The sequence below is a fragment of the Salmo salar genome, chromosome 02 (assembly GCF_965601325.2).
Source record: "Salmo salar chromosome 02, fSalSal1, whole genome shotgun sequence".
Taxonomy (NCBI): Eukaryota; Metazoa; Chordata; class Actinopteri; order Salmoniformes; family Salmonidae; genus Salmo; species Salmo salar.
The window spans coordinates 68647519-68791697 of record NC_138292.1 but is presented as its reverse complement, the minus strand read 5'-3'; the positions used below and the strand labels follow the sequence as shown (position 1 = coordinate 68791697).

Sequence of the window (144179 nt, the reverse complement as noted above, 5' to 3'; positions counted from 1 at the left end):
TATGACAGACAGGTGTGGTGAGCTCATATATGACAGACAGGTGTGGTGAGCTCATATATGACAGACAGGTGTGGTGAGCTCATATATGACAGACAGGTGTGGTGAGCTCATATATGACAGACAGGTGTGGTGAGCTCATCAATGACAGACAGGTGTGGTGAGCTCATATATGACAGACAGGTGTGGTGAGCTCATATATGACAGACAGGTGTGGTGAGCTCATATATGACAGACAGGTGTGGTGAGCTCATATATGACAGACAGGTGTGGTGAGCTCATATATGACAGACAGGTGTGGTGAGCTCATATATGACAGACAGGTGTGGTGAGCTCATATATGACAGACAGGTGTGGTGAGCTCATATATGACAGACAGGTGAGGTGAGCTCATATATGACAGACAGGTGAGGTGAGCTCATATATGACAGACAGGTGAGGTGAGCTCATATATGACAGACAGGTGAGGTGAGCTCATATATGACAGACAGGTGTGGTGAGCTCATATATGACAGACAGGTGTGGTGAGCTCATATATGACAGACAGGTGTGGTGAGCTCATATATGACAGACAGGTGTGGTGAGCTCATATATGACAGACAGGTGAGGTGAGCTCATATATGACAGACAGGTGAGGAGCGCATCATTCCTCTTGCTGTAGGACTCATTGAGGCCAGCAGGTCAAACCAACGACTCAAATGAATGAGTCACTCAGAAATGACTCTCGGGTCAGTAAAATGATTTGTTTGAAAAGAATGACTCAAATGAATGAGTCACTCAGATATGACTCTCGGGTCAGTAAAAGGAGTTGTTTGAAAAGAATGACTCAAATGAATGAGTTACAAACACACACCACACACACACAAACACACATAGCAGTAAATCTGTAGAACAAGTGTCTAGGCTACTGACTGTGAGTGTATTGGTGTGACTGAGGACTGTGAGTGTATTGCTGTGACTGAGGACTGTGAGTGTATTGGTGTGATTGAGGACTCAGAGTATATTGGTGTGACTGTGCCATAAGCACCTTGGGTAGGCTGTACTGTCATCTCCAAGAACTTGAGTGGAGGGTGGAGAGTGTGTTGACTTGGTCAGTCCTCTGGCATAGGGACTGGACACATCAGTATTTACTCTTCTACCCTGTTCTGATGCCTGCATGGTCAGCAGCATTAGATGCAGTATAGTGGTTGTTCTGGTTTCTACAGTAACACAGGTGTTAAAGGAGATGTAAGTGAAAGAACATACTATTCTTCTCCCCTCAACCCTTCACTCCTCCTCCCCATCCTCTCTTCTTCTCCTCTACCCATGTACTCCTCCGTTTCTGTCACTCCTCCTCCCTCATCCTCTCGTCTTCTCCTCTACCCATGTACTCCTCCGTTTCTGTCACTCCTCCTCCCTCATCCTCTCGTCTTCTCCTCTACCCATGTACTCCTCCGTTTCTGTCACTCCTCCTCCCCATCCTCTCTTCTTCTCCTCTACCCATGTACTCCTCCATTTCTGTCACTCCTCCTCCCCCATCCTCTCTTCTTCTCCTCTAACCATGTACTCCTCCGTTTCTGTCACTCCTCCTCCCCATCCTCTCTTCTTCTCCTCTACCCATGTACTCCTCTGTTTCTGTCACTCCTCCTCCCTCATCCTCTCTTCTTCTCCTCTACCCATGTACTCCTCCGTTTCTGTCACTCCTCCTCCCCCATCCTCTTAACGATCTTCCTGAGTCCATCTGAACGTGTTTTTCTAGGATAAGTCAATGGCACATCCACAATTGGATAACTATTTATTTTTGTAGGGGAGAGGAATCAGAGGAAAGATTCTATAGAGGGAGAGAGAGACAGAGAGAAAGCGTCCGGCCCAGTCGTGTTGGATTGCAAAATCGAATCAAGCCGCTCAGAAGCAATTTCAATTAATCTGTGTTTGTATTGGTGCCACATGCTTTGTCTTGTAGCCAATCCCACTTGGCTTATCAGACACAATTTGTGGTGGATGCACCCTGTCCACACACACACTCCACCGTTACGGGCTGGCAGCCAAGATGGCACTTCATCGAACACTACTAAATGTTATTCGCTTTTATTGCGATTGACATTTCAGCTGTCCAGGTTGTTGAAGTAGAGTTTCCTATAAGGACTGTACTACATTATACCATTTCCATTTTATTGTCACCATTATCATTATTTACACTCTGAAGGACTGTACGACATCATATTACAGTGAGGGAAAAAATATTTGATCCCCTGCTGATTTTGTACGTTTGCCCACTGACAAAGAAATTATCAGTCTATCATTTTAATGGTAGGTTTATTTGAACAGTGAGAGACAGAATAACAACAAAACAATCCAGAAAAATGCATGTCAAAAATGTTATAAATTGATTTGCATTTTAATGAGGGAAATAAGTATTTGACCCCCTCTCAATCAGAAAGATTTCTGGCACCCAGGTGTATTTTATACAGGTAACGAGCTGAGATTAGGAGCACACTCTTAAAGGGAGTGCTCCAAACCGCAACTTGTTACCTGTAAAAAAGACACCTGTCCACAGAAGCAATCAATCAATCAGATTCCAAACTATCCACCATGGCCAAGACCAAAGAGCTCTCCAAGGATGTCAGGGACAAGATTGTAGACCTACACAAGGCTGGAATGGGCTACAAGACCATCGCCAAGCAGCTTGGTGAGAAGGTGACAACATTCGGTGCGATTATTTGCAAATGGAAGAAACACAAAAGAACTGTCAATATCCCTCGGCCTGGGGCTCCATGCAAGATCTCACCTCGTGGAGTTGCAATGATCATGAGAACGGTGAGGAATCAGCCCAGAACTACACGGGGAGGATCTTGTCAATGATCTCAAGGCAGCTGGGACCATAGTCACCAAGAAAACAATTGGTAACACACTACACCGTGAAGGACTGAAATCCTGCAGTGCCCACAAGGTCCCCCTGCTCAAGAATACATATACATGCCCGTCTGAAGTTTGCCAATGAACATCTGAATGATTCAGAGGACAACTGGTGAAAGTGTTGTGGTCAGATGAGACCAAAATGGAGCTCTTTGACATCAACTCAACTCGCCGTGTTTGGAGGAGGAGGAATGCTGCCTATGACCCTAAGAACACCATCTCCACTGTCAAACATGGAGGTGGAAACATTATGCTTTGGGGGTGTTTTTCTGCTAAGGGGACAGGACAACTTCACCGCATCAAAGGGACGATGGACGGGACCATGTACCGTCAAATCTTGGGTGAGAACCTCCTTCCCTCAGCCAGGGCATTGAAAATGGGTCGTGGATGGGTATTCCAGCATGACAATGACCCAAAACACACGGCCAAGGCAACAAAGGAGTGGCTCAAGAAGAAGCACATTAAGGTCCTGGAGTGGCCTAGCCAGTCTCCAGACCTTAATCCCATAGAAAATCTGTGGAGGGAGCTGAAGGTTCGAGTTGCCAAACGACAGCCTCGAAACCTTAATGACTTGGAGAAGATCTGCAAAGAACAGTGGGACAAAATCCCTCCTGAGATGTGTGCAAACCTGGTGGCCAACTACAAGAAACGTCTGACCTCTGTGATTGCCAACAAGGGTTTTGACACCAAGTACTAAGTCATGTTTTGCAGAGGGGTCAAATACTTATTTCCCTCATTAAAATGCAAATCATTTTATAACATTTTTGACATGCGTTTTTCTGGATTTTTGTTGTTGTTATTCTGTCTCTCACTGTTCAAATAAACCTACTATTAAAATTATAGACTGATCATTTTGTTGTAAGTGGGCAAACGTACAAAATCAGCAGGGGTGTCATGTCCTGGCCAGTATAAGGTTAATTGTTTTGTAGTTTGGTCAGGACGTGGCAGAGGGTATTTGTTTTATGTGGTTCGGGGTGGTGTGTTTGTGTAAAGGGTGTTTGATTTAGTATTTCCGGGTTTTTGGTTGATGGTCTATGTGTTTGTATTCTATGGTTAGTCTGGTGTGTGTGTTTCTATGTTTGGTTAATTGGGGTTGGGACTCTCAGTTGAAGGCAGGTGTTGTCTATCTGCCTTTGATTGAGAGTCCCATATATTAGGGTGTGTTTGTGTGTGTGATTTGTGGGTGATTGTTCTGTGTGTAAGCCGTATGCTTTAGCAGACTGTTTGTAGTTGTTCGTTTTGTTATTTTGTATGTTCATTTTTGTAGTTAATAAAAATCAAGATGAGCATTCACATACCTGCTGCGTATTGGTCCTCCTTCACCGACAACAACTGTGACAGAATCACCCACCACTCAAGGACCAAGCAGCAGAGGAAGGAGCAGACGGAGTTCAAGTTGGACTGGCGGGAGAAGTGGACTTGGGAGGAAGTTCTGGACGGGGCCGGACCCTGGCATCAGGCTGGGGATTATCGCCGCCCGCAGTGGGAAATTGAGGCAGCCAAGGCAGAGAGGCGGTGGTACGAGGCCAGAGTGGACGCGCTGAAGGAGATGCACGAGAGGCACCCCCAAGAAAATTTTGGGGGGGGGGCACACGGGTAGTTTGGCTAGGCGTAAGAAGAGCCGGAAGCCAGCTACCCGTGGTTATATGGAGGAGCGTATGGGGTGGAGAGCGCTATGTTTCGCTGAGGAGGGCACTATCTCACCCATACGCACGCACAGTCCGGTGCGCGTTATTCCAGCCCCTCGCAGGTGCCGTGCTAGAGCGGGCATCCAGCCTGGTAGGAGGATGCCTGCGCAGCGCATCTGGTCGCCGGTACACCTCCGAGGACCACGCTACCCAACTCCCGCTCTACGCACGGCTACCATCAGGCCCCTGCACAGCCCAGTCTGCCCTGTACGAGCACCCCGCTCGTACAGGGTTACTAGTTCCATCCAGCCAAGGCGGGTTGTGCAGGAGGTAAGATCTAGACCGACTGTGCGCCTCCATAGCCCTGGGTTTCCAGCTCCTGTCTCTCGTGCGGACCCGGAAGTGCGTCAACCCAGTCCGACTCGTCCTGTTCCCGCTCCCCGCACTAGCCTGGAGGTGCGTGTTCATAAGCTGGTATATCCGGTACCAGCACCACGCACCAGGATTATAGTGCGTCAGCCCGCCAGTCAACAGTCATCATAAGAGCTGCCCGCCAGTCAACAGTCATCATCAGAGCTGCCCGCCAGTCAACAGTCATCATCAGAGCTGCCCGCCAGTCAACAGTCATCATCAGAGCTGCCCGCCAGTCAACAGTCATCATCAGAGCTGCCCGCCAGTCAACAGTCATCATCAGAGCTGCCCGCCAGTCAACAGTCATCATCAGAGCTGCCCGCCAGTCAACAGTCGTCAGAGATGCCCGCCAGTCAACAGTCGCCAGAGCTGCCCGCCAGTCAACAGTCGCCAGAGCTGCCCGCCAGTCAACAGTCGCCAGAGCTGCCCGCCAGTCAACAGTCGCCAGAGCTGCCCGCCAGTCAACAGTCGCCAGAGCTGCCCGCCAGTCAACAGTCGCCAGAGCTGCCCGCCAGTCAACAGTCGCCAGAGCTGCCCGCCAGTCAACAGTCGCCAGAGCTGCCCGCCAGTCAACAGTCGCCAGAGTGGCCAGACTGCGCTGAACTGCCGGAGTGGCCAGACTGCGCTGAACTGCCGGAGTGGCCAGACTGCGCTGAACTGCCAGAGTGGCCAGACTGCGCTGAACTGCCGGAGTGGCCAGACTGCGCTGAACTGCCGGAGTGGCCAGACTGCGCTGAACTGCCGGAGTGGCCAGACTGCGCTGAACTGCCGGAGTGGCCAGACTGCCCTGAACTGCCGGAGTGGCCAGACTGCCCTGAACTGCCGGAGTGGCCAGACTGCGCTGAACTGCCGGAGTGGCCAGACTGCGCTGAACTGCCGGAGTGGCCAGACTGCGCTGAACTGCCGGAGTGGCCAGACTGCGCTGAACTGCCGGAGTGGCCAGACTGCCCTGAACTGCCGGAGTGGCCAGACTGCCCTGAACTGCCCGAGTGGCCAGACTGCCCTGAACTGCCCGAGTGGCCAGACTGTCCCGAGTGGCCAGACTGTCCCGAATTGCCAGACTGTCCCGAACTGCCAGACTGCCCAGACTGTCCCCCGGCGATGCCAGACTGGCCCGACTGCCCCTCGGCGATGCCAGAGTGGCCCGACAGCCTGGAACGGCCGGAACCAGAGCCACCTCCAGAAATAGGTGGGTTGGGGAGGGGGGGTGTCGCACAGTGCCGTCGTTGACGGCAGCCACCCTCCCTTCCCTCCCTTTAGAAAAGGGGACTTTTTGTTGGTGTTGCTTGGGGTTATTTTTTGTTAAGGTGCTTCTGGGGTAGCACCTTTAAGGGGGGGGTACTGTCACGTCCTGGCCAGTATAAGGTTAATTGTTTTGTAGTTTGGTCAGGACGTGGCAGAGGGTATTTGTTTTATGTGGTTCGGGGTGGTGTGTTTGTGTAAAGGGTGTTTGATTTAGTATTTCCGGGTTTTTGGTTGATGGTCTATGTGTTTGTTTTCTATGGTTAGTCTGGTGTGTGTGTTTCTATGTTTGGTTAATTGGGGTTGGGACTCTCAGTTGAAGGCAGGTGTTGTCTATCTGCCTTTGATTGAGAGTCCCATATATTAGGGTGTGTTTGTGTGTGTGATTTGTGGGTGATTGTTCTGTGTGTAAGCCGTATGCTTTACCAGACTGTTTGTAGTTGTTCGTTTTGTTATTTTGTATGTTCATTTTTGTAGTTAATAAAAATCAAGATGAGCATACACATACCTGCTGCGTATTGGTCCTCCTTCACCGACAACAACTGTGACAAGGGGATCAAATGCTTTTTTCCCCCCACTGTATCTGTTTATCTTGTCAATCACCATGTCCCACACTTTTGCACATTGACCATTGTCTAGAGAGAGAGCGCGAGAGAGAGCGAGAGCGAGCGAGAGAGAGAAAGAGATGCTTGGTCCAGTGCTGCTATGTTTAGGGAATGATGACATATTGAAGGGTTTATTTACATAAAGATCTACTGTATAAGGCTAGATATACGATCCATGTGTCTGGTCTTGACGGTGCTGCTTTGGGAGATACGGGAGAAAGGTGAATTATTTAAAATGGTGTATTAGTGTAAGGAGGATCTATAGGTTGTGTATTAAGGCAGAGATTATTGAAAGGGCTCCATTATGACTTCATATGCATAACACCTTTTTCAACCAATCACCTCTATCTAACAACATCAACAAACCTCATAATCAACCTCAGGCATTTTTCCTATGTGTGGTATGAGGTATTTGTGCTCGCTGTTCAAATCTGTTTCTATTTTCTCTTCCTGTTTGTCTTCCCACTTCCTCAATCAATCAGTCGAATGTATTTACAAAGCCCTTTTTACATCAGCTGATGTCACAAAGTGCTTATACAGAAACCCAGCCTCAAACCCCAAACAGCAAGCAATGCAGATGTAGAAGCACGGTGGCTAGGAAAAACTCCCTAGAAAGGCAGAACGCATTTTGAGGCCAAAATGTTGACTCCTCCCCCCGTTAAAAGTTGCTTCCTCTACAGATTATTAAAAGGTCCAATCATTGTGAACGTATCAAAACATTGACAGCCTAATGTATCTGATATAATATTACTTTGTACAATTGAACAGTAAAAGCAACCTCCGTTTTTTTCATCGCTTCTTTTCGGTTCACCAAACTGAAACTGTGCAATAATGAAGAAATATAAAGATTGAATGATGAACATGTGTAAAATGTATTGTAAATATCAAGCCAGGTGGCAATATAAACCATGGTAATTTCCCACTGGAATAGAACAGAAGAGATGTTAGAAAGAACTGAAAGAAATCTCTAGAACGTCAAACCCATGTTGTCCTTCACAAACCCTTCCTTGGTAGCGTTGCTGCAGTACATGACTCCGTTGTAAAATGTATTGTATGAAAATAAAAATACATTGAAATTGTTTATGAGAAAAGACTGTCTCAAGTTTCAATGAGTGTTTATTAGCAGTGCATTTGTCATGTGTGTTGCATGCGTACACAGATCACACATTCATTTAAAGCACAGGCACAAATGTCTGAACATATGTGAATGAAATTGTTTCCATGAGTAATTGGACAAGCGGCCTTTTAAAGCAGCAACAGCAGATCCTACTCAAGACCTAAAGAGACCCAAAGACACGGAAAACACAAGAATCATCCACTGACTGCTATACCATCTGTTACAACCCGTAAGCTAACTCAATGAGTCAGACATGGTTCTATTTATACACTATACTGTATATTCTAATTGGCAATGAAAAAGTTTGACTTCTAATTTTAATTTTAAATAAAAGATAAACTGAAGGGATGGTGATAGTGGGGTGGGGAAGGAATCTATATAGCCTTGCCACATGTTTAATAATGATTGGAAACTGGGTGGGTTGATCCCTGAATGCTGATTCGCTGACAGCCGTGGTAAATCAGACCGTATACTACGTGTATGCCAAAACATGTATTTTTGCTGCTCTAATTACGTTGGTAAGCAGTTTATAATAGCAATAAGGCACCTCGGGGAGTTGTGGTGTATGGCCAATATACTACACCCCCTCGGGCCTTATTGCTTAATTCAGACATTCTCAGAGCGTTACAAGGGGATGGTGATTCTCCTGATGTACAGTGGCTTGCGAAATTATTCACCCCCATGGCATTTTTCCTATTTTGTTGCCTTACAACCTGGAATTAAAATGGATTTTTGGGGGGTTTGTATCATTTGATTTACACAAAATGCCTACCACTTTGAAGATGCAAAATATGTTTTATTGTGAAACAAACAAGAAATAATACAAAATAACAGAAAACATGAACCACCTTTTGTTGCAATTACAGCAGCAAGTATCTTGGGGTATGTCTCTGTAAGCTTGGCACATCTAGCCACTAGGATTTTTGCCATTCTTCAAGGCAAAACTGCTCCAAAAACATCCCCAACATCCCACAGGGGATGATGTTCTCGGGGTGATGAGAGGTGTTGGGTTTGCGCCAGACATAGCATTTTCCTTGATGGCCAAAAAGCTCAATTTTAGTCTCATCTGACCAGAGTACCTTCTTCCATATGCTTGGGGAGTCTCCCACATGCTTTTGGCAAACACCAAACATGTTTGCTTACCTTTTTCTTTAAGCAATGGCTTTTTTCTGACACTTCCGTAAAGCCCAGCTCTGTGGATTGTACGGCTTAAAGTGGTCCTATGGACAGATACTCCAATCTCCGCTGTGGAGCTTTGCAGCTCCTTCAGGGTTATCTTTGGTCTCTTTGTTGCCTCTGTAATTAATGCCCTCCTTGCCTGGTCCGTGAGTTTTGGTGGGCGGCCCTCTCTTGGCAGGTTTGTTGTGGTGCCATATTCTTTCCAATATTAAATAATGGATGTTCAAAGTTTCAGATATTTTTTTTATAACCCAACCCTGATCTATACTTCTCCCCACTCTGTCCATAACCTGTTTGGAGAGCTCCTTGGTCTTCATAGTGCCCCTTGCTTAGTGGACTCTTGGGCCTTTCAGAACAGTTCTATATATACTGAGATCATGTGACAGATCATGTGACACTTAGATTGCACACAGGTGAATTTTATTTAACTAATTATGTGACTTCTGAAGGTAATTGGTTGCACCAGATCTTATTTAGGGGCTTCATAGCAAAGGGGGTGCATACATACGCACACACCACTTTTCCATTTTTAATTTGGACTATTTTGTGTATGTCCATTCCATGAAATCCAAATAAAATCCACTTCAATTACAGGTTGTAATGCAACAAAATAGGAACAATGCCAAGGGGGGTGAATACTTTCACATGGCACTGTATGTAGCACTGTATGTAGAGTCAAACAGAACAGGATGGGAGGAAGACCTATATAGCCTTGCCATGTGTTGAAGTGTGCTTATGATATGGCCATGGCGTTACAGTGGGGATGTTCTTGTTCTGATATGCACAGTAGACTCAAACCTCTTGGATGTAGAAATCTCTCTTTAAGGAGCTATAATCCACGCAGATGGCTATAGGCCACGAACTTCTCACTTTGATTTTCAATAACGTTCTTCCTGGAAATAAATCCCCCATTCATGCTCTCTCCGCTCCTCACCGACTCTAGGAAAGGTCAAACTTCATTTCATTTTTCTTATCATCATGACACTCGCAGAGTGGTGGCTGCCATTTTGGATTTAAGTTGTCAAAGCCTCAGCCGGGGGTGAGGGAAGTCAAGCCGGTCTCTATGGTAACTAACGTGTGATAGGCTAAGAGAATGTATCTCATACTGACCGTGACTAAATCATGTTCCTCACTGGCACCCTATTCCCTATTTAGTGCAGTACTCTCTCGCTCTCGCTCTCTCTCTCACTCTCTCTCTCTCTGTCTCTCTCACTCTCTCTCTCTCTGCTCCTCTCTCTCTCTCTCTCTCTCTCTCTCGTCTCTCTCTCTCTGTCTCTCTCTTTCTCTCTCACTCACTCTCTCTCTCTCTCTCTCTCTCTGTCTCTCTCTCTCACACACACACACACACACACACACACACACACACACACACACACACACACACACACACACACACATCCTACACATTGATGGCATTTGAGAGTCTCTCAGAAACATTAAATACTCACAAGAACGATTAAGATGCAGGGCCTTTAATTTATTGTAATCATGTCCAAGAGTGTAGCATGAATTACATAATGTAATCACTGCCTCTCACACAATCCAGATCAAGTCAATTAAGACTGACTGTTTCATTACCCTGTACTCTATTGTAATGGTCTATGTCAACTCTTACTCTACGAGGTCCAGAGCCTGCTGGTTTTCTATTCTACCTGATAATTAATTGTACCCGCCTGGTGTCCCAGGTCTAAATCAGTCCCTGATGGGGAAGAATTAAAAAATTGGTACTGGCTTTGAGGTCCAGAGTTGAATTTGAGGGCTCTTTGACTTTCCTCACCCCCTCCTGAGGCTTTTACAATTTAAATCCAAGATGGCAGGCACCACTCTGCGAGTGTCATGATGATAAGAAAAATGAAATGAAGGTTGACCTCTATGTCATTCCGTTTCATTACTATGTCAGTTGGTGTGTAGCTACATTGCCTGCAAAATCTATGTATTTCAACGTTATCCTTTGGAGTTAGGGCTATGATATGGTTTAAAGTTCCAGTACATTGGGGTCATAGTGTCTATAGCTTTGTAAACAATTTTGAAGTAAATGTTGACAAGATTATTTTGATCTGTACAAAAAGGTAATCTGTAAAAGGTGTACAGTTGAAGTCAGAAGTTTACATACACTTAGGTTGGAGTCATTAAAACTCGTTTTTCAACCACTCCACAAATTTCTTGTTAACAAATTATAGTTTTGACAAGTTGGTTAGAACATCTACTTTGTGCATGACACAAGTAATTTTTCCAACACTTGTTTACAGACAGATTATTTCACTTATAACTCACTGTATCACAATTCCAGTGGGTCAGAAGTTTACATACACTAAGTTGACTGTGCCTTTAAACAGCTTGGAAAATTCCAGAAAATGATGTCATGACTTTAGAAGCATCTGATAGGCTAATTGACATCATTTGGAGGTGTACATGTGGATGTATTTCAAGGCCTACCTTCAAACTCAGTGCCTCTTTGCTAGACATCATGGGAAAATAAATAAAAATCAGCCAAGACCTCGACAAAAAATTGTAGACCTCCACAAGTCTGGTTCATCCTTGGGAGCAATTTCCAAACGTTTGAAGGTACCACGTTCATCTGTACAAACAATAGTACCAAGTATAAACACCATGGGACCACGCAGCCATCATACCGCTCAGGAAGAAGACGCGTTCTGTCTTTTGGATATGAACGTACTTTGGTGCGAAAATTGCAAATCAATCCCAGAACAACAGCAAAGGACCTTGTGAAGATGCTGGAGGAAACAGGTACAAAAGTATCTATATCCACAGTAAAACGAGTCCTATATCGACATTACCTAAAAGGTCGCTCAGCAAGGAAGAAGCCACTGCCAGACTGTGGTTTGCAACTGCACATGGAGACAAAGATTGTACTTTTTGGAGAAATGTCCTCTGGTCTGATGAAACAAAATTGAACTGTTTGGCCATAATGACCATTGTTATTTTTGAGGAAAAAGGGGAGGTTTGCAAGCCGAAGAACACCATCCCAACCGTGAAGCACGGGGTGGCAGCATCATGTTGTGGGGGTGCTTTGCTGCAGGAGGGACTGGTGCAGTTCCCAAAATAGATGGCATCATGAGGAAAGAAAATTATGTGTATATATTGAAACAACATCTCAAGCCATCAGTCAGGAAGTTAAAGCTTGGTCGCAAATGGGTCTTCCAAATGGACAATGACCTCAAGCATACTTCCGAAGTTGTGGCAAAATGGCTTAAGGACAACAAAGTCAAGGTATTGGAGTGGCCATCACAAAGCCCTGACCTCAATCGTAAAGAAGATTTGTGGGCAGAACTGAAAAAGCGTGTGCGAGCAAGGAGGCCTACAAACCTGACTCAGTTTCACCGGCTCTGTCAGGAGGAATGGGCCAAAATTCACCCAACTTATTTTGGGAAGCTTGTGGAAGGCTACCCGAAACGTTTGACCCAAGTCAAACAATCTAAAGGCAATGATACCAAATACTAATTGAGTGTGTGTAAACTTCTGACCCACTGGGAATGTGATGAAAGAAATAAAAGCTGAAATCAATCATTCTCTCTACTATTATTCTGACATTTCACATTCTTAAAATAAAGTGGTGATCCTAACTGACCTAAGACAGGGAATTCTGACTAGGATTAAATGTCAGGAATTGTGAAAAACTGAGTTTATATGTATTTGGCTAAGGTGTATGTAAACTTCTGACTTCAGCTGTATCTATTTTGTTGATTCAATTCTAGTAGGCCTAAATTAAATAACATGTGGAGGGGTAATAGTATTATAACAGATATAGGGAGGGAGGAGGGGGGAGGACAATACAACATAACCATCCCCTACTGTCCTCTATCTCACAACTGATTAAATAAAAAACTCTCTCACAATTCTGCAATGAACAGTGTGTTTTGACCTCTGTAGCACAGGCTAACACCTCACTCTTCCCATAAGAATACACATTGTATTTACTGCCCCACACACTGAATTAATGACACACAGACACACATAAAGTGTGACAATTGGACCTTTAGTGTGAATGTGTGTGCGCATGCATGCCTTTGTGTGTGTGTGTGATTGTGTGTGTGAAACACAGTGTGTGTGTGTGTGTGTGTGTGTGTGTGTGTGTGCGTGTGTGTGTGTGTGTGTGTGTGTGTGTGTGTGTGTGTGTGTGTGTGTGTGTCTGCCTGCCTGCCTGCCTGCCTGCCTGCCTGCCTGCTAGATACAGCAGCATCTTCGACTACATTAATTAACGTGGAGTGCCTTTAAAGTAAATTCTGGTCATGGGTGATGAGGTGATGACTCATAATCATATGCGGAGGAAAGGCGACTGATTGGTGTCACTCTCACTGTGGTTCATTGGAGCAGGAGAGATGGGGTCACTATGTGGCAGGTCCCCTCTTGTCTAGTGAGTGTGATTGGTTCAGGAGAGATGGGGTCACTATGTGGCAGGTCCCCTCTTGTCTAGTGAGTGTGATTGGTTCAGGAGAGATGGGGTCAGTATTTGTCAGGTCCACTGAGATGTTGTTAGTCTAACTTAATAATAATGTGGCAACGGTAGATGGATCAGGAAATGTGTGATACAGACACGGCAGGGTCTCGGGGGAGAGGAGGAGCGAGGGAAAGTCTGCAAAAGGGATTTATTTGAGTTAGTGTCTGTGTGTGAGAAACTGAGATAAAGAGAGGAGAGACACAGTGACAGAGAGAGAGCGCGAGAGAGAGAGAGAGAGAGAGAGAGAGGCAGATATGATTTGATAGTTCATGGGTCAACAAGATCTTATAGTTTCCCTTCCAAATTCAACGTATTATGGTGGTTACAGGGTTAATTCCGTGTGGTTACAGGGTAAAACAGAAACAACTCAAAGGGTTCCGTTTATGTATTCATTCTGAGTGGTTAAGGATGGGGCTATGGTTTGGGGAAGGCTTAAAAGAAAACATTAAAAACAACCCACTGCTACCATCAAGTATCAACAGTATTTGTCACGGCTTGCCAACGCATCGTAAACTGTGATGGCGCAGTGGTCTAAGAAGCGTGCTCTGGATCCAGCATCATGAGGTTGTATCCAGTGCCGGGCAATTATCTGTCTTCTTTTGTAAGAAGCACAGAGGAAGGCATATATCAATGTTCTCAGAACCTTTTCAGACGTCTGAAACTGTCGTCTGTTTCTAGTGATCAGGCTGGATAGGTGGGTGGCTGTGGAGATGCGTGTTGTATATTTGCTCCAGTGGCTCAGTCACGGAGAAAGATAGAGGGAAACCTTGCCAGTAGTCTCCCTGACGTCACACACACACACACACACACACACAGACACACATGCACACATGGAAACACACAACTCACACACACTTGCTCTGGCAAGTTGTTGCACTGGCAGTGACAGCTGCTTCAGCTTGAGCCTAGGCATCAAAACCCAAATGTCAAACTGTTACAAACACACACACAATCACAAACACACACACACACACACCATAACAAAACGTTCATGGGCTAGAAGACTGAGAGGCGACAAACAAGCCAATATTAAGAAGACAGGGAGAAATGTTAATGGTGTGTGTGTGTGTGTGTGTGTGTGTGTGTGGGTGTGTGTGTGTGTGTGTGTGTGTGTGTGTGTGTGTGTGTGTGTGTGTGTGTGTGTGTGTGTGTGGGGGGGGGGCATAGAGAGAGAGAGAGAGATGAGGAATGGAGAGTGATAAAAAGGAGAGAATGAGGGTAAATGAAGGTAAATGGATAGATGACCGGGAGAGAGAGTGGAGGGGGGTAAATGAAGGTAAATGGATAGATGACCAGGGAGAGAGAGATGAGGAATGGAGGTGATAAAAAGGAGAGAATGAGGGTAAATGAAGGTAAATGGATAGATGACCAGGGAGAGAGAGAGGAGGAATGGAGAGTGATAAAAAAGAGAGAATGAGGGTAAATGAAGGTGAATGGATAGATGACCAGGGAGCACTGTTGCGGTGTTGAAGAATGAGACTGGTTTTTGCAGCAGTGCTTGTAATGCATTTTCTTAGCTCTTTCTCTTGCTCTGTCTCTCCCTCGTTTAATTTCTCTCTTTATCTCTCCCTCGTTTAATTTCTCTCTATCTGTCCCTCCCTTATTCTCTCCCTCATTCCCTAAGCTGTCTCTGTTTCTTTTTTTCTCATTCTCTATCTCTCTAATAATTTCCTCAGCTCTTTCTCTTTCTCTCTCTCTATATATATATCTCATTCTCTCTTCCTCTCTATTTGTCTCTCCCACTCGTTTCCTCAGCTTTTTTCTCTTTCTATATTTCTCTTTCCCTCCCACATTTAATCAGTTCTTTAATTCTCTTCCTCGCATTCTCTCTCTCTCTCTCTCTCTCTCTCTCTCTCTCTCTCTCTCTCTCTCTCTCTCTCCCCCCAGTGAATGAGGGCGTTGAGAGAAAAACCCCTTGAGCACATCCTGTCAAAGAAGAAGACGACACCCTTAACTTTTCTTTTTCTGTCAGATAAATTAAATATTTTAACAAGGACTGAAATCAAAGAACAGTCTTGACTACAATCCTCAATCTAGTCTAGTTTAAACCTGAACTTCACTTCATTCTTGACACCCTCTCCTTGTCTCGTGCTCCGACTTCACCGCTGCTCTTTTGTACGTTCGTTAACTCAGTTCGTTAACTCATCTAGTTAACTTGCCCTGCACCAATTTAAGGATTAACCCATGTCCCACTGACTTTCCATTTCCCTTTGACAGCGCTAGCAAAAAGCCATTTCCCCCTTGTGGTTTCTGTGTAGGAGGTGGATAGACCACATACTGATTTCAGACACTGTTAGATGTTAATACATGTTAATGTGTGACAGACTCTATAGAAGACAACACACCCTTCGTATAACATTCTATTCCGGAATATCATCTATTACATTGTTCTGTCGTCATGATTCTGACATTCCAACACTTAACTTGTCACAGCCCACAGAATTACGTGTAGAATCTAAGTAATTTGATCTCTGTTTCACAGCCTTTGCTTTCACGCATGCTAATATATCTTTACATAGATGACAATGCCACATAGATGACAATGATACATAGATGACAATGATAAATAGATGACAATGGCACATAGATGACAATGGCACATAGATGACAATAATACATAGATGACAATGATACATAGATGACAATGACACATAGATGACAATGACACATAGATGACAATGATACATAGATGACAATGATACATAGATGACAATGATACATAGATGACAATGACAAATAGATGACAATGATACATAGATGACAATGATACATAGATGACAATGATACATAGATGACAATGACAAATAGATGACAATGGCACATAGATGACAATGATACATAGATGACAATGACACATAGATGACAATGATACATAGATGACAATGACACATAGATGACAATGATACATAGATGGCAATGATACATAGATGACAATGATACATAGATGACAATGATGGACTGGCTGCATTGAGATGATGACTTGGACCAGATATATATATATTATTCTAATACACATGGTGTTGGTGGAAATGTTTAATGATGACAATTAAAGACGTAGATGGAGAGGTAGTGAGTAGATTACGTGGTCTGCGTACCAAATGGTATCCCTATTCCATCTATAGTGCACTACTGTTGGCCAGAACCCTATGTGCCCTGCACTCTTAGACCAAACGGTGCTATCTAGAACCTAAAAGGGTTATGCGGCTGTCCTCATGGGAGAACCCGTTGAAGTAGCCTTTTTGGTTTCAGGTAGAATCCTTTTGGTTCCAGATAGAACCCTTTTGAGTTCCATCTAGATTTTTTTTTTAAAGGGTTCTAAATGGAACCCAAATGAGTTCTTTCTGGATCCAAAATGGGTTCTCCAATAGAGAAAGCAGAAGAACCCTTTTGGAACCCTTTTTTCTAAGACTGTGGTCAAAAGTGGTGCACAGAATAGGAAATAGGGTACCATTTGGAAAGCAGTCTTGGACTAGATCTACATGATCTCTAATACAAATGGTGTGTTAGATAGCATGTCTGGCTACGCTCACCATAATACAACCCTGTTTAATCACATCACTATCGTCACGTCCTGACCATAGTAAGTTGTTATTTTCTATAGTAGAGTAGGTCAGGGCATGACAGGGGGTGTTTGTCCATTTTTGTATTTCTATGTTTAGTTTCTAGTTTTGTATTTCTAGGTTGGTTTTTGTTTGGCATGACCTCCAATTGGAGGCAGCCGGTTGTCATTGTCTCTAATTGGAGGTCATATTTAGTTGATGGTTGTCCCACTTGTTTTTTGTGGGTGATTATATTTTGTGAGTAGTGTTTGTTCCTCCTGCGTCACGGATTGTTGTTTTGTCCTTCAGTTTATTATTTGTATTGCATTTAGTTTCACTGTTTAATAAATATGTGGAACGAAACAGACGCTGCATTTTGGTCCGATCATTCAGACAGCCGTGACAACTATAATAATGCATGGGTTCACAGATGAAGCATGCTAATCCATTTGTAGGCCTACATACACGCTCGCACGCACGCACGCATGCACAGACACACACACACTGTACACCTAGCTACTGCGTAAGTGGTCCTTTGCGACGCGTAATGCATTTGCATGGCAACTGATGCAAACAAATATGAATGCTGGATGCTACGTAAATAGAGGAATGTGCAGTGAAGGATTTACTTCAAGACAATAAAGGGTGTGTGTGTGTGTGTGTGTGTGTGTGTGTGTGTGTGTGTGTGTGTGTGTGTGTGTGTGTGTGTGTGTGTGTGTGTGTGTGTGTGTGTGTGTGTGTGTGTGTGTGTGTGTGTGTGTGCGGAGAGGGGAGCGTGGTGGTCCTATCTGTTGTTGACAACCGTTGATGATGAAGAAGTATTTGTGTTCCATACTGACGCCCACTCATCATGAAGAGGGAAGTGTTCTGTGCTTTCTCTCTCTCTCTCTCTCTCTCTCTCTCTCTCTCTCTTTCTCTATGTCTCTGTCTCTCTCTCTCTCTCCTTTACCTCGCTCCCTTCTTATTCGTTCATCCGGTTACCTGCTGCGCACTTTGTCCTTCTCCGGTCTCTCTGTCTGTCAAAAAACAAACACAGAAATCCAAACATATTTAGAGAGGTCTCTTTTCAAGTCTGTCTTAGTGACTGATTGTAAACAAACATTTCTATCATGATCAAGGTCTTTCAGTATCAAATAGTGAAAATGTTTACTCCAACATTGGATCATTCACTATGACAACCAGAGGATAGTTCTGGAGCCCAAGTGGTTGGTGTCAATCTGTTGTTTCCATGACGTCCTCTATTTCACCTCTTCATCTTTTCTATGTCATCGTTTTGCTCACTCCCTCTTTTATTCTCTTACTTTAAATCTGCCTGTCGTTCACATCACAGTCCTGTACACCACACAGTTCAATACAAGTCCATACTCTCTCTCTCCCCCCCCCCTCCCCCCCCTGCATTCGCCCTGTCGTAGTTGTAATTGTATTTCTCACCTTGTCATCACGGTCTGCCCGGCCTGAAGATCAGAGCTCTGATTGATTATGCACTGTTGGAGTATACACACACAGACACACACACACACACTGTCACACACACACACACTGTCACACACACACAGATGCACACGCGCACACACACACACTGATGCACAACCACACAGGCACACACACATAGCTGTTGTATGCCTGATCTTCAATAAATTCCTCTTCATCAACCTGTGTGATTTTCGGTTGTTTCATTCGCCATGTGGCAATGCAGGAGAGGGAGGAGAAGAACGATGGATGGGCACTGAGTCACTGACCTCCATCTAGTCCTGTCATTCTCCTCCGTTACTCATCCTCCGTTCCTCACACAGCTATTCATCTCACTCTCTGGCTTGCCTGGCAAATGTTTCATCTGTCCATCCGTATATCGCTCCACTACCCCCATCCTCCCATACTGCTTGCTATACACAGGTTGACGTTTATTTTCATAAAGTCTTGTCCTGGAGGCAGAACCCATTTAGCGATTTCCACTAAATGGGCCAGCTATAAAGTCCAAATTGGCTGCTATTTAAAAATGTATTTAAGGTTAGGGTTAGGCATTAGGGTTAGCAGTATAGTTAAGGTTAGGGTTAAGGTTAGGGTTGGGTGTAAAATCAGATGTGATGACTTTGTGGCTGTGCCAGCTAGGGACCTCTCTGCAGAGCTTCCTCCAGAACAAGACGCTAACCTGCTTGCTATAGCCTACAGTCTGACCCAGGGGCGGACTGGGACCAGAAGTCGTCCTGTGCATTTCTAACACACCTGCCCATGTTTTCCTCAAGGCCCGCATTAGTAGCCAAATAATGATCATTTTGCGCAAACCATTTCCGGCCCTGGCCCATCTATCTAGTCAAACCAAGTACATCAGCAAGAATCCCATTCCAACACTTTAGGCCTACAGAACATATCCGACAAAGTGCTTCATCTTCTGTCTTTTCTTGTCATGCTTTTATTGCTCCACTGTTTTCCATCGACACAAATGCTGACAGTTGCAATTTGGACAGTCAATTCACCTAAACCAGCCCTTTATTTTAGACTAGGCTACTGATCCTAGGCACAGTGTCCATAAGCAGGCAGCGCTGGAGCCTCTGGGTATTTCATAAGGAAGATCAAAGACTCAACATCGTTATGGTTTTTCACTTCAAAAACATCCCCAGCTGTAAGCTGGGAGTTCATTAGCCTATGTAACAATGTCCTTATCTTCTGACATGAAAAGCTTTGAAAAGCTCCAGGCTTTACAAGAAAAGGGGTGTCCCGTCCTTCACACAGCGAACAAACCACCTCAGCACGCGGGCTCTCCTGGCAATCCCTGGCGAATGGCGGGGAAACGGAACTCCCCACGAGGGGTCTGTGCTGAAAATGTATGATTGTGTTGTGTTGAAAGGGCGCGGTTCAAACTGCACTGCGCTGATACGGAGAGGCAAATCCATATTAACGGAATAGAGGAGTCAGTCAATGAAACAAGGCCATTCTGTTGCGCTCCTTCTCTCTCCCCCCTCCCTCTATCTATCTATTTCTTTCTCTCGCTCCACGTGTTTTTCTTAACCACCGAGGCGAGATAGAATAAATGAGCTTCAGGCAATCTACAAATTAGCTGCCGTCCGTCTCAGCCTAGACAGTTTGTGCATTTGAAGTCAGGAACGGCATGGCGCGGTGGAAGGCAGCATTGCTTCCAACTGTGAGTCCCCATCATCATAAGCGACAGCGCGAGACGCTTGACAGAGGGTTCAGGCTGTAATCAATATCATCTCAACCCTCAACGATACTGTGAAGTGTGTGGCACTCGGGATGAATACAGAACGGGGGCTCTCAGCTTGTGTGGTTGTTGTGGGTTAAAGGGGTTCACATGGGTGTGACATGGGCTCATCAGGAATTAGGGGGATACATTACAGAACAATTATATTGTATGCATCATTAAAGCCAGTGACGAAATTAATGGCGGGGGTCTGAATAGTGTGTGTGTGTGTGAGTGTGTGTACAAATCCCCGAAGCTGACTGTGGACCGGAAACGTAAAGAGAAGACGTGATTGGGTCATGTGTAAAGGCCCCGGTGTAAGGTTACAATACAGTGTCTGATTCGATCAACAAATGACTGTTTTATATCTTGTCATGAATATATTTACACAAATATTTCTTTATGCAATTAATCCTTTACAATTGTTCATGCGCTGGTGCTTTCGTTCAGGAATACAGAAAATAAATTCACCTGCACACCTGGCTGGTTATAGTATTATTATTATTATTATCTGTTAGTTTCTGTTAGAAGCTGTAACTGGACTTTATTAATGAGTATAACTCTATTACTAATCACCTGGCTGGTTATAGTATTATTATTATTATCTGTTAGTTTCTGTTAGAAGCTGTAACTGGACTTTATTAATGACTATAACTCTATTACTAATCACCTGGCTGGTTATAGTAGTATTATTATTATTATCTGTTAGTTTCTGTTAGAAGCTGTAACTGGACTTTATTAATGACTATAACTCTATTACTAATCACCTGGCTGGTTATAGTATTATTATTATTATTATCTGTTAGTTTCTGTTAGAAGCTGTAACTAGACTTTATTAATGACTATAACTCTATTACTAATCACCTAGCTGGTTATAGTATTATTATTATTATTATCTGTTAGTTTCTGTTAGAAGCTGTAACTGGACTTTATTAATGACTATAACTCTATTACTAATAGAACCTATATATAAAGTTGATGAAATGGATTACGCTGTAGTGTTTTATTGTAGGGGGGGGGGGGGGAATAGGCTATAGGCCTACGTGTTTCTAGGACTGTAGAATTATACAAAACATATCCTTGACTCTCTAAACAAATAACTATTGTTATTTTATTAATGTATTCCCATTATTTCTTCATGCTGTTAATCATTTACAATAGCTTATGCACTATTTATAAAGCATTTATCAAGTATGTTTGCACACCTTGTAGGTTGATATGCATCTGATGCATATGCTAAAGAGGATGCCTGGCAACATTCTCTAGTGGGTTCTGATATGCTGAAAGGCTATTCAAACTGATCTAGATTAGAATCCATTCTCTAGTGGGTTCTGATATGCTGAGAGGCAATTCAAACTGATCTAGATTAGAATCCATTCTCTAGTGGGTTCTGATATGCTGAAAGGCTATTCAAACTGATCTAGATTAGAATCCATTCTCTAGTGGGTTCTGATACGCTGAAAGGCAATTCAAACTGATCTAGATTAGAATCCATTCTCTAGTGGGTTCTGATACGCTGAAAGGCAATTCAAACTGATCTAGATTAGAATCCATTCTCTAGTGGGTTCTGATACGATGAAAGGCTATTCAAACTGATCTAGATTATAATCCATTCTCTAGTGGGTTCTGATACGCTGAAAGGCTATTCAAATTGATCTCGATTGGAATCCATTCTCTAGTGGGTTCTGATACGCTGAAAGGCTATTCAAACTGATGTAGATTAGAATCCATCTTCCCCTTGTGCCCTAAACAATAGCCTACACTATTATCCCCAGATGGTACTAGTTGATGCCAAATAAGGAGTTTCCTCTTGTGTCCCCACAGTGTCATCTACCCTTATTTCAATCAATCAGTTACATCTGAAGGGGTGTATTCATTCTAGATTTTCTTCTTTTTTTATTTATGTTTTCGTCTTGTCTCTAGGTTGTCAGGAAAGTAGTGTCCCCAGTAGGTGACATAAACACGTGTGTGTAAGTGTGTGTGTGTGTGTGTGTGTGTGCGTGCATGCTTAGGCCTACAAATGGATTACCATGCTTCATCCATGAACCCATGCATTATTATAGTGATGTGATTAATTAGGCTGAGCGTATCCAAACATCTAATTTCCCCTCCAACACCATTGTCATTTGTGTGTGTGTGTGTCTGTGTGTATGTGTGAGAGAGAAGGGGAATTGAATCTATATGAGAAAGAATTGTGACGCTATAACAAAGGAGAGACATACAGTATGAGGGCTAGATTTTTGTGGGTACACCAGAAGCTATGTGGATGTCTGCCAATGCGGGTTAACGCTCCATCTGAATGAATCGAGGCCTTCGTCAGTGCAACAGCCTTGTGTGCTGATGGTCTAAAGGCAGCGGCATTCAGCCCCTGTCATGCCCAGCAAGCCTCAAAAAACATTTGCATATAAATGACATGCAGTGATGAGAGAGAGAGAGAGAGAGAGAGAGAGAGAGAGAGAGAGAGAGAGAGAGAGAGTCAAATCAGAAACTGTATTGTCTAATGGCCTCGTCAAGGAGAAGTGATCTTGAGTAACTGAAATAAATGACACAGACTAAATAGATGAATAACATTGGTCCCTAACTCACAGATCTGCTGCTGCTCTCTCTCTTTCACACACTCTCTCTCTCTCTCTCTCTCTCTCTCTCTCTCTCTCTCTTTCACACTCTCTCTCTCTCTCTCTCTCTCTCTCTCTCTCTTTCACACACTCTCTTTCTCTCTTTCACACTCTTTCTCTCTTTCACACACTCTCTCTCTCTCTCTCTCTCTCTCTCTCTCTTTCACACACTCTCTTTCTCTCTCAGACACACACACACATGCCAACAAAAAACTCCTCCAACATTTTGTCCATAAACTTTTACCCAGATCAATTAGCCTGGCTAACCCAGCGGTGTGATGGGATTCATTAGGATCCCCATTAGCCGACGGCGATAGCAACAGCTCTTACTGGGATCTGACACGTAATGAAAAAGACATTACAGACAAAAGACTTTACAATTTACATCCATTTAAAACATGAACATGTAGTGTTTGTGTGTGTGTGTGTGTGTGTGTGTGTGTGCATCTAACAGTTCCCCAGACATGTCAGCACATACACACAACAAGTAGGTCACATGGGGAGAGGTGTTGTGCCGTGAGGTGTTGCTTTATTTGTTTATTGAAACCAGGTTTGCTGTTCACTTGATCTATATAAGATGGAAGGGAGTTCCATGCACTCCTGGCTCTGTATAATACTGTACGTTTCCTTGAATTTGTTCTGGACCTCGGAACTGTGAAAAGACCCCTGGTGGCATGCCGGGTGAGGTAAGTGTGTGTGCCAGTGCTGTGTGTAAGTTGACTATGCAAACAATTTGGAATTTCCAACACATTATTGTTTCTTATAAAAAGAAGAAGTGATGTGGTCAGTCTCTCCTCAACTCTTAGCTAAGAGAGACTGGCATGCATAGTATTGATATTAGCCCTCTGATTAGGTCCTATGATTGAGTATAGTCTGGCCTAGGGGTGTGAAGGTAAACAGAAAAGCACTGGAGCGGCGAACCACCCTTGCTGTCTCTGCCTGGCCGGTTCCCCTCTCTCCACTGGGATTCTCTGCCTCTAACCCTATTACGGGGGCTGAGTTACTGGCTTACTGGTGCTCTTCCATGCCGTCCCTAGGAGGGGTGCGTCACTTGAGTGGGTTGAGTCACTGACGTGATCTTCCTGTCCAGGGTTGGCGCCCCCCTCGGGTTCGTGCCTTGGGGGAGGTCTTTGTGGGCTATACTCAGCCTTGTCTCAGGGTTGTAAGTTGGTGGTTGAAAATATCCCTCTAGTGGTGTAGGGGCTGTGCTTTGGTAAAGTGGGTGGGGTTATATCCTGCCTGGTTGGCATGTCCGGGGGTATTGTCGGATGGGGCCACAGTGTCTCCTGACCCCTCCTGTCTCAGCCTCCAGTATTTATGCTGCAGTAGTTTATGTGTCGGGGGGCTAGGGTCAGTCTGTTATATCTGGAGTACTTCTCCTGTCTTATCCGGTGTCCTGTGTGAATTTAAGTATGCTCTCTCTAATTCTCTCTCTCTTCCTCTTTTTCTCTCTTTCTCTCTTCTCTCAGAGGACCTGAGCCCTAGGACCATGCCTCAGGACTACCTTCTTGCTGTCCCCAGTCAATCTGGTCCTGCTGCTGCTCCAGTTTCAACTGTTCTGCCTGCGGCTATGGAACCCTGACCTGTTCACTGGACGTGCTACCTTGTCCTGGACCTGCTGTTTTTGACTCTCTCTCTACCGCACCTGCTGTCTCTAACTCTGAATGATCGGATATGAAAAGCCAACTGACATTTACTCCTGAGGTGCTGACCTGTTGCACCCTCGACAACCCCGGTGATTATTATTATTTGACCCTGCTGGTCATCTATGAACGTTTGAACATCTTGGCCATGTTCTGTTATAATCTCCACTCGGCACAGCCAGAAGAGGACTGGCCACCCCTCAGAGCCTGGTTCCTCTCTAGGTTTCTTCCTAGGTTCCTGCCTTTCTAGGGAGTTTTTCCTAGCCACCGCGCTTCTACATTTGCATTGCTTGCTGTTTGGAGTGTGGTGTCAAAAAAGCACATACTCTCTGTAGGCCAGGTATAGAACAGATACTCTCTGTAGGCCAGGTATAGAACAGATACTCTCTGTAGACCAGGTATAGAACAGATACTCTCTGTAGACCAGGTGTAGAACAGATACTCTCTGTAGACCAGGTATAGAACAGATACTCTCTGTAGGCCAGGTATAGAACAGATACTCTCTGTAGGCCAGGTATAGAACAGATACTCTCTGTAGACCAGGTATAGAACAGATACTCTCTGTAGGCCAGGTGTATAACAGATACTCTCTGTAGGCCAGGTGTAGAACAGATACTCTCTGTAGGCCAGGTATAGGACAGATACTCTCTATAGGCCAGGTATAGAACATATACTCTCTGTAGGCCAGGTATAGAACAGATACTCTCTGTAGACCAGGTATAGAACAGATACTCTCTGTTCTATAGGCCAGATACTCTCTATAGGCCAGGTATAGGACAGATACTCTCTATAGGCCAGGTATAGAACAGATACTCTCTCCATCTTTACAACCATTGAATTTATATGTTTTGACCATGACAGTTTACAATCAGGTAACACCAAGTAATTTAGTCTCCTCAACTTGTTCAACAGCCACAGCATTCATTACCAGATTCAGCAGAGATCTAGAGGTTAGGGAAGGATTTGTACCAAATACAATGCTCTTAGTTTTAGAGATGTTCAGGACCAGTTTATTACTGGCCACCCATTCCAAAACTGTAAGAAGAATCGTTAAGGGTCTGAATCTAAAATCTAAATTCCATTCTACATTCCACAGGGCGGCAGCGGCTCGAAGATAAAACGCTAGCCTATACTGTCCCGTTTTTGACAAATTAGCTTTCGTTAACGGGCCGTGGTGAACATTAGCGTTTGCTGTCACCGTGGAAATCCGGTGTGGTAGAACAAAGTCACGTCAAGCCCGGTTTGCTCATCTAGCCGTTAAATAACACCCATTTGTCTCACTTATTGCCCTGACTCCTCCTGCTCAACGATAACAAATGTTGCACAACAAATAAAAAATGTTCACTCCGGCACTTAAAATAACCATTACTTACTCCAGTAGCTCGGTATAGATACAAAAAAATATATAATTCTAGCGTATTGTGCTGTAATGTGCTTTGGCGCATGGGGCAGATTCAACAAAAGCAATAAGCTAGATTTAATTCTTTACTTTCAATACCAATAAAGGAATAAGGTTGTAGGCCAGCATAACCATGTCTAATATAATTTATTTTTTACGTCTTATAATATACCCAATATTATGACTGTCCCTCACATACAGTTGTGCATGAACATACATTGGGATTGGTGGGGGGCTATGTGAGCCATGTGGTGGGGAGAAGTCAACTACATGCAGATCAACTAGTAAGTACATTTTGTAATAGCTTGGTGGTAGTTGAACTAAATTCAAATCTAAGTAGTGTTTTCAGTAGTTAATTAAGCAATATACCACTGCTAAGAGCTGTTCTTACCCACGACACAAGGCAGATATTGGCCATATACCACAAACCCCCGAGGTGCAAAAATAAAATAAATATGGGTGAGGTAGGGAATAATGTTGGTTATTTTTCAGCATAAGACCTGCCTAAGAACAGTTTTGGGGTTTAATAGACTATGGGAACATTTGACCCCAGAGGGATCTGTCTTGCAATTTGTAGTCTATGACATTTCAGATTTAGATATGACCATTTTTCAAGAAGTAGTTTGGATGTAAACTACTTTTTCAAAGTAACTTAAGATAAGTATGCCATATTTTTCTTATTAAGGGTAGATGTAGTGCATCTTAACTTTTTCCAGTGGGAAGTAGCCTATTTTGTAGCTTGGTAAATTATATTTTCAGAGTAGCTTCTCCAACACTGTGACCTGGGATTCCATCACGCTTGAGATTCAGCACCATGGAGAGCCCCCCCCCCCCCCCCCCCCCCCACACACACACACACACCTTCTGACCACATTTGTCGATCGATAGGGTGCAAGGACAGGTCAGAGGAGCAATAGAGAGTACAAGGTCCTGTAATAGCAGGTCCTTGGAGCGCTACTGAACTATGCGCGACTTCTCCTTGCTGGTGGACTGCTACCATCTAGCGGTGGAATGTGGCACTACAACCTTTAGAGAACAGTCATTTTCTTATCTGATTGAGCACCCTACAATTATGCGGAACAGCAAGTCTGAACAAAACCGGCAGTTCACTTCCCGAGTGTAGGTTAGGCTCCCTCCCCTCACACACACCCTCTCGGAAAGGTGTCGGAGAGAGAGGCTCAACCAACAACAAGTTGTGACAAATCCTTTTTATCAAGGACAGGGAGTTCGCACAAAACTGAAGTTGGGAACCATGCAAGTGTTTCACTGAATGGACCGAACGGAAGAATCGATTTGAGTGGAAGTTTATTTTTCTTTTTATTTCAGTTGAGTCTGGCATACCTCATCCTCTCGTGTCTAGGCTACCGCCTGCGTGTGTAGGCAGCCGAGGACCCACCCGAAGACACACTTTTATGCTGTGATTTGTCGGTTGTCTTCTCGGTTCAGGACTGATTTAAAGGATTGGAAATGCCTGGGAACGAGAGAGTTGGTCGTCTCTTGAAAGAGATCATTCAAAAGCCAGGGAACGACGCGTGCGCAGACTGTGGCGCGCCTGGTAAATAGAAATGTGCTACTGATGTTCTGGCTTTGCTGCAAAGAACCTTCTAGCCTAGACATTGTAGATGAGAGAGGGTGGGAGTTGGCATGCAACAGGCGCTGACATGTACAGGTGGAAAAATACCTTTAGCCTATTTTAGGCCTATTTGAGTTGCTCTGGGAAATGTAGGAGCAGAATAGGCCTACTTGCATTTTGCAGCCTAACGGTGCAAAAAGTAAGCATATTGTTTCCAAAAGTATGTATGTCTGTGGGCTTCAGTCTGCAACCTGGTCTCAGAGCATTTCATATTATTCTGTACTTAAATCAGAAACACCATTTGGTATGATATGTTATGTTTCGTCTTCATTTGTGGATGTCCGTCTCCATTTCGTATGATATGTTACGAATTGCAATTTGTACAATATGTTCTGAAATGTAATTCGTACAATATTTTACGAATTTGCTAAACTTATGACATGTTACGCATTCCAATTTGTTGTGGCTAATGTTAGCTAGGTCTATTTGTTAGGGGTTAAGGTTAGGAGCTGTACAGGTGTTGTGCCGAAAATCCCCCCCTGCCAGACCCTACCTTCTAATTTCCTTAATTGGGTGGCTAGAGTCAAATACTTTCTGTGGCACACATCAGAGTCAAATACTTTCTATGGAACAAACTTCACGTCAGGATAGGCAACCGAAATGAATAATTCATGTATGTGTGTTAGATTAAACATAGAGGAGGGAGTAGATGCCGCCCCCGGGTCCGGGCGGGCGCTGAAGGGGGGGTTCTCCTAGGGCGCCATACAAGCTAGAACCGCCACATACACTTGAAAGAAATAGCCAAACCCGAAAACTGCAGACAAAAATGCTTTCCGCTACTAAGATCAGTGAAATGTAGGCTAAACTGACAATGGAGCGAAGTGCAGAAATCTCAACTAGCAAGTCGCAATAATGAAGAACGGGAAGGGGGGGGGGGGAGAATTCTGGCAGGGGGGAGATTTGCGGCACAACACTGGCCCGTTCATAAGGCAGGATTAGGTGGCCGCCTATGCATGGAGATTGGCGAGGGTGGCATTTTCTGAGCTAAACTGACCAAGACGCACCTCCAACAACACATAAGACCTCACTTAATTCTGCCCCAAAACAATGACATATTTAAACCAATGGCATAATTATGGGCTTTTTAGGTGAGCGCTGATGCCTAACTCTGATAAGCAGTGCCTACTTTGTCAAAGGCAGGGAGGCAAGATATTTATGTATAGATTTGTATAGGCGTAAGAATACTATATACAGGGTCAGTACCATATTATAATGTACAGGGATACTGGATCTATAGAGGTAGATATGTATAGGGGTAAGAATACTATATACAGGGTCAGTACCATATTATAATGTACAGGGATACTGGATCTATAGAGGTAGATATGTATAGGGGTAAGAATACTATATACAGGGTCAGTACCATATTTTAATGTACAGGGATACTGGATCTATAGAGGTAGATATGTATAGAGGTAAACATACTATATACAGGGTCAGTTCCAGTACCATATTATAATGTACAGGGATACTGGATCTCTAGAGGTAGATATGTATAGGGGTAAACATACTATATACAGGGTCAGTACCATATTATAATGTACAGGGATACTGGATCTATAGAGGTAGATATGTATAGGGGTAAACATACTATATACAGGGTCAGTACCATATTATAATGTACAGGGATACTGGATCTATAGAGGTAGATATGTATAGGGGTAAACATACTATATATAGGGTCAGCACCATATTATAATTTACAGGGATACTGGATCTATAGAGGTAGATATGTATAGGGGTAAACATACTATATACAGGGTCAGTACCATATTATAATGTACAGGGATACTGGATCTATAGAGGTAGATATGTATAGGGGTAAACATACTATATACAGGGTCAGTTCCAGTACCATATTATAATGTACAGGGATACTGGATCTATAGAGGTAGATATGTATAGAGGTAGACATACTATATACAGGGTCAGTTCCAGTACCATATTATAATGTACAGGGATACTGGATCTATAGAGGTACATATGTATAGAGGTAGACATACTATATACAGGGTCAGTTCCAGTACCATATTATAATGTACAGGGATACTGGATCTATAGAGGTAGATATGTATAGGGGTAAACATACTATATACAGGGTCAGTTCCAGTACCATATTATAATGTACAGGGATACTGGATCTATAGAGGTAGATATGTATAGGGGTAAACATACTATATACAGGGTGAGTTCCATATTATAATGCACAGGGATACTGGATCTATAGAGGTAGATATGTATAAGGGTAAACATACTATATACAGGGTCAGTACCATATTATAATGAACAGGGATACTGGATCTATAGAGGTAGGTATGTATAAGGGTAAACATACTATATACAGAGTCAGTTCCAGTACCATATTATAATGTACAGGGATACTGGATCTATAGAGGTAGATATGTATAGGGGTAAACATACTATATACAGGGTCAGTACCATGTTATAATGTACAGGGATACTGGATCTATAGAGGTAGATATGTATAGGGGTAAACATACTATATACAGGGTCAGTACCATATTATAATGTACAGGGATACTGGATCTATAGAGGTAGATATGTATAGGGGTAAACATACTATATACAGGGTCAGTACCATATTATAATGTACAGGGATACTGGATCTATAGAGGTAGATATGTATAGGGGTAAACATACTATATACAGGGTCAGTACCATATTATAATGTACAGGGATACTGGATCTATAGAGGTAGATATGTATAGGGGTAAACATACTATATACAGGGTCAGTTCGAGTTCCATATTATAATGTACAGGGATACTGGATCTATAGAGGTAGATATGTATAGGGGTAAACATACTATATACAGGGTCAGTACCATATTATAATGTACAGGGATACTGGATCTATAGAGGTAGATATGTATAGAGGTAAACATACTATATACAGGGTCAGTACCATATTATAATGTACAGGGATACTGGATCTATAGAGGTAGATATGTATAGGGGTAAACATACTATATACAGGGTCAGTACCATATTATAATGTACAGGGATACTGGATCTATAGAGGTAGATATGTATAGGGGTAAACATACTATATACAGGGTCAGTACCATATTATAATGTACAGGGATACTGGATCTATAGAGGTAGATATGTATAGGGGTAAGAATACTATATACAGGGTCAGTACCATATTATAATGTACAGGGATACTGGATCTATAGAGGTAGATATGTGTAGGGGTAAACATACTATATACAGGGTCAGTACCATATTATAATGTACAGGGATACTGGATCTATAGAGGTAGATATGTATAGAGGTAAACATACTATATACAGGGTCAGTTCCAGTACCATATTATAATGTACAGGGATACTGGATCTATAGAGGTAGATATGTATAGGGGTAAACATACTATATACAGGGTCAGTACCATATTATAATGTACAGGGATACTGGATCTATAGAGGTAGATATGTATAGGGGTAAACATACTATATACAGGGTCAGTACCATATTATAATGTACAGGGATACTGGATCTATAGAGGTAGATATGTATAGGGGTAAACATACTATATATAGGGTCAGCACCATATTATAATTTACAGGGATACTGGATCTATAGAGGTAGATATGTATAGGGGTAAACATACTATATACAGGGTCAGTACCATATTATAATGTACAGGGATACTGGATCTATAGAGGTAGATATGTATAGGGGTAAACATACTATATACAGGGTCAGTTCCAGTACCATATTATAATGTACAGGGATACTGGATCTATAGAGGTAGATATGTATAGAGGTAGACATACTATATACAGGGTCAGTTCCAGTACCATATTATAATGTACAGGGATACTGGATCTATAGAGGTACATATGTATAGAGGTAGACATACTATATACAGGGTCAGTTCCAGTACCATATTATAATGTACAGGGATACTGGATCTATAGAGGTAGATATGTATAGGGGTAAACATACTATATACAGGGTCAGTTCCAATACCATATTATAATGTACAGGGATACTGGATCTATAGAGGTAGATATGTATAGGGGTATACATACTATATACAGGGTGAGTTCCATATTATAATGTACAGGGATACTGGATCTATAGAGGTAGATATGTATAAGGGTAAACATACTATATACAGAGTCAGTTCCAGTACCATATTATAATGTACAGGGATACTGGATCTATAGAGGTAGATATGTATAGGGGTAAACATACTATATACAGGGTCAGTACCATATTATAATGTACAGGGATACTGGATCTATAGAGGTAGATATGTATAGGGGTAAACATACTATATACAGGGTCAGCACCATATTATAATTTACAGGGATACTGGATCTATAGAGGTAGATATGTATAGGGGTAAACATACTATATACAGGGTCAGTACCATATTATAATGTACAGGGATACTGGATCTATAGAGGTAGATATGTATAGGGGTAAACATACTATATACAGGGTCAGTTCCAGTACCATATTATAATGTACAGGGATACTGGATCTATAGCGGTAGATATGTATAGAGGTAGACATACTATATACAGGGTCAGTTCCAGTACCATATTATAATGTACAGGGATACTGGATCTATAGAGGTACATATGAATAGAGGTAGACATACTATATACAGGGTCAGTTCCAGTACCATATTATAATGTACAGGGATACTGGATCTATAGAGGTAGATATGTATAGGGGTAAACATACTATATACAGGGTCAGTTCCAGTACCATATTATAATGTACAGGGATACTGGATCTATAGAGGTAGATATGTATAGGGGTAAACATACTATATACAGGGTGAGTTCCATATTATAATGTACAGGGATACTGGAACTATAGAGGTAGATATGTATAAGGGTAAACATACTATATACAGAGTCAGTTCCAGTACCATATTATAATGTACAGGGATACTGGATCTATAGAGGTAGATATGTATAGGGGTAAACATACTATATACAGGGTCAGTACCATATTATAATGTACAGGGATACTGGATCTATAGAGGTAGATATGTATAGGGGTAACCATACTATATACAGGGTCAGTACCATATTATAATGTACAGGGATACTGGATCTATAGAGGTAGATATGTATAGGGGTAAACATACTATATACAGGGTCAGTTCCAGTTCCATATTATAATGTACAGGGATACTGGATCTATAGTGGTAGATATGTATAGGGGTAAACATACTATATACAGGGTCAGTACCATATTATAATGTACAGGTATACTGGATCTATAGAGGTAGATATGTATAGAGGTAAACATACTATATACAGGGTCAGTACCATATTATAATGTACAGGGATACTGGATCTATAGAGGTAGATATGTATAGGGGTAAACATGCTATATACAGGGTCAGTACCATATTATAATGTACAGGGATACTGGATCTATAGAGGTAGATATGTATAGGGGTAAACATACTATATACAGGGTCAGTTCCAGTACCATATTATAATGTACCGGGGTACTGGATCTATAGAGGTAGATATGTATAGGGGTAAACATACTATATACAGGGTCAGTTCCAATACCATATTATAATGTACAGGGATACTGGATCTATAGAGGTAGATATGTATAGGGGTAAACATACTATATACAGGGTCAGTACCATATTATAATGTACAGGGATACTGGATCTTTAGAGGTAAATATGTATAGGGGTAAACATACTATATACAGGGTCAGTACCATATTATAATGTACAGGGATACTGGATCTATAGACGTAGATATGTATAGGGGTAAACATACTATATACAGGGTCAGTTCCAGTACCATATTATAATGTACAGGGTTACTGGATCTATAGAGGTAGATATGTATAGGGGTAAACATACTATATACAGGGTGAGTTCCATATTATAATGTACAGGGATACTGGATCTATAGAGGTAGATATGTATAAGGGTAAACATACTATATACAGAGTCAGTTCCAGTACCATATTATAATGTACAGGGATACTGGATCTATAGAGGTAGATATGTATAGGGGTAAACATACTATATACATGGTCAGTACCATATTATAATGTACAGGGATACTGGATCTATAGAGGTAGATATGTATAGGGGTAAACATACTATATACAGGGTCAGTACCATATTATAATGTACAGGGATACTGGATCTATAGAGGTAGATATGTATAGGGGTAAACATACTATATACAGGGTCAGTTCCAGTTCCATATTATAATGTACAGGGATACTGGATCTATAGAGGTAGATATGTATAGGGGTAAACATACTATATACAGGGTCAGTACCATATTATAATGTACAGGGATACTGGATCTATAGAGGTAGATATGTATAGAGGTAAACATACTATATACAGGGTCAGTACCATATTATAATGTACAGGGATACTGGATCTATAGAGGTAGATATGTATTGGGGTAAGAATACTATATACAGTGTCAGTACCATATTATAATGTACAGGGATACTGGATCTATAGAGGTAGATATGTGTAGGGGTAAACATACTATATACAGGGTCAGTACCATATTATAATGTACAGGGATACTGGATCTATAGAGGTAGATATGTATAGAGGTAAACATACTATATACAGGGTCAGTTCCAGTACCATATTATAATGTACAGGGATACTGGATCTATAGAGGTAGATATGTATAGGGGTAAACATACTATATACAGGGTCAGTACCATATTATAATGTACAGGCATACTGGATCTATAGAGGTAGATATGTATAGGGGTAAACATACTATATACAGGGTCAGTACCATATTATAATGTACAGGGATACTGGATCTATAGAGGTAGATATGTATAGGGGTAAACATACTATATATAGGGTCAGCACCATATTATAATTTACAGGGATACAGGATCTATAGAGGTAGATATGTATAGGGGTAAACATACTATATACAGGGTCAGTACCATATTATAATGTACAGGGATACTGGATCTATAGAGGTAGATATGTATAGAGGTAGACATACTATATACAGGGTCAGTTCCAGTACCATATTATAATGTACAGGGATACTGGATCTATAGAGGTACATATGTATAGGGGTAAACATACTATATACAGGGTCAGTACCATATTATAATGTACAGGGATACTGGATCTATAGAGGTAGATATGTATAGGGGTAAACATACTATATACAGGGTCAGTACCATATTATAATGTACAGGGATACTGGATCTATAGAGGTAGATATGTTTAGGGGTAAACATACTATATATAGGGTCAGCACCATATTATAATTTACAGGGATACTGGATCTATAGAGGTAGATATGTATAGGGGTAAACATACTATATACAGGGTCAGTACCATATTATAATGTACAGGGATACTGGATCTATAGAGGTAGATATGTATAGAGGTAGACATACTATATACAGGGTCAGTTCCAGTACCATATTATAATGTACAGGGATACTGGATCTATAGAGGTACATATGTATAGAGGTAGACATACTATATACAGGGTCAGTTCCAGTACCATATTATAATGTACAGGGATACTGGATCTATAGATGTAGATATGTATAGGGGTAAACATACTATATACAGAGTCAGTTCCAGTACCATATTATAATGTACAGGGATACTGGATCTATAGAGGTAGATATGTATAGGGGTAAACATACTATATACAGGGTCAGTACCATATTATAATGTACAGGGATACTGGATCTATAGAGGTAGATATGTATAGGGGTAAACATACTATATACAGGGTCAGCACCATATTATAATTTACAGGGATACTGGATCTATAGAGGTAGATATGTATAGGGGTAAACATACTATATACAGGGTCAGTACCATATTATAATGTACAGGGATACTGGATCTATAGAGGTAGATATGTATAGGGGTAAACATACTATATACAGGGTCAGTTCCAGTACCATATTATAATGTACAGGGATACTGGATCTATAGAGGTAGATATGTATAGAGGTAGACATACTATATACAGGGTCAGTTCCAGTACCATATTATAATGTACAGGGATACTGGATCTATAGAGGTACATATGTATAGAGGTAGACATACTATATACAGGGTCAGTTCCAGTACCATATTATAATGTACAGGGATACTGGATCTATAGAGGTAGATATGTATAGGGGTAAACATACTATATACAGGGTCGTTCCAGTACCATATTATAATGTACAGGGATACTGGATCTATAGAGGTAGATATGTATAGGGGTAAACATACTATATACAGGGTGAGTTCCATATTATAATGTACAGGGATACTGGATCTATAGAGGTAGGTATGTATAAGGGTAAACATACTATATACAGAGTCAGTTCCAGTACCATATTATAATGTACAGGGATACTGGATCTATAGAGGTAGATATGTATAGGGGTAAACATACTATATACAGGGTCAGTACCATATTATAATGTACAGGGATACTGGATCTATAGAGGTAGATATGTATAGGGGTAAACATACTATATACAGGGTCAGTACCATATTATAATGTACAGGGATACTGGATCTATAGAGGTAGATATGTATAGGGGTAAACATACTATATACAGGGTCAGTACCATATTATAATGTACAGGGATACTGGATCTATAGAGGTAGATATGTATAGAGGTAAACATACTATATACAGGGTCAGTACCATATTATAATGTACAGGGATACTGGATCTATAGAGGTAGATATGTATAGGGGTAAACATGCTATATACAGGGTCAGTACCATATTATAATGTACAGGGATACTGGATCTATAGAGGTAGAAATGTATAGGGGTAAACATACTATATACAGGGTCAGTTCCAGTACCATATTATAATGTACAGGGATACTGGATCTATAGAGGTAGATATGTATAGGGTAAACATACTATATACAGGGTCAGTTCCAATACCATATTATAATGTACAGGGATACTGGATCTATAGAGGTAGATATGTATAGGGGTAAACATACTATATACAGGGTCAGTACCATATTATAATGTACAGGGATACTGGATCTATAGAGGTAGATATGTATAGGGGTAAACATACTATATACAGGGTCAGTACCATATTATAATGTACATGGATACTGGATCTATAGAGGTAGATATGTATAGGGGTAAACATACTATATACAGGGTCAGTTCCAGTACCATATTATAATGTACAGGGATACTGGATCTATAGAGGTACATATGTATAGAGGTAGACATACTATATACAGGGTCAGTACCATATTATAATGTACAGGGATACTGGATCTATAGAGGTAGATATGTATAGGGGTAAACATGCTATATACAGGGTCAGTACCATATTATAATGTACAGGGATACTGGATCTATAGACGTAGATATGTATAGGGGTAAACATACTATATACAGGGTCAGTTCCAGTACCATATTATAATGTACACCGATAATGGATCTATAGAGGTAGATATGTATAGGGGTAAACATACTATATACAGGGTGAGTTCCATATTATAATGTACAGGGATACTGGATCTATAGAGGTAGATATGTATAAGGGTAAACATACTATATACAGAGTCAGTTCCAGTACCATATTATAATGTACAGGGATACTGGATCTATAGAGGTAAATATGTATAGGGGTAAACATACTATATACAGGGTCAGTACCATATTATAATGTACAGGGATACTGGATCTATAGAGGTAGATATGTATAGGGGTAAACATACTATATACAGGGTCAGTACCATATTATAATGTACAGGGATACTGGATCTATAGAGGTAGATATGTATAGGGGTAAACATACTATATACAGGGTCAGTTCCAGTTCCATATTATAATGTACAGGGATACTGGATCTATAGAGGTAGATATGTATAGGGGTAAACATACTATATACAGGGTCAGTACCATATTATAATGTACAGGGATACTGGATCTATAGAGGTAGATATGTATAGGGGTAAACATACTATATACAGGGTGAGTTCCATATTATAATGTACAGGGATACTGGATCTATAGAGGTAGATATGTATAAGGGTAAACATACTATATACAGAGTCAGTTCCAGTACCATATTATAATGTACAGGGATACTGGATCTATAGAGGTAGATATGTATAGGGGTAAACATACTATATACAGGGTCAGTACCATATTATAATGTACAGGGATACTGGATCTATAGAGGTAGATATGTATAGGGGTAAACATACTATATACAGGGTCAGCACCATATTATAATTTACAGGGATACTGGATCTATGGAGGTAGATATGTATAGGGGTAAACATACTATATACAGGGTCAGTTCCAGTTCCATATTATAATGTACAGGGATACTGGATCTATAGAGGTAGATATGTATAGGGGTAAACATACTATATACAGGGTCAGTACCATATTATAATGTACAGGGATACTGGATCTATAGAGGTAGATATGTATAGAGGTAAACATACTATATACAGGGTCAGTACCATATTATAATGTACAGGGATACTGGATCTATAGAGGTAGATATGTATAGGGGTAAACATGCTATATACAGGGTCAGTACCATATTATAATGTACAGGGATACTGGATCTATAGAGGTAGATATGTATAGGGGTAAACATACTATATACAGGGTCAGTTCCAGTACCATATTATAATGTACAGGGATACTGGATCTATAGAGGTAGATATGTATAGGGGTAAACATACTATATACAGGGTCAGTTCCAATACCATATTATAATGTACAGGGATACTGGATCTATAGAGGTAGATATGTATAGGGGTAAACATACTATATACAGGGTCAGTACCATATTATAATGTACAGGGATACTGGATCTATAGAGGTAGATATGTATAGGGGTAAACATACTATATACAGGGTCAGTACCATATTATAATGTACAGGGATACTGGATCTATAGAGGTAGATATGTATAGGGGTAAACATACTATATACAGGGTCAGTTCCAGTACCATATTATAATGTACAGGGATACTGGATCTATAGAGGTACATATGTATAGAGGTAGACATACTATATACAGGGTCAGTACCATATTATAATGTACAGGGATACTGGATCTATAGAGGTAGATATGTATAGGGGTAAACATACTATATACAGGGTCAGTACCATATTATAATGTACAGGGATACTGGATCTATAGAGGTAGATATGTATAAGGGTAAACATACTATATACAGAGTCAGTTCCAGTACCATATTATAATGTACAGGGATACTGGATCTATAGAGGTAGATATGTATAGGGGTAAACATACTATATACAGGGTCAGTACCATATTATAATGTACAGGGATACTGGATCTATAGAGGTAGATATGTATAGGGGTAAACATACTATATACAGGGTCAGTACCATATTATAATGTACAGGGATACTGGATCTATAGAGGTAGATATGTATAGGGGTAAACATACTATATACAGGGTCAGTACCATATTATAATGTACAGGGATACTGGATCTATAGAGGTAGATATGTATAGGGGTAAACATACTATATACAGGGTCAGTTCCAGTACCATATTATAATGTACAGGGATACTGGATCTATAGAGGTACATATGTATAGAGGTAGACATACTATATACAGGGTCAGTACCATATTATAATGTACAGGGATACTGGATCTATAGAGGTAGATATGTATAGGGGTAAACATGCTATATACAGGGTCAGTACCATATTATAATGTACAGGGATACTGGATCTATAGACGTAGATATGTATAGGGGTAAACATACTATATACAGGGTCAGTTCCAGTACCATATTATAATGTACAGGGATACTGGATCTATAGAGGTAGATATGTATAGGGGTAAACATACTATATACAGGGTCAGTACCATATTATAATGTACAGGGATACTGGATCTATAGAGGTAGATATGTATAAGGGTAAACATACTATATACAGAGTCAGTTCCAGTACCATATTATAATGTACAGGGATACTGGATCTATAGAGGTAGATATGTATAGGGGTAAACATACTATATACAGGGTCAGTACCATATTATAATGTACAGGGATACTGGATCTATAGAGGTAGATATGTATAGGGGTAAACATACTATATACAGGGTCAGTACCATATTATAATGTACAGGGATACTGGATCTATAGAGGTAGATATGTATAGGGGTAAACATACTATATACAGGGTCAGTTCCAGTACCATATTATAATGTACAGGGATACTGGATCTATAGAGGTAGATATGTATAGAGGTAGACATACTATATACAGGGTCAGTTCCAGTACCATATTATAATGTACAGGGATACTGGATCTATAGAGGTACATATGTATAGAGGTAGACATACTATATACAGGGTCAGTTCCAGTACCATATTATAATGTACAGGGATACTGGATCTATAGAGGTAGATATGTATAGGGGTAAACATACTATATACAGGGTAAGTTCCAGTACCATATTATAATGTACAGGGATACTGGATCTATAGAGGTAGATATGTATAGGGGTAAACATACTATATACAGGGTGAGTTCCATATTATAATGTACAGGGATACTGGATCTATAGAGGTAGATATGTATAAGGGTAAACATACTATATACAGAGTCAGTTCCAGTACCATATTATAATGTACAGGGATACTGGATCTATAGAGGTAGATATGTATAGGGGTAAACATACTATATACAGGGTCAGTACCATATTATAATGTACAGGGATACTGGATCTATAGAGGTAGATATGTATAGGGGTAAACATACAATATACAGGGTCAGTACCATATTATAATGTACAGGGATACTGGATCTATAGAGGTAGTTATGTATAGGGGTAAACATACTATATACAGGGTCAGTACCATATTATAATGTACAGGGATACTGGATCTATAGAGGTAGATATGTATAGGGGTAAACATACTATATACAGGGTCAGTACCATATTATAGTGTACAGGGATACTGGATCTATAGAGGTAGATATGTATAGGGGTAAACATACTATATACAGGGTCAGTTCCAGTTCCATATTATAATGTACAGGGATACTGGATCTATGGAGGTAGATATGTATAGGGGTAAACATACTATATACAGGGTCAGTACCATATTATAATGTACAGGGATACTGGATCTATAGAGGTAGATATGTATAGAGGTAAACATACTATATACAGGGTCAGTACCATATTATAATGTACAGGGATACTGGATCTATAGAGGTAGATATGTATAGGAGTAAACATGCTATATACAGGGTCAGTACCATATTATAATGTACAGGGATACTGGATCTATAGAGGTAGATATGAATAGGGGTAAACATACTATATACAGGGTCAGTTCCAGTACCATATTATAATGTACAGGGATATAGGATCTATAGAGGTAGATATGTATAGGGGTAAACATACTATATACAGGGTCAGTTCCAATACCATATTATAATGTACAGGGATACTGGATCTATAGAGGTAGATATGTATAGGGGTAAACATACTATATACAGGGTCAGTACCATATTATAATGTACAGGGATACTGGATCTATAGAGGTAGATATGTATAGGGGTAAACATACTATATACAGGGTCAGTACCATATTATAATGTACAGGGATACTGGATCTATAGAGGTAGATATGTGTAGGGGTAAACATACTATATACAGGGTCAGTTCCAGTACCATATTATAATGTACAGGGATACTGGATCTATAGAGGTACATATGTATAGAGGTAGACATACTATATACAGGGTCAGTACCATATTATAATGTACAGGGATACTTGATCTATAGAGGTAGATATGTATAGGGGTAAACATGCTATGTACAGGGTCAGTACCATATTATAATGTACAGGGATACTGGATCTATAGACGTAGATATGTATAGGGGTAAACATACTATATACAGGGTCAGTTCCAGTACCATATTATAATGTACAGGGATACTGGATCTATAGAGGTAGATATGTATAGGGGTAAACATACTATATACAGGGTGAGTTCCATATTATAATGTACAGGGATACTGGATCTATAGAGGTAGATATGTATAAGGGTAAACATACTATATACAGAGTCAGTTCCAGTACCATATTATAATGTACAGGGATACTGGATCTATAGAGGTAGATATGTATAGGGGTAAACATACTATATAGAGGGTCAGTACCATATTGTAATGTACAGGGATACTGGATCTATAGAGGTAGATATGTATAGGGGTAAACATACTATATACAGGGTCAGTACCATATTATAATGTACAGGGATACTGGATCTATAGAGGTAGATATGTATAGGGGTAAACATACTATATACAGGGTCAGTTCCAGTTCCATATTATAATGTACAGGGATACTGGATCTATAGAGGTAGATATGTATAGGGGTAAACATACTATATACAGGGTCAGTACCATATTATAATGTACAGGGATACTGGATCTATAGAGGTAGATATGTATAGAGGTAAACATACTATATACAGGGTCAGTACCATATTATAATGTACAGGGATACTGGATCTATAGAGGTAGATATGTATAGGGGTAAGAATACTATATACAGGGTCAGTACCATATTATAATGTACAGGGATACTGGATCTATAGAGGTAGATATGTGTAGGGGTAAACATACTATATACAGGGTCAGTTCCAGTACCATATTATAATGTACAGGGATACTGGATCTATAGAGGTAGATATGTATAGAGGTAGACATACTATATACAGGGTCAGTTCCAGTACCATATTATAATGTACAGGGATACTGGATCTATAGAGGTACATATGTATAGAGGTAGACATACTATATACAGGGTCAGTTCCAGTACCATATTATAATGTACAGGGATACTGGATCTATAGAGGTAGATATGTATAGGGGTAAACATACTATATACAGGGTCAGTACCATATTATAATGTACAGGGATACTGGATCTATAGAGGTAGATATGTATAGAGGTAAACATACTATATACAGGGTCAGTACCATATTATAATGTACAGGGATACTGGATCTATAGAGGTAGATATGTATAGGGGTAAACATGCTATATACAGGGTCAGTACCATATTATAATGTACAGGGATACTGGATCTATAGAGGTAGATATGTATAGGGGTAAACATACTATATACAGGGTCAGTACCATATTATAATGTACAGGGATACTGGATCTATAGAGGTAGATATGTATAGGGGTAAACATACTATATACAGGGTGAGTTCCATATTATAATGTACAGGGATACTGGATCTATAGAGGTAGATATGTATAGGGGTAAACATACTATATACAGGGTCAGTTCCAGTACCATATTATAATGTACAGGGATACTGGATCTATAGAGGTAGATATGTATAAGGGTAAACATACTATATACAGAGTCAGTTCCAGTACCATATTATAATGTACAGGGATACTGGATCTATAGAGGTAGATATGTATAGGGGTAAACATACTATATACAGGGTCAGTACCATATTATAATGTACAGGGATACTGGATCTATAGAGGTAGATATGTATAGGGGTAAACATACTATATACAGGGTCAGCACCATATTATAATTTACAGGGATACTGGATCTATAGAGATAGATATGTATAGGGGTAAATATACTATATACAGGGTCAGTACCATATTATAATGTACAGGGATACTGGATCTATAGAGGTAGATATGTATAGGGGTAAACATACTATATACAGGGTCAGTTCCAGTACCATATTATAATGTACAGGGATACTGGATCTATAGAGGTAGATATGTATAGAGGTAGACATACTATATACAGGGTCAGTTCCAGTACCATATTATAATGTACAGGGATACTGGATCTATAGAGGTAGATATGTATAGGGGTAAACATGCTATATACAGGGTCAGTACCATATTATAATGTACAGGGATACTGGATCTATAGACGTAGATATGTATAGGGGTAAACATACTATATACAGGGTCAGTTCCAGTACCATATTATAATGTACAGGGATACTGGATCTATAGAGGTAGATATGTATAGGGGTAAACATACTATATACAGGGTGAGTTCCATATTATAATGTACAGGGATACTGGATCTATAGAGGTAGATATGTATAAGGGTAAACATACTATATACAGAGTCAGTTCCAGTACCATATTATAATGTACAGGGATACTAGATCTATAGAGGTAGATATGTATAGGGGTAAACATACTATATACAGGGTCAGTACCATATTATAATGTACAGGGATACTGGATCTATAGAGGTAGATATGTATAGGGGTAAACATACTATATACAGGGTCAGTACCATATTATAATGTACAGGGATACTGGATCTGTAGAGGTAGATATGTATAAGGGTAAACATACTATATACAGAGTCAGTTCCAGTACCATATTATAATGTACAGGGATACTGGATCTATAGAGGCAGATATGTATAGGGGTAAACATACTATATACAGGGTCAGTACCATATTATAATGTACAGGGATACTGGATCTATAGAGGTAGATATGTATAGGGGTAAACATACTATATACAGGGTCAGTACCATATTATAATGTACAGGGATACTGGATCTATAGAGGTAGATATGTATAGGGGTAAACATACTATATACAGGGTCAGTACCATATTATAATGTACAGGGATACTGGATCTATAGAGGTAGATATGTATAGGGGTAAACATACTATATACAGGGTCAGTTCCAGTACCATATTATAATGTACAGGGATACTGGATCTATAGAGGTAGATATGTATAGAGGTAGACATACTATATACAGGGTCAGTTCCAGTACCATATTATAATGTACAGGGATACTGGATCTATAGAGGTACATATGTATAGAGGTAGACATACTATATACAGGGTCAGTTCCAGTACCATATTATAATGTACAGGGATACTGGATCTATAGAGGTAGATATGTATAGGGGTAAACATACTATATACAGGGTCAGTTCCAGTACCATATTATAATGTACAGGGATACTGGATCTATAGAGGTAGATATGTATAGGGGTAAACATACTATATACAGGGTGAGTTCCATATTATAATGTACAGGGATACTGGATCTATAGAGGTAGATATGTATAGGGGTAAACATACTATATACAGGGTCAGTACCATATTATAATGTACAGGGATACTGGATCTATAGAGGTAGATATGTATAGGGGTAAACATACTATATACAGGGTCAGTACCATATTATAATGTACAGGGATACTGGATCTATAGAGGTAGTTATGTATAGGGGTAAACATACTATATACAGGGTCAGTACCATATTATAATGTACAGGGATACTGGATCTATAGAGGTAGATATGTATAGGGGTAAACATACTATATACAGGGTCAGTACCATATTATAGTGTACAGGGATACTGGATCTATAGAGGTAGATATGTATAGGGGTAAACATACTATATACAGGGTCAGTTCCAGTTCCATATTATAATGTACAGGGATACTGGATCTATAGAGGTAGATATGTATAGGGGTAAACATACTATATACAGGGTCAGTACCATATTATAATGTACAGGGATACTGGATCTATAGAGGTAGATATGTATAGAGGTAAACATACTATATACAGGGTCAGTACCATATTATAATGTACAGGGATACTGGATCTATAGAGGTAGATATGTATAGGAGTAAACATGCTATATACAGGGTCAGTACCATATTATAATGTACAGGGATACTGGATCTATAGAGGTAGATATGAATAGGGGTAAACATACTATATACAGGGTCAGTTCCAGTACCATATTATAATGTACAGGGATATAGGATCTATAGAGGTAGATATGTATAGGGGTAAACATACTATATACAGGGTCAGTTCCAATACCATATTATAATGTACAGGGATACTGGATCTATAGAGGTAGATATGTATAGGGGTAAACATACTATATACAGGGTCAGTACCATATTATAATGTACAGGGATACTGAATCTATAGAGGTAGATATGTATAGGGGTAAACATACTATATACAGGGTCAGTACCATATTATAATGTACAGGGATACTGGATCTATAGAGGTAGATATGTGTAGGGGTAAACATACTATATACAGGGTCAGTTCCAGTACCATATTATAATGTACAGGGATACTGGATCTATAGAGGTACATATGTATAGAGGTAGACATACTATATACAGGGTCAGTACCATATTATAATGTACAGGGATACTTGATCTATAGAGGTAGATATGTATAGGGGTAAACATGCTATGTACAGGGTCAGTACCATATTATAATGTACAGGGATACTGGATCTATAGACGTAGATATGTATAGGGGTAAACATACTATATACAGGGTCAGTTCCAGTACCATATTATAATGTACAGGGATACTGGATCTATAGAGGTAGATATGTATAGGGGTAAACATACTATATACAGGGTGAGTTCCATATTATAATGTACAGGGATACTGGATCTATAGAGGTAGATATGTATAAGGGTAAACATACTATATACAGAGTCAGTTCCAGTACCATATTATAATGTACAGGGATACTGGATCTATAGAGGTAGATATGTATAGGGGTAAACATACTATATACAGGGTCAGTACCATATTGTAATGTACAGGGATACTGGATCTATAGAGGTAGATATGTATAGGGGTAAACATACTATATACAGGGTCAGTACCATATTATAATGTACAGGGATACTGGATCTATAGAGGTAGATATGTATAGGGGTAAACATACTATATACAGGGTCAGTTCCAGTTCCATATTATAATGTACAGGGATACTGGATCTATAGAGGTAGATATGTATAGGGGTAAACATACTATATACAGGGTCAGTACCATATTATAATGTACAGGGATACTGGATCTATAGAGGTAGATATGTATAGAGGTAAACATACTATATACAGGGTCAGTACCATATTATAATGTACAGGGATACTGGATCTATAGAGGTAGATATGTATAGGGGTAAGAATACTATATACAGGGTCAGTACCATATTATAATGTACAGGGATACTGGATCTATAGAGGTAGATATGTGTAGGGGTAAACATACTATATACAGGGTCAGTTCCAGTACCATATTATAATGTACAGGGATACTGGATCTATAGAGGTAGATATGTATAGAGGTAGACATACTATATACAGGGTCAGTTCCAGTACCATATTATAATGTACAGGGATACTGGATCTATAGAGGTACATATGTATAGAGGTAGACATACTATATACAGGGTCAGTTCCAGTACCATATTATAATGTACAGGGATACTGGATCTATAGAGGTAGATATGTATAGGGGTAAACATACTATATACAGGGTCAGTACCATATTATAATGTACAGGGATACTGGATCTATAGAGGTAGATATGTATAGAGGTAAACATACTATATACAGGGTCAGTACCATATTATAATGTACAGGGATACTGGATCTATAGAGGTAGATATGTATAGGGGTAAACATGCTATATACAGGGTCAGTACCATATTATAATGTACAGGGATACTGGATCTATAGAGGTAGATATGTATAGGGGTAAACATACTATATACAGGGTCAGTACCATATTATAATGTACAGGGATACTGGATCTATAGAGGTAGATATGTATAGGGGTAAACATACTATATACAGGGTGAGTTCCATATTATAATGTACAGGGATACTGGATCTATAGAGGTAGATATGTATAGGGGTAAACATACTATATACAGGGTCAGTTCCAGTACCATATTATAATGTACAGGGATACTGGATCTATAGAGGTAGATATGTATAAGGGTAAACATACTATATATACAGAGTCAGTTCCAGTACCATATTATAATGTACAGGGATACTGGATCTATAGAGGTAGATATGTATAGGGGTAAACATACTATATACAGGGTCAGTACCATATTATAATGTACAGGGATACTGGATCTATAGAGGTAGATATGTATAGGGGTAAACATACTATATACAGGGTCAGCACCATATTATAATTTACAGGGATACTGGATCTATAGAGATAGATATGTATAGGGGTAAATATACTATATACAGGGTCAGTACCATATTATAATGTACAGGGATACTGGATCTATAGAGGTAGATATGTATAGGGGTAAACATACTATATACAGGGTCAGTTCCAGTACCATATTATAATGTACAGGGATACTGGATCTATAGAGGTAGATATGTATAGAGGTAGACATACTATATACAGGGTCAGTTCCAGTACCATATTATAATGTACAGGGATACTGGATCTATAGAGGTACATATGTATAGAGGTAGACATACTATATACAGGGTCAGTTCCAGTACCATATTATAATGTACAGGGATACTGGATCTATAGAGGTAGATATGTATAGGGGTAAACATGCTATATACAGGGTCAGTACCATATTATAATGTACAGGGATACTGGATCTATAGACGTAGATATGTATAGGGGTAAACATACTATATACAGGGTCAGTTCCAGTACCATATTATAATGTACAGGGATACTGGATCTATAGAGGTAGATATGTATAGGGGTAAACATACTATATACAGGGTGAGTTCCATATTATAATGTACAGGGATACTGGATCTATAGAGGTAGATATGTATAAGGGTAAACATACTATATACAGAGTCAGTTCCAGTACCATATTATAATGTACAGGGATACTAGATCTATAGAGGTAGATATGTATAGGGGTAAACATACTATATACAGGGTCAGTACCATATTATAATGTACAGGGATACTGGATCTATAGAGGTAGATATGTATAGGGGTAAACATACTATATACAGGGTCAGTACCATATTATAATGTACAGGGATACTGGATCTGTAGAGGTAGATATGTATAAGGGTAAACATACTATATACAGAGTCAGTTCCAGTACCATATTATAATGTACAGGGATACTGGATCTATAGAGGCAGATATGTATAGGGGTAAACATACTATATACAGGGTCAGTACCATATTATAATGTACAGGGATACTGGATCTATAGAGGTAGATATGTATAGGGGTAAACATACTATATACAGGGTCAGTACCATATTATAATGTACAGGGATACTGGATCTATAGAGGTAGATATGTATAGGGGTAAACATACTATATACAGGGTCAGTACCATATTATAATGTACAGGGATACTGGATCTATAGAGGTAGATATGTATAGGGGTAAACATACTATATACAGGGTCAGTTCCAGTACCATATTATAATGTACAGGGATACTGGATCTATAGAGGTAGATATGTATAGAGGTAGACATACTATATACAGGGTCAGTTCCAGTACCATATTATAATGTACAGGGATACTGGATCTATAGAGGTACATATGTATAGAGGTAGACATACTATATACAGGGTCAGTTCCAGTACCATATTATAATGTACAGGGATACTGGATCTATAGAGGTAGATATGTATAGGGGTAAACATACTATATACAGGGTCAGTTCCAGTACCATATTATAATGTACAGGGATACTGGATCTATAGAGGTAGATATGTATAGGGGTAAACATACTATATACAGGGTGAGTTCCATATTATAATGTACAGGGATACTGGATCTATAGAGGTAGATATGTATAGGGGTAAACATACTATATACAGGGTCAGTACCATATTATAATGTACAGGGATACTGGATCTATAGAGGTAGATATGTATAGGGGTAAACATACTATATACAGGGTCAGTACCATATTATAATGTACAGGGATACTGGATCTATAGAGGTAGTTATGTATAGGGGTAAACATACTATATACAGGGTCAGTACCATATTATAATGTACAGGGATACTGGATCTATAGAGGTAGATATGTATAGGGGTAAACATACTATATACAGGGTCAGTACCATATTATAATGTACAGGGATACTGGATCTATAGAGGTAGATATGTATAGGGGTAAACATACTATATACAGGGTCAGTTCCAGTTCCATATTATAATGTACAGGGATACTGGATCTATAGAGGTAGATATGTATAGGGGTAAACATACTATATACAGGGTCAGTACCATATTATAATGTACAGGGATACTGGATCTATAGAAGTAGATATGTATAGAGGTAAACATACTATATACAGGGTCAGTACCATATTATAATGTACAGGGATACTGGATCTATAGAGGTAGATATGTATAGGAGTAAACATGCTATATACAGGGTCAGTACCATATTATAATGTACAGGGATACTGGATCTATAGAGGTAGATATGAATAGGGGTAAACATACTATATACAGGGTCAGTTCCAGTACCATATTATAATGTACAGGGATATAGGATCTATAGAGGTAGATATGTATAGGGGTAAACATACTATATACAGGGTCAGTTCCAATACCATATTATAATGTACAGGGATACTGGATCTATAGAGGTAGATATGTATAGGGGTAAACATACTATATACAGGGTCAGTACCATATTATAATGTACAGGGATACTGGATCTATAGAGGTAGATATGTATAGGGGTAAACATACTATATACAGGGTCAGTACCATATTATAATGTACAGGGATACTGGATCTATAGAGGTAGATATGTGTAGGGGTAAACATACTATATACAGGGTCAGTTCCAGTACCATATTATAATGTACAGGGATACTGGATCTATAGAGGTACATATGTATAGAGGTAGACATACTATATACAGGGTCAGTACCATATTATAATGTACAGGGATACTGGATCTATAGAGGTAGATATGTATAGGGGTAAACATGCTATATACAGGGTCAGTACCATATTATAATGTACAGGGATACTGGATCTATAGACGTAGATATGTATAGGGGTAAACATACTATATACAGGGTCAGTTCCAGTACCATATTATAATGTACAGGGATACTGGATCTATAGAGGTAGATATGTATAGGGGTAAACATACTATATACAGGGTGAGTTCCATATTATAATGTACAGGGATACTGGATCTATAGAGGTAGATATGTATAAGGGTAAACATACTATATACAGAGTCAGTTCCAGTACCATATTATAATGTACAGGGATACTGGATCTATAGAGGTAGATATGTATAGGGGTAAACATACTATATACAGGGTCAGTACCATATTGTAATGTACAGGGATACTGGATCTATAGAGGTAGATATGTATAGGGGTAAACATACTATATACAGGGTCAGTACCATATTATAATGTACAGGGATACTGGATCTATAGAGGTAGATATGTATAGGGGTAAACATACTATATACAGGGTCAGTTCCAGTTCCATATTATAATGTACAGGGATACTGGATCTATAGAGGTAGATATGTATAGGGGTAAACATACTATATACAGGGTCAGTACCATATTATAATGTACAGGGATACTGGATCTATAGAGGTAGATATGTATAGAGGTAAACATACTATATACAGGGTCAGTACCATATTATAATGTACAGGGATACTGGATCTATAGAGGTAGATATGTATAGGGGTAAGAATACTATATACAGGGTCAGTACCATATTATAATGTACAGGGATACTGGATCTATAGAGGTAGATATGTGTAGGGGTAAACATACTATATACAGGGTCAGTTCCAGTACCATATTATAATGTACAGGGATACTGGATCTATAGAGGTAGATATGTATAGAGGTAGACATACTATATACAGGGTCAGTTCCAGTACCATATTATAATGTACAGGGATACTGGATCTATAGAGGTACATATGTATAGAGGTAGACATACTATATACAGGGTCAGTTCCAGTACCATATTATAATGTACAGGGATACTGGATCTATAGAGGTAGATATGTATAGGGGTAAACATACTATATACAGGGTCAGTACCATATTATAATGTACAGGGATACTGGATCTATAGAGGTAGATATGTATAGAGGTAAACATACTATATACAGGGTCAGTACCATATTATAATGTACAGGGATACTGGATCTATAGAGGTAGATATGTATAGGGGTAAACATGCTATATACAGGGTCAGTACCATATTATAATGTACAGGGATACTGGATCTATAGAGGTAGATATGTATAGGGGTAAACATACTATATACAGGGTCAGTTCCAGTACCATATTATAATGTACAGGGATACTGGATCTATAGAGGTAGATATGTATAGGGGTAAACATACTATATACAGGGTCAGTACCATATTATAATGTACAGGGATACTGGATCTATAGAGGTAGATATGTATAGGGGTAAACATACTATATACAGGGTCAGTACCATATTATAATGTACAGGGATACTGGATCTATAGAGGTAGATATGTATAGGGGTAAACATACTATATACAGGGTCAGTTCCAGTACCATATTATAATGTACAGGGATACTGGATCTATAGAGGTACATATGTATAGAGGTAGACATACTATATACAGGGTCAGTACCATATTATAATGTACAGGGATACTGGATCTATAGAGGTAGATATGTATAGGGGTAAACATGCTATATACAGGGTCAGTACCATATTATAATGTACAGGGATACTGGATCTATAGAGGTAGATATGTATAGGGGTAAACATACTATATACAGGGTCAGTTCCAGTTCCATATTATAATGTACAGGGATACTGGATCTATAGAGGTAGATATGTATAGGGGTAAACATACTATATACAGGGTCAGTACCATATTATAATGTACAGGGATACTGGATCTATAGAGGTAGATATGTATAGGGGTAAACATACTATATACAGGGTGAGTTCCATATTATAATGTACAGGGATACTGGATCTATAGAGGTAGATATGTATAAGGGTAAACATACTATATACAGGGTCAGTTCCAGTACCATATTATAATGTACAGGGATACTGGATCTATAGAGGTAGATATGTATAGGGGTAAACATACTATATACAGGGTCAGTCACCATATTATAATGTACAGGGATACTGGATCTATAGAGGTAGATATGTATAGGGGTAAACATACTATATACAGGGTCAGTACCATATTATAATGTACAGGGATACTGGATCTATAGAGGTAGATATGTATAGGGGTAAACATACTATATACAGGGTCAGTTCCAGTACCATATTATAATGTACAGGGATACTGGATCTATAGAGGTAGATATGTATAGGGGTAAACATGCTATATACAGGGTCAGTACCATATTATAATGTACAGGGATACTGGATCTATAGAGGTAGATATGTATAGGGGTAAACATACTATATACAGGGTCAGTTCCAGTACCATATTATAATGTACAGGGATACTGGATCTATAGAGGTAGATATGTATAGGGGTAAACATACTATATACAGGGTCAGTTCCAATACCATATTATAATGTACAGGGATACTGGATCTATAGAGGTAGATATGTATAGGGGTAAACATACTATATACAGGGTCAGTACCATATTATAATGTACAGGGATACTGGATCTATAGAGGTAGATATGTATAGGGGTAAACATACTATATACAGGGTCAGTACCATATTATAATGTACAGGGATACTGGATCTATAGAGGTAGATATGTATAGGGGTAAACATACTATATACAGGGTCAGTTCCAGTACCATATTATAATGTACAGGGATACTGGATCTATAGAGGTACATATGTATAGAGGTAGACATACTATATACAGGGTCAGTACCATATTATAATGTACAGGGATACTGGATCTATAGAGGTAGATATGTATAGGGGTAAACATGCTATATACAGGGTCAGTACCATATTATAATGTACAGGGATACTGGATCTATAGACGTAGATATGTATAGGGGTAAACATACTATATACAGGGTCAGTTCCAGTACCATATTATAATGTACAGGGATACTGGATCTATAGAGGTAGATATGTATAGGGGTAAACATACTATATACAGGGTCAGTACCATATTATAATGTACAGGGATACTGGATCTATAGAGGTAGATATGTATAGGGGTAAACATACTATATACAGGGTCAGTACCATATTATAATGTACAGGGATACTGGATCTATAGAGGTAGATATGTATAAGGGTAAACATACTATATACAGAGTCAGTTCCAGTACCATATTATAATGTACAGGGATACTGGATCTATAGAGGTAGATATGTATAGGGGTAAACATACTATATACAGGGTCAGTACCATATTATAATGTACAGGGATACTGGATCTATAGAGGTAGATATGTATAGGGGTAAACATACTATATACAGGGTCAGTACCATATTATAATGTACAGGGATACTGGATCTATAGAGGTAGATATGTATAGGGGTAAACATACTATATACAGGGTCAGTTCCAGTACCATATTATAATGTACAGGGATACTGGATCTATAGAGGTAGATATGTATAGAGGTAGACATACTATATACAGGGTCAGTTCCAGTACCATATTATAATGTACAGGGATACTGGATCTATAGAGGTACATATGTATAGAGGTAGACATACTATATACAGGGTCAGTTCCAGTACCATATTATAATGTACAGGGATACTGGATCTATAGAGGTAGATATGTATAGGGGTAAACATACTATATACAGGGTCAGTTCCAGTACCATATTATAATGTACAGGGATACTGGATCTATAGAGGTAGATATGTATAGGGGTAAACATACTATATACAGGGTCAGTACCATATTATAATGTACAGGGATACTGGATCTATAGAGGTAGATATGTATAGGGGTAAACATACTATATACAGGGTCAGTTCCAGTTCCATATTATAATGTACAGGGATACTGGATCTATAGAGGTAGATATGTATAGGGGTAAACATACTATATACAGGGTCAGTACCATATTATAATGTACAGGGATACTGGATCTATAGAGGTAGATATGTATAGGGGTAAACATACTATATACAGGGTGAGTTCCATATTATAATGTACAGGGATACTGGATCTATAGAGGTAGATATGTATAAGGGTAAACATACTATATACAGAGTCAGTTCCAGTACCATATTATAATGTACAGGGATACTGGATCTATAGAGGTAGATATGTATAGGGGTAAACATACTATATACAGGGTCAGTACCATATTATAATGTACTGGGATACTGGATCTATAGAGGTAGATATGTATAGTGGTAAACATACTATATACAGGGTCAGCACCATATTATAATTTACAGGGATACTGGATCTATGGAGGTAGATATGTATAGGGGTAAACATACTATATACAGGGTCAGTTCCAGTTCCATATTATAATGTACAGGGATACTGGATCTATAGAGGTAGATATGTATAGGGGTAAACATACTATATACAGGGTCAGTACCATATTATAATGTACAGGGATACTGGATCTATAGAGGTAGATATGTATAGAGGTAAACATACTATATACAGGGTCAGTACCATATTATAATGTACTGGGATACTGGATCTATAGAGGTAGATATGTATAGTGGTAAACATACTATATACAGGGTCAGCACCATATTATAATTTACAGGGATACTGGATCTATGGAGGTAGATATGTATAGGGGTAAACATACTATATACAGGGTCAGTTCCAGTTCCATATTATAATGTACAGGGATACTGGATCTATAGAGGTAGATATGTATAGGGGTAAACATACTATATACAGGGTCAGTACCATATTATAATGTACAGGGATACTGGATCTATAGAGGTAGATATGTATAGAGGTAAACATACTATATACAGGGTCAGTACCATATTATAATGTACAGGGATACTGGATCTATAGAGGTAGATATGTATAGGGGTAAACATGCTATATACAGGGTCAGTACCATATTATAATGTACAGGGATACTGGATCTATAGAGGTAGATATGTATAGGGGTAAACATACTATATACAGGGTCAGTTCCAGTACCATATTATAATGTACAGGGATACTGGATCTATAGAGGTAGATATGTATAGGGGTAAACATACTATATACAGGGTCAGTTCCAATACCATATTATAATGTACAGGGATACTGGATCTATAGAGGTAGATATGTATAGGGGTAAACATACTATATACAGGGTCAGTACCATATTATAATGTACAGGGATACTGGATCTATAGAGGTAGATATGTATAGGGGTAAACATACTATATACAGGGTCAGTACCATATTATAATGTACAGGGATACTGGATCTATAGAGGTAGATATGTATAGGGGTAAACATACTATATACAGGGTCAGTTCCAGTACCATATTATAATGTACAGGGATACTGGATCTATAGAGGTACATATGTATAGAGGTAGACATACTATATACAGGGTCAGTACCATATTATAATGTACAGGGATACTGGATCTATAGAGGTAGATATGTATAGGGGTAAACATGCTATATACAGGGTCAGTACCATATTATAATGTACAGGGATACTGGATCTATAGACGTAGATATGTATAGGGGTAAACATACTATATACAGGGTCAGTTCCAGTACCATATTATAATGTACAGGGATACTGGATCTATAGAGGTAGATATGTATAGGGTAAACATACTATATACAGGGTGAGTTCCATATTATAATGTACAGGGATACTGGATCTATAGAGGTAGATATGTATAAGGGTAAACATACTATATACAGAGTCAGTTCCAGTACCATATTATAATGTACAGGGATACTGGATCTATAGAGGTAGATATGTATAGGGGTAAACATACTATATACAGGGTCAGTACCATATTATAATGTACAGGGATACTGGATCTATAGAGGTAGATATGTATAGGGGTAAACATACTATATACAGGGTCAGTACCATATTATAATGTACAGGGATACTGGATCTATAGAGGTAGATATGTATAAGGGTAAACATACTATATACAGAGTCAGTTCCAGTACCATATTATAATGTACAGGGATACTGGATCTATAGAGGTAGATATGTATAGGGGTAAACATACTATATACAGGGTCAGTACCATATTATAATGTACAGGGATACTGGATCTATAGAGGTAGATATGTATAGGGGTAAACATACTATATACAGGGTCAGTACCATATTATAATGTACAGGGATACTGGATCTATAGAGGTAGATATGTATAGGGGTAAACATACTATATACAGGGTCAGTTCCAGTACCATATTATAATGTACAGGGATACTGGATCTATAGAGGTAGATATGTATAGAGGTAGACATACTATATACAGGGTCAGTTCCAGTACCATATTATAATGTACAGGGATACTGGATCTATAGAGTTACATATGTATAGAGGTAGACATACTATATACAGGGTCAGTTCCAGTACCATATTATAATGTACAGGGATACTGGATCTATAGAGGTAGATATGTATAGGGGTAAACATACTATATACAGGGTCAGTTCCAGTACCATATTATAATGTACAGGGATACTGGATCTATAGAGGTAGATATGTATAGGGGTAAACATACTATATACAGGGTCAGTACCATATTATAATGTACAGGGATACTGGATCTATAGAGGTAGATATGTATAGGGGTAAACATACTATATACAGGGTCAGTTCCAGTTCCATATTATAATGTACAGGGATACTGGATCTATAGAGGTAGATATGTATAGGGGTAAACATACTATATACAGGGTCAGTACCATATTATAATGTACAGGGATACTGGATCTATAGAGGTAGATATGTATAGGGGTAAACATACTATATACAGGGTCAGTACCATATTATAATGTACAGGGATACTGGATCTATAGAGGTAGATATGTATAGGGGTAAACATACTATATACAGGGTCAGTTCCAGTACCATATTATAATGTACAGGGATACTGGATCTATAGAGGTAGATATGTATAGGGGTAAACATACTATATACAGGGTCAGTTCCAATACCATATTATAATGTACAGGGATACTGGATCTATAGAGGTAGATATGTATAGGGGTAAACATACTATATACAGGGTCAGTACCATATTATAATGTACAGGGATACTGGATCTATAGAGGTAGATATGTATAGGGGTAAACATACTATATACAGGGTCAGTACCATATTATAATGTACAGGGATACTGGATCTATAGAGGTAGATATGTATAGGGGTAAACATACTATATACAGGGTCAGTTCCAGTACCATATTATAATGTACAGGGATACTGGATCTATAGAGGTAGATATGTATAGAGGTAGACATACTATATACAGGGTCAGTACCATATTATAATGTACAGGGATACTGGATCTATAGAGGTAGATATGTATAGGGGTAAACATGCTATATACAGGGTCAGTACCATATTATAATGTACAGGGATACTGGATCTATAGAGGTAGATATGTATAGGGGTAAACATACTATATACAGGGTCAGTTCCAGTACCATATTATAATGTACAGGGATACTGGATCTATAGAGGTAGATATGTATAGGGGTAAACATACTATATACAGGGTGAGTTCCATATTATAATGTACAGGGATACTGGATCTATAGAGGTAGATATGTATAGGGGTAAACATACTATATACAGAGTCAGTTCCAGTACCATATTATAATGTACAGGGATACTGGATCTATAGAGGTAGATATGTATAGGGGTAAACATACTATATACAGGGTCAGTACCATATTATAATGTACAGGGATACTGGATCTATAGAGGTAGATATGTATAGGGGTAAACATACTATATACAGGGTCAGTACCATATTATAATGTACAGGGATACTGGATCTATAGAGGTAGATATGTATAAGGGTAAACATACTATATACAGAGTCAGTTCCAGTACCATATTATAATGTACAGGGATACTGGATCTATAGAGGTAGATATGTATAGGGGTAAACATACTATATACAGGGTCAGTACCATATTATAATGTACAGGGATACTGGATCTATAGAGGTAGATATGTATAGGGGTAAACATACTATATACAGGGTCAGTACCATATTATAATGTACAGGGATACTGGATCTATAGAGGTAGATATGTATAGGGGTAAACATACTATATACAGGGTCAGTTCCAGTACCATATTATAATGTACAGGGATACTGGATCTATAGAGGTAGATATGTATAGAGGTAGACATACTATATACAGGGTCAGTTCCAGTACCATATTATAATGTACAGGGATACTGGATCTATAGAGTTACATATGTATAGAGGTAGACATACTATATACAGGGTCAGTTCCAGTACCATATTATAATGTACAGGGATACTGGATCTATAGAGGTAGATATGTATAGGGGTAAACATACTATATACAGGGTCAGTTCCAGTACCATATTATAATGTACAGGGATACTGGATCTATAGAGGTAGATATGTATAGGGGTAAACATACTATATACAGGGTCAGTACCATATTATAATGTACAGGGATACTGGATCTATAGAGGTAGATATGTATAGGGGTAAACATACTATATACAGGGTCAGTTCCAGTTCCATATTATAATGTACAGGGATACTGGATCTATAGAGGTAGATATGTATAGGGGTAAACATACTATATACAGGGTCAGTACCATATTATAATGTACAGGGATACTGGATCTATAGAGGTAGATATGTATAGGGGTAAACATACTATATACAGGGTGAGTTCCATATTATAATGTACAGGGATACTGGATCTATAGAGGTAGATATGTATAAGGGTAAACATACTATATACAGAGTCAGTTCCAGTACCATATTATAATGTACAGGGATACTGGATCTATAGAGGTAGATATGTATAGGGGTAAACATACTATATACAGGGTCAGTACCATATTATAATGTACTGGGATACTGGATCTATAGAGGTAGATATGTATAGTGGTAAACATACTATATACAGGGTCAGCACCATATTATAATTTACAGGGATACTGGATCTATGGAGGTAGATATGTATAGGGGTAAACATACTATATACAGGGTCAGTTCCAGTTCCATATTATAATGTACAGGGATACTGGATCTATAGAGGTAGATATGTATAGGGGTAAACATACTATATACAGGGTCAGTACCATATTATAATGTACAGGGATACTGGATCTATAGAGGTAGATATGTATAGAGGTAAACATACTATATACAGGGTCAGTACCATATTATAATGTACAGGGATACTGGATCTATAGAGGTAGATATGTATAGGGGTAAACATGCTATATACAGGGTCAGTACCATATTATAATGTACAGGGATACTGGATCTATAGAGGTAGATATGTATAGGGGTAAACATACTATATACAGGGTCAGTTCCAGTACCATATTATAATGTACAGGGATACTGGATCTATAGAGGTAGATATGTATAGGGGTAAACATACTATATACAGGGTCAGTTCCAATACCATATTATAATGTACAGGGATACTGGATCTATAGAGGTAGATATGTATAGGGGTAAACATACTATATACAGGGTCAGTACCATATTATAATGTACAGGGATACTGGATCTATAGAGGTAGATATGTATAGGGGTAAACATACTATATACAGGGTCAGTACCATATTATAATGTACAGGGATACTGGATCTATAGAGGTAGATATGTATAGGGGTAAACATACTATATACAGGGTCAGTTCCAGTACCATATTATAATGTACAGGGATACTGGATCTATAGAGGTACATATGTATAGAGGTAGACATACTATATACAGGGTCAGTACCATATTATAATGTACAGGGATACTGGATCTATAGAGGTAGATATGTATAGGGGTAAACATGCTATATACAGGGTCAGTACCATATTATAATGTACAGGGATACTGGATCTATAGACGTAGATATGTATAGGGGTAAACATACTATATACAGGGTCAGTTCCAGTACCATATTATAATGTACAGGGATACTGGATCTATAGAGGTAGATATGTATAGGGGTAAACATACTATATACAGGGTGAGTTCCATATTATAATGTACAGGGATACTGGATCTATAGAGGTAGATATGTATAAGGGTAAACATACTATATACAGAGTCAGTTCCAGTACCATATTATAATGTACAGGGATACTGGATCTATAGAGGTAGATATGTATAGGGGTAAACATACTATATACAGGGTCAGTACCATATTATAATGTACAGGGATACTGGATCTATAGAGGTAGATATGTATAAGGGTAAACATACTATATACAGAGTCAGTTCCAGTACCATATTATAATGTACAGGGATACTGGATCTATAGAGGTAGATATGTATAGGGGTAAACATACTATATACAGGGTCAGTACCATATTATAATGTACAGGGATACTGGATCTATAGAGGTAGATATGTATAGGGGTAAACATACTATATACAGGGTCAGTACCATATTATAATGTACAGGGATACTGGATCTATAGAGGTAGATATGTATAGGGGTAAACATACTATATACAGGGTCAGTTCCAGTACCATATTATAATGTACAGGGATACTGGATCTATAGAGGTACATATGTATAGAGGTAGACATACTATATACAGGGTCAGTTCCAGTACCATATTATAATGTACAGGGATACTGGATCTATAGAGGTAGATATGTATAGGGGTAAACATACTATATACAGGGTCAGTTCCAGTACCATATTATAATGTACAGGGATACTGGATCTATAGAGGTAGGTATGTATAGGGGTAAACATACTATATACAGGGGAGTTCCATATTATAATGTACAGGGATACTGGATCTATAGAGGTAGATATGTATAAGGGTAAACATACTATATACAGAGTCAGTTCCAGTACCATATTATAATGTACAGGGATACTGGATCTATAGAGGTAGATATGTATAGGGGTAAACATACTATATACAGGGTCAGTACCATATTATAATGTACAGGGATACTGGATCTATAGAGGTAGATATGTATAGGGGTAAACATACTATATACAGGGTCAGTACCATATTATAATGTACAGGGATACTGGATCTATAGAGGTAGATATGTATAGGGGTAAACATACTATATACAGGGTCAGTTCCAGTTCCATATTATAATGTACAGGGATACTGGATCTATAGAGGTAGATATGTATAGGGGTAAACATACTATATACAGGGTCAGTACCATATTATAATGTACAGGGATACTGGATCTATAGAGGTAGATATGTATAGAGGTAAACATACTATATACAGGGTCAGTACCATATTATAATGTACAGGGATACTGGATCTATAGAGGTAGATATGTATAGGAGTAAACATGCTATATACAGGGTCAGTACCATATTATAATGTACAGGGATACTGGATCTATAGAGGTAGATATGTATAGGGGTAAACATACTATATACAGGGTCAGTTCCAGTACCATATTATAATGTACAGGGATATAGGATCTATAGAGGTAGATATGTATAGGGGTAAACATACTATATACAGGGTCAGTTCCAATACCATATTATAATGTACAGGGATACTGGATCTATAGAGGTAGATATGTATAGGGGTAAACATACTATATACAGGGTCAATACCATATTATGATGTACAGGGATACTGGATCTATAGAGGTAGATATGTATAGGGGTAAACATACTATATACAGGGTCAGTACCATATTATAATGTACAGGGATACTGGATCTATAGAGGTAGATATGTGTAGGGGTAAACATACTATATACAGGGTCAGTTCCAGTACCATATTATAATGTACAGGGATACTGGATCTATAGAGGTACATATGTATAGAGGTAGACATACTATATACAGGGTCAGTACCATATTATAATGTTCAGGGATACTGGATCTATAGAGGTAGATATGTATAGGGGTAAACATGCTATATACAGGGTCAGTACCATATTATAATGTACAGGGATACTGGATCTATAGACGTAGATATGTATAGGGGTAAACATACTATATACAGGGTCAGTTCCAGTACCATATTATAATGTACAGGGATACTGGATCTATAGAGGTAGATATGTATAGGGGTAAACATACTATATACAGGGTGAGTTCCATATTATAATGTACAGGGATACTGGATCTATAGAGGTAGATATGTATAAGGGTAAACATACTATATACAGAGTCAGTTCCAGTACCATATTATAATGTACAGGGATACTGGATCTATAGAGGTAGATATGTATAGGGGTAAACATACTATATACAGGGTCAGTACCATATTATAATGTACAGGGATACTGGATCTATAGAGGTAGATATGTATAGGGGTAAACATACTATATACAGGGTCAGTACCATATTATAATGTACAGGGATACTGGATCTATAGAGGTAGATATGTATAGGGGTAAACATACTATATACAGGGTCAGTTCCAGTTCCATATTATAATGTACAGGGATACTGGATCTATAGAGGTAGATATGTATAGGGGTAAACATACTATATACAGGGTCAGTACCATATTATAATGTACAGGGATACTGGATCTATAGAGGTAGATATGTATAGAGGTAAACATACTATATACAGGGTCAGTACCATATTATAATGTACAGGGATACTGGATCTATAGAGGTAGATATGTATAGGGGTAAGAATACTATATACAGGGTCAGTACCATATTATAATGTACAGGGATACTGGATCTATAGAGGTAGATATGTGTAGGGGTAAACATACTATATACAGGGTCAGTACCATATTATAATGTACAGGGATACTGGATCTATAGAGGTAGATATGTATAGAGGTAAACATACTATATACAGGGTCAGTTCCAGTACCATATTATAATGTACAGGGATACTGGATCTATAGAGGTAGATATGTATAGGGGTAAACATACTATATACAGGGTCAGTACCATATTATAATGTACAGGGATACTGGATCTATAGAGGTAGATATGTATAGGGGTAAACATACTATATACAGGGTCAGTTCCAGTCCATATTATAATGTACAGGGATACTGGATCTATAGAGGTAGATATGTATAGGGGTAAACATACTATATATAGGGTCAGCACCATATTATAATTTACAGGGATACTGGATCTATAGAGGTAGATATGTATAGGGGTAAACATACTATATACAGGGTCAGTTCCAGTACCATATTATAATGTACAGGGATACTGGATCTATAGAGGTAGATATGTATAGAGGTAGACATACTATATACAGGGTCTGTTCCAGTACCATATTATAATGTACAGGGATACTGGATCTATAGAGGTACATATGTATAGAGGTAGACATACTATATACAGGGTCAGTTCCAGTACCATATTATAATGTACAGGGATACTGGATCTATAGAGGTAGATATGTATAGGGGTAAACATACTATATACAGGGTCAGCACCATATTATAATTTACAGGGATACTGGATCTATGGAGGTAGATATGTATAGGGGTAAACATACTATATACAGGGTCAGTTCCAGTTCCATATTATAATGTACAGGGATACTGGATCTATAGAGGTAGATATGTATAGGGGTAAACATACTATATACAGGGTCAGTACCATATTATAATGTACAGGGATACTGGATCTATAGAGGTAGATATGTATAGAGGTAAACATACTATATACAGGGTCAGTACCATATTATAATGTACAGGGATACTGGATCTATAGAGGTAGATATGTATAGGGGTAAACATGCTATATACAGGGTCAGTACCATATTATAATGTACAGGGATACTGGATCTATAGAGGTAGATATGTATAGGGGTAAACATACTATATACAGGGTCAGTTCCAGTACCATATTATAATGTACAGGGATACTGGATCTATAGAGGTAGATATGTATAGGGGTAAACATACTATATACAGGGTCAGTTCCAATACCATATTATAATGTACAGGGATACTGGATCTATAGAGGTAGATATGTATAGGGGTAAACATACTATATACAGGGTCAGTACCATATTATAATGTACAGGGATACTGGATCTATAGAGGTAGATATGTATAGGGGTAAACATACTATATACAGGGTCAGTACCATATTATAATGTACAGGGATACTGGATCTATAGAGGTAGATATGTATAGGGGTAAACATACTATATACAGGGTCAGTTCCAGTACCATATTATAATGTACAGGGATACTGGATCTATAGAGGTACATATGTATAGAGGTAGACATACTATATACAGGGTCAGTACCATATTATAATGTACAGGGATACTGGATCTATAGAGGTAGATATGTATAGGGGTAAACATGCTATATACAGGGTCAGTACCATATTATAATGTACAGGGATACTGGATCTATAGACGTAGATATGTATAGGGGTAAACATACTATATACAGGGTCAGTTCCAGTACCATATTATAATGTACAGGGATACTGGATCTATAGAGGTAGATATGTATAGGGGTAAACATACTATATACAGGGTGAGTTCCATATTATAATGTACAGGGATACTGGATCTATAGAGGTAGATATGTATAAGGGTAAACATACTATATACAGAGTCAGTACCATATTATAATGTACAGGGATACTGGATCTATAGAGGTAGATATGTATAGGGGTAAACATACTATATACAGGGTCAGTTCCAGTACCATATTATAATGTACAGGGATACTGGATCTATAGAGGTAGATATGTATAGGGGTAAACATACTATATACAGGGTCAGTACCATATTATAATGTACAGGGATACTGGATCTATAGAGGTAGATATGTATAGGGATAAACATACTATATACAGGGTCAGTACCATATTATAATGTACAGGGATACTGGATCTATAGAGGTAGATATGTATAGGGGTAAACATACTATATACAGGGTCAGTACCATATTATAATGTACAGGGATACTGGATCTATAGAGGTAGATATGTATAGGGGTAAACATACTATATACAGGGTCAGTACCATATTATAATGTACAGGGATACTGGATCTATAGAGGTAGATATGTATAGGGGTAAACATACTATATACAGGGTCAGTTCCAGTTCCATATTATAATGTACAGGGATACTGGATCTATAGAGGTAGATATGTATAGGGGTAAACATACTATATACAGGGTCAGTACCATATTATAATGTACAGGGATACTGGATCTATAGAGGTAGATATGTATAGGGGTAAACATACTATATACAGGGTGAGTTCCATATTATAATGTACAGGGATACTGGATCTATAGAGGTAGATATGTATAAGGGTAAACATACTATATACAGAGTCAGTTCCAGTACCATATTATAATGTACAGGGATACTGGATCTATAGAGGTAGATATGTATAGGGGTAAACATACTATATACAGGGTCAGTACCATATTATAATGTACAGGGATACTGGATCTATAGAGGTAGATATGTATAGGGGTAAACATACTATATACAGGGTCAGTACCATATTATAATGTACAGGGATACTGGATCTATAGAGGTAGATATGTATAGGGGTAAACATACTATATACAGGGTCAGTTCCAGTACCATATTATAATGTACAGGGATACTGGATCTATAGAGGTAGATATGTATAGGGGTAGACATACTATATACAGGGTCAGTTCCAGTACCATATTATAATGTACAGGGATACTGGATCTATAGAGGTAGATATGTATAGAGGTAGACATACTATATACAGGGTCAGTTCCAGTACCATATTATAATGTACAGGGATACTGGATCTATAGAGGTAGATATGTATAGGGGTAAACATACTATATACAGGGTCAGTTCCAGTACCATATTATAATGTACAGGGATACTGGATCTATAGAGGTAGATATGTATAGGGGTAAACATACTATATACAGGGTCAGTACCATATTATAATGTACAGGGATACTGGATCTATAGAGGTAGATATGTATAGGGGTAAACATACTATATACAGGGTCAGTTCCAGTACCATATTATAATGTACAGGGATACTGGATCTATAGAGGTAGATATGTATAGGGGTAAACATACTATATACAGGGTCAGTACCATATTATAATGTACAGGGATACTGGATCTATAGAGGTAGATATGTATAGGGGTAAACATACTATATACAGGGTCAGTACCATATTATAATGTACAGGGATACTGGATCTATAGAGGTAGATATGTATAGGGGTAAACATACTATATACAGGGTCAGTACCATATTATAATGTACAGGGATACTGGATCTATAGAGGTAGATATGTATAGGGGTAAACATACTATATACAGGGTCAGTACCATATTATAATGTACAGGGATACTGGATCTATAGAGGTAGATATGTATAGGGGTAAACATACTATATACAGGGTGAGTTCCAGTACCATATTATAATGTACAGGGATACTGGATCTATAGAGGTAGATATGTATAGGGGTAAACATACTATATACAGGGTCAGTACCATATTATAATGTACAGGGATACTGGATCTATAGAGGTAGATATGTATAGGGGTAAACATACTATATACAGGGTCAGTACCATATTATAATGTACAGGGATACTGGATCTATAGAGGTAGATATGTATAGGGGTAAACATGCTATATACAGGGTCAGTACCATATTATAATGTACAGGGATACTGGATCTATAGAGGTAGATATGTATAGGGGTAAACATACTATATACAGGGTCAGTTCCAGTACCATATTATAATGTACAGGGATACTGGATCTATAGAGGTAGATATGTATAGGGGTAAACATACTATATACAGGGTCAGTTCCAATACCATATTATAATGTACAGGGATACTGGATCTATAGAGGTAGATATGTATAGGGGTAAACATACTATATACAGGGTCAGTACCATATTATAATGTACAGGGATACTGGATCTATAGAGGTAGATATGTATAGGGGTAAACATACTATATACAGGGTCAGTACCATATTATAATGTACAGGGATACTGGATCTATAGAGGTAGATATGTATAGGGGTAAACATACTATATACAGGGTCAGTTCCAGTACCATATTATAATGTACAGGGATACTGGATCTATAGAGGTACATATGTATAGAGGTAGACATACTATATACAGGGTCAGTACCATATTATAATGTACAGGGATACTGGATCTATAGAGGTAGATATGTATAGGGGTAAACATGCTATATACAGGGTCAGTACCATATTATAATGTACAGGGATACTGGATCTATAGACGTAGATATGTATAGGGGTAAACATACTATATACAGGGTCAGTTCCAGTACCATATTATAATGTACAGGGATACTGGATCTATAGAGGTAGATATGTATAGGGGTAAACATACTATATACAGGGTCAGTACCATATTATAATGTACAGGGATACTGGATCTATAGAGGTAGATATGTATAGGGGTAAACATACTATATACAGGGTCAGTACCATATTATAATGTACAGGGATACTGGATCTATAGAGGTAGATATGTATAGGGGTAAACATACTATATACAGGGTCAGTTCCAGTACCATATTATAATGTACAGGGATACTGGATCTATAGAGGTAGATATGTATAGGGGTAAACATACTATATACAGGGTCAGTACCATATTATAATGTACAGGGATACTGGATCTATAGAGGTAGATATGTATAGGGGTAAACATACTATATACAGGGTCAGTACCATATTATAATGTACAGGGATACTGGATCTATAGAGGTAGATATGTATAGGGGTAAACATACTATATACAGGGTCAGTTCCAGTACCATATTATAATGTACAGGGATACTGGATCTATAGAGGTAGATATGTATAGGGGTAAACATACTATATACAGGGTCAGTACCATATTATAATGTACAGGGATACTGGATCTATAGAGGTAGATATGTATAGGGGTAAACATACTATATACAGGGTCAGTACCATATTATAATGTACAGGGATACTGGATCTATAGAGGTAGATATGTATAGGGGTAAACATACTATATACAGGGTCAGTTCCAGTACCATATTATAATGTACAGGGATACTGGATCTATAGAGGTAGATATGTATAGAGGTAGACATACTATATACAGGGTCAGTTCCAGTACCATATTATAATGTACAGGGATACTGGATCTATAGAGTTACATATGTATAGAGGTAGACATACTATATACAGGGTCAGTTCCAGTACCATATTATAATGTACAGGGATACTGGATCTATAGAGGTAGATATGTATAGGGGTAAACATACTATATACAGGGTCAGTTCCAGTACCATATTATAATGTACAGGGATACTGGATCTATAGAGGTAGATATGTATAGGGGTAAACATACTATATACAGGGTCAGTACCATATTATAATGTACAGGGATACTGGATCTATAGAGGTAGATATGTATAGGGGTAAACATACTATATACAGGGTCAGTTCCAGTTCCATATTATAATGTACAGGGATACTGGATCTATAGAGGTAGATATGTATAGGGGTAAACATACTATATACAGGGTCAGTACCATATTATAATGTACAGGGATACTGGATCTATAGAGGTAGATATGTATAGGGGTAAACATACTATATACAGGGTGAGTTCCATATTATAATGTACAGGGATACTGGATCTATAGAGGTAGATATGTATAGGGGTAAACATACTATATACAGGGTCAGTACCATATTATAATGTACTGGGATACTGGATCTATAGAGGTAGATATGTATAGTGGTAAACATACTATATACAGGGTCAGCACCATATTATAATTTACAGGGATACTGGATCTATGGAGGTAGATATGTATAGGGGTAAACATACTATATACAGGGTCAGTTCCAGTTCCATATTATAATGTACAGGGATACTGGATCTATAGAGGTAGATATGTATAGGGGTAAACATACTATATACAGGGTCAGTACCATATTATAATGTACAGGGATACTGGATCTATAGAGGTAGATATGTATAGAGGTAAACATACTATATACAGGGTCAGTACCATATTATAATGTACAGGGATACTGGATCTATAGAGGTAGATATGTATAGGGGTAAACATGCTATATACAGGGTCAGTACCATATTATAATGTACAGGGATACTGGATCTATAGAGGTAGATATGTATAGGGGTAAACATACTATATACAGGGTCAGTTCCAGTACCATATTATAATGTACAGGGATACTGGATCTATAGAGGTAGATATGTATAGGGGTAAACATACTATATACAGGGTCAGTTCCAATACCATATTATAATGTACAGGGATACTGGATCTATAGAGGTAGATATGTATAGGGGTAAACATACTATATACAGGGTCAGTACCATATTATAATGTACAGGGATACTGGATCTATAGAGGTAGATATGTATAGGGGTAAACATACTATATACAGGGTCAGTACCATATTATAATGTACAGGGATACTGGATCTATAGAGGTAGATATGTATAGGGGTAAACATACTATATACAGGGTCAGTTCCAGTACCATATTATAATGTACAGGGATACTGGATCTATAGAGGTACATATGTATAGAGGTAGACATACTATATACAGGGTCAGTACCATATTATAATGTACAGGGATACTGGATCTATAGAGGTAGATATGTATAGGGGTAAACATGCTATATACAGGGTCAGTACCATATTATAATGTACAGGGATACTGGATCTATAGACGTAGATATGTATAGGGGTAAACATACTATATACAGGGTCAGTTCCAGTACCATATTATAATGTACAGGGATACTGGATCTATAGAGGTAGATATGTATAGGGGTAAACATACTATATACAGGGTGAGTTCCATATTATAATGTACAGGGATACTGGATCTATAGAGGTAGATATGTATAAGGGTAAACATACTATATACAGAGTCAGTTCCAGTACCATATTATAATGTACAGGGATACTGGATCTATAGAGGTAGATATGTATAGGGGTAAACATACTATATACAGGGTCAGTACCATATTATAATGTACAGGGATACTGGATCTATAGAGGTAGATATGTATAAGGGTAAACATACTATATACAGAGTCAGTTCCAGTACCATATTATAATGTACAGGGATACTGGATCTATAGAGGTAGATATGTATAGGGGTAAACATACTATATACAGGGTCAGTACCATATTATAATGTACAGGGATACTGGATCTATAGAGGTAGATATGTATAGGGGTAAACATACTATATACAGGGTCAGTACCATATTATAATGTACAGGGATACTGGATCTATAGAGGTAGATATGTATAGGGGTAAACATACTATATACAGGGTCAGTTCCAGTACCATATTATAATGTACAGGGATACTGGATCTATAGAGGTACATATGTATAGAGGTAGACATACTATATACAGGGTCAGTTCCAGTACCATATTATAATGTACAGGGATACTGGATCTATAGAGGTAGATATGTATAGGGGTAAACATACTATATACAGGGTCAGTTCCAGTACCATATTATAATGTACAGGGATACTGGATCTATAGAGGTAGGTATGTATAGGGGTAAACATACTATATACAGGGGAGTTCCATATTATAATGTACAGGGATACTGGATCTATAGAGGTAGATATGTATAAGGGTAAACATACTATATACAGAGTCAGTTCCAGTACCATATTATAATGTACAGGGATACTGGATCTATAGAGGTAGATATGTATAGGGGTAAACGTACTATATACAGGGTCAGTACCATATTATAATGTACAGGGATACTGGATCTATAGAGGTAGATATGTATAGGGGTAAACATACTATATACAGGGTCAGTTCCAGTAGCATATTATAATGTACAGGGATATAGGATCTATAGAGGTAGATATGTATAGGGGTAAACATACTATATACAGGGTCAGTTCCAATACCATATTATAATGTACAGGGATACTGGATCTATAGAGGTAGATATGTATAGGGGTAAACATACTATATACAGGGTCAATACCATATTATAATGTACAGGGATACTGGATCTATAGAGGTAGATATGTATAGGGGTAAACATACTATATACAGGGTCAGTACCATATTATAATGTACAGGGATACTGGATCTATAGAGGTAGATATGTGTAGGGGTAAACATACTATATACAGGGTCAGTTCCAGTACCATATTATAATGTACAGGGATACTGGATCTATAGAGGTACATATGTATAGAGGTAGACATACTATATACAGGGTCAGTACCATATTATAATGTTCAGGGATACTGGATCTATAGAGGTACATATGTATAGGGGTAAACATGCTATATACAGGGTCAGTACCATATTATAATGTACAGGGATACTGGATCTATAGACGTAGATATGTATAGGGGTAAACATACTATATACAGGGTCAGTTCCAGTACCATATTATAATGTACAGGGATACTGGATCTATAGAGGTAGATATGTATAGGGGTAAACATACTATATACAGGGTGAGTTCCATATTATAATGTACAGGGATACTGGATCTATAGAGGTAGATATGTATAAGGGTAAACATACTATATACAGAGTCAGTTCCAGTACCATATTATAATGTACAGGGATACTGGATCTATAGAGGTAGATATGTATAGAGGTAGACATACTATATACAGGGTCTGTTCCAGTACCATATTATAATGTACAGGGATACTGGATCTATAGAGGTACATATGTATAGAGGTAGACATACTATATACAGGGTCAGTTCCAGTACCATATTATAATGTACAGGGATACTGGATCTATAGAGGTAGATATGTATAGGGGTAAACATACTATATACAGGGTCAGTTCCAGTACCATATTATAATGTACAGGGATACTGGATCTATAGAGGTAGATATGTATAGGGGTAAACATACTATATACAGGGTGAGTTCCATATTATAATGTACAGGGATACTGGATCTATAGAGGTAGATATGTATAGGGGTAAACATACTATATACAGGGTGAGTTCCATATTATAATGTACAGGGATACTGGATCTATAGAGGTAGATATGTATAGGGGTAAACATACTATATACAGAGTCAGTTCCAGTACCATATTATAATGTACAGGGATACTGGATCTATAGAGGTAGATATGTATAGGGGTAAACATACTATATACAGGGTCAGTACCATATTATAATGTACAGGGATACCGGATCTATAGAGGTAGATATGTATAGGGGTAAACATACTATATACAGGGTCAGTACCATATTATAATGTACAGGGATACTGGATCTATAGAGGTAGATATGTATAGGGGTAAACATACTATATACAGGGTCAGTTCCAGTTCCATATTATAATGTACAGGGATACTGGATCTATAGAGGTAGATATGTATAGGGGTAAACATACTATATACAGGGTCAGTACCATATTATAATGTACAGGGATACTGGATCTATAGAGGTAGATATGTATAGAGGTAAACATACTATATACAGGGTCAGTACCATATTATAATGTACAGGGATACTGGATCTATAGAGGTAGATATGTATAGGGGTAAACATACTATATACAGGGTCAGTTCCATATTATAATGTACAGGGATACTGGATCTATAGAGGTAGATATGTATAGGGGTATACATACTATATACAGGGTGAGTTCCATATTATAATGTACAGGGATACTGGATCTATAGAGGTAGATATGTATAGGGCTAAACATACTATATACAGGGTCAGTTCCAGTACCATATTATAATGTACAGGGATACTGGATCTATAGAGGTAGATATGTATAGGGGTAAACATACTATATACAGTGTCAGTACCATATTATAATGTACAGGGATACTGGATCTATAGAGGTAGATATGTATAGGGGTAAACATACTATATACAGGGTAGGTACCATATTATAATGTACAGGGATACTGGATCTATAGAGGTAGATATGTATAGGGGTAAACATACTATATACAGGGTCAGTTCCAGTTCCATATTATAATGTACAGGGATACTGGATCTATAGAGGTAGATATGTATAGGGGTAAACATACTATATACAGGGTCAGTACCATATTATAATGTACAGGGATACTGGATCTATAGAGGTAGATATGTATAGAGGTAAACATACTATATACAGGGTCAGTACCATATTATAATGTACAGGGATACTGGATCTATAGAGGTAGATATGTATAGGGGTAAACATGCTATATACAGGGTCAGTACCATATTATAATGTACAGGGATACTGGATCTATAGAGGTAGATATGTATAGGGGTAAACATACTATATACAGGGTCAGTTCCAGTACCATATTATAATGTACAGGGATACTGGATCTATAGAGGTAGATATGTATAGGGGTAAACATACTATATACAGGGTGAGTTCCATATTATAATGTACAGGGATACTGGATCTATAGAGGTAGATATGTATAAGGGTAAACATACTATATACAGAGTCAGTTCCAATACCATATTATAATGTACAGGGATACTGGATCTATAGAGGTAGATATGTATAGGGGTAAACATACTATATACAGGGTCAGTACCATATTATAATGTACAGGGATACTGGATCTATAGAGGTAGATATGTATAGGGGTAAACATACTATATACAGGGTCAGTACCATATTATAATGTACAGGGATTCTGGATCTATAGAGGTAGATATGTATAGGGGTAAACATACTATATACAGGGTCAGTTCCAGTTCCATATTATAATGTACAGGGATACTGGATCTATAGAGGTAGATATGTATAGGGGTAAACATACTATATACAGTGTCAGTACCATATTATAATGTACAGGGATACTGGTTCTATAGAGGTAGATATGTATAGAGGTAAACATACTATATACAGGGTCAGTACCATATTATAATGTACAGGGATACTGGATCTATAGAGGTAGATATGTATAGGGGTAAGAATACTATATACAGGGTCAGTACCATATTATAATGTACAGGGATACTGGATCTATAGAGGTAGATATGTGTAGGGGTAAACATACTATATACAGGGTCAGTACCATATTATAATGTACAGGGATACTGGATCTATAGAGGTAGATATGTATAGAGGTAAACATACTATATACAGGGTCAGTACCATATTATAATGTACAGGGATACTGGATCTATAGAGGTAGATATGTATAGGGGTAAGAATACTATATACAGGGTCAGTACCATATTATAATGTACAGGGATACTGGATCTATAGAGGTAGATATGTATAGGGGTAAACATACTATATACAGGGTCAGTACCATGTTATAATGTACAGGGATACTGGATCTATAGAGGTAGATATGTATAGGGGTAAACATACTATATACAGGGTCAGTACCATATTATAATGTACAGGGATACTGGATCTATAGAGGTAGATATGTATAGGGGTAAACATACTATATACAGGGTCAGTTCCAGTTCCATATTATAATGTACAGGGATACTGGATCTATAGAGGTAGATATGTATAGGGGTAAACATACTATATACAGGGTCAGTACCATATTATAATGTACAGGGATACTGGATCTATAGAGGTAGATATGTATAGAGGTAAACATACTATATACAGGGTCAGTACCATATTATAATGTACAGGGATACTGGATCTATAGAGGTAGATATGTATAGGGGTAAGAATACTATATACAGGGTCAGTACCATATTATAATGTACAGGGATACTGGATCTATAGAGGTAGATATGTGTAGGGGTAAACATACTATATACAGGGTCAGTACCATATTATAATGTACAGGGATACTGGATCTATAGAGGTAGATATGTATAGAGGTAAACATACTATATACAGGGTCAGTACCATATTATAATGTACAGGGATACTGGATCTATAGAGGTAGATATGTATAGGGGTAAGAATACTATATACAGGGTCAGTACCATATTATAATGTACAGGGATACTGGATCTATAGAGGTAGATATGTGTAGGGGTAAACATACTATATACAGGGTCAGTACCATATTATAATGTACAGGGATACTGGATCTATAGAGGTAGATATGTATAGAGGTAAACATACTATATACAGGGTCAGTTCCAGTACCATATTATAATGTACAGGGATACTGGATCTATAGAGGTAGATATGTATAGGGGTAAACATACTATATACAGGGTCAGTACCATATTATAATGTACAGGGATACTGGATCTATAGAGGTAGATATGTATAGGTTTAAACATACTATATACAGGGTCAGTACCATATTATAATGTACAGGGATACTGGATCTATAGAGGTAGATATGTGTAGGGGTAAACATACTATATACAGGGTCAGTTCCAGTACCATATTATAATGTACAGGGATACTGGATCTATAGAGGTAGATATGTATAGAGGTAGACATACTATATACAGGGTCAGTACCATATTATAATGTACAGGGATACTGGATCTATAGAGGTAGATATGTATAGGGGTAAACATGCTATATACAGGGTCAGTACCATATTATAATGTACAGGGATACTGGATCTATAGAGGTAGATATGTATAGGGGTAAACATACTATATACAGGGTCAGTTCCAGTACCATATTATAATGTACAGGGATACTGGATCTATAGAGGTAGATATGTATAGGGGTAAACATACTATATACAGGGTCAGTACCATATTATAATGTACAGGGATACTGGATCTATAGAGGTAGATATGTATAGGGGTAAACATACTATATACAGGGTCAGTTCCAGTACCATATTATAATGTACAGGGATACTGGATCTATAGAGGTAGATATGTATAGGGGTAAACATACTATATACAGGGTCAGTTCCAGTCCATATTATAATGTACAGGGATACTGGATCTATAGAGGTAGATATGTATAGGGGTAAACATACTATATACAGGGTCAGTACCATGTTATAATGTACAGGGATACTGGATCTATAGAGGTAGATATGTATAGGGGTAAACATACTATATACAGGGTCAGTACCATATTATAATGTACAGGGATACTGGATCTATAGAGGTAGATATGTATAGGGGTAAACATACTATATACAGGGTCAGTTCCAGTACCATATTATAATGTACAGGGATACTGGATCTATAGAGGTAGATATGTATAGGGGTAAACATACTATATACAGGGTCAGTCATACCATATTATAATGTACAGGGATACTGGATCTATAGAGGTAGATATGTGTAGGGGTAAACATACTATATACAGGGTCAGTTCCAGTACCATATTATAATGTACAGGGATACTGGATCTATAGAGGTAGATATGTATAAGGGTAAACATACTATATACAGAGTCAGTTCCAGTACCATATTATAATGTACAGGGATACTGGATCTATAGAGGTAGATATGTATAGGGGTAAACATACTATATACAGGGTCAGTTCCAGTACCATATTATAATGTACAGGGATACTGGATCTATAGAGGTAGATATGTATAGGGGTAAACATACTATATACAGGGTCAGTACCATATTATAATGTACAGGGATACTGGATCTATAGAGGTAGATATGTATAGGGGTAAACATACTATATACAGGGTCAGTTCCAGTACCATATTATAATGTACAGGGATACTGGATCTATAGAGGTAGATATGTATAGGGGTAAACATACTATATACAGGGTCAGTACCATATTATAATGTACAGGGATACTGGATCTATAGAGGTAGATATGTATAGGGGTAAACATACTATATACAGGGTCAGTACCATATTATAATGTACAGGGATACTGGATCTATAGAGGTAGATATGTATAGGGGTAAACATACTATATACAGGGTCAGTTCCAGTCCATATTATAATGTACAGGGATACTGGATCTATAGAGGTAGATATGTATAGGGGTAAACATACTATATACAGGGTCAGTACCATATTATAATGTACAGGGATACTGGATCTATAGAGGTAGATATGTATAGGGGTAAACATACTATATACAGGGTCAGTACCATATTATAATGTACAGGGATACTGGATCTATAGAGGTAGATATGTATAGGGGTAAACATACTATATACAGGGTCAGTACCATATTATAATGTACAGGGATACTGGATCTATAGAGGTAGATATGTATAGGGGTAAACATACTATATACAGGGTCAGTACCATATTATAATGTACAGGGATACTGGATCTATAGAGGTAGATATGTATAGGGGTAAACATACTATATACAGGGTCAGTACCATATTATAATGTACAGGGATACTGGATCTATAGAGGTAGATATGTATAGGGGTAAACATACTATATACAGGGTCAGTTCCAGTACCATATTATAATGTACAGGGATACTGGATCTATAGAGGTAGATATGTATAGGGGTAAACATACTATATACAGGGTCGAGTACCATATTATAATGTACAGGGATACTGGATCTATAGAGGTAGATATGTATAGAGGTAAACATACTATATACAGGGTCAGTTCCAGTACCATATTATAATGTACAGGGATACTGGATCTATAGAGGTAGATATGTATAGGGGTAAACATACTATATACAGGGTCAGTACCATATTATAATGTACAGGGATACTGGATCTATAGAGGTAGATATGTATAGGGGTAAACATACTATATACAGGGTCAGTACCATATTATAATGTACAGGGATACTGGATCTATAGAGGTAGATATGTATAGGGGTAAACATACTATATACAGGGTCAGTTCCAGTTCCATATTATAATGTACAGGGATACTGGATCTATAGAGGTAGATATGTATAGGGGTAAACATACTATATACAGGGTCAGTACCATATTATAATGTACAGGGATACTGGATCTATAGAGGTAGATATGTATAGGGGTAAACATACTATATACAGGGTCAGTACCATATTATAATGTACAGGGATACTGGATCTATAGAGGTAGATATGTATAGGGGTAAACATACTATATACAGGGTCAGTTCCAGTACCATATTATAATGTACAGGGATACTGGATCTATAGAGGTAGATATGTATAGGGGTAAACATACTATATACAGGGTCAGTTCCAGTACCATATTATAATGTACAGGGATACTGGATCTATAGAGGTAGATATGTATAGGGGTAAACATACTATATACAGGGTGAGTTCCATATTATAATGTACAGGGATACTGGATCTATAGAGGTAGATATGTATAAGGGTAAACATACTATATACAGAGTCAGTTCCAGTACCATATTATAATGTACAGGGATACTGGATCTATAGAGGTAGATATGTATAGGGGTAAACATACTATATACAGGGTCAGTACCATATTATAATGTACAGGGATACTGGATCTATAGAGGTAGATATGTATAGGGGTAAACATACTATATACAGGGTCAGTACCATATTATAATGTACAGGGATACTGGATCTATAGAGGTAGATATGTATAGGGGTAAACATACTATATACAGGGTCAGTTCCAGTTCCATATTATAATGTACAGGGATACTGGATCTATAGAGGTAGATATGTATAGGGGTAAACATACTATATACAGGGTCAGTACCATATTATAATGTACAGGGATACTGGATCTATAGAGGTAGATATGTATAGAGGTAAACATACTATATACAGGGTCAGTACCATATTATAATGTACAGGGATACTGGATCTATAGAGGTAGATATGTATAGGGGTAAGACATACTATATACAGGGTCAGTACCATATTATAATGTACAGGGATACTGGATCTATAGAGGTAGATATGTATAGGGGTAAACATACTATATACAGGGTCAGTACCATATTATAATGTACAGGGATACTGGATCTATAGAGGTAGATATGTATAGAGGTAAACATACTATATACAGGGTCAGTTCCAGTACCATATTATAATGTACAGGGATACTGGATCTATAGAGGTAGATATGTATAGGGGTAAACATACTATATACAGGGTCAGTACCATATTATAATGTACAGGGATACTGGATCTATAGAGGTAGATATGTATAGGGGTAAACATACTATATACAGGGTCAGTACCATATTATAATGTACAGGGATACTGGATCTATAGAGGTAGATATGTATAGGGGTAAACATACTATATACAGGGTCAGTACCATATTATAATGTACAGGGATACTGGATCTATAGAGGTAGATATGTATAGGGGTAAACATACTATATACAGGGTCAGTACCATATTATAATGTACAGGGATACTGGATCTATAGAGGTAGATATGTATAGGGGTAAACATACTATATACAGGGTCAGTCACCATATTATAATGTACAGGGATACTGGATCTATAGAGGTAGATATGTATAGGGGTAAACATACTATATACAGGGTCAGTTCCAGTACCATATTATAATGTACAGGGATACTGGATCTATAGAGGTAGATATGTATAGAGGTAGACATACTATATACAGGGTCAGTTCCAGTACCATATTATAATGTACAGGGATACTGGATCTATAGAGGTAGATATGTATAGGGGTAAACATACTATATACAGGGTCAGTTCCAGTACCATATTATAATGTACAGGGATACTGGATCTATAGAGGTAGATATGTATAGGGGTAAACATACTATATACAGGGTCGAGTACCATATTATAATGTACAGGGATACTGGATCTATAGAGGTAGATATGTATAGGGGTAAACATACTATATACAGGGTGAGTTCCATATTATAATGTACAGGGATACTGGATCTATAGAGGTAGATATGTATAGGGGTAAACATACTATATACAGGGTCAGTTCCAGTACCATATTATAATGTACAGGGATACTGGATCTATAGAGGTAGATATGTATAGGGGTAAACATACTATATACAGGGTCAGTACCATATTATAATGTACAGGGATACTGGATCTATAGAGGTAGATATGTATAGGGGTAAACATACTATATACAGGGTCAGTACCATATTATAATGTACAGGGATACTGGATCTATAGAGGTAGATATGTATAGGGGTAAACATACTATATACAGGGTCAGTTCCAGTCCATATTATAATGTACAGGGATACTGGATCTATAGAGGTAGATATGTATAGAGGTAAACATACTATATACAGGGTCAGTACCATATTATAATGTACAGGGATACTGGATCTATAGAGGTAGATATGTATAGGGGTAAACATGCTATATACAGGGTCAGTACCATATTATAATGTACAGGGATACTGGATCTATAGAGGTAGATATGTATAGGGGTAAACATACTATATACAGGGTCAGTTCCAGTACCATATTATAATGTACAGGGATACTGGATCTATAGAGGTAGATATGTATAGGGGTAAACATACTATATACAGGGTGAGTTCCATATTATAATGTACAGGGATACTGGATCTATAGAGGTAGATATGTATAAGGGTAAACATACTATATACAGAGTCAGTTCCAGTACCATATTATAATGTACAGGGATACTGGATCTATAGAGGTAGATATGTATAGGGGTAAACATACTATATACAGGGTCAGTACCATATTATAATGTACAGGGATACTGGATCTATAGAGGTAGATATGTATAGGGGTAAACATACTATATACAGGGTCAGTACCATATTATAATGTACAGGGATACTGGATCTATAGAGGTAGATATGTATAGGGGTAAACATACTATATACAGGGTCAGTTCCAGTTCCATATTATAATGTACAGGGATACTGGATCTATAGAGGTAGATATGTATAGGGGTAAACATACTATATACAGGGTCAGTACCATATTATAATGTACAGGGATACTGGATCTATAGAGGTAGATATGTATAGAGGTAAACATACTATATACAGGGTCAGTACCATATTATAATGTACAGGGATACTGGATCTATAGAGGTAGATATGTATAGGGGTAAGAATACTATATACAGGGTCAGTACCATATTATAATGTACAGGGATACTGGATCTATAGAGGTAGATATGTGTAGGGGTAAACATACTATATACAGGGTCAGTACCATATTATAATGTACAGGGATACTGGATCTATAGAGGTAGATATGTATAGAGGTAAACATACTATATACAGGGTCAGTTCCAGTACCATATTATAATGTACAGGGATACTGGATCTATAGAGGTAGATATGTATAGGGGTAAACATACTATATACAGGGTCAGTACCATATTATAATGTACAGGGATACTGGATCTATAGAGGTAGATATGTATAGGGGTAAACATACTATATACAGGGTCAGTACCATATTATAATGTACAGGGATACTGGATCTATAGAGGTAGATATGTATAGGGGTAAACATACTATATACAGGGTCAGCACCATATTATAATGTACAGGGATACTGGATCTATAGAGGTAGATATGTATAGGGGTAAACATACTATATACAGGGTCAGTACCATATTATAATGTACAGGGATACTGGATCTATAGAGGTAGATATGTATAGGGGTAAACATACTATATACAGGGTCAGTTCCAGTACCATATTATAATGTACAGGGATACTGGATCTATAGAGGTAGATATGTATAGAGGTAGACATACTATATACAGGGTCAGTTCCAGTACCATATTATAATGTACAGGGATACTGGATCTATAGAGGTACATATGTATAGAGGTAGACATACTATATACAGGGTCAGTTCCAGTACCATATTATAATGTACAGGGATACTGGATCTATAGAGGTAGATATGTATAGGGGTAAACATACTATATACAGGGTCAGTTCCAGTACCATATTATAATGTACAGGGATACTGGATCTATAGAGGTAGATATGTATAGGGGTAAACATACTATATACAGGGTGAGTTCCATATTATAATGTACAGGGATACTGGATCTATAGAGGTAGATATGTATAGGGGTAAACATACTATATACAGGGTGAGTTCCATATTATAATGTACAGGGATACTGGATCTATAGAGGTAGATATGTATAGGGGTAAACATACTATATACAGGTTCAGTACCATATTATAATGTACAGGGATACTGGATCTATAGAGGTAGATATGTATAGGGGTAAACATACTATATACAGGGTCAGTACCATATTATAATGTACAGGGATACTGGATCTATAGAGGTAGATATGTATAGGGGTAAACATACTATATACAGGGTCAGTACCATATTATAATGTACAGGGATACTGGATCTATAGAGGTAGATATGTATAGGGGTAAACATACTATATACAGGGTCAGTTCCAGTTCCATATTATAATGTACAGGGATACTGGATCTATAGAGGTAGATATGTATAGGGGTAAACATACTATATACAGGGTCAGTACCATATTATAATGTACAGGGATACTGGATCTATAGAGGTAGATATGTATAGGGGTAAACATACTATATACAGGGTCAGTACCATATTATAATGTACAGGGATACTGGATCTATAGAGGTAGATATGTATAGGGGTAGACATACTATATACAGGGTCAGTTCCAGTACCATATTATAATGTACAGGGATACTGGATCTATAGAGGTAGATCTGTATAGGGGTAAACATACTATATACAGGGTCAGTACCATATTATAATGTACAGGGATACTGGATCTATAGAGGTAGATATGTATAGGGGTAAACATACTATATACAGGGTCAGTACCATATTATAATGTACAGGGATACTGGATCTATAGAGGTAGATATGTATAGGGGTAAACATACTATATACAGGGTCAGTTCCAGTACCATATTATAATGTACAGGGATACTGGATCTATAGAGGTAGATATGTATAGGGGTAAACATACTATATACAGGGTGAGTTCCATATTATAATGTACAGGGATACTGGATCTATAGAGGTAGATATGTATAAGGGTAAACATACTATATACAGAGTCAGTTCCAGTACCATATTATAATGTACAGGGATACTGGATCTATAGAGGTAGATATGTATAGGGGTAAACATACTATATACAGGGTCAGTACCATATTATAATGTACAGGGATACTGGATCTATAGAGGTAGATATGTATAGGGGTAAACATACTATATACAGGGTCAGTACCATATTATAATGTACAGGGATACTGGATCTATAGAGGTAGATATGTATAGGGGTAAACATACTATATACAGGGTCAGTTCCAGTTCCATATTATAATGTACAGGGATACTGGATCTATAGAGGTAGATATGTATAGGGGTAAACATACTATATACAGGGTCAGTACCATATTATAATGTACAGGGATACTGGATCTATAGAGGTAGATATGTATAGAGGTAAACATACTATATACAGGGTCAGTACCATATTATAATGTACAGGGATACTGGATCTATAGAGGTAGATATGTATAGGGGTAGACATACTATATACATACTATATACAGGGTCAGTACCATATTATAATGTACAGGGATACTGGATCTATAGAGGTAGATATGTATAGGGGTAAACATACTATATACAGGGTCAGTACCATATTATAATGTACAGGGATACTGGATCTATAGAGGTAGATATGTATAGGGGTAAACATACTATATACAGGGTCAGTTCCAGTACCATATTATAATGTACAGGGATACTGGATCTATAGAGGTAGATATGTATAGGGGTAAACATACTATATACAGGGTCAGTACCATATTATAATGTACAGGGATACTGGATCTATAGAGGTAGATATGTATAGGGGTAAACATACTATATACAGGGTCAGTTCCAGTACCATATTATAATGTACAGGGATACTGGATCTATAGAGGTAGATATGTATAGGGGTAAACATACTATATACAGGGTCAGTACCATATTATAATGTACAGGGATACTGGATCTATAGAGGTAGATATGTATAGGGGTAAACATACTATATACAGGGTCAGTACCATATTATAATGTACAGGGATACTGGATCTATAGAGGTAGATATGTATAGGGGTAAACATACTATATACAGGGTCAGTACCATATTATAATGTACAGGGATACTGGATCTATAGAGGTAGATATGTATAGGGGTAGACATACTATATACAGGGTCAGTTCCAGTACCATATTATAATGTACAGGGATACTGGATCTATAGAGGTAGATATGTATAGGGGTAAACATACTATATACAGGGTCAGTACCATATTATAATGTACAGGGATACTGGATCTATAGAGGTAGATATGTATAGGGGTAAACATACTATATACAGGGTCAGTTCCAGTACCATATTATAATGTACAGGGATACTGGATCTATAGAGGTAGATATGTATAGGGGTAAACATACTATATACAGGATGAGTTCCATATTATAATGTACAGGGATACTGGATCTATAGAGGTAGATATGTATAGGGGTAAACATACTATATACAGGGTGAGTTCCATATTATAATGTACAGGGATACTGGATCTATAGAGGTAGATATGTATAGGGGTAAACATACTATATACAGAGTCAGTTCCAGTACCATATTATAATGTACAGGGATACTGGATCTATAGAGGTAGATATGTATAGGGGTAAACATACTATATACAGGGTCAGTACCATATTATAATGTACAGGGATACTGGATCTATAGAGGTAGATATGTATAGGGGTAAACATACTATATACAGGGTCAGTACCATATTATAATGTACAGGGATACTGGATCTATAGAGGTAGATATGTATAGGGGTAAACATACTATATACAGGGTCAGTTCCAGTCCATATTATAATGTACAGGGATACTGGATCTATAGAGGTAGATATGTATAGGGGTAAACATACTATATACAGGGTCAGTACCATATTATAATGTACAGGGATACTGGATCTATAGAGGTAGATATGTATAGGGGTAAACATACTATATACAGGGTCAGTACCATATTATAATGTACAGGGATACTGGATCTATAGAGGTAGATATGTATAGGGGTAGACATACTATATACAGGGTCAGTTCCAGTACCATATTATAATGTACAGGGATACTGGATCTATAGAGGTAGATATGTATAGGGGTAAACATACTATATACAGGGTCAGTACCATATTATAATGTACAGGGATACTGGATCTATAGAGGTAGATATGTATAGGGGTAAACATACTATATACAGGGTCAGTACCATATTATAATGTACAGGGATACTGGATCTATAGAGGTAGATATGTATAGGGGTAAACATACTATATACAGGGTCAGTTCCAGTACCATATTATAATGTACAGGGATACTGGATCTATAGAGGTAGATATGTATAGGGGTAAACATACTATATACAGGGTGAGTTCCATATTATAATGTACAGGGATACTGGATCTATAGAGGTAGATATGTATAAGGGTAAACATACTATATACAGAGTCAGTTCCAGTACCATATTATAATGTACAGGGATACTGGATCTATAGAGGTAGATATGTATAGGGGTAAACATACTATATACAGGGTCAGTACCATATTATAATGTACAGGGATACTGGATCTATAGAGGTAGATATGTATAGGGGTAAACATACTATATACAGGGTCAGTACCATATTATAATGTACAGGGATACTGGATCTATAGAGGTAGATATGTATAGGGGTAAACATACTATATACAGGGTCAGTACCATATTATAATGTACAGGGATACTGGATCTATAGAGGTAGATATGTATAGGGGTAAACATACTATATACAGGGTCAGTACCATATTATAATGTACAGGGATACTGGATCTATAGAGGTAGATATGTATAGGGGTAAACATACTATATACAGGGTCAGTTCCAGTTCCATATTATAATGTACAGGGATACTGGATCTATAGAGGTAGATATGTATAGGGGTAAACATACTATATACAGGGTCAGTACCATATTATAATGTACAGGGATACTGGATCTATAGAGGTAGATATGTATAGAGGTAAACATACTATATACAGGGTCAGTACCATATTATAATGTACAGGGATACTGGATCTATAGAGGTAGATATGTATAGGGGTAAACATGCTATATACAGGGTCAGTACCATATTATAATGTACAGGGATACTGGATCTATAGAGGTAGATATGTATAGGGGTAAACATACTATATACAGGGTCAGTTCCAGTACCATATTATAATGTACAGGGATACTGGATCTATAGAGGTAGATATGTATAGGGGTAAACATACTATATACAGGGTGAGTTCCATATTATAATGTACAGGGATACTGGATCTATAGAGGTAGATATGTATAAGGGTAAACATACTATATACAGAGTCAGTTCCAATACCATATTATAATGTACAGGGATACTGGATCTATAGAGGTAGATATGTATAGGGGTAAACATACTATATACAGGGTCAGTACCATATTATAATGTACAGGGATACTGGATCTATAGAGGTAGATATGTATAGGGGTAAACATACTATATACAGGGTCAGTACCATATTATAATGTACAGGGATACTGGATCTATAGAGGTAGATATGTATAGGGGTAAACATACTATATACAGGGTCAGTTCCAGTTCCATATTATAATGTACAGGGATACTGGATCTATAGAGGTAGATATGTATAGGGGTAAACATACTATATACAGGGTCAGTACCATATTATAATGTACAGGGATACTGGTTCTATAGAGGTAGATATGTATAGAGGTAAACATACTATATACAGGGTCAGTACCATATTATAATGTACAGGGATACTGGATCTATAGAGGTAGATATGTATAGGGGTAAGAATACTATATACAGGGTCAGTACCATATTATAATGTACAGGGATACTGGATCTATAGAGGTAGATATGTGTAGGGGTAAACATACTATATACAGGGTCAGTACCATATTATAATGTACAGGGATACTGGATCTATAGAGGTAGATATGTATAGAGGTAAACATACTATATACAGGGTCAGTTCCAGTACCATATTATAATGTACAGGGATACTGGATCTATAGAGGTAGATATGCATAGGGGTAAACATACTATATACAGGGTCAGTACCATATTATAATGTACAGGGATACTGGATCTATAGAGGTAGATATGTATAGGGGTAAACATACTATATACAGGGTCAGTACCATATTATAATATACAGGGATACTGGATCTATAGAGGTAGATATGTATAGGGGTAAACATACTATATATAGGGTCAGCACCATATTATAATTTACAGGGATACTGGATCTATAGAGGTAGATATGTATAGGGGTAAACATACTATATACAGGGTCAGTACCATATTATAATGTACAGGGATACTGGATCTATAGAGGTAGATATGTATAGGGGTAAACATACTATATACAGGGTCAGTTCCAGTACCATATTATAATGTACAGGGATACTGGATCTATAGAGGTAGATATGTATAGAGGTAGACATACTATATACAGGGTCAGTTCCAGTACCATATTATAATGTACAGGGATACTTGATCTATAGAGGTACATATGTATAGAGGTAGACATACTATATACAGGGTCAGTTCCAGTACCATATTATAATGTACAGGGATACTGGATCTATAGAGGAAGATATGTATAGGGGTAAACATACTATATACAGGGTCAGTTCCAGTACCATATTATAATGTACAGGGATACTGGATCTATAGAGGTAGATATGTATAGGGGTAAACATACTATATACAGGGTGAGTTCCATATTATAATGTACAGGGATACTGGATCTATAGAGGTAGATATGTATAGGGGTAAACATACTATATACAGGGTGAGTTCCATATTATAATGTACAGGGATACTGGATCTATAGAGGTAGATATGTATAAGGGTAAACATACTATATACAGAGTCAGTTCCAGTACCATATTATAATGTACAGGGATACTGGATCTATAGAGGTAGATATGTATAGGGGTAAACATACTATATACAGGGTCAGTACCATATTATAATGTACAGGGATACTGGATCTATAGAGGTAGATATGTATAGGGGTAAACATACTATATACAGGGTCAGTACCATATTATAATGTACAGGGATACTGGATCTATAGAGGTAGATATGTATAGGGGTAAACATACTATATACAGGGTCAGTTCCAGTTCCATATTATAATGTACAGGGATACTGGATCTATAGAGGTAGATATGTATAGGGGTAAACATACTATATACAGGGTCAGTACCATATTATAATGTACAGGGATACTGGATCTATAGAGGTAGATATGTATAGGGGTAAACATACTATATACAGGGTCAGTACCATATTATAATGTACAGGGATACTGGATCTATAGAGGTAGATATGTATAGGGGTAGACATACTATATACAGGGTCAGTTCCAGTACCATATTATAATGTACAGGGATACTGGATCTATAGAGGTAGATCTGTATAGGGGTAAACATACTATATACAGGGTCAGTACCATATTATAATGTACAGGGATACTGGATCTATAGAGGTAGATATGTATAGGGGTAAACATACTATATACAGGGTCAGTACCATATTATAATGTACAGCGATACTGGATCTATAGAGGTAGATATGTATAGGGGTAAACATACTATATACAGGGTGAGTTCCATATTGTAATGTACAGGGATACTGGATCTGTAGAGGTAGATATGTATAGGGGTAAACATACTATATACAGGTTGAGTTCAATATTATAATGTACAGGGATACTGGATCTATAGAGGTGGATATGTATAAGGGTAAACATACTATATACAGAGTCAGTTCCAGTACCATATTATAATGTACAGGGATACTGGATCTATAGAGGTAGATATGTATATGGGTAAACATACTATATACAGGGTCAGTACCATATTATAATGTACAGGGATACTGGATCGATAGAGGTAGATATGTATAGGGGTAAACATACTATATACAGGGTCAGTACCATATTATAATGTACAGGGATACTGGATCTATAGAGGTAGATATGTATAGGGGTAAACATACTATATACAGGGTCAGTTCCAGTTCCATATTATAATGTACAGGGATACTGGATCTATAGAGGTAGATATGTATAGGGGTAAACATACTATATACAGGGTCAGTACCATATTATAATGTACAGGGATACTGGATCTATAGAGGTAGATATGTATAGGGGTAAACATACTATATACAGGGTCAGTACCATATTATAATGTACAGGGATACTGGATCTATAGAGGTAGATATGTATAGGGGTAAACATACTATATACAGGGTCAGTTCCATACCATATTATAATGTACAGGGATACTGGATCTATAGAGGTAGATATGTATAGGGGTAAACATACTATATACAGGGTCAGTACCATATTATAATGTACAGGGATACTGGATCTATAGAGGTAGATATGTATAGGGGTAAACATACTATATACAGGGTCAGTACCATATTATAATGTACAGGGATACTGGATCTATAGAGGTAGATATGTATAGGGGTAAACATACTATATACAGGGTCAGTACCATATTATAATGTACAGGGATACTGGATCTATAGAGGTAGATATGTATAGGGGTAAACATACTATATACAGGTCAGTTCCAGTACCATATTATAATGTACAGGGATACTGGATCTATAGAGGTAGATATGTATAGGGGTAAACATACTATATACAGGGTCAGTACCATATTATAATGTACAGGGATACTGGATCTATAGAGGTAGATATGTATAGGGGTAAACATACTATATACAGGGTCAGTACCATATTATAATGTACAGGGATACTGGATCTATAGAGGTAGATATGTATAGGGGTAAACATACTATATACAGGGTCAGTACCATATTATAATGTACAGGGATACTGGATCTATAGAGGTAGATATGTATAGGGGTAAACATACTATATACAGGGTCAGTACCATATTATAATGTACAGGGATACTGGATCTATAGAGGTAGATATGTATAGGGGTAAACATACTATATACAGGGTCGCCAGTACCATATTATAATGTACAGGGATACTGGATCTATAGAGGTAGATATGTATAGGGGTAAACATACTATATACAGGGTCAGTACCATATTATAATGTACAGGGATACTGGATCTATAGAGGTAGATATGTATAGGGGTAAACATACTATATACAGGGTCAGTACCATATTATAATGTACAGGGATACTGGATCTATAGAGGTAGATATGTATAGGGGTAAACATACTATATACAGGGTCAGTACCATATTATAATGTACAGGGATACTGGATCTATAGAGGTAGATATGTATAGGGGTAAACATACTATATACAGGGTCAGTTCCAGTACCATATTATAATGTACAGGGATACTGGATCTATAGAGGTAGATATGTATAGGGGTAAACATACTATATACAGGGTCAGTACCATATTATAATGTACAGGGATACTGGATCTATAGAGGTAGATATGTATAGGGGTAAACATACTATATACAGGGTCAGTTCCAGTACCATATTATAATGTACAGGGATACTGGATCTATAGAGGTAGATATGTATAGGGGTAAACATACTATATACAGGGTCAGTACCATATTATAATGTACAGGGATACTGGATCTATAGAGGTAGATATGTATAGGGGTAAACATACTATATACAGGGTCAGTACCATATTATAATGTACAGGGATACTGGATCTATAGAGGTAGATATGTATAGGGGTAAACATACTATATACAGGGTCAGTTCCAGTACCATATTATAATGTACAGGGATACTGGATCTATAGAGGTAGATATGTATAGGGGTAAACATACTATATACAGGGTCAGTACCATATTATAATGTACAGGGATACTGGATCTATAGAGGTAGATATGTATAGGGGTAAACATACTATATACAGGGTCAGTACCATATTATAATGTACAGGGATACTGGATCTATAGAGGTAGATATGTATAGGGGTAAACATACTATATACAGGGTCAGTTCCAGTTCCATATTATAATGTACAGGGATACTGGATCTATAGAGGTAGATATGTATAGGGGTAAACATACTATATACAGGGTCAGTACCATATTATAATGTACAGGGATACTGGATCTATAGAGGTAGATATGTATAGGGGTAAACATACTATATACAGGGTCAGTACCATATTATAATGTACAGGGATACTGGATCTATAGAGGTAGATATGTATAGGGGTAAACATACTATATACAGGGTCAGTTCCAGTACCATATTATAATGTACAGGGATACTGGATCTATAGAGGTAGATATGTATAGGGGTAAACATACTATATACAGGGTCAGTACCATATTATAATGTACAGGGATACTGGATCTATAGAGGTAGATATGTATAGGGGTAAACATACTATATACAGGGTCAGTTCCAGTACCATATTATAATGTACAGGGATACTGGATCTATAGAGGTAGATATGTATAGGGGTAAACATACTATATACAGGGTCAGTACCATATTATAATGTACAGGGATACTGGATCTATAGAGGTAGATATGTATAGGGGTAAACATACTATATACAGGGTCAGTACCATATTATAATGTACAGGGATACTGGATCTATAGAGGTAGATATGTATAGGGGTAAACATACTATATACAGGGTCAGTACCATATTATAATGTACAGGGATACTGGATCTATAGAGGTAGATATGTATAGGGGTAAACATACTATATACAGGTCAGTTCCAGTACCATATTATAATGTACAGGGATACTGGATCTATAGAGGTAGATATGTATAGGGGTAAACATACTATATACAGGGTCAGTTCCAGTACCATATTATAATGTACAGGGATACTGGATCTATAGAGGTAGATATGTATAGTGGTAAACATACTATATACAGGGTCAGTACCATATTATAATGTACAGGGATACTGGATCTATAGAGGTAGATATGTATAGGGGTAAACATACTATATACAGGGTCAGTTCCAGTACCATATTATAATGTACAGGGATACTGGATCTATAGAGGTAGATATGTATAGGGGTAAACATGCTATATACAGGGTCAGTACCATATTATAATGTACAGGGATACTGGATCAATAGAGGTAGATATGTATAGGGGTAAACATACTATATACAGGGTCAGTACTATATTATAATGTACAGTGATACTGGATCTATAGAGGTAGATATGTATAGTGGTAAACATACTATATACAGGGTCATTTCCAGTACCATATTATAATGAACAGGGATACTGGATCTATAGAGGTAGATATGTATAGGGGTAAACATACTATATACAGGGTCAGTTCCAGTACCATATTATAATGTACAGGGATACTGGATCTATAGAGGTAGATATGTATATGGGTAAACATACTATATACAGGGTCAGTACCATATTATAATGTACAGGGATACTGGATCGATAGAGGTAGATATGTATAGGGGTAAACATACTATATACAGGGTCAGTACCATATTATAATGTACAGGGATACTGGATCTATAGAGGTAGATATGTATAGGGGTAGACATACTATATACAGGGTCAGTTCCAGTACCATATTATAATGTACAGGGATACTGGATCTATAGAGGTAGATATGTATAGGGGTAAACATACTATATACAGGGTCAGTACCATATTATAATGTACAGGGATACTGGATCTATAGAGGTAGATATGTATAGGGGTAAACATACTATATACAGGGTCAGTACCATATTATAATGTACAGCGATACTGGATCTATAGAGGTAGATATGTATAGGGGTAAACATACTATATACAGGGTCAGTACCATATTATAATGTACAGGGTTACTGGATCTATAGAGGTAGATATGTATAGGGGTAAACATACTATATACAGGGTCAGTTCCAGTACCATATTATAATGTACAGGGATACTGGATCTATAGAGGTAGATATGTATAGGGGTAAACATACTATATACAGGGTCAGTACCATATTATAATGTACAGGGATACTGGATCTATAGAGGTAGATATGTATAGGGGTAAACATACTATATACAGGGTCAGTACCATATTATAATGTACAGGGATACTGGATCTATAGAAGTAGATATGTATAGTGGTAAACATACTATATACAGGGTCAGTACCATATTATAATGTACAGGGATACTGGATCTATTGAGGTAGATATGTATAGGGGTAAACATACTATATACAGGGTCAGTACCATATTATAATGTACAGGGATACTGGATCTATAGAGGTAGATATGTATAGGGGTAGACATACTATAGACAGGGTCAGTTCCAGTACCATATTATAATGTACCGGGATACTGGATCTATAGAGGTAGATATGTATAGGGGTAAACATACTATATACAGGGTCAGTACCATATTATAATGTGCGGGGATACTGGATCTATAGAGGTAGATATGTATAGGGGTAAACATACTATATACAGGGTCAGTTCCAGTACCATATTATAATGTACAGGGATACTGGATCTATAGAGGTAGATATGTATAGGGGTAAACATACCATATATAGGGTCAGTACGAAATATTATAATGTACAGGGATACTGGATCTATAGAGGTAGATATGTATAGGGGTAAACATACTATATACAGGGTCAGTTCCAGTACCATATTATAATGTACAGGGATACTGGATCTATAGAGGTAGATATGTATAGGGGTAAACATGCTATATACAGGGTCAGTACCATATTATAATGTACAGGGATACTGGATCAATAGAGGTAGATATGTATAGGGGTAAACATACTATATACAGGGTCAGTACTATATTATAATGTACAGTGATACTGGATCTATAGAGGTAGATATGTATAGTGGTAAACATACTATATACAGGGTCAGTTCCAGTACCATATTATAATGAACAGGGATACTGGATCTATAGAGGTAGATATGTATAGGGGTAAACATACTATATACAGGGTCAGTTCCAGTACCATATTATAATGTACAGGGATACTGGATCTATAGAGGTAGATATGTATAGGGGTAAACATACTATATACAGGGTCAGTACCATATTATAATGTACAGGGATACTGGATCTATAGAGGTAGATATGTATAGGGGTAAACATACTATATACAGGGTCAGTTACAGTACCATATTATAATGTACAGGGATACTGGATCTATAGAGGTAGATATGTATAGGGGTAAACATACTATATACAGGGTCAGTAACATATTATAATGTACAGGGATACTGGATCTATAGAGGTAGATATGTATAGGGGTAAACATACTATATACAGGGTCAGTACCATATTATAATGTACAGGGATACTGGATCTATAGAGGTAGATATGTATAGGGGTAGACATACTATATACAGGGTCAGTTCCAGTACCATATTATAATGTACAGCGATACTGGATCTATAGAGGTAGATATGTATAGGGGTAAACATACTATATGCAGGGTCAGTACCATATTATAATGTACAGGGATACTGGATCTATAGAGGTAGATATGTATAGGGGTAAACATACTATATACAGGGTCAGTACCATATTATAATGTACAGGGTTACTGGATCTATAGAGGTAGATATGTATAGGGGTAAACATACTATATACAGGGTCAGTACCATATTATAATGTACAGGGATACTGGATCTATAGAGGTAGATATGTATAGGGGTAAACATACTATATACAGGGTCAGTTCCAGTACCATATTATAATGTACAGGGATACTGGATCTATAGAGGTAGATATGTATAGGGGTAAACATGCTATATACAGGGTCAGTACCATATTATAATGTACAGGGATACTGGATCAATAGAGGTAGATATGTATAGGGGTAAACATACTATATACAGGGTCAGTACTATATTATAATGTACAGTGATACTGGATCTATAGAGGTAGATATGTATAGTGGTAAACATACTATATACAGGGTCATTTCCAGTACCATATTATAATGAACAGGGATACTGGATCTATAGAGGTAGATATGTATAGGGGTAAACATACTATATACAGGGTCAGTTCCAGTACCATATTATAATGTACAGGGATACTGGATCTATAGAGGTAGATATGTATATGGGTAAACATACTATATACAGGGTCAGTACCATATTATAATGTACAGGGATACTGGATCGATAGAGGTAGATATGTATAGGGGTAAACATACTATATACAGGGTCAGTACCATATTATAATGTACAGGGATACTGGATCTATAGAGGTAGATATGTATAGGGGTAGACATACTATATACAGGGTCAGTTACAGTACCATATTATAATGTACAGGGATACTGGATCTATAGAGGTAGATATGTATAGGGGTAAACATACTATATACAGGGTCAGTACCATATTATAATGTACAGGGATACTGGATCTATAGAGGTAGATATGTATAGGGGTAAACATACTATATACAGGGTCAGTACCATATTATAATGTACAGGGATACTGGATCTATAGAGTTAGATATGTATAGGGGTAAACATACTATATACAGGGTCAGTACCATATTATAATGTACAGCGATACTGGATCTATAGAGGTAGATATGTATAGGGGTAAACATACTATATACAGGGTCAGTACCATATTATAATGTACAGGGTTACTGGATCTATAGAGGTAGATATGTATAGGGGTAAACATACTATATACAGGGTCAGTTCCAGTACCATATTATAATGTACAGGGATACTGGATCTATAGAGGTAGATATGTATAGGGGTAAACATACTATATACAGGGTCAGTACCATATTATAATGTACAGGGATACTGGATCTATAGAGGTAGATATGTATAGGGGTAAACATACTATATACAGGGTCAGTACCATATTATAATGTACAGGGATACTGGATCTATAGAGGTAGATATGTATAGTGGTAAACATACTATATACAGGGTCAGTACCATATTATAATGTACAGGGATACTGGATCTATTGAGGTAGATATGTATAGGGGTAAACATACTATATACAGGGTCAGTACCATATTATAATGTACAGGGATACTGGATCTATAGAGGTAGATATGTATAGGGGTAGACATACTATAGACAGGGTCAGTTCCAGTACCATATTATAATGTACCGGGATACTGGATCTATAGAGGTAGATATGTATAGGGGTAAACATACTATATACAGGGTCAGTACCATATTATAATGTGCAGGGATACTGGATCTATAGAGGTAGATATGTATAGGGGTAAACATACTATATACAGGGTCAGTTCCAGTACCATATTATAATGTACAGGGATACTGGATCTATAGAGGTAGATATGTATAGGGGTAAACATACTATATACAGGGTCAGTACGAAATATTATAATGTACAGGGATACTGGATCTATAGAGGTAGATATGTATAGGGGTAAACATACTATATACAGGGTCAGTTCCAGTACCATATTATAATGTACAGGGATACTGGATCTATAGAGGTAGATATGTATAGGGGTAAACATGCTATATACAGGGTCAGTACCATATTATAATGTACAGGGATACTGGATCAATAGAGGTAGATATGTATAGGGGTAAACATACTATATACAGGGTCAGTACTATATTATAATGTACAGTGATACTGGATCTATAGAGGTAGATATGTATAGTGGTAAACATACTATATACAGGGTCAGTTCCAGTACCATATTATAATGAACAGGGATACTGGATCTATAGAGGTAGATATGTATAGGGGTAAACATACTATATACAGGGTCAGTTCCAGTACCATATTATAATGTACAGGGATACTGGATCTATAGAGGTAGATATGTATAGGGGTAAACATACTATATACAGGGTCACGTACCATATTATAATGTACAGGGATACTGGATCTATAGAGGTAGATATGTATAGGGGTAAACATACTATATACAGGGTCAGTTCCAGTACCATATTATAATGTACAGGGATACTGGATCTATAGAGGTAGATATGTATAGGGGTAAACATACTATATACAGGGTCAGTACCATATTATAATGTACAGGGATACTGGATCTATAGAGTTAGATATGTATAGGGGTAAACATACTATATACAGGGTCAGTACCATATTATAATGTACAGCGATACTGGATCTATAGAGGTAGATATATATAGGGGTAAACATACTATATACAGGGTCAGTACCATATTATAATGTACAGGGTTACTGGATCTATAGAGGTAGATATGTATAGGGGTAAACATACTATATACAGGGTCAGTTCCAGTACCATATTATAATGTACAGGGATACTGGATCTATAGAGGTAGATATGTATAGGGGTAAACATACTATATACAGGGTCAGTACCATATTATAATGTACAGGGATACTGGATCTATAGAGGTAGATATGTATAGGGGTAAACATACTATATACAGGGTCAGTACCATATTATAATGTACAGGGATACTGGATCTATAGAAGTAGATATGTATAGTGGTAAACATACTATATACAGGGTCAGTACCATATTATAATGTACAGGGATACTGGATCTATTGAGGTAGATATGTATAGGGGTAAACATACTATATACAGGGTCAGTACCATATTATAATGTACAGGGATACTGGATCTATAGAGGTAGATATGTATAGGGGTAGACATACTATAGACAGGGTCAGTTCCAGTACCATATTATAATGTACCGGGATACTGGATCTATAGAGGTAGATATGTATAGGGGTAAACATACTATATACAGGGTCAGTACCATATTATAATGTGCGGGGATACTGGATCTATAGAGGTAGATATGTATAGGGGTAAACATACTATATACAGGGTCAGTTCCAGTACCATATTATAATGTACAGGGATACTGGATCTATAGAGGTAGATATGTATAGGGGTAAACATACTATATACAGGGTCAGTACGAAATATTATAATGTACAGGGATACTGGATCTATAGAGGTAGATATGTATAGGGGTAAACATACTATATACAGGGTCAGTTCCAGTACCATATTATAATGTACAGGGATACTGGATCTATAGAGGTAGATATGTATAGGGGTAAACATACTATATACAGGGTCAGTACCATATTATAATGTACAGGGATACTGGATCTATAGAGGTAGATATGTATAGGGGTAAACATACTATATACAGGGTCAGTACCATATTATAATGTACAGGGATACTGGATCTATAGAGGTAGATATGTATAGGGGTAAACATACTATATACAGGGTCAGTTCCAGTACCATATTATAATGTACAGGGATACTGGATCTATAGAGGTAGATATGTATAGGTGGTAAACATACTATATACAGGGTCAGTTCCAGTACCATATTATAATGTACAGGGATACTGGATCTATAGAGGTAGATATGTATAGGGGTAAACATACTATATACAGGGTCAGTACCATATTATAATGTACAGGGATACTGGATCTATAGAGGTAGATATGTATAGGGGTAGACATACTATATACAGGGTCAGTTCCAGTACCATATTATAATGTACAGGGATACTGGATCTATAGAGGTAGATATGTATAGGGGTAAACATACTATATACAGGGTCAGTACCATATTATAATGTACAGGGATACTGGATCTATAGAGGTAGATATGTATAATGGGGTAAACATACTATATACAGGGTCAGTACCATATTATAATGTACAGGGTTACTGGATCTATAGAGGTAGATATGTATAGGGGTAAACATACTATATACAGGGTCAGTACCATGTTATAATGTACAGGGATACTGGATCTATAGAGGTAGATATGTATAGGGGTAAACATACTATATACAGGGTCAGTTCCAGTACCATATTATAATGTACAGGGATACTGGATCTATAGAGGTAGATATGTATAGGGGTAAACATACTATATACAGGGTCAGTACCATATTATAATGTACAGGGATACTGGATCAATAGAGGTAGATATGTATAGGGGTAAACATACTATATACAGGGTCAGTACTATATTATAATGTACAGTGATACTGGATCTATAGAGGTAGATATGTATAGTGGTAAACATACTATATACAGGGTCATTTCCAGTACCATATTATAATGAACAGGGATACTGGATCTATAGAGGTAGATATGTATAGGGGTAAACATACTATATACAGGGTCAGTTCCAGTACCATATTATAATGTACAGGGATACTGGATCTATAGAGGTAGATATGTATATGGGTAAACATACTATATACAGGGTCAGTACCATATTATAATGTACAGGGATACTGGATCGATAGAGGTAGATATGTATAGGGGTAAACATACTATATACAGGGTCAGTACCATATTATAATGTACAGGGATACTGGATCTATAGAGGTAGATATGTATAGGGGTAAACATACTATATACAGGGTCAGTTCCAGTACCATATTATAATGTACAGGGATACTGGATCTATAGAGGTAGATATGTATAGGGGTAAACATACTATATACAGGGTCAGTACCATATTATAATGTACAGGGATACTGGATCTATAGAGGTAGATATGTATAGGGGTAAACATACTATATACAGGGTCAGTACCATATTATAATGTACAGGGATACTGGATCTATAGAGGTAGATATGTATAGGGGTAAACATACTATATACAGGGTCAGTACCATATTATAATGTACAGGGATACTGGATCTATAGAGGTAGATATGTATAGGGGTAAACATACTATATACAGGGTCAGTACTATATTATAATGTACAGGGATACTGGATCTATAGAGGTAGATATGTATAGGGGTAAACACACTATATACAGGGTCAGTACCATATTATAATGTACAGGGATACTGGATCTATAGAGGTAGATATGTATAGGGGTAAACATACTATATACAGGGTCAGTACCATATTATAATGTACAGCGATACTGGATCTATAGAGGTAGATATGTATAGGGGTAAACATACTATATACAGGGTCAGTACCATATTATAATGTACAGGGTTACTGGATCTATAGAGGTAGATATGTATAGGGGTAAACATACTATATACAGGGTCAGTTCCAGTACCATATTATAATGTACAGGGATACTGGATCTATAGAGGTAGATATGTATAGGGGTAAACATACTATATACAGGGTCAGTACCATATTATAATGTACAGGGATACTGGATCTATAGAGGTAGATATGTATAGGGGTAAACATACTATATACAGGGTCAGTACCATATTATAATGTACAGGGATACTGGATCTATAGAAGTAGATATGTATAGTGGTAAACATACTATATACAGGGTCAGTACCATATTATAATGTACAGGGATACTGGATCTATTGAGGTAGATATGTATAGGGGTAAACATACTATATACAGGGTCAGTACCATATTATAATGTACAGGGATACTGGATCTATAGAGGTAGATATGTATAGGGGTAGACATACTATAGACAGGGTCAGTTCCAGTACCATATTATAATGTACCGGGATACTGGATCTATAGAGGTAGATATGTATAGGGGTAAACATACTATATACAGGGTCAGTACCATATTATAATGTGCGGGGATACTGGATCTATAGAGGTAGATATGTATAGGGGTAAACATACTATATACAGGGTCAGTTCCAGTACCATATTATAATGTACAGGGATACTGGATCTATAGAGGTAGATATGTATAGGGGTAAACATACTATATACAGGGTCAGTACGAAATATTATAATGTACAGGGATACTGGATCTATAGAGGTAGATATGTATAGGGGTAAACATACTATATACAGGGTCAGTTCCAGTACCATATTATAATGTACAGGGATACTGGATCTATAGAGGTAGATATGTATAGGGGTAAACATGCTATATACAGGGTCAGTACCATATTATAATGTACAGGGATACTGGATCAATAGAGGTAGATATGTATAGGGGTAAACATACTATATACAGGGTCAGTACTATATTATAATGTACAGTGATACTGGATCTATAGAGGTAGATATGTATAGTGGTAAACATACTATATACAGGGTCAGTTCCAGTACCATATTATAATGAACAGGGATACTGGATCTATAGAGGTAGATATGTATAGGGGTAAACATACTATATACAGGGTCAGTTCCAGTACCATATTATAATGTACAGGGATACTGGATCTATAGAGGTAGATATGTATAGGGGTAAACATACTATATACAGGGTCAGTACCATATTATAATGTACAGGGATACTGGATCTATAGAGGTAGATATGTATAGGGGTAAACATACTATATACAGGGTCAGTTACAGTACCATATTATAATGTACAGGGATACTGGATCTATAGAGGTAGATATGTATAGGGGTAAACATACTATATACAGGGTCAGTAACATATTATAATGTACAGGGATACTGGATCTATAGAGGTAGATATGTATAGGGGTAAACATACTATATACAGGGTCAGTACCATATTATAATGTACAGAGATACTGGATCTATAGAGGTAGATATGTATAGGGGTAGACATACTATATACAGGGTCAGTTCCAGTACCATATTATAATGTACAGGGATACTGGATCTATAGAGGTAGATATGTATAGGGGTAAACATACTATATGCAGGGTCAGTACCATATTATAATGTACAGGGATACTGGATCTATAGAGGTAGATATGTATAGGGGTAAACATACTATATACAGGGTCAGTACCATATTATAATGTACAGGGTTACTGGATCTATAGAGGTAGATATGTATAGGGGTAAACATACTATATACAGGGTCAGTTCCAGTACCATATTATAATGTACAGGGATACTGGATCTATAGAGGTAGATATGTATAGGGGTAAACATACTATATACAGGGTCAGTACCATATTATAATGTACAGGGATACTGGATCTATAGAGGTAGATATGTATAGGGGTAAACATACTATATACAGGGTCAGTACGAAATATTATAATGTACAGGGATACTGGATCTATAGAGGTAGATATGTATAGGGGTAAACATACTATATACAGGGTCAGTTCCAGTACCATATTATAATGTACAGGGATACTGGATCTATAGAGGTAGATATGTATAGGGGTAAACATGCTATATACAGGGTCAGTACCATATTATAATGTACAGGGATACTGGATCAATAGAGGTAGATATGTATAGGGGTAAACATACTATATACAGGGTCAGTACTATATTATAATGTACAGTGATACTGGATCTATAGAGGTAGATATGTATAGTGGTAAACATACTATATACAGGGTCAGTTCCAGTACCATATTATAATGAACAGGGATACTGGATCTATAGAGGTAGATATGTATAGGGGTAAACATACTATATACAGGGTCAGTTCCAGTACCATATTATAATGTACAGGGATACTGGATCTATAGAGGTAGATATGTATAGGGGTAAACATACTATATACAGGGTCAGTACCATATTATAATGTACAGGGATACTGGATCTATAGAGGTAGATATGTATAGGGGTAAACATACTATATACAGGGTCAGTTACAGTACCATATTATAATGTACAGGGATACTGGATCTATAGAGGTAGATATGTATAGGGGTAAACATACTATATACAGGGTCAGTAACATATTATAATGTACAGGGATACTGGATCTATAGAGGTAGATATGTATAGGGGTAAACATACTATATACAGGGTCAGTACCATATTATAATGTACAGGGATACTGGATCTATAGAGGTAGATATGTATAGGGGTAGACATACTATATACAGGGTCAGTTCCAGTACCATATTATAATGTACAGGGATACTGGATCTATAGAGGTAGCTATGTATAGGGGTAAACATACTATATGCAGGGTCAGTACCATATTATAATGTACAGGGATACTGGATCTATAGAGGTAGATATGTATAGGGGTAAACATACTATATACAGGGTCAGTACCATATTATAATGTACAGGGTTACTGGATCTATAGAGGTAGATATGTATAGGGGTAAACATACTATATACAGGGTCAGTTCCAGTACCATATTATAATGTACAGGGATACTGGATCTATAGAGGTAGATATGTATAGGGGTAAACATACTATATACAGGGTCAGTACCATATTATAATGTACAGGGATACTGGATCTATAGAGGTAGATATGTATAGGGGTAAACATACTATATACAGGGTCAGTTACAGTACCATATTATAATGTACAGGGATACTGGATCTATAGAGGTAGATATGTATAGGGGTAAACATATTATATACAGGGTCAGTACCATATTATAATATACAGGGATACTGGATCTATAGAGGTAGATATGTATAGGGATAAACATACTATACACAGGGTCAGTACCAGTACCATATTATAATGTACAGGGATACTGGATCTATAGAGGTAGATATGTATAGGGGTAAACATACTATATATATGGTCAGTACCATATTATAATGTACAGGGATACTGGATCTATAGAGGTAGATATGTATAGGGGTAAACATACTATATACAGGGTCAGTACCATATTATAATGTACAGGGATACTGGATCTATAGAGGTAGATATGTATAGGGGTAAACATACTATATACAGGGTCAGTACCATATTATAATGTACAGGGATACTGGATCTATAGAGGTAGATATGTATAGGAGTAAACATACTATATACAGGGTCAGTACCATATTATAATGTACAGGGATACTGGATCTATAGAGGTGGATATGTATAGGGGTAAACATACTATATACAGGGTCAGTACCATATTATAATGTACAGGGATACTGGATCTATAGAGGTAGATATGTATAGGGGTAAACATACTATATACAGGGTCAGTACCATATTATAATGTACAGGGATACTGGATCTATAGAGGTAGATATGTATAGGGGTAAACATACTATATACAGGGTCAGTACCATATTATAATGTACAGGGATACTGGATCTATAGAGGTAGATATGTATAGTGGTAAACATACTATATACAGGGTCAGTACCATATTATAATGTACAGGGATACTGGATCTATTGAGGTAGATATGTATAGGGGTAAACATACTATATACAGGGTCAGTACCATATTATAATGTACAGGGATACTGGATCTATAGAGGTAGATATGTATAGGGGTAGACATACTATAGACAGGGTCAGTTCCAGTACCATATTATAATGTACAGGGATACTGGATCTATAGAGGTAGATATGTATAGGGGTAAACATACTATATACAGGGTCAGTACCATATTATAATGTACAGGGATACTGGATCTATAGAGGTAGATATGTATAGGGGTAAACATACTATATACAGGGTCAGTTCCAGTACCATATTATAATGTACAGGGATACTGGATCTATAGAGTTAGATATGTATAGGGGTAAACATAATATATACAGGGTCAGTTCCATATTATAATGTACAGGGATACTGGATCTATAGAGGTATATATGTATAGGGGTAAACATACTATATACAGGGTCAGTTCCAGTACCATATTATAATGTACAGGGATACTGGATCTATAGAGGTAGATATGTATAGGGGTAAACATACTATATACAGGGTCAGTACCATATTATAATGTACAGGGATACTGGATCTATAGAGGTAGATATGTATAGGGGTAAACATAATATATACAGGGTCAGTTCCATATTATAATGTACAGGGATACTGGATCTATAGAGGTAGATATGTATAGGGGTAAACATACTATATACAGGGTCAGTACCATATTATAATGTACAGGGATACTGGATCTATAGAGGTAGATATGTATAGGGGTAAACATACTATATACAGGGTCAGTTACAGTACCATATTATAATGTACAGGGATACTGGATCTATAGAGGTAGATATGTATAGGGGTAAACATACTATATACAGGGTCAGTACCATATTGTAATGTACAGGGATACTGGATCTATAGAGGTAGATATGTATAGGGATAAACATACTATATACAGGGTCAGTACCAGTACCATATTATAATGTACAGGGATACTGGATCTATAGAGGTAGATATGTATAGGGGTAAACATACTATATACAGGGTCAGTACCATATTATAATGTACAGGGATACTGGATCTATAGAGGTAGATATGTATAGGGGTAAACATACTATATACAGGGTCAGTACCATATTATAATGTACAGGGATACTGGATCTATAGAGGTAGATATGTATAGGGGTAAACATACTATATACAGGGTCAGTACCATATTATAATGTACAGGGATACTGGATCTATAGAGGTAGATATGTATAGGGGTAAACATACTATATACAGGGTCAGTTCCAGTACCATATTATAATGTACAGGGATACTGGATCTATAGAGGTAGATATGTATAGGGGTAAACATATTATATACTGGGTCAGTACCATATTATAATGTACAGCGATACTGGATCTATAGAGGTAGATATGTATAGGGGTAAACATACTATATACAGGGTCAGTACCATATTATAATGTACAGGGATACTGGATCTATAGAGGTAGATATGTATAGGGGTAAACATACTATATACAGGGTCTGTTCCAGTACCATATTATAATGTACAGCGATACTGGATCTATAGAGGTAGATATGTATAGGGGTAAACATACTATATACAGGGTCAGTACCATATTATAATCTACAGGGATACTGGATCTATAGAGGTAGATATGTATAGGGGTAAACATACTATATACAGGGTCAGTACCATATTATAATGTACAGGGATACTGGATCTATAGAGGTAGATATGTATAGGGGTAAACATACTATATACAGGGTCAGTTCCAGTACCATATTATAATGTACAGGGATACTGGATCTATAGAGGTAGATATGTATAGGGGTAAACATATTATATACAGGGTCAGTACCATATTATAATGTACAGGGATACTGGATTTATAGAGGTAGATATGTATAGGGGTAAACATACTATATACAGGGTCAGTACCATATTATAATGAACAGGGATACTGGATCTATAGAGGTAGATATGTATAGGGGTAAACATACTATATACAGCGTCAGTACCATATTATAATGTACAGGGATACTGGATCTATAGAGGTAGATATGTATAGGCGTAAACATACTATATACAGGGTCAGTTCCAGTACCATATTATAATGTACAGGGATACTGGATCTATAGACGTAGATATGTATAGGGGTAAACATGCTATATACAGGGTCAGTACCATATTATAATGTACAGGGATACTGGATCTATAGAGGTAGATATGTATAGGGTAAACATACTATATACAGGGTCAGTACTATATTATAATGTACAGGGATACTGGATCTATAGAGGTAGATATGTATAGTGGTAAACATACTATATACAGGGTCAGTTCCAGTACCATATTATAATGTACAGGGATACTGGATCTATAGAGGTAGATATGTATAGGGGTAAACATACTATATACAGGGTCAGTACCATATTATAATGTACAGGGATACTGGATCTATAGAGGTAGATATGTATAGGGGTAAACATACTATATACAGGGTCAGTTTCAGTACCATATTATAATGTACAGGGATACTGGATCTATAGAGGTAGATATGTATAGGGGTAAACATATTATATACTGGGTCAGTACCATATTATAATGTACAGCGATACTGGATCTATAGAGGTAGATATGTATAGGGGTAAACATACTATATACAGGGTCAGTACCATATTATAATGTACAGGGATACTGGATCTATAGAGGTAGATATGTATAGTGGTAAACATACTATATACAGGGTCAGTACCATATTATAATGTACAGGGATACTGGATCTATTGAGGTAGATATGTATAGGGGTAAACATACTATATACAGGGTCAGTACCATATTATAATGTACAGGGATACTGGATCTATAGAGGTAGATATGTATAGGGGTAGACATACTATAGACAGGGTCAGTTCCAGTACCATATTATAATGTACAGGGATACTGGATCTATAGAGGTAGATATGTATAGGGGTAAACATACTATATACAGGGTCAGTACCATATTATAATGTACAGGGATACTGGATCTATAGAGGTAGATATGTATAGGGGTAAACATACTATATACAGGGTCAGTTACAGTACAATATTATAATGTACAGGAATACTGGATCTATAGAGGTAGATATGTATAGGGGTAAACATACTATATACAGGGTCAGTACCATATTGTAATGTACAGGGATACTGGATCTATAGAGGTAGATATGTATAGGGGTAAACATACTATATACATGGTCAGTACCAGTACCATATTATAATGTACAGGGATACTGGATCTATAGAGGTAGATATGTATAGGGGTAAACATACTATATACAGGGTCAGTACCATATTATAATGTACAGGGATACTGGATCTATAGAGGTAGATATGTATAGGGGTAAACATACTATATACAGGGTCAGTACCATATTATAATGTACAGGGATACTGGATCTATAGAGGTAGATATGTATAGGGGTAAACATACTATATACAGGGTCAGTACCATATTATAATGTACAGGGATACTGGATCTATAGAGGTAGATATGTATAGGGGTAAACATACTATATACAGGGTCAGTTCCAGTACCATATTATAATGTACAGGGATACTGGATCTATAGAGGTAGATATGTATAGGGGTAAACATATTATATACTGGGTCAGTACCATATTATAATGTACAGCGATACTGGATCTATAGAGGTAGATATGTATAGGGGTAAACATACTATATACAGGGTCAGTACCATATTATAATGTACAGGGATACTGGATCTATAGAGGTAGATATGTATAGGGGTAAACATACTATATACAGGGTCTGTTCCAGTACCATATTATAATGTACAGCGATACTGGATCTATAGAGGTAGATATGTATAGGGGTAAACATACTATATACAGGGTCAGTACCATATTATAATCTACAGGGATACTGGATCTATAGAGGTAGATATGTATAGGGGTAAACATACTATATACAGGGTCAGCACCATATTATAATGTACAGGGATACTGGATCTATAGAGGTAGATATGTATAGGGGTAAACATACTATATACAGGGTCAGTACCATATTATAATGTACAGGGATACTGGATCTATAGAGGTAGATATGTATAGGGGTAAACATACTATATACAGGGTCAGTTCCAGTACCATATTATAATGTACAGGGATACTGGATTTATAGAGGTAGATATGTATAGGGGTAAACATACTATATACAGGGTCAGTACCATATTATAATGTACAGGGATACTGGATCTATAGAGGTAGATATGTATAGGGGTAAACATACTATATACAGCGTCAGTACCATATTATAATGTACAGGGATACTGGATCTATAGAGGTAGATATGTATAGGGGTAAACATACTATATACAGGGTCAGTTCCAGTACCATATTATAATGTACAGGAATACTGGATCTATAGACGCAGATATGTATAGGGGTAAACATGCTATATACAGGGTCAGTACCATATTATAATGTACAGGGATACTGGATCTATAGAGGTAGATATGTATAGGCTAAACATACTATATACAGGGTCAGTACTATATTATAATGTACAGGGATACTGGATCTATAGAGGTAGATATGTATAGTGGTAAACATACTATATACAGGGTCAGTTCCAGTACCATATTATAATGTACAGGGATACTGGATCTATAGAGGTAGATATGTATAGGGGTAAACATACTATATACAGGGTCAGTACCATATTATAATGTACAGGGATACTGGATCTATAGAGGTAGATATGTATAGGGGTAAACATACTATATACAGGGTCAGTTCCAGTACCATATTATAATGTACAGGGATACTGGATCTATAGAGGTAGATATGTATAGGGGTAAACATATTATATACTGGGTCAGTACCATATTATAATGTACAGCGATACTGGAGCTATAGAGGTAGATATGTATAGGGGTAAACATACTATATACAGGGTCAGTACCATATTATAATCTACAGGGATACTGGATCTATAGAGGTAGATATGTATAGGGGTAAACATATTATATACAGGGTCAGTACCATATTATAATGTACAGGGATACTGGATTTATAGAGGTATATATGTATATTGGTAAACATACTATATACAGGGTCAGTACCATATTATAATGTACAGGGATACTGGATCTATAGAGGTAGATATGTATGGGGTAAACATACTATATACAGCGTCAGTACCATATTATAATGTACAGGGATACTGGATCTATAGAGGTAGATATGTATAGGGGTAAACATACTATATACAGGGTCAGTTACAGTACCATATTATAATGTACAGGGATACTGGATCTATAGTGGTAGATATGTATAGGGGTAAACATACTATATACAGGGTCAGTACCATATTATAATGTACAGGGATACTGGATCTATAGAGGTAGATATGTATAGGGGTAAACATACTATATACAGGGTCAGTACCATATTATAATGTACAGGGATACTGGATCTATAGAGGTAGATATGTATAGGGGTAAACATACTATGTACAGGGTCCGTTCCAGTACCATATTATAATGTACAGGGATACTGGATCTATAGAGGTATATATGTATAGGGGTAAACATACTATATATAGGGTCAGTTCCAGTACCATATTATAATGTACAGGGACACTGGATCTATAGAGGTAGATATGTGTAGGAGTAAATGATGGAGTGAGTGTATTTGTATTTATCATAGATCCCCATTAGCTGACAAAGCAGCAGCTACTCTTCCTGGGGTCCAGCAAAATTAAGGCAGTTTATACAATTTTAAAACATTACAATATATTCAGTGATTTCACAACACACTGTGTGCCTTCAGGCCCCTGTTCCACCACTACCACATATCTACAGTACTAGATACATGTGTATGTATAGTGCATATGTTATCGTGTGTGTGTATGCATGTGTCTGTGCCAATGTTTGTGTTGCTTCACAGACCCCGCTGTTCCATAAGGTGTTTTTTTTTCATCTGTTTTAAATCTAATTTTACTGCTTGCATCAGTTACTTGATATGGAATAGATTTCCATGTAGTCATGGCTCTATGTAGTACTGTGTGCCTCCCGTAGTCTGTTCTGGACTTGGGGACTTGAAGAGACCTCTGGTGGCATGTCTTGTGGGGTATGGTATGCATGGGTGTCCAAGCTGTGTGCCAGTACAGACAGACAAGCTCGGTACATTCAGCTTGTCAATACCTCTCATAAATACAAGTAGTGATAAAGTCAATCTCTCCCCCACTTTCAGCCAGGAGAGATTGACATGCATATTATTAATATTAGCTCTCTTTGTTAGAGGTCGACCGATTAATCGGAATGGCCGATTAATTAGGGCCAATTTCAAGCTTTCATAACAATCGGTAATCGGCATTTTTGGACACCGATTATGGCCGATTACATTGCACTCCACGAGGAGACTGCGTGGCAGGCTGACTACCTGTTACGCGAGTGCAGCAAGGAGCAAAGGTAAGTTGCTAGCTAGCACTAAACTTATCTTATAAAAAACAATCAATCTTAACATAATCACTAGTTAACTACACAATGGTTGATGATATTACTAGTTTATCTAGCTTGTCCTGCATTGCATATAATTGATGCGGTGCCTGTTAATTTATCATCGAATCACAGCCTACTTCGCCAAATGGGTGATGATTTAACAAGCGCATTCGCGAAAAAGCACTGTCGTTGCACCAATGTGTACCTAACCATAAACATCAATGCCTTTCTTAAAATCAATATACAAGTATATATTTTTAAACCTGCATATTTAGTTAATATTGCCTGCTGACATGAATTTCTTTTAAATAAGGAAATTGTGTCACTTCTCTTGCGTTCTGTGCAAGCAGAGTCAGGGTATATATATGCAGCAGTTTGGGCCACCTGGCTCGTTGCGAACTGTGTGAAGACCGTAATTAATTTGCCAGAATTGTACATAATTATGACTTAACATTGAAGGTTGTGCAATGTAACAGCAATATTTAGACTTAGGGATGCCATCCGTTAGGTAAAATAGTCCTATAATTCCTATAATAACTCCAACCTAAAACTTCTTACCTGGGAATATTGAAGACTCATGCTAAAAGGAACCACCAGCTTTCATATGTTCTCATGTTCTGAGCAAGGAACTTAAACGTTAGCTTTTTTACATGGTAAATATTGCACTTTTTCTTTCTTCTCCAACACTTTGTTTTTGCATAATTGAAACCAAATTGAACATGTTTCATTGTTTATTTGAGACTAAATTGATTTTATTGATGTATTATATTAAGTTAAAATAAAAGTGTTCATTCAGCATTGTTGTAATTGTCATTATTACAAATATATACAGTGGGGAGAACAAGTATTTGATACACTGCCAATTTTGCAGGTTTACCTACTTACAAAGCATGTAGAGCATGTATCATAGGTACACTTCAACTGTGAGAGACAGAATCTAAAACAAAAATCAAGAAAATCACATTGTATGATTTTTAAGTAATTCATTTGCATTTTATTGCATGACATAAGTATTTGATCACCTACCAACCAGTAAGAACTCCGGCTTTCACATACCTGTTAGTTTTTCTTTAAGAATCCCTCCTGTTCTCTACTCATTACCTGTATTAACTGCACCTGTTTGAACTCGTTACCTGTATAAAAGACACCTGTCCACACACTCAATCAAACAGACTCCAACCTCTCCACAATGGCCAAGACCAGAGAGCTGTGTAAGGACATCAGGGATAAAATTGTAGACCTGCACAAGGCTGGGATGGGCTACAGGACAATAGGCAAACAGCTTGGTGAGAAGGCAACAACTGTTGGCGCAATTATTAGAAAACGGAAGAAGTTCAAGATGACGGTCAATCACCCTCGGTCTGGGGCTCCATGCAAGATCTCACCCAGTGGGGCATCAATGATCATGTGGAAGGTGAGGGATCAGCCCAGAACTACACGGCAGGACCTGGTCAATGACCTGAAGAGAGCTGGGACCACAGTCTCAAAGAAAACCATTAGTAACACACTACGCCGTCATGGATTAAAATCCTGCAGCGCACACAAGGTCCCCCTGTTCAAGCCAGCGCATGTCCAGGCCCGTCTGAAGTTTGCCAATGACCATCTGGATGATCCAGAGGAGGAATGGGAGAAGGTCATGTGGTCTGATGAGACAAAAATAGAGCTTTTTGGTCTAAACTCCACTCGCCGTGTTTGGAGGAAGGAGAACGATGAGTACAACCCCAAGAACACCATCCCAACCGTGAAGCATGGAGGTGGAAACATCATTCTTTGGGGATGCTTTTCTGCAAAGGGGACAGGACGACTGCACCGTATTGAGGGGAGGATGGATGGGGCCATGTATCGCGAGATCTTGGCCAACAACCTCCTTCCCTCAGTAAGAGCTTTGAAGACGGGTCGTGGCTGGGTCTTCCAGCATGACAACGACCCGAAACACACAGCCAGGGCAACTAAGGAGTGGCTCCGTAAGAAGCATCTCAAGGTCCTGGAGTGGCCTAGCCAGTCTCCAGACCTGAACCCAATAGAAAATCTTTGGAGGGAGCTGAAAGTCCGTATTGCCCAGCGACAGCCGTGAAACCTGAAGGATCTGGAGAAGGTCTGTATGGAGGAGTGGGCCAAAATCCCTGCTGCAGTGTGTGCAAACCTGGTCAAGAACTACAGGAAACGTATGATCTCTGTAATTGCAAACAAAGGTTTCTGTACCAAATATTAAGTTCTGCTTTTCTGATATATCAAATACTTATGTCATGCAATAAAATGCAAATTAATTACTTAAAAATCATACAATGTGATTTTCTGGATTTTTGTTTTAGATTCCGTCTCTCACAGTTGAAGTGTACCTATGATAAAAATTACAGACCTCTACATGCCTTGTAAGTACGAAACACTGCCGATTTTGCAGGTTATCAAATACTTGTTCTCCCCACTGTATATATAAAAATCGACCGATTAATTGGTATCGGCTTTTTTTGGTCCTCCAATAATCGGTATCGGCGTTGATAAATCATAATCAGTCGACCTCTACTCTGTGTACATCCAAGGGCCAGCCGTGCTGCCCTGTTCTGAGCCAATTGTAATTTTCCTAAGTCCTTTTTTGTGGCACCTGACCACACGACTGAACAGTAGTCCTGGTGCGACAAAACTGGAGTCTGTAGGACCTGCCTTGTTGATAGTGTTGTTAAGAAGGCAGAGCATCGCTTTATTACAGACAGACTTCTACCCATCTTAGCTACTGTTATATCAATATGTTTTAACCATGACAGTTTACAATCCAGGGTTACTCCAAGCAGTTTAGTCACCTCAACTTCTACATGATGTATTACATGATTTAGTTGAGGTTTATAGTTTAGTGAGTGATTTGTCCCAAATACAATGCTTTTACTTTTTAAAATATTTAGGACTAACTTATTCCCTGCCACCCACTGAAACTAACTGCAGCTCTTCATTAAGTGTTGCAGTGATTTGACTCTCTGTAGTAGCTGACATGTATAGTGTTGATTCATCCACATACATAGACACACTGGCTTTACTCAGGGCCAGTGGCATGTCCTTAGTAAAGGTTGTGTGTGTCGTGTGTAGGGCCCTGTGAGGGTGCTTACAGACAGTACAACAATAAGAACAAAAGACAAAGGACAACATAGTCTGTGTCGCCATTTTGTTAGCTGTTTGGCAGTCTTATGGCATGAGGACAGAAGAATGCTGGGCAGATGCTGGATACTGCAGTAGTCCCTGGACAAGACATGCACTGACTACACTCACACGTTAATACTCGTGAAGTCACTCATAAAATGTCATTTATGTATGGGGAAGAGGCCAGTTTAGTACCTAAAGGTCCAAAAACACGGGGCAATAACATGCATTTTTAAGTAGCATTCAAATCTTTTTGGATTTGATTCCCCCACAGTCTGAAATGCGTGCTGGTTATTAAGGCACATCTAAATGTGAAACAGGCCTACTCAGCGCTCCAGATATCATCATGTGATTATCACAATGAAACAAAGTAGATATGAAAGGGAACAGCAGTAAGACATTGTGTAGGTTAACACTACTGTAGGCTACCGGATCGTTTCCAACAGAACAGACCTATAGGTCAAGGCCTACCGCAATGTAGACCAACACAGTGTTTCTGTGGCCTACTCTGACTTTGTCTGTGGGGATAAAACGGTGTAGTAGGTTAAGATACACACACACACTCCGTGGGTTGGTAGCTGGCCCTGCACCAGGCTGTGTCAGGTAGATAAGATAGGTGTGGTCAAGCTAAAGTAAACACAGGTATGAGCCAATCGAGGGAGATGGGAGACATTCAGTAGAAAGATGAAGGTTTCTCTTCCCTGACTGCCTTCATATCTGCTCTGAAGGTATGTGGACCAGCACTTTGTACTGGGTTGTAGTGTGGTATGTTGTTGTACATCCTATACACCTTATCATTGGATCTTTACAGAGAATCTGCTCCTTGCTCAAGAGGACAAAGGTCAAATCAAGCGTTCCAATGTTTTCTATGTGAAATGTCGATTTTTCTAAAGGTATTCCCTTTGATCGAGTACCACAAACTCCCAATGAAACCACATACCTCTCTCTGTTGTTCTCTGTTCTTCCTCATCCTCTTCCTCTCTCTCTCTCCCACCATCCCGCCATCAGATCCTAGTTGGGGCTCCTGTTCCGTAGGAGTGTTCATCTGTGTTCAGTGTTCCGGGATCCACAGGAATATTCCCGACATCGGAATGAAGGTCAAATCCCTCGGCCTCTCCCGCTGGGAAGACCAGGAAGTAAAGGTGAGCTGCTCACCAAAATCCCCAAAAACGGAATATTCGCTAACATACATTTCTTCAAATCCAATCGGCTCTGGGTTCAGTACTATTTTAAATCATTTCAAATGCTTTATCTGTGCTTGACTGAGCTTGCCTGGCTTAACAGACCGATAGAGTAGTCCCAAAATGGCAAACCCCGCCCATCTGTCACTCCAGGCAGACTAGAGCCGACGCTCAAAGCACTTGAAAGATTTGAAATAGTATTTGAACCCAGGTCTGAATCCATGACTATACATAGTCATTTATGACTGAGCCATAACTCAGTGATGAACTTGATATGAAATGATTTCAGACAGGCTTTGTTCCATCCATCCTCTGTCTGAAGAATGGGACATTATCCTGTAGAAAATGAATGGTTATGCTGCATATATCACATTCAAAACAATCCACTCCAACGCTGGAAGGAATTGTCTGTGTCTAGCTAATACACGGTATGACACATGCAATCATGACTCATCCGCCCGTTTGTTCTGTCTCTCTCAACTTCTCTCTTTCTTTGTGTGTGTGTGTGTGTGTGTGTGTGTGTGTGTGTGTGTGTGTTACAGTTCATGGCGGAGAATGGGAACGAATTGATGAAGCAGAAATATGAGGCGGTTGTTCCTGTCTACTACTACAAACCTACCCACAAAGACTGCCAGTAAGTGTGTCTGTGCGTGTGTGTAGGTGTGGTGACCATGGCAACGTGACCATTGTAATAATGACATTGTGATGAGGGGGATATTTTTGGGGACTCATGGCAAAGAGGCGCTGGCTAAGGCAGGATACTGAAAGGAACACGCGCACACACACACACACACACACACACACACACACACACACACACACACTGTCTATTCTCTATCATGATCAATCCATTAGATAGACATTAGGATGAACGTTATAATACGCTCCATAATAAGATCAGACGTTGATTTCCTGTTTGACGTGTAGGAGGAGGAATCATTGAGTTTCAGTCATGTGTTTTAGACTAGTTATAGGATAGGTTTCCTTGTTCATTATTTCCTCGCTTTCTCTGTCTATTTCGCTCTCTCTCGCTCTCTCTCGCTCTCTCTCGCTCTCTCTCGCTCTCTCTCGCTCTCTCTCGCTCTCTCTCGCTCTCTCTCGCTCTCTCTCGCTCTCTCTCGCTCTCTCTCGCTCTCTCTCGCTCTCTCTCTCTTTCTCTCTCTCGCTCTCTCTCTCTCTTTCTCTCTCTCGCTCTCTCTCTCTCTCAATTCAATTTAAGGGCTTTATTGGCATGGGAAACAAATGTTTATATTGCCAAAGACTCATTCATACCAGCGTGACAGAAATAGTGAGATAACAACCGTCTCGGGTGTCAGTGTGTTTTGTGTTTTGGCCCCTTTCACCAGGGTTTTAGACAAAAAAACATTCTCTGCTGTTATGTGGCAGGTAATCTTGGAACTATCTTGAATCCTTATGTCGTGTTTTAATGAGTGTCAGAGATACCTGGTGTTTTCTGTGTGTTTGATGGTTTGTTTGAATGTCGTCGGTCGTTGACTGTCAAGTGTTTATCTCCCACTAGGACCGATGGCTTGTCTCGTCAGTTTCGTCTCACTGTCGTCTCGTCTTCGTCTCGTAATCAGCAACGCTAATCCTTTCATCAGCTCTCTGGGCTTCCCAGCAGTCATCAGACAGCAGCATGGACACACACCCACACAAGCACACACACACACACACACACACATGCACACACACACACACATGCACATGCATAAACACACACACCTCCCATCTGGTTATTATGTAGTCTGTCTGATTGCAGTACTTGACATGGACGGTTGTGTCTGAAGAGATGAAGGGAGGGAGGGAGGGGAGAGAGAGTTCTATACCTGGCCTACAGAGAGTATCTGTTCTATACCTGGCCTACAGAGAGTATCTGTTCTACACCTGGCCTACAGAGAGTATCTGTTCTATACCTGGCCTACAGAGAGTATCTGTTCTATACCTGGCCTACAGAGAGTATCTGTTCTATACCTGGCCTACAGAGAGTATCTGTTCCATACCTAGCCTACAGAGAGTATCTGTTCTATACCTGGCCTACAGAGAGTATCTGTTCCACACCTGGCCTACAGAGAGTATCTGTTCCACACCTGGCCTACAGAGAGTATCTGTTCCACACCTGGCCTACAGAGAGTATCTGTTCCACACCTGGCCTACAGAGAGTATCTGTTCCACACCTGGCCTACAGAGAGTATCTGTTCCACACCTGGCCTACAGAGAGTATCTGTTCCACACCTGGCCTACAGAGAGTATCTGTTCCACACCTGGCCTACAGAGAGTATCTGTTCCACACCTGGCCTACAGAGAGTATCTGTTCCACACCTGGCCTACAGAGAGTATCTGTTCCACACCTGGCCTACAGAGAGTATCTGTTCCACACCTGGCCTACAGAGAGTATCTGTTCCACACCTGGCCTACAGAGAGTATCTGTTCTACACCTGGCCTACAGAGAGTATCTGTTCCACACCTGGCCTACAGAGAGTATCTGTTCCACACCTGGCCTACAGAGAGTATCTGTTCCACACCTGGCCTACAGAGAGTATCTGTTCTATACCTGGCCTACAGAGAGTATCTGTTCTATACCTGGCCTACAGAGAGTATCTGGCCTAACACTCAATTTAACACTCAATTTAACACTCAATTTAACACTCAATTTAACACTCAATTTAACACTCAATTTAACACTCAATTTAACACTCAATTTAACACTCAATGTAACACTCACTGTAACACTCACTGTAAAACTCTGTTCTGCTGTTCTCACAATGACCATAATTAGTTAGTATACGTTTTGTGTGTAGAGCTTTCATGTAGTTTGGTTGTCTCGGGATTTTGAGACATTTTCCTAATTTTGTGTGTGTGTGTCCAGGGTCCTGAGGGAGCAGTGGATCAGAGCGAAGTACGAGAGGAAAGAGTTTACAGGGGAAGGGAAGAAATGGACCTATGAGGAGGGTGAGGACACCCACACAACGCATCACACACACACACACACACACACACACACAGATATGCACTGATGAGAAGCTTGTCACTGTGTCACTGACAGGAACGAGGGATGGAATGTTGATGAAAAGGGGGCGGGACAACGGCCAGTTCCTCAACCGACGATTCGTTCTTTCAGAAAGAGAGGGGACACTGAAATACTTCACCAAGTATGATGTAAGTCTGACTATTTACTGCGGTCTTCATCTCACAAACGCTCTCTTCAACATACAATGCATTCAGAAAGTATTCAGACCCCTTGACTTTTTTCACATTTTGTTACGTTACAGCCTTATTCTAAAATGGGTTAAATTAAAATGTTTCCTCACCAATCTACACACAATACCCCATAATGACAAAGCGAAAACAAGTTTTTCGAAATGTTTGTAAATGCATTACAAATAAAATACTGAAATACCTTATTTACATAAGTATTCAGACCTTTTGCTATGATACTCAGGTGCATCTGTTTCTTGAAGTGTTTCTACATCTTGATTGGAGTCCACCTGTGGTAAATTCAATTGATTAATCATGATTTGGAAAGGCACACACCTGTCTATTTATGGTCCCACAGTTGACAGTGTATGTCAGAGCAAAAACCAAGCTATGAGTTCAAAAGAATTGTCCTTAGAGCTCCGAGACAGGATTGTGTCGAGGCATAGATATGTGGAAGGGTACTGAAACATTTCTGCAGCATTGAAGGTCCCCAAGAACACAGCGGCCTCCATCATTCTTAAATGGAAGAAGTTTGGAACCACCAAGACTCTTCCTAGAGCTGGCCGCCCGGCCAAACTGAGCAATCGGGCGAGAAGAGCCTTGGTCAGGGAGGTAACCAAGAATCCGATGAGTTCCTCTGTGAAGATGGGAGAATCTTCCAGAAGGACTACCATCTCTGCAGCACTCCACCAATCAGGCCTTTGTGGTAGAGTGGCCAGATGGAAGCCACTCCTCAGTAAAAGGCACATGACAGCCCGCTTGGAGTTTGACAAAAGGCACCTAAAGGTGTCAGACCCTGAGAAACAAGATGCTCTGGTCTGAATGCCAAGCGTCACATCTGGAGGAAACCTGCGGTGAAGCATGGTGGTGACAGCATTATGCTGTGGAGATGTTTTTCAGTGGCAGGGACTGGGAGACTAGTCAGGATTGAGGGAAAGATGAATGAAGCAAAGTACAGAGAGATCCTTGATGAAAACCTGCTCCAGAGTGCTCAGAACCTCAGACTGGGGGAAGGTTCACCTTCCAACTGGACAACGACCCTAAGCACACAGCCAAGACAACGCAGGTGTGGCTTCGGTACAAGTCTCTGAATGTCCTTGAGTGGCCCAGCCAGAGCCCGGACTTGAACCCGATCGAACATCTCTGGAGAGACCTGAAAATAGCTGTGCAGCGATGCTCCCCATCCAACCTGACAGAGCTTGAGAGGATCTGCAGAGAAGAATAGGAGAAACTCCCCAAATACAGGTGTGCCAAGCTTGTAGCATCATACCCAAGAAGACTCAAGGCTGTAATCGCTGTCAAAGGTGCTTCAACGAAGTACTGAGTAAAATGTCTGAATACTTATGTAAATGTGTTATATTGTTTTATTTTTTTTAAACATTTGCAAACATGTATAAAAAACAGTTTTTGCTTTGTCATTATGGGGTATTGTGTGTAGATTGATGAGGGGAAAAAGTAATTTAAATCATTTTAGAATAAGGTTGTAACGTAACAAAATGTGGAAAAAGTCAAGGGGTCTGAATACTTTCTGAATGCACTGTTATAATCATACAAATACAAAGACAAACTGTTTTAGCTTTGATACTGTTCTGCAGTCTGCCCTACCCTGTAGGACACACAACACACACACCTTCCTAACCACTGAGTCACAGGAAGGCCTGCCACGTTACAATACAGCAAGTTCAGACAACTCCCCTCCCCCCCCCAAAACCTGCCAACTCTGTCTCAGTTTAACAGTATTAAACCAATTAGAGACAAATCCTGTGCTAAGTACTGCAGTTGTCACATTAAACTTTGTTAAGTAACTTTGTGTCTAATACCTAACTCTTTTGGCTTCCAGAAAGTATTTCACTTTGCATTTTACAACAGTGAAAGGGGATTGAGTGTGAATGTGTGAATGTGTGAATGTGTGAATGTGTGAGTGAGTGAGTGAGTGAGTGAGTGAGTGAGTGAGTGAGTGAGTGAGATGCAGTGTGGGTGCTACTGTGAGTCGAGTCGATTGCCTGGGGGAAGGCAATGCCTACTTACACAGTCAGCCGAGGAAGTGTTTAGTTGTAGTTCTCATGGAAACCTACCAATTGGGTTGCACTTGGAGAGTCCTGAAGTCTATCAGATGTCCAGGTATGCCTCCTGGGGATTTGAAAGGGGATTAAGCCAACTTGTCTAAGTTACTCTTGTGTTCTTCCCACTTAAGATGTTGTAGCCCATTTGTTCTCCTTCTAAAGTGCTAATTCAACCCCCCCCCAATGAGTCCTTGGCATATACAGTAACTACTGTTGGCAAAGTATTATTCATAATATGCAAAGGCAGTGCTTGTGTCAACAAAGATGAGCAGCTCCTCCACCTAAAACCTAGACCACGGGTAGACAACCCTCCAGGAGAGATTCTGGGTGCACCCTACCCCTCTCTCCCCCTTACCTCCACTCCCCCTTCAGCCACCCACCCATCCACACCTTACCTGCCACCCTACCCTCCATCGTCCCTCCACCACCTCTCTGTCCTCCTCTTTTCATCCCCCTCTCACCATCCCTAACTCTCCCTCCCTCTCTCATCCCACTTAACTATCTCTTTCCCTCCCCTCTCACCACCCCTAACTCTCTCTCTCCCTCCCCTCTCTCCACCCCTAACTGTCTCCCCTCCCTCTCTCCACCCCTACTATAACTCTCTCTCCCTCCACCACCCCTAACTCTCTCTGTCCCTCCCGTCTCTCCAGGCCAAGGAGCCTAAAGCGGTGATCAAGGTGGACTCTATCAACGCAGCCTTCCAGCCAGAGAAGATAGGTAACCCCAACGGACTACAGATCACCTACCTGAAAGACTACAGCACCAGAAACATCTTCCTCTACCACGACAACGGCAAGGTAGCTGTGTGGGGGTGTGTCTGTCACTGTATATGGATGTGTATGGATCAATTCAGCAAAGTAGCTCACTCCACCCTCTCTCTATTTCTCTTTCTCTCTCTCTCTCCATCCCTCCATCAGGAGATAGTAGACTGGTTCAACTCTATAAGGGCCATCCAGCTCCACTATCTAAAGGTGGCCTTCCCAGGGGCTAATGATGCAGAGGTGAGTACACACACACACACACACACACGGACACATACAAGTACACACACAGTATCACTCTGTATTTAATCATGTTTTTCAGCTGATGCCCAAATTGACCCGCAACTTTCTGAAGGAGGGCTATATGGAAAAAACAGGACCCAGGGTAAGTTTAAACACCCATGCGCGCGAGAACACACACTCACACGTTTATTTTACTATCGTTGTGGGGACCAAACAATTGATTCCCATTCAAAATCCTATTTTACCTAACCTCTCTTTGGTATTTGGTATTTTATTAAGATCCCCATTAGCTGTTACAAAAGCAGCAGCTACTCTTCCTGGGGTCCACACAAAACATGAAACATGACATAATACAGAACATTAATAGACAAGAACAGGTCAAGGACAGAACTACATGAATTTAAAAAGGCACACGTAGCCTACATATCAATACATACACACACACTATCTAGGTCAAATAGAGGAGAGGCGTTGTGCCGTGAGGTGTAGCTTTATCGTTTTTTTGAAACCAGGTTTGCTGTTCATTTGAGCAATATGAGATGGGAGGGTGTTCCATGCAGTAATGGCTCTATATAATACTGTACTTGAATTTGTTCTGGATTTGGGGACTGTGAAAAGACCCCTGGTGGCATGTCTGGTGGGGTAAGTGTGTGTGTCAGAGCTGTGTGTAAGTTGACTATGCCAAGAGAGACTGTCATGCATTGTATTTATATTAGCCCTCTGATTATAATTAAGAGCAAGACGTGCCGCTCTGTTCTGGGCCAGCTGCAGCTTAACTAGGTCTTTCCTTGCAGCACTCGGCCACACGACTGGACAATAATCAAGATAAGACAAAACTAGAGCCTGCAGGACTTGCTTTCAAAAAAGCAGAGCATCTCTTTATTATGGACAGACCTCCCCATCTTATTAACAACCATTGAATCTATATTTACATTTACATTTACATTTAAGTCATTTAGCAGACGCTCTTATCCAGAGCGACTTACAAAATGGTGCATTCACCTTATGATATCCAGTGGAACAACCACTTTACAATAGTGCATCTAAATCTTTTAGGGGGGGGGGGGGGGGTTAAAAGGATTACTTTATCCTATCCTAGGTATTCCTTAAAGAGGTGGGGTTTCAGGTGTCTCCGGAAGGTGGTGATTGACTCCGCTGTCCTGGCGTCGTGAGGGAGCTTGTTCCACCATTGGGGTGCCAGAGCAGCGAACAGTTTTGACTGGGCTGAGCGGGAACTGTGCTTCCTCAGAGGTAGGGGGGCCAGCAGGCCAGTGGAGGATGAACGCAGTGCCCTTGTTTGGGTGTAGGGCCTGATCAGAGCCTGAAGGTATGGAGGTGCCGTTCCCTTCACAGCTCCGTAGGCAATCACCATGGTCTTGTAGCGGATGCGAGCTTCAACTGGAAGCCAGTGGAGAGAGCGGAGGAGCGGGGTGACGTGAGAGAACTTGGGAAGGTTGAACACCAGACGGGCTGCGGCGTTCTGGATGAGTTGTAGGGGTTTAATGGCACAGGCAGGGAGCCCAGCCAACAGCGAGTTGCAGTAATCCAGATGGGAGATGACAAGTGCCTGGATTAGGACCTGCGCCGCTTCCTGTGTGAGGCAGGGTCGTACTCTGCGAATGTTGTAGAGCATGAACCTACAGGATCGGGTCACCGCCTTGATGTTAGTGGAGAACGACAGGGTGTTGTCCAGGACCACGCCAAGGTTCTTAGCACTCTGGGAGGAGGACACAAGGGAGTTGTCAACCGTGATGGCGAGATCATGGAACGGGCAGTCCTTCCCCGGGAGGAAGAGCAGCTCCGTCTTGCCGAGGTTCAGCTTGAGCTGGTGATCCGTCATCCACACTGATATGTCTGACAGACATGCAGAGATGCGATTCGCCGCCTGGTTATCAGAAGGGGGAAAGGAGAAGATTAATTGTGTGTCGTCTGCATAGCAATGATAGGAGAGACCATGTGAGGATATGACAGAGCCAAGTGACTTGGTGTATAGCGAGAATAGGAGAGGGCCTAGAACAGAGCCCTGGGGGACACCAGTGGTGAGAGCGCATGGTGCGGAGACAGATTCTCGCCACGCCACCTGGTAGGAGCGACCTGTCAGGTAGGACGCAATCCAAGCGTGGGCCGCGCCGGAGATGCCCAACTCGGAGAGGGTGGAGAGGAGGATCTGATGGTTCACAGTATCAAAGGCAGCAGATAGGTCTAGAAGGATGAGAGCAGAGGAGAGAGAGTTAGCTTTAGCAGTGCGGAGAGCCTCCGTGACACAGAGAAGAGCAGTCTCAGTTGAATGCCCAGTCTTGAAACCTGACTGATTAGGATCAAGAAGGTCATTTTGAGAGAGATAGCAGGAGAGCTGGCCAAGGACGGCACGTTCAAGAGTTTTGGAGAGAAAAGAAAGAAGGGATACTGGTCTGTAGTTGTTGACATCGGAGGGATCGAGTGTAGGTTTTTTCAGAAGGGGTGCAACTCTCGCTCTCTTGAAGACGGAAGGGACGTAGCCAGCGGTCAAGGATGAGTTGATGAGCGAGGTGAGGAAGGGGAGAAGGTCTCCGGAAATGGTCTGGAGAAGAGAGGAGGGGATAGGGTCAAGTGGGCAGGTTGTTGGGCGGCCGGCCGTCACAAGACGCGAGATTTCATCTGGAGAGGGGAGAAAGAGGTCAAAGCACAGGGTAGGGCAGTGTGAGCAGGACCAGCGGTGTCGTTTGACTTAGCAAACGAGGATCGGATATCGTCAACCTTCTTTTCAAAATGGTTGACGAAGTCATCCGCAGAGAGGGAGGAGGGGGGGGGGGGGAGGGGGAGGAGGATTCAGGAGGGAGGAGAAGGTAGCAAAGAGCTTCCTAGGGTTAGAGGCAGATGCTTGGAATTTAGAGTGGTAGAAAGTGGCTTTAGCAGCAGAGACAGAAGAGGAGAATGTAGAGAGGAGTGAGTGAAAGGATGCCAGGTCCGCAGGGAGGCGAGTTTTCCTCCATTTCCGCTCGGCTGCCCGGAGCCTTGTTCTGTGAGCTCGTAGTGAGTCGTCGAGCCACGGAGCAGGAGGGGAGGACCGAGCCGGCCTGGAGGATAGGGGACAGAGAAAATCAAAGGATGCAGAAAGGGAGGAGAGGAGGGTTGAGGAGGCAGAATCAGGAGATAGGTTGGAGAAGGTTTGAGCAGAGGGAAGAGATGATAGGATGGAAGAGGAGAGAGTAGCGGGAGAGAGAGAGCGAATGTTGGGACGGCGCAATACCATCCGAGTAGGGGCAGAGTGAGAAGTGTTGGATGAGAGCAAGAGGGAAAAGGATACAAGGTAGTGGTCGGAGATTTGGAGGGGAGTTGCAATGAGATTAGTGGAAGAACAGCATCTAGTAAAGATGAGGTCAAGCGTATTGCCTGCCTTGTGAGTAGGGGGGGAAGGTGAGAGGGTGAGGTCAAAAGAGGAGAGGAGTGGAAAGAAGGAGGCAGAGAGGAATGAGTCAAAGGTAGACGTGGGGAGGTTAAAGTCACCCAGAACTGTGAGAGGTGAGCCATCCTCAGGAAAGGAACTTATCAAGACGTCAAGCTCATTGATGAACTCTCCAAGGGAACCTGGAGGGCGATAAATGATAAGGATGTTAAGCTTGAAAGGGCTGGTAACTGTGACAGCATGGAATTCAAATGAGGAGATAGACAGATGGGTCAGGGGAGAAAGAGAGAATGTCCACTTGGGAGAGATGAGGATTCCAGTGCCACCACCCCGCTGGCTCGATGCTCTAGGGGTATGCGAGAACACGTGGGCAGACGAAGAGAGAGCAGTAGGAGTAGCAGTGTTATCTGTGGTAATCCATGTTTCCGTCAGCGCCAGGAAGTCTAGGGACTGGAGGGTAGCATAGGCTGAGATGAACTCAGCCTTGTTGGCTGCAGACCGGCAGTTCCAGAGGCTGCCGGAGACCTGGAACTCCACGTGGGTCGTGCGCGCTGGGACCACCAGGTTAGAGTGGCAGCGGCCACGCGGTGTGAAGCGTTTGTATGGCCTGTGAAGAGAGGAGAGAACAGGGATAGACAGACACATAGTTGACAAGCTACAGAAGTGTTGTTTCTTGTATTATTATCTCCTGTGTCTTTAGAGAACTGTTTCACTTTGATATCCTTTTTCTTCTGTCCTGATTTTCTCTTTCTTTTCTTCTGTTAACTAGATATTCTTTGTTGTTCTTCGTTAGCTAGCTAGCTTCTTCCAAAAGAGTCCCTAGCAACTGCTTAGCAACTGGTAAACAATTCAGCTTGCTAAGATAACTACAATTTTATGAAAAATAGTTATTTTTCAAAAGCCTATCTTCTTTGTTTGTTGCTTGTTTTTTCTCCTCTTCAGTCTTGCAGTTTTCTTTTGCTTTTTTCCGATGTACTTCACTCTAAAAAACATGTAAATTTCAATATTTGTAGGAGCTCATTTTTCAGCTGCTGCTGCTCAAATTGGAGTTCCGGAACCAAAAAATATGTGTTGACCATGACCATTTACAGTCTAAGGGAACACCAAGTAATTTAGTCTCCTCAACCTGTTCAACAGCCACAGCATTCATTACCAGATTCAGCTGAGGTCTAGAACTTAGGGAATGACAAATACAATGCTCTTAGTTTTAGAGATGTTCAGGACCAGTTTATTAATATCAATACATACACACCCATTCCAAAACAGACTGCAACTCTTTGTTAAGGGTTTCAGTGACCTCCTTAGCTGTGGTTGCTGATGCGGTTGAATCATCAGCATACATGGACACACATGCTTTGTTTAATGCCAGTGGCAGGTCATTGCTAAAAATAGAAAAGAGTAGAGGGCCTAGAGAGCTGCCCTGCTGTACACCACACTTTACATGTTTGACATTAGAGAAGCTTCCATTAAAGAAAACCCTTTTGCGTTATATTAGATAAATAGCTCTAAATGCACGATATGTCAGAGGTTGAAAAGCCATAACACATATGTTTTCTCAACAACAGGTTATGGTCAATAATATGAAAGGCTGGACTGAAATCTAACAGTACAGCTTCCACAATCTTCTTATTATCAATTTATAATTTCAACTAATCATCAGTCATTTGTGTCAGTACAGTACATGTTGAGTGTCCTTCTCTATAAGCATGCTGAAAGTCTGTTGTTAATTTGTTTACAGAGAAATACCATTGTATTTGGTCAAACACTATTTTTTCCAACAGTTTGCTAAGAGCTGGCAGCAAGCTGATAGGTCTGCTGTTAGAACCAGTAAATGCTGCTTTACCACTCTTGGGTAGCGGAATGACTTTGGCTTCCCTCCAGGCCTGAGGACAAAGACTTTCCTCTAGGCCCAGATTAAAGATATGACAGATGGGAGTAGCTATAGAGTCAGCTACCATCCTCAGTAGTTTTCCATCTAAGTTGTTAATGCCAGGAGGTTGGTCATTTTTGATCATTAACAATAATTTTTCCACCTCTCCCACACTAACTTTACAAAATTCAAACTTGCAATGCTTTTCTTTCATTATTTGTTTTTTTATGCATGAATACGATGGCTCTCTATTCGTTGTTGTCATTTCCTGCCTAAGTTTGCCCACTTTGCCAATGAAGTAATCATTCAAATAATTGCCAACATCAAATGGTTTTGTGATGAATGGAATTTGTCTTTCTGCCCATAATTTAATTTAAAGTACTCAAGTTGTTTTCCTTCATTCTTTATATAATTGATCTTGGCTTCATAATACAGTTTCTTATTTTTTGTTGTTGAGTTTAGTCACATAATTTCTTAATTTGCAGTAAGTCAGCCAGTCAGATGTGCAGCCACACATTAGCCATTCCTTTTCCCCATCTCTTTTAACCATACAGTTTTTCAATCCATGGAGCCTTAACAGTTCCAACAGTCAGTTTCTTAACATGTTTATCAATAATTGGAAGAAGCAATTTCATATATTCATCAAGTGCAGCGTCTAGATCCTCTTATTAAGCACATCATACCAACAAAGATTTTTAACATCATCCACATAAGAGTCACCGAATAATATTTTGTATGATCTCTTATACACTATTTGTTCCTGTGGTGTTTGTAAACACCCTGGTAGGTTGATTAATAACCTGAACCAGATTACAGGCACTGGTTACAGTGAGAAGCTTCCTCTTGAGCAGACAGCTTGATGAAAACCAATCAATATTCAGGTCCCCAAGAAAGTAGACCTCTTTGTTTACATCACATACACTATCAAGCATTTCACACATATTATTTAGATACTGACTGTTAGCACTTGGTGGCCTATAGCAACACCACAAAAGAAAAGGCTTTAGATGTGCCAGGTGAACCTGCAACCACAACACTTCAATAACACTTGACATAAGATCTTCTCTAAGCATTACAGAGATATGGCTCTGAATATATACAGCAACACCTCCCCCATTTCTGTCTCTTCTATAGATGTTATATCCTTGTATTGCTACTGCTGTATCATCAAATGAATTATCTAAGTGAGTCTCAGAAATGGCTCATATATTAATGTTATCTGATATTAGTAAGTTATTGATTTCATGAACCTTATTTCTAAGGCCACATATATTAATATGAGCTATTTTCAGCCCTTTCCTTGGTATCTTATCAGAGATAGACATAATATGGAAAAGATCAAACAAAGCAAGAGAAAAAATATATACATTCAACAGTCCATTAATCTGTTGGTGTGTGTGTGTGTGTGTGTGCTGCGTGTGCTGCGGGGTTGAAGCTACGAACCCATAGGCTTGGCTCTCTCATTCCATCCAGGCTTCTGGGAAGGAGGGTGGATAATAAGCCTGTCATAGGGAGGGTGGATAATGAGCCTGTCATAGAGAGGGTGGATAATGAGCCTGTCATAGAGAGGGTGGATAATGAGCCTGTCATAGAGAGGGTGGATAATGAGCCTGTCATAGGGAGGGTGGATAATGAGCCTGTCATAGCGGATGTAAGAAATGTCTCTACGCGCTCTGGCAGCTTTCATGGCTGGGATCAGTTCTTTCCCCTTCTGGCGTGCAGCTTCAGGATAGTCCTCGTTGAGGAAAATATATGTTCCTCTCAAGTTCTTGGCTCTTTCCAGAACAGTTACCTTGTCCTTTAACCTCAGGATCTTGACCACTAAGGCCTGTCACCTGGGCCGGTGGTGGGTTTTCCAGTCCTGTGGGCGCGCTCCACCTCAATCTTCCTGTGGTCCATCTTCAGTTTCTCAGAGTTCATTTCCCTCACTTTGTCCTCAGACACCGTCCAGGTCTCATGTGGATGTTCTGTAATTCCGTCCACAACAATGTTGTTCCACCTTGATTGTCCCTCGAGATAATCTGATTTCTCCATTTTTATCATGGATTCACATACAGAACTGATGTCCTCTCTCATTGACTTACAGATTGCTGTCATCTTGCCGTTTTCCTGTTTAAACTCATCGAGCTGACCCTGGGAGAACTGGAAACTGTTCTTCAGGTCCTGGACCTCTCTGGTCAGGTTGTCCATTATTTTATTAGTTGAATCGACCAGTATTTGGACAAAACACTTGAAGCTATTTTCTTGTTGTTGTAACAACTGCTTGGAGAAGTATTTTTGTTTATTTAATGGTACCCCCGACGGCTTTGGTCTTTGTCATGGTAGCTAGCAATGTAGGTTACGCTGTTACTTCTCACAGTTCCAGACAGGGCAGGTCACAGGTTAGATTGAACACAACAAACAGCAGGGATCTAGACAGCCACAAACCCGGGACAATCCACAGTCCCAACCACAATGGCTAACCGCGTCGCGGGCTGCATTCAAGCCCTCAAGAATCCCCGCTAGCTTGATAGGCAGCTAGTTAGCAGCTAGGTTAGCTGCTACGCCAAATAGCTCCTCAGACCCGGCCTTGGTGTGCAGGATCACTGGACAGAGAGTAGCGGTACCAGCAACTGATACCAAATGCGTTGCAGGATTCAAACTAAAAAGTTAGCTAGCTACTAAGAAACTTTCAAATACACTTTCAAAAAAACAAACTTTTCAAAACAACAAACCGAGCTCTCCCTCGTTCCGCGTTCAACAGGAAATGTTCAACAGGAAGTGATGACCCCTTAACCTAACCTTAACACCTAACCCTAACTCCTAAACCTAACCCCTAATTCTAACCCTAACCCTAATTGTAACCCTAAACCTAACCCTGAAGCCTAAAATAGCATTTTTCCTTGTAGGACCAGCGAAATGTCCCCACTGATCCGGGTTTTCCTTGTTTTATCATCCTTTTGAGGACTTCTGGTCCCGACATGGATAGTAAAACCAAAACTCACAAAAACACACACTGTCCTGTCAATGTGTAGTTCAAAGACTTCTGGTCCCCACAATGATAGTAAAACCCAAAACACACACTGTCCTGTAAATGGGTAGTTCAAGAACTTCTGGTCCCCACAAGGATAGTAAACCCAAAACACACACTGTTTTGTAAATGGGTGATTCTTTAGCAGTCAAGTTCAAGGACCTTCATAACAAGACATTCCTCCACACCCTTAAACCATGCAATCCACCTTCAATGAATTCTATTAGTTTCTCTCATTGTATTTCAACCTGCTGTTACATTCAACCTGACTCTCTGTATTGTCTTTCTGTCTGGTCTCATTAAATAACATGGAGATACGTAGTCTTAGTTTGACTCTGAGTAACATGGAGATATTTTGTATTTTTATTTAACCTGGTTAAAGCCTGGTAAAATACCAGAGTCTCAGAGTCAGAGTCTCAGACCCAGAGTCTCTTTTTCCTGGCCAAGACCTGGCCAAGAAGGCAGCAACAATCAATACATTACATAATTAAAACATACAACAATACAATACAACAGGATCCAGCCTAAAAAAAGCATTTTACACTCCTCCGTAACAGGTCTCCCATCAATATTTTAAATTCATTCAGTGGTGCTAACATCTAGATGAAGCATGGATTGTAGACTAGAGTTCTAGCTCTGGTAAAGGTCATGAATTTAGTTGTTTGTACATTCCAGTTTGAGACCATAAAGGGAGGCCTGCAGTGACTGAAAAGCAGTCTGGAGCTCTTCAACAGCCTGAACCAGAGAAGGAGCACATGAATATATGACTGTATCATCTGCATATAGATGCAGCTTTGCTGGTTGCATCCCATTTCCCAAATCATTAATACATATTGAGAACAACACAGGAGCTAAAATGGAACCCTGGGGCACACCTCTATTAATCTCAAGAATGCTAGACTTGTGATTGTCAGTATATACACATTGTGTTCTGTCAGAAAGATAGTTCCTAAACCAATTTACTGCCCCTTCACCGAGACCAATGTTTCTGAGTCTAGCTAGCTACAATGAATGGTCAACTGAATCAAATGCCTTTGATAAATCCACAAACAGAGCAGCACAATGTTGCTTTTTATCAAGTGCATTTATGTTATAATTTGCCACTGCCATAGCTGCAGTTGTGGTGCTGTGCCCCGATCTAAAGCCAGACTGAACCCCTCAGTATGTTCTTTTCAATTAAGAAGTTTTGTAACTGAGTTTACTAGGGATTCATAGACATTGGCCAGGATAGGGAGTTTGGAGATAGGACGATAGTTATTAGCATCTGAGGGATCTCCACCCTTTAGCAGTGGGAGGACATGAGCTGATTTCCAAATGCTGGGTATGGAATTGGTCAAGAGACTCAAGTTGAAAATGTGAGCCACAGGTTCAGTAATAATACCAGCTGCTATCTTTAAGAGGTAGGGGCCCAGGTTGTCTGGACCTGCAGACTTTTTAGTGTCTATTGCCTTTAGTTCTTTATAGACCTCAGTATAAGAAACAGGCTCAAAGTTAAAATGGTTCACAAGAGGGCCTATATCCTAGTTTACTGTAACAGAGCTTACATTAGAGGCCTGGGCCCCACCATTATCAAAAACTGAGCCAGCAGATATGATGTGCTTGTTAAAAACCCCTACAATATCAGCTTTATCCTTCACTTCATTAGAATCCATCACTAAATGGTCAGGAAGGCCAGAGGATACACTAGAACCTGACACTGATTGGATTAGCTTCCAGAACTTGGTAGGGTTGTTTAGGTTCTCTGTGACTGTATTTAAATAGTCATATGATTTGGACTTCCTGATCAATCCTGTGTATTTGTTTCTTAGCGCTCTGAAGGAGGCCCAGTCAACAGGAGTATTTGTATGTCTAGCTTGAGCCCAAGATATATTTCTCTTTCTAATTGATTCTGCCAAGTTATCTGCAAACCAGGGATTGTCCCTTCCACTGATTCAACATTTCTCCACAGGGCCATGCTTATCACAAATTTCATATAAAAATAGTCCCAGGCAGTGCCAACATTGGGAATCAGACTTAATCTGTCAATATTATGGTACAGATCAAGAGCACTTGCTCATCAAACTGTTTCAAATGTTTTTTTGTTTTTTTTATCTAACGGGGTTTGGCTTTGGTCATTTTTGTATTTCTAACACAAGCAATTGCAGAGTGATCACTGACATCATTACAGAATATCCCAGTCGATGTGTATTTGTGAGGGGTATTCATTAGAATAATGTCCAATAGCGTTCATTTGTTAGGTGCCGAGGGCGGTCTGTAGCAGCCGAGGGCGGTCTGTAGCAGCCGAGGGCGGTCTGTAGCAGCCGAGGGCGGTCTGTAGCAGCCGAGGGCGGTCTGTAGCAGCCGAGGGCCGTCTGTAGCAGCCGAGGGCCGTCTGTAGCAGCCGAGGGCCGTCTGTAGCAGCCGAGGGCGGTCTGTAGCAGCCGAGGGCGGTCCGTAGCAGCCGAGGGCGGTCCGTAGCAGCCGAGGGCGGTCCGTAGCAGCCGAGGGCGGTCCGTAGCAGCCGAGGGCGGTCCGTAGCAGCCGAGGGCGGTCCGTAGCAGCCGAGGGCGGTCCGTAGCAGCCGAGGGCGGTGATGTGGGAGTTCTTATAAACGTTCACTTTAACCGCAAGCAATTCAAAATGTTTGGTTCTGGTAATCGAGAGAATTTCAGAGGTTTTAAACTCAGACTTAACATAAATTGTAACCCCTCTTCCTTTATTAATCCGATCCGTTCTAATAACAGTGTACCCATCAATAGAAATCCAGTTATTTGACACAAATTTCTTTATCCAAGTTTCTGATGAAACCATTATGTCTTCATGTGTCGTTTTGGCCCATATTCTAATCATGTCTATACTTCTGACATTAACATGCAAGAGACCAACACCTGCTCTGTTTTTAAATCATAGGGAGTAGAGATGGTGCACGGTATCTACCGGCCCAGGGTTTGGTTAAACATTACCAGAGATCAACAATAAAAGCATAACAATATATCTCAGTTGCACAATGCGTGAGTACTTGGTGGAGCCAGCACCATTGTCAATACAACGAACTGAGTCTTTCGACACAGAAAAAAAGGCATTCAGTAGTTTGAGATGTTGGAAGTATGTCATCAAGTGTAGGTCCAGTTGTGTTTGAGAGTGGTACAAATGTAACTGCAGAGAGAGACCAAGTTCCTGGTGGTATTTTCAGAGTCAAACTAAGACTAAGTAACATGGAGATACTAAGAATAAACATGGAGATAAACTAAGACTAAATAACATAGAGATATTCAGAGTCAAACTAACCTGTCCATTGCTCTATTTCTCAATTTCAAAATGTCTCCATCGACTCTGTTTGACTGACAGCTGAATCACTGTGTGGCGAGGCCTGCCAGGGAGCAGAACATGAACACACACACGCTTTGACACACCGACACACACACACACACACTGTGTTTAATCACTGTGTGGAGAGGCCTGCCAGGGACTAGAATAATAAAGGGCTGGTACACTGATAGACTTAAACACTTATGGCGAGATACACACACACACACACACACACACACACACACACACACTGTGTTTAATCATTGTGTGGAGAGGCCTGCCAGGGACTAGAGGGAATAAAGGGCTGGTACACTGATAGACTTAATCACTTAGGGAGAGGTTCACACACACACACACACACATGCATTCACACACACGCACACACATGCGTACACACATGCACACACACACACACAGACACACACACAATGTGTTTAATATGTCACTGTCATGTTACCACATGAAAGAGTTTTCTAACCTGCTGCGTTTGACTCATTCTACAATAGAACCCATTTCCATTTGTGAAGAGAAAGAGACACTCCCTAAATTAATCAGGAACACTTTTATACACACTCTTGACATAAGGATATTACAACATTTAAAGAGGACAATTTGTCAGTCAGCGGGGACTGAAATGTCATCATTATTTGAAGCATGACTGGCTCAAAGGAGATCAAAGTGGCTGCTCTGTGATGTGGTGTATTGTCCCTAGGACCAGAAGAAAAACTCCTGGGTCGTATTCAGTAGGTGAAAAAGTATCAGAAAAGACCACCTGAACCAATAAGAACACAGATTATGTTATCTGTTGCAAAAATAATTGCTACCGTGTGCCATTCTCAACAGGACCCTTGGTCCTAATTTTCTATCTGCTGTGTGAGTTGATAGTTGACTGATCTGGGGCCTGTATCCACAAAGTGTCTCAGAGTAGGAGTGTCCATCCACAAAGTGTCTCAGAGTAGAAGTGTCCACAAAGTGTCTCAGAGTAGAAGTGTCCACAAAGTGTCTCAGAGTAGGAGTGTCCACAAAGTGTCTCAGAGTAGAAGTGTCCACCACAATTGTCTCAGAGTAGGAGTGCCATCCACAAAGTGTCTCAGAGTGGGAGTGTCCATCCACAAAGTGTCTCAGAGTAGGAGTGTCCATCCACAAAGTGTCTCAGAGTAGGGCCACGTGTCCAGGTGGGGCCACAAAGTGTCTCAGAGTAGGAGTGTCCATCCACAAAGTGTCTCAGAGTAGGAGTCCCCCGTGCCAGGTGGGCCACCACAAGTGTCTCAGAGTAGGAGTGTCCATCCACAAAGTGTCTCAGAGTAGGAGTGTCCCACAAAGTGTCTCAGAGTAGGAGTGTCCACCACAATGTGTCTCAGAGTAGGAGTGTCCACCACAAGTGTCTCAGAGTAGGAGTGTCCACAAAGTGTCTCAGAGTAGGAGTATCCATCCACAAAGTGTCTCAGAGTAGGAGTATCCATCCACAAAGTGTCTCAGAGTAGGAGTATCCATCCACAAAGTGTCTCAGAATAGAAGTGTCCTAGTAGTAAAAATGTTGTTGGTTCAAATCCCCAAGCCGACTAGGTGAAAAATCTACTGATGTGCCCTTGAGCAAGACACTTGACCGTAATTGCTCCTGTAAGTCGCTCTGGATAAGAGTATCTGCTAAATGACCAAAAATATTTCAATTTAGTCCTGGTGGTGTCTTATCCTTCTGTATTTGCAATGTGGGGTCCTGGTGGTGTCTTATCCTTCTGTAGTTGCCATTAGAGGTCCTGGTGGTGTCTTATCCTTCTGTAGTTGCCATTAGAGGTCCTGGTGGTGTCTTATCCTTCTGTAGTTGCCATTAGAGGTCCTGGTGGTGTCTTATCCTTCTGTAGTTGCCATTAGAGGTCCTGGTGGTGTCTTATCCTTCTGTAGTTGCCATTAGAGGTCCCGGTGGAGTCTTATCCTTCTGTAGTTGCCATTAGAGGTCCCGGTGGAGTCTTATCCTTCTGTAGTTGCCATTAGAGGTCCCGGTGGTGTCTTATCCTTCTGTAGTTGCCATTAGAGGTCCTGGTGGTGTCTTATCCTTCTGTAGTTGCTATGTGGTAGCTTATCCATCTATACACCTGCTGTGTGTCCTTGATGCCAAACAGAGGACAACAATCTCTCAGTGGGGGAGGAGCAGACATATACTGACTTTCTGTCTCTCTCTCTCTGCAGCATACAGAAGGGTTTAAGAAGCGTTGGTTCACCCTAGACCACAGACGTCTCATGTACTACAAAGATCCCCTGGTAAGACTGGTTTCTCACACACACACACACACACACACACAGAAACAGACAGACAGACAGACAGACAGACAGACAGACAGACAGACAGACAGACAGACAGACAGACAGACAGACAGACAGACAGACAGACAGACAGACAGACAGACAGACAGACAGACAGACAGACAGACAGACAGACAGACGCGCACGCACGCACGCGCACGCACGCACACTGGCGCGCACGCACGCGCACGCACGCACACTGGCGCGCACGCACGCGCACGCACGCACACTGGCACGCACGCACACTGGCGCGCACGCACGCGCACGCACGCACACTGGCGCGCACGCACACACTGGCACACGCACACTGGCGCGCACGCACACTGGCGCGCACGCACACACTGGCACACGCACACACGCACACAGGCACACTGGCACACGCACACACGCACACAGGCACACTGGCACACGCACACACTGGCACACAGGCACACTGGCGCGCACGCACACACGCACACAGGCACACTGGCACACGCACACACGCACACAGGCACACAGGCACACGCACACAGGCACACACACACACACAGACACACACACACACACAGGCACACACACACACACAGGCACACACAGGCACACAGGCACACAGGCACACAGGCACACACAGGCACACACACAGGCACACACACACACACACACAGGCACACACACAGGCACACACACACTTCTCCCAGGTAGGCTCTTACAGTCCAGTTACTAGAGAGAAGCTCATGTTTTATAGGAATATGATTGATATCAAAAGGTTTGAAAGGACTTCATAATGACTGATGAAGTTTCCTGTTGCTGTATCAGGTTAGTTCAACATGTTCTCTGTTAGTTTTAACAAGGAGCTGCTATGTAGAGGAGACTAGCTAGACAGTAATCTGATACTTCTATCAGAGGACCATCAAACCACACTCACTCACACACACACGCACACGCACACACGCACACACAGGCACTCACACACACGCACACACAGGCACTCACACACAGGCTCTCTCACTCTCTCTCTCTCTCTCTCTCTCTCTCTCTCTCTCTCTCTCTCTCTCTCTCTCTCTCTCTCTCTCTCTCTCTCTCTCTCTCTCTCTCTCTCTCCTCTCTCTCTCTCTCACATATGACTCCAAAGACTGTGCACAGTTGCACACAGAAACTACCAGTGACACACACACACACCCCAAACCACGACTCCAAAGAGGCAGAGAACTCACTAGCACCGTCTCTCAACTCACCTCACATCAACACCTAAACTAATATTGGCTAGATGTAACACTATGGAGATTCTGTAGAGTTGGTATGATGTCGTGCTCTACATAGCGTGCTAGTCTGGTTTTAATCATCACACACTTACAACAATGGAAAGTGGAAAGCACAGGGGAGTGCTAGGGAGAGCCAGACCTGGCCAGATCAAATAGCTCACTAGTGCACTTTAGAGAAGAAAAGGGGAGCCTCACACTAATGGCTCAGATGCAATAGGTTGAATAAAGCAACGTCAGGACAAGCTGCCTTCATCAAGGTTTCACACTGGGGCTGTTACAGAGAGCCACGCTTTGGTGAGGTGTGGAGCCCTTATGGAAATAAAGAGATTGAAGACTTCTTCTCCATCCTAAATGGCACCCTATTCCCTTTATAGTGCACTACTTTTCACCAGGAATCTTAAGGCTCTGGTCAAAAGTAGTGCGCTATAAAGGGCATAGGGGACCATTTGGGATGCAGGCTTGTCTGTTTGATGAAGTAGACCAAGTTGTGTAGCCAGCCAATGCAGCCAGCCAGAGACAGGCTTTGAGCAGCACTCTGTTGCCAGCAGAATATAAAAATATGAGCAGTGTTAGAGGATAAATGCTGCGAAGGTTTTACATGACAGAAGCTGGTCAGTGAATGGCAGTTTTAAGAAGTAGAGTGTGAGAATAAGTCAATGCTACAGTGTAACTGTATGGATATACTGTACAGAACGTAACGGGGCAGGTTAAGTTGTGTGTAGACTAAATAGTTATGGCATAGTTGGCGCCTGTACTCTAACCTCACCCCTCTCACCACACCCCCTCTACCTCACCCTCACCTCACCCCCTCTGCCTCACCCTGTCTACCTCACCCTACCCCCTCTACCTCACACTCACCTCACCCCCTCTACTGCACTCTCAACCCCTCTATCTCACCCTACCTCACTCTCACCTCACCCTCTCTACCTCACTCTCACCTCACCCCCTCTGCCTCACCCTGTCTACCTCACCCTACCCCCTCTACCTCACACTCACCCCCTCTACTGCACTCTCAACCCCTCTATCTCACCCTACCCCACTCTCACCTCACCCGCACTACCTCACTCTCACCTCACCCCCTCTACCTCACTCTCACCTCACCTCCTCTATTTCACTCTCACCTCACCCCCTCTACCTCACTCTCACCTCACCTCCTCTATTTCACTCTCACCTCACCTCCTCTATTTCACTCTCACCTCACCCCCTCTACCTCACCCTCCCTCCCCTACCTCACTCTCACCTCACCTCCTCTATTTCACTCTTACATCACCCCCTCTACCTCACCCTCCCTCCCCTACCTCACTCTCACCTCACCCCCTCTACCTCCCCTCCCTCCCCTACCTTGCCAGGATGCCTTTGCCAAGGGTGAGGCTTTCCTAGGGCACAAGGACCATGGTTACAGAGCTAGCCCCGGCCTTCCCGCCGGAACCCACTGCAACGGCGCCTGGCAACACGGCATCACCATAGTAACACCCGAGCGCAGCTTCCTGTTTACCTGCGAGACGGAAGTTGAGCAACAGGATTGGCTGAAACACTTCAATGATGTCATCAGCATCCAGATGTCCCCTCAGGAGTACTCCAGTAAGAGATTACAACCTCTTATTAAGGGTTTATAAAGGGTTTATTAACATCTATGTGTGTTTATAAGCATACCGATGTCCCCTCAGGAGTACTCCAGTAAGAGATTACAACCTCTTATTGGTTTATAAAGGGTTTATTAACATCTATGTGTGTTTATAAGCATACCGATGTCCCCTCAGGAGGACTCCAGTAAGAGAGGACCATTTTTTACTATTTATAAAGGGTTTATGAACATATATTGCTGTTATTGTTTGGTTATAAAGTGTTTATAAACATCTGACCTCATGTTTGTGTTTTGCAGTGGAGGCTATGTTCAGACACAAGCATTGATGGACCTATGGCCTGATGGATCCTTCCTTCTCCCATCTTCCTCTCCTCTACCCGTCTTCTATTCCTCCTCTCATCCTCCTCTCCTCCTCCTCTCCTCTGCCCATCCTGGAGATCACCAAGACGTTTGAGTTAGGTTAGGCTGTCCTTGCCTAAGAAAGAAAGATGTACAAACACACTAGACTGCAGCAGGACCTGTCATCATGGTCAACCATTGTGCCTTACACTAAGTCATTATTTTAATGTCTCAGATCAATGTGAATTTAAATGTTTACTTTTAAAGTTCTCTATTAATATCTTAGAAATTGACATTTTTGATGGGTGAGTTTGGTTAGGAGATATGTAAGATATACATTTGAATATAACGATGGATAATGTTCCACCCTCTTAGCGTTGTGTATAAATAGTTAGTGGTTTTGTTTGACAGTGCCATCTTGTGGTGTTTCAAGAATATGACACATCTCTCTTTCTACATATCCTGTATGACCTAAGATTTTTCACCCTGTTCTTTTAAGGTATTATACAACATATTTAGACTGAGGAGACATGCAAAGTATATACCATTGATTGATCCATATTTGTCATTCATCACATGTCATGCTTTTATACGTGTTGTCAAGGGTGTTTTCCATTAGAGAAGAAGATTGGTTAGAAATGATCACGTTTGAGGCACTACAAACCATCAGTTTCACAATTTTTTTAAATAAATCCATATATTGGTCTCCTCTCGTTTTAAATATGTCAATTATTTGAAAAAGACTTCTAATGAGTTTATGTGTGAGATATAGAGATTGAATGATATGTCAGTGTGTGTGTTTATGTATGCTAGGTTGTATGCGTCCTTGTACATGCATGTGTGCGTACCTGCGTTTGTGTGTCAATTGCATTGTGTGTGTGTGTGTGTGTGTGTTTTAGCGCCAGCCAACCAGGGGTGTTTAAAACTGCACCCAGGTGTTTAAAGAGAGCGGGACCAGGGCTGAGGTGAATCGCTCATAAATCCATAGAGTCATCCTGGGTTACACCTATATGAGAGAGACAGAGAGAGAGTGAGGGGGACGGGGAGAGAGAGAGGAGAAAGAGAGCAGGAGAGAGGTAAAGGGGACAAAGAGAAAGAAGGAACGGGGTCAGAGGACAGAGAGAGGGAAAGAGAGTAGGGAGTGCAGTTGAAGGACATCAAAGAAGACGGACACAACGAAACGCTTATGAAGAGCTCTGGAATTAAACACTAGAAGGGGCACCAGTTACTCTATTGGAACACCCCGACATTGACCTATTGAGAGGTACCATAAATGACCGTCCACCATGCCAGCAGAGAACACAAGACAAACTAACCTCTTGGATACAGTCTGAGAGCTTCTGAATCACCACAAACCAACCAACGACAACACACTGTCAACTCAGGACATCAAGCTACTTCCACTCCCAAGTCACCGGTGCGGTTCAAGTCCACTAGAAACTGAAGCGTCTGTCTGTTCTACAGTATCGACGGGGCTCCGTCCGGTACCCGCGGGAAGGAAAGGATCATGGGAGCTCGGAGGAGCTGGAGCGGGGACGTGAAAACATCAGGAGATAAGAGACACTCGATGAGGTGGACTTGTCAGCCATGTCCTGGTTCACCTTAAGACTGCAGGTTAACAGTAGTAGTGGAACTGAAGCCACTGTTGAAGCATCACTACACACGGCCTGTTTTCCTATTGGATTTAGATTCAATTTAGATAAAGAGTCAGAAGGCCAAAGACGATTTATGTGTTTTCAAGTCACATTTTATTTGTCACATTCACCGTTTCCAGCAGGTTTAAAAGGTGCAGTGAAATGCTTACGTGCTAGCTCCCTCAACAATGCTGTACAATTGTTGTTTTTGTCTTGTTTTTTCTGTTTTTCACTGGATCGTATGCAGAAAGTCGCTTTACATTCTTAATAGTTCTCTATTCACTCCAACATGGAACACGTTAAAATCCGTTTGGAATCCATAAGCAACTCTTTAAAATCTTTCTGAATACTAATAGTAATAACAGTTTATCCCAGTAAAGCTATCACTTCATTGTAGGGACGTGCTGGCCTTATTTAGGAACTCAAACCTATCCCCAACGATGAACCAGAGCCAGAAGCCCATCGTGACCTCCATCTCCCCCCAGTCAGGGCAGGGTTCTGGGGGCTCGGGCGGGGGCTCTGGGGGGGGTAGCTCCGGGGGTGGGGGTTTGTGGGTGACCTCTCTCCTCGGCGCTACCCTCCTAATCATGCTCGCCATGGGGGTGGCGGGTAACATCTACACCCTCTTCATCATGCGTTCCGCAGCTCTCCGCCGATCCGGCTCTCTGTACGTCTATATACTCAACCTTGCCCTCGCCGACCTCCTCTACCTCTCTACGATCCCATTCGTCATCTGCACCTACTTTGCTCATGATTGGTTGTTCGGCGAGGCCGGTTGCCGGGTCCTCCTGAGTCTCGATCTCCTCACCATGCACGCCAGCGTCTTCGTCCTGGTCGCCATGTCGTTGGAGCGCTACCGGGCCGTGGCGAAGCCGTTTGACGCCCGACGATCCAGCACGCGGGGACGGAAGGTAGTGGCGACCGTCATCTGGTTCGCGGCGTTTGTCCTGACACTACCCATGATGATTATGATACGGCTGAGGGAAGGGAAGTCGAACGCGGCCGGGAACGTCAAACGGATGTGTTACCCGACGTGGACCCAGGAGGCCTTCAAGGCCTACCTCACCGTCCTGTTCCTGACCAGCGTCCTCGTACCCGGTTTAATCATTGTTGGTCTCTACGCTGGCCTAGCACGTCGCTATTGGACTGTTCAGGCTAGCTTGGGAGGAAGCAGCCGTTCAGCGAGAAGACGAGGCTTAAAACAAAAGGTAGTAACAATGATTTTTTGTATCGTTGTGGCGTACTGGGTGTGTTTCCTGCCTTTCTGGGGGTGGCAGTTGGCACAGTTATTTTCCCCACAGTCTCTCAGGGCTCTGTCTCCTGCCACTCATAGTTACATGAATTTCTTTGTGACGTGTCTGACCTATGGGAATAGCTGTATTAACCCTTTGTTGTACACCCTCCTGACCCGGAACTATAAGGACTATCTGGCTCAGAAGGGTCAGAGCACAGGGTCAAGTAGGGTAGACCTGGGGTCGGCAGCCGGAGCACCCCTACAGGATCTATAATCAGAGTAGAGGCGACCTGGGGTCAGCTGCCGAAGAGCCCCTACAGGAAATATAGGAGACGAGGGGGGAAGTATTTTGACGTGACACAAGTAGGAACTATACTTGACTTAAATCATTTTTATCCTGGGAAGGATAGGTCATCCATGCAGGAACTATAAAAGAGGGGGAGTTATTCTGACGTGACACCAAGAGCACTATTGCCAAAGCATTTCTGATATAGCATTTTTATCTTTTCACTCTGAGGAGTACCTTGGATTTGGTGAAAACATGAGGACATTTCTTTATAGCTATTGGGGCAAGAGCAGCCTCCAAAACAAACAAATCGTTTTTTGAGTAATCAGTGCGGCATAAACTTGACCTAACAACATGGCTTACTCTAAACTCAGTAGTTTTTGTATTTTTACATAATCTGAATATTATTGGTATATAGTTATACAGATGCTGGATCTTAATTTGTGCCAGTTTGCTACAGCAGGAAAATAATCCAGCAGCAACAGGAAATGTGAATTATTATGTGGATTATAATTAATGGACGTTTGTTGTAGGGAAAATCAAGTCTGAAATGTCAAAGTGGAAATAAAAAATTTAAGAAACCTTTTTATACCTCAAAGCCTTGTTAAACCTCAAACCTCTAATTGTTTAATTTCACACATTACAGGAAAGTTGTCCTGCAACAGAGTGATCAGATTAAGATCCTACATCTGCAGCAATAGCTGTTTGACATATATTTTGCCAGGGGATTCTAATTTGCATTCATCATGTAGGCTGCTGTATTTCTTGTCACATATTTACATGAATGTCATTTAACCAGTCACTATGTATTTTTTTTTTTACTTCGACTTTGTTGTCATATTGCCAAAAATGTGTCAAGCTAATGTTCTTGGTTGGTTTTCTAATCTTGTATTCTTTTATTACATGATTGTTCTAATAAAGTTTTGACAGATTGATTTAGAGGTAAAATGACTACGATATTGCCCTCTGCTGGCAAAGGTTTTAGAGTAAGTTAACTTACACATACAGTATGATGTGTGGCACTCATGCCATCACATTTATCAGCAAGTGTAAAGAATGCACTGTGTGTCTCCCGTTGGTGGCTAGTTTCCTCACTCTATGTGTCTATGATGGAGACCACTGACACACACACACACACACACACACACACACACACACACACACACACACACACACACACACACCACACACACACACACACACACAAACCTACCACTACCTCCGCCCCCCCAAAACACACACACCTTCCCTACCTACCCCACACCTATCCCTACCTTCCACACACACACACACACACACACACACACACACACACACACACACACACCACACACACACACACACACACACACACACACACACACACACACACACACACACACACACACACACACCTACCCTACAACCCCATACCTACCCCATACCCCCCACTCCTAACCCTACCATCCCCACACACACACACACTCTCCAGACCGCCGCCTCTCACCAGGGAATGTGGTCCCACCATGCAACATTCCAAAGCCTTGAGGAAGGTCTCTTCGTGTTGTCCTGTAAATTGTCACTCAGGAATGTCTAGCGTTATTCATCCTGCCAAAATAGACTAACAGGACCTACAGAACCACAACATAGACTGGACCGCTTGGATATAGATTACAGTTGAAGTCGGAAGTTTACATACACTTAGGTTGGAGTCATTAAAACTCGTTTTTCAACCACTCCAAAAATGTCTTGTTAACAAACTATAGTGTTGGCAAGTCGGTTAGGATATCTACTTTGTGCATGACACAAGTAATTTTTTCTAAAATTATTTACAGACAGATTATTTCACTCATAATTCACTGTATCACAATTCCAGTGGGTCAGAAGTTTACATAAACTAAAAACTGTGCCTTTAAACAGCTTGGAAAATTCCAGAAAATGATGTCATGGCTTTAGAAGGATCTGTTAGGCTAATTGACATCATTTGAGTCAATTGGAGGTGTACCTGTGGATGTATTTCAAGGCCTACCTTCAAACTCAGTGCCTCTTTGCTTGACATCATGGGAAAATCAAAAGAAATCAACCAAGACCTCTGGTTCAAGTCTGGTTCATCCTTGGGAGCAATTTCCAAACTGAGGGTACCACATTCATCTGTACAAACAATAGTACGCAAGTATAAACATCATGGGACCACGCAACCGTCATACCGCTCATGAAGGAGACGCGTTCTGTCTCCTAGAGATGAACGTACTTTAGTGCGAAATGTGCAAATCAATCCCAGAACAACAGCAAAGGACCTTGTGAAGATGGTAGAGGAAGCAGGTACAAAGGTTTCTATATCCACAGTAAACCGAGTCCTATATCGACATAACCTGAAAGGCCGCTCAGCAAGGAAGAAGCCACTGCTCCAAAACCGCCATAAAAAAAGCCAGACTACGGTTTGCAACTGCACATGGGGACAAAGATC

The 144179-nt window shown here is 39.4% G+C and overlaps 2 protein-coding genes across 3 annotated transcripts; both read left to right on the top strand.

The window, feature by feature from the left end:
- Nucleotides 1-27075: 27075 nt before the first annotated feature.
- LOC106564376 (arf-GAP with dual PH domain-containing protein 1) lies at nt 27076-139288 on the top strand. Of its 2 annotated transcripts, none has more exons than XM_045708390.2 (11): nt 27076-27480; nt 115126-115259; nt 115841-115932; nt 118165-118247; nt 118342-118454; nt 121207-121353; nt 121474-121557; nt 121640-121702; nt 135301-135372; nt 138005-138236; nt 138538-139288. In XM_045708390.2, the coding sequence occupies exons 1-11, from the start codon at nt 27393-27395 to the stop codon at nt 138564-138566; spliced, it is 1137 nt and encodes a 378-aa protein (XP_045564346.1). In that variant the 5' UTR covers nt 27076-27392; the 3' UTR covers nt 138567-139288. The 2 variants fall into 2 exon arrangements, with proteins under 2 accessions (XP_045564346.1, XP_045564356.1); XM_045708400.2 differs by lacking the exon at nt 27076-27480 and adding an exon at nt 114786-114845.
- Nucleotides 139289-140383: 1095 nt separating this feature from the next.
- On the top strand, nt 140384-141891 carry LOC106590702 (urotensin-2 receptor-like). Its single transcript, XM_045708416.2, has one exon. It carries the CDS (start codon nt 140654-140656, stop codon nt 141719-141721), a length of 1068 nt encoding a protein of 355 aa, XP_045564372.2. The 5' UTR covers nt 140384-140653; the 3' UTR covers nt 141722-141891.
- The last annotated feature ends 2288 nt before the right edge of the window (nt 141892-144179 follow it).

Excerpts from the sequence above, each read along its gene's own strand:
- LOC106564376 (XM_045708390.2), top strand. The coding sequence starts at position 27,393 with ATGCCTGGGAACGAGAGAGTTGGTCGTCTCTTGAAAGAGATCATTCAA. Across the intron at positions 27,481-115,125 it reads CGCAGACTGTGGCGCGCCTG|ATCCTAGTTGGGGCTCCTGT; the intron begins GTAAATAGAAAT and ends TCCCGCCATCAG. Across the intron at positions 138,237-138,537 it reads GTCCCCTCAGGAGTACTCCA|TGGAGGCTATGTTCAGACAC; the intron begins GTAAGAGATTAC and ends TGTGTTTTGCAG.
- LOC106590702 (XM_045708416.2), top strand. The coding sequence starts at position 140,654 with ATGAACCAGAGCCAGAAGCCCATCGTGACCTCCATCTCCCCCCAGTCA.